Here is a 144,179-nt window from a genome sequence, read left to right on the forward strand (position 1 = left end):
AATTCATAAGATATGGGTAGTATAACTTATTTCATAAAATTTTGTAAGGATTAAATGCAAAGTAATTGCATACCACGCACGTAGCCTGTCCCTGGCAATAAACACTTAGTAAGCAGTCTATTCCCCATAGCTCCTAGGCTGAGGGGAGAGTGCCTGGAGGGTCTGCAATTTACAAGATATTTCTTTTCTTTTTTTTTTTTTAAAGAAGAAAGAAAACTACTAAGTTAGACTTTAACCAAAATTCATGGATTCCCAAGGAAAGGGTTTTCTCCCCACCTTCTTTGGTCACGTCCCAAAGGCTGCCTGCCCTCTGAGTATCCACTGTGATGGTGTTAGCAGGGACAGGCTCTGTTTCTCGCTTTGACTATTGGCCTTGTCCTAAGTAGGCTGTTTCTTTGCAAACACATCTTCTGATTGCTTTACACCCATGTGTTCTGCCTGCTGTTCTCATTTCCCCAACTCCTGAGCTGATGATGTTAGTATTCTTCAAATGGAGGGCACCCTGAGGATGGAAACCTGCAGGGCAGCAGAATGAATTTAATCCCATTGTTAGTTTCTGTTGTGAACTGCTCAGCAAGCAAAGAGCAACTCCTTACAGGATGTGTTGCTCCTGAGAGTGAAGGGGTAATGAACTGTAAAACCAGATGGCTCCATCCCCTAAAGCCATTACAGGGTTAACTTCCCACAATCAAGGGAGCAGCAAGGGTGCCATCTCCTGCTGGTTATCTCCTCAAATTCCCAGGCTCACTAACTGCGTGTCTTAAAAGAACTCTCCTTTTCTTGGGAAAAATATTAAAATGTGTTGCAATGAACAAGAAAAGGAAAAAGTCTCAATTCCTTGTTGTAGAAAACTGATAGGTACTGTTTAATTTTCCCCCAACAATTCCAAAGTGTTGATACTTTAATCTGGGATGGATAGATGGAAGTTTTTGCTTGTGGCTTAAAAGAGATACAAATACAGGTGATGCTTCCAACAACGTGCTCTGTAAGAGACTTCGTGCCTCTTACACGACTTTTACTGTGACTTTTTTTTCCTCCATTTAACTATGATTTTTCTGTTTATAATTTGATTTAAAAAATTCACCTTCAGTGCAGGCACAAGTTAAAAAGGCTAATAGGAACTGCATATGCCCGTTAAGGGAAGGCTCTGAAAAAAAAAAATAAAGAAAGCTTTTACTACAAATAAAAAAAAATTGAAAATAATAACCCTGGTCCTTTCTGCTTGGTACATATCCTATTTTTAAGTAATTTTTAGGGACAATGAATGGGCCATTTTTATCAGTCAATGTGATTGACTGATAAATATTATATTATTATCAGTCAATGTGATTCTAAAGACATCTTTTTTCTCAGAACTTGGTGAAAGTGTCTTCTTCCAGTAAACACAAGAGGAAAAGAAAAGAGAAAGCTAGGTTTGTTCATTTGGTCCATATTATAATTTTTGTTTTCCTTTGGCTTTTTAAAATTGTGATTCTGTGCTAAATCAAACACAATACGAATCTTGCAATACCATTTCCATTAGAGATTGTTAGATTGTTCTCAAAGATAATGATTTCACTTATGACATGAAATTTCAAAATACGTCTTCAGAAATTTAATTGGAGGAGCAAATGCTATCACTTTGAAGAAGGGTGTGCCTATGTCTCATCTGTAAATTTCTACTTCCAGCTCTGAGTTTCATCGCTAGTTTCTACAAGTCTCAGCAATATCTTCCTGGTAATCCCCAAACAAATCACAGGTTCCCACTGAAGGACCCAACCTGGGGGTTCGTTTTCCTAAGTAGAATAGTTCAGAATATTTATTAATCTTTGAAGAGAAAGCTTATTGCTAATACTAGTTTGGCTTTCAATCTGCTTTTGTCTGTTTCTTATTTATCTCTACCTTCATTACTGACATGGCATTTTTGAGGTATAAAATTTTGTGCTATTCTAGTCACTAAATCAAAGCATATAGTATATATCCTACAGCTAATCCTGAGTATTCAGGGGCGGAAAAGGTCTGTACACAAAAATCCATTTAGCTGTTTTGATGGAATTAACTTGTCCCCCCAAATCCATAAACCAGTAATCAGTCAGCATTTTATGAAAGAATGTGCTGTTCATTTAAACTAGTAACCTAGACTGAACACGCATAGGCGGTCTCCATAATCTTAGTCACAGTACCAGAAAAAGCCAAAATCTTATATGACTAAAGAGTTAAATAGGAACTATTCACATTTAATCATTGGTATGATTACCTAATAACTATGTATATTAAGATGATTAATACCTCTAGTGATCATCCGTCACTACAAAAGTTACTCAGGAATGAATAAGGGATAGTTATTTGATTCAAGCCAGTTAATTTAGAATATCATTTGCTAAACTTGGCCAGTGGGGAGGGGTAAGGGTGCAGGAATTAAAAGGAAAAGGAAACTAACATTTGTTTTATGACTCAACAAATATTTTACATATTAATGCCTTTAACCTTCTCAACCTCCTATTGAAGGTATTACCTTCATTTTGGGAAAAGGAAACTGAAGGTAAGAGAGGTTGAGCAATTTGCCTAAGGTCATAGTGCTAGGAAATGGTAGATTTTGGATTTCAAATTAAGGCTGACTTAAAAAGTTCACATCTTTCCCAAGACCTGCTGCCCAGGCAGGAAACAGTTTCACATCCTTAGCTAACTCATGGAGTTGCAACCAGGGTACGCTGAAGTGATGCCCTGATGAGTCATCTCGCCCGGCGTGGTTCCAGCCCAGCCGATGTGCAGACTGGTCAACGGGGCCTACTGACCTGCAGGGAAATGATGAAAATGTGCTTCTAGTGAAAACACAGTATTTTAAAATATTGATCTAGAAAATAAGTTCAAAATACTGTATTTTTTTTTTTATTTCACTGGCTTTTCTTTTTGAATTGGAAGTAAACTCACTTGGTAAATAAATAAGAGGTATCCAGCTTAAAAGTCTGCCTCCACCTTGATTTCATGGGTTCCCATTCTCCTGTATGTAAGCAGAGTGAGCAGTATCTTCGTGGCCGGCAAGGATGGTTTCACACTGATCTTGTTATCTTTCTTATGCAGACACACGGTTCTGCACTAAGCTTTTTTTCCTCACTTGACAAAATATCTTGGAGCTCCCTTGGTGTTACGTTAGTACACAGAGAGGCATCTCATTTTTATTTGCAGTGTCCCATGGTACAGACAGGCAGTCATTTGTTTAATCAGTCTCCTACTGATGGACCTATCTTTCAAACTTCTTGCCGTTTCAATTTTCATTCCTTTGCTCTGCTTTCATTTTGTTTGCCAACTCTCTTTAGATTATAACAGTGCTTCAGTGAATAAACTTGTACCTTTGTCATATCAAACATGTAGAGGCATATCGGCAAGTTAACTATAAAAGTGGGATTTCTAGAGGAAAGAGTAAATGAATTTGCAGTTTTCTTACGAAGTAAGTAAATTGCTTTCCAGAGGGATTGTAGCAGTTTGATGCCCATCTGTGATATATGAGGATGCCTACTTTCTCATGGATTTTAAAAAAGAAGATTTTTTAAATATCAAATATGGGGATTTTTGTTACTCTGATAGACAAATAATGCCATTTTAGTGTACTTCTTCTACTATATGTTGCACTTGATTATTTTTTATGTGTGTGAAAACTACTGATAATATATACCAACTGTGTACCTCATTGCTTTATTGAAGTCTCTAATTGCCTCTGGTGGTTTTCCAGTTGATTCATCTGGGTTTTTCCAAGTATATGATGCCCTTGCACACAGTGATTACTTTACCTTCTTTATAAACTCAACCTTTCTTTTTTCTTTTTCTTTTTCTAATTGTGTTGGCAGAACAGTATTACTAATAGTGGTGAGAGTGAATCTTCTTGGCTTTTTCTGACTTCAGTGGGAAGGTAACTCATAGTTCTTTATTAAACATAAAGCTGACTTTTATACTAAAAAACATATTTTCTTCTTTTTCTGTAGTGTTTTTATCATGAACTATTGTTGGAATTTCTCATGTGTCTTTTCATGTCATGAAATACATGTTTTTCTTTTTAAGTATGTAATTAAGAGAACTACCATATTAATAACTTACAGATATTAAATCTTGCCTGAATAACCCCGCTGGCTGTGATAGAGTATTTTTTAGTGTGGTCTGGGTTTCCACTGCTGATATTTACTTCAGGTTTTTGCATCAAAAATAATAAGTGAGATCAGTCTGCTGGTGTATTATTTTCTTTTCATGTAAGCGTTGCCATGGTTTGGTATCAATTTGCACAGGCAGTGCTCACTTTGCACTATAGTGTGAAACTGAAAATGATCGTGCATACGTTTGTTTGGGTTATCTGGGTTGTGACTGGGCCATCTAGCATCCACTTTCCTGTGACAATATTTGCTGCTCTTTTCCCCAGGAAGTTTGGAGAGCTTTTACCTGATCAAGGCAGATCCTACTCTTTTGTTGGAGTCTGTGAATTATCTGTCTTCTAGTATCATTGAAAATGAAGATTTTGTCAGTGTTCATCTTGTAACTTTTGCACAATATCCAGAAGAGAACAGGCAGAGAAATTGCTGCCTTGCATTTCATGTTTAAACTAGAAATGATCATTGGCTTTTCAACACAAAGCTAGACAATTTTATTACTTAATATATACATCTAACTCAATAATGTTGAGTTTTTATTTTTTTATTTTTTAATATATTTTTATTGAAGTATCGTCAGTTTACAATGTTGTGTTGATCTCTGTACAGCATAATGCTTCTTTTTCACGATAAGTTACTACAAGATATTGAATAGAGTTCCCGCTGCTATACAGTATAAACTTGTTGTTTATCTATTTTTTTATATATTAGTATCTGCAAATCTCGAATTCCCAACTTATTCCTTCCCACCCCCTTCCTCCCTGGTAACCATGGGTTTGTTTTCTATGTCTGTGAGTCTGTTTCTGTTTTATAAATAAATTTGTTTGTCTTTTTTCTTTTTTTTAAGATTCCACATATGAGTGATATCATATGGTATTTTTCTTTCTCTTTCTGGCTTACTTCACTTAGAATGACATTCTCCAGGTCTATCCATGTTGCTGCAAATGGCATTATTTTATTATTTTTTATGGCTGGGTAGTATTCCACTATGTAAATATACCACAGCTTCTTTATCCATTCATCGCTTGATGGACATTTAGACTATTTCCATGTCTTGGCTATTGTAAATAGTGCTGCTATGAACATTGGGGTACATGTGTCTTTTTGAGATAAGGCTCCATTAGTTTTTAAATCAAAATTGTTTGTGAATTCTTTTGTCACTGTAGCGACTAGAGGCTTGGTTTATGGGAAAAGTGGCTATAAAAGGAGAGTGGGAGACAGTCTCTTGGGGATGATGGAACAGTTCTGTATAGTGATTGGAGTGATTCATATACAGATATATGAATCTGTATGTGATCACATTTCGTAGAACTATAGAAAATGAAGAAAGTACACAAAAACCCTGTGAACTACAAATAAGCTCTGTAGCTTTCAACAATTGTTTCAATATCAATTTCCTGGTTTTAGTACATGTACTATGGTTATGTAATATGTTATCATTGGGAGAATTCAGGTAAAGAATACACAAAAACTCTGAAACGTTTTTGCAAGTAAAATAAAGAGTTTGCTTGCCATTGAACAAATTCTTGCTCTAATTCTTAGACTGATTTTTTCATACAGAAACAAACCTTTTAGATATTTAGATATGCTTACAGTCAGGAACTCAATGATATGGTTTAGTCTATGCACATTCAAGGTTCATAATGTGTTTCATATGTGTTATGGTTGTATTTTCACATAGCATGGTTATCTCTCTTCACTTGAAAAACTGGATAAAAAACTTGCTTACAACTGGGTTATACACTGCTGTGTGCTATACTGATCTCTGACAGGAGAACAGAAGCGTCTCTGTTCATAGCATGACAGATTGAAGGAGGAAATATGATCCACTGTCCTTTGAAATAATCCAAGTTCACTGTAGATTCCCCTTGTGGGGAAGGAAAAATGTCAGAATAATCGATGTGAAAAGTGGAACCTAAAACTCTTAGAGGTTGGGGTTGGGGTGGGAAATCATGCAGCTTGGCTTACGAAGATCTGTCATGTGACTGCAGCTAAGTTTTCTGAATCATTCTGTTAAAGAAGGAACTAGATGACCCAAAGCAGTGCTTCACAAGCGTGGCTGATTTTCAGAAAATACTGGGAAGCTGCTAAAGTGATTCTGACAGGGAGGGTATAGCTCAGCGGTACAGCACGTGCTTAGCATGCATGAGGTCCTGGGTTTAATCCCTAATACTTCTATTAAAATAAATAAATAAATAAACCTAATTAGCACCCCCTTCCCACCCCCCACCCCCCAAAAAAGAAAAAGATTACAGATTACAGTGATTCTGATGGCCAGCTGGCTTTGGAAATCATTGATCCAAGATAAATTTTACATGAAAAAAAATGACTGTTTTAAGCAGGACTATAACAACATTCATTGCAGAGATAAATGATGTTCCCAACTAAAAATCAGTTAATTGAAAAAAATGACAGTTTTCAAACCGATCCAGATATGCATTTTCAGATCTTTGAGGAATGGTTATTCTTATTTAAAAATTGCTCTTCAACCATTGGAAATTCTGGATCACCTTCAACTCTTCACTCTTAAGCGTTCCCTGAAGAGTGTATTTGACTGAAATATATCCTGAATAACAGCCTTAGTGCAATGAAGTCAAAATTCTCCTTGATATATTATGAAGTCCTGTGAGTAATCCATTACTCAAGATTTAAATAAGGTCACTCCAAAAAAAAGGAGGAAATACTTTGAATAAACTTCTATATGACTTTATAAGTGATTACACATTTCTTGCTTAATAGAAGTTTCATTTTATAGTCTCGTCAGCTTTCCATTGCTTAATTTTCAAAATTAGCTGAGAAGTTTTTCTTTCCCTTAAATATATATTTAAAATTGTTTAGGTAGAAGAATCTACTTGCACGGGGGCTAACTGCTTTAAATAAATCTCCAGACTATTTTTTCTTTGGTACTAATTTTTACCCTTAAGCCATTGACATATTTTTAAAACAGAAGTCAAGAACTGTTTCTTCAAATATTCTTGAGAGGCACATTACAAGAGAGATAATGGGCAGGATAAGCAGGGGCGTTGCCCACACTTGCCCATCTTCTCCCATTAAGGTTCCAGGCTGTCACTCTTGGCTCAGGTCCCATCCTTGTACTCTCTTCACTGCCCTGTGGGAAGGGCTGGGACCTGCATTGGCAAAGAATGTTTTTTTTTTTTTTCTCCCAAGAAGTACCTGTAAGCTTGGACAGAGAAGACATCTGTATCATGCATAGTTAGGCTCCATGGGGAAAATATTTCAAAGCACACTGGCCACAGTCTGCATCCTTCATAGGAAATTATGAAGGGCCTCCATGCTATGTGGGAACTCATACCAAAGAACAGCTCATTAAGAGCAGCATCATGGGTAAGGGCTGTGTCATTAGGCAGTGGCATGAAGCTGATCTCTTGGTTGAATCCCAAACTGAGCTCTGCCTGAACTCAATCTATTCCTGTATCTTCTTCACAAATACCTTTATATAATTCTTCAAGGTCTACCAAACAGATGAGGCATAAACTGACAAAATGTCCACCCTGTTCTTGGTGTCATAAGTCTGCCTGATCTGTACCAGCAACAAGCGACAATCAGGGGTTGAGAACCCCCCAACATCTGCACCGTCAGCAGCACCTTGACCTCTCTGAATCCACAAAGCCCAGATCTTTCAGCTGTCTGTCCCTAATCCCTATCCTCTAGTCCTTTTGAACTTGAGTTTTCATGTTTTTGACATTGGCTTTCTTTCCATCTTTGATTTGAATCAGACATTCATCTGTCAACGTTCCTTGGCCTCTCTCAACTCATCCTCTGACCTTGCTGGTAGACACTTCTCCTTGGATCTCTCATATTTCTGCCTATCTTGTGACATCTTTTGTTATGGACTAGCTTTTCAAGGACATTTGTGTAGCAGTCTTGGAGCTAGAATATCTCCTTCCAGTGCAGAGGGCAGATTTCTTTGCTGTTCAAGATAATAAAGATGAAAGTTGGGCAACTTTGCTAGCAGCCCCTTTATAAGAACAAAGGTTTCCCAAGCTTGAAGTTCCCTAGCTGTGATGCACAACCACTGTCCATGAGCGTGCATTGGACAGGGAGAACCAATGCAAACATGAAGCTCAAGCTGCCTCCTGTGGTTTGAGTAATAAAAGGTCCTTTGTCTCTGATCCTCTAGAAGTCTTGTGTCTTCTGCTGGCATCTATGAGACTGTGGCAGGCTTGTGACTTGTGAGCTTGCAAGTGGAGTAAAATCTCAGAGCCTTTTTGTATACACCTCAGTTTACAAAAGCAGTATAGCTGGCATTTTCTAGTTGGGGTTTCCTAGCACCTTCCTAATAACATCATGATTCCTTCTTGAGAATTTTGTATTCCCTATTTGATACTATCTTCAGGAATGTAATTAGATGTCTGCCTTCTCTTTAAGAGATAGGGGCATGACCCAGGCTAACCTCACTGGAACCTAAACAGAGTAACAAAGACAATGAAAGCAACTGGCGTTCATTCATCCCAGCAGTGGCTCCCTAAACAAGTATTTCCTGCTATTTCTGAACATCCTCTTTCTAGAATCTATAGATAACTTGAACTCTGTCTATGTCCAGGCCAGGTTCTTCACATTTCTTATGAATTTTGGGAGCTTCAGATAGTCTCCAAGTACATTTCCTTTGACTTGAGTTGATTTCTGGTTCCTTCAACCAAAGGATTTGAACATAATCAGCCAGCATCCTGGGAAGACTAGTTCTAGCACAGAAGTTGTGTTTATGTGTGTTGTGGGCGGCCTTTTCATATAGCGTGGTCATCCTTCCCCACAGTTTGGGAATTAGAAACAAACCACCGCTAGATGCATAAAGGAAAAACATAAAACACCTTAAATTCCTAGGTTTTGCAGATTTCCTTTCTGGTTACAAATCTGTTTCAGAGCATTCATTCATTCATTTAGTTAGTATTAACTGAGCATCTCCCTTATGCCAAGTGCTGCTGGGAATATGGCAGTGAATGAAAGAGAAAATGTCTCTTCTCCCATAGAGTTCACACTCTTATTCTATTCTATATCATATTTCTACTTTTTCTTTAAAAAGAGACTTAAAATATAAATCCTTTGTGGGAAGAAGACTTGATTTTCTTGTTTACCACTTCCTATTATGGTGACCGTTAGATATTAAGTATCCAAGAAATATTTATTGACTAAATGAATGACTCACACGTCTGATGAGAAGTTGCTGGCCCTGTACTATTGGTCACACCATTGTCCAAGACAGAAATGAAAAGCATTAGATCCAAAGGGAATGAGGAGATAAGTAAAGTTCTCTTTCTATTTAAGTGAGGTGCAATCTATTAGTTTTCACTTAGTATCAATATGACAAATAAATTCTCAATGTTCAATGGACACTAAAAATCATTATTTATTAAATGAGAATTTAACTAGAAAGTAAATATGATTACAATTTTTAAAATACTTGAAAAATACAAATAAAAATAAATGTGTGAACAGAATTTAATTCACTTTAATGAAAGAGTATTTTTTGCACAAATCAAATGAAATATAATCCTGAACTTCAAAATAAGGCAAAAATCATAGTCTTCATTGAATGTTGTTAGTTACCTCATTTTGCTTTCTGTTTTAGAACCTCTATTTTTGTTTTAAGACCACATTTTCTTTTACTTTCCATCCTGATATGCATCTTCTTCTTTTATTTCACCAATTTTATTTTATTTTTAATGGGCTATATTCCCCACTGCTCTATTTTCATTTCAGCTTCTGTTAAAATTTCCATCAAATGAGTTATTACCAGGTGCCAGATAAAATGCCTATTATTATGGCACCAACAGAACTCACCAGTGGATTCTCAGAGAAAGGAGTGGTCAGTCAGGGAAGTGATGTGTCGGTGATGTGGAGTGGGGCTGACAACCCAAATTTATTCTGCTGAATCCCTGAAAACTGCTGGTTTTCCATGATTACTAAATAATTAAAGGCCAAATGGATGTTTTCTTGACTTTAGTGACAGCTATTAAATTCTTCCAAAAGAATCAACTGAATTCAACTTAATTATCTCCAATACAAAGAGGTCAGGTCAGGTTATCAGCTAAAATCAATTGAGCAGTGAAACAGATATGTTCAAACTAATAAGCAATGAATAATTGGCTTGTTTTTCTTTTATATTCAATACAAACTGAGTGAGTACAATACAAACAGATGGGAAAGCAGGAATAAGAAAATACATACTATTTTGTACTGAGTTCACTCCTTCTTTGAGCTTGGTTAGCCAAGAGTGTGTTTTAACAAGTGGCTTAAAATAGCAGAATTAAAGTGTTTCTCACTATCATGCAGCTGTTTCTGAATAAAAAGAAAGTACAATTAAAAGGATAGTAATTGAACACTTACTATGTACAAGACAATCCAAAAGATACAAAGATGAGTAAGACTCAACTCCTGTCTAAAGGAACATTACAGTGGGAGAAAAGAAGACATATTTAGCATAATGAAGAAAAAGGACCATAAAAGGCACAAAATAAAACACGACAATAATAAAAATGAAGTGCTTCCTTGCTGGGAGATGGGGATAAAGATCAACATAAGCAAAGAAATTTATAGCTGTGAAGGAACATGGTTCTAGAAATAGCAAGTATTTCTGTGGAGCTGGGGACCAAAAGGTTTGGTGCACGTCCATTAAGGGTGGAGTGATAGAGAAAATGGAAGAAGCAGCAATGGAAAAATATGTGAAAGAGTTCTTTTCTTTTGGTGGGAGGACGTAATTAGGTTTACTTATTTGTTTATTTTTAGAGGAGATACTGGGGGTTGAACCCAGGAACCTCCTGCATGCTAAGCATGCACCCTACCACTTGAGCTATGCCCTCCCACCTTGTGAGAGGTAGTCTGTGAGGGACTTTTTGTACTGTGTATTCACTGTGCCATTCTGAGTAATGAGAGCTCTTGAAGGTTTAGAGGCAGGAGCATACCATGATCAGAGTGATGTTCTGAAAAGATGATTGGTGGTTACATGAAGGACAGACTGCAGAGGAGACAGACTGCAGGCTGGCTGAGGAGTCTGTGAGGTGCTCAGCCACCCTTTAAGAGAATGTATGGGCCATCAGTGTGCAGGGTTGGAGGAGGCACAGCACAGAGGAGAGGAGCACTGGTTCCAAGGGGTTATAGGAGACCAGATGAGGCCCAAACAAAGATGGTGGAAATAGGAGGGAAGAGAATAACAATGTCAGACATGAGGTGGAGTCAAACATGAGACCCATAGGTAACAACTGCCTGGGTGTGAGCGGTGAGGAGAAGCAAGGTGACTCTGGGATGTATTTCCTAACCCATGTTTTAACAGGCACTTTTTTTTTTTAAGTGCAGAGTTGGGCACTCTTATCACCAAATTTTATTTTTCAATTTTTTTTCAAAAACACTAGTTTATACAAAGTTATTTTATTTTTTCTTAAAGGACCTTTCAGAGACTTTAATATGATAATGTGCCTTATGATTGTCCAACAGAAAAGACTGACATACAGCAATTTCTAAGCCTAGTATAACGTAAAAGTCAATCTTAGACATATTAATACAATTTAGAAACAAAATGCAATAACCTTACTTTGGGGTTTTAAACCTATGTACTTGGGAGAGTAAATTATCAAGTAGAAGCTCTCTTATTGATTCAACCAGGATGGATATCTGTTTTTTTAATAAAAATATTTGGGTTAATTATTTAAAAATTTTAGTCACAAAACATTTTATTATAACTCAAAGTATGTAACAGTACATCCCTTGGCTAATTTCTTGAGGAAGGATGAAAGCCTTTCCTATACTGAGGACTCCCTGAGAGGACTCCACTCTCTCCTGAGTAAGCCACTCCCATACAGCATCATCTACAATGTCAAATTTCAGTTTCTTTAAGGTAGAATGGAAAACTCTACTTATTCACAGAGGAGTTACGAAGAGGACTGGTGGTTGGGTGGGGAGATTGATGTCTTTAGATTTGTATATACTGAATTTGCAGTGTTTTTAGAATATGTATACAGAGTTTTTGCAGGTATTTGGAAATGCATAAATTGCCTGTCCCTGTGAGAATTAATTATAGTTAAAAAATTTTTTGCATGTATACATGAGTGTTTGTTGTTTCTTTATCTACCTAGTAAAATATGCTAATGAAGTTATTAAATTGTCACCAAATCTCCTAATATCACATGGTTCATTAACTTCTACCTTCACAATAAACGTTTTTTCAGACACAAGAGGTTTATAGTTAGATATAAAAACCACACATAGATACATTGGTTCTTGTCTCCACTAAGAATCACAAAGAAGCACAAACAGGTGCTACATTAGTGACAACACACATTTATTGTTGGAAACCAATCTACCTCACAATTACAAGATTCTGAAAAAAATTTAACAGAAGAGCCTTGGAACTCTATAGAAAAATATCTTGAAAATGATAATTTCTTCGGTAATGATAGCATACCGTTCTACTATACATCCCTTAAAAGTTTGACACCATTGCTAAGTAGTAGTATTATATTAGAAGTTTTCCCTAAAGGAAATTGAATTTTCCATTTCATTGGGACAAACCAGCTAGTTTTTCAAAATGATTTGTATCTCCTCTAATGCTGATGATTTGTGTGAGTGGGTGTACGAGTTTGACTTCTTATTCTGATTGATAAAATGATGATGATACCAATGCTCACCTTTATTGTGAAACTTAAATGGGTAGAAAATATAAAACATTCAAGCCAAGTTACAAGTTGAAATTGAGTTGAAATTTCATAATTTTAATATATAAAAATCCAAAAGATTCTTCTGTAATAAAACCATGAAAATTAGAAATAAAACCATGATAATTAGAAATAAAAAATTCTTTCAGCAGGATTATCAGCAGGCTGTACAGAGCATAAGAAAGAGTTAATGAACTTGAAGATGGTTCAATAGAAATTACCAAAACTATAAACAAATGGGAAAAAATTAGTGAAAAATCTCCACAGAATAGAGGATCCAACTCTGAGATGATATTAAATAGTCAAATATATATACATTTGAAGACTCTAAAGGAGACGAGAGCAAGAGGGCAGAACAAATATTTGAAGATAGGACAGCCAAGAATTTTCCAAAAGTAATGAAGAAAAACAAACCATACATGTAAAAAGCTCAGAAAGTTCCAAGCAGAGAAACAAGAAGGGAAAACACATTTGGAGACATTCTGGTTAAACCACTAAAAATAATACATAAAAAGAAAATCTTGAAAGCAGCCAGAGGTCGCCAAGGGGATTAGTAGGTGAGGTCAGAGGAGGAATTAAATACAAACAAAGAATGACAGTGTTGGTCTCACTAGAAACTTTCGAAGTCAGAGGACAATGGAGCAACATCTTTAAAGCCCTGAAAGAAAAATACCCACAGATTTATATACTCAGAAAAATAATCTTCAAAAATTAAATAAAAGTAAAATAATAACTTCTCAAACTAGCAAAAGGTGAAAGAAATCATTGCCAGAAGACACGGGCTCTAAGAATTTTTAAAGGACTTCTTGATCAGAAGAGAGACGATAGTAGATGGGAAACTGGATCTGAAAACAGAGAAATGAAGAGGGCTAGAAATGGTAAAGAATAGTTAAATATAAAGGTTTGTTTTCTTATTTTTAAATCTTTAAAAGTAGTTGAGAGTCTAGAGCAAAAATATTAATAATACATTCTGGGGTTTATGTCATGTGAAGATATAAAATATATGATAACATTAACACAAAATGTGGGAAAAAGAAAATGGAAATATATTATTATAATGTTGTTAAGCTATATGTAAAGTGTAATCTTATCTGAATGAATACAGTGATAAATTAGTGATGTATACAGTAGACCCTAGAGCAATCATTAAAAAATAAAATTTAGAGCTATAAACAATAGCCAATAGTTGGAATAGCATGGAATTATAAAGTATTACTCCAAAATAAAAGAGGAAAAGAGAGAATAAAGGAACAAAGAACAAATGAGACAAACAAAAACAAACAGCAAGATGGTAGGCAAACTCAGTGACATCAACTATATTAAATGAAATGGTCAAATATTCTAATTGGAAGACAGGTTTTTTAATTGGATAAAAAGTAGGAAGGACCAACTACATTCCATGTATAAGAAACTCACTTCAAATATGAAGAAATAAACAGGTTGAAAGGAAAAGGATGGAAAAGGATATACAGGAAAAAAGACTCATAAGAAAGTTTTAGTGGCTGCATTAGTATCAGACAAAAGAGACTTCAGGCTAAGGAATTGTGTCAAGGATAAAGGGGTACACTGAGTAATGATGAAGAGGTCAATTCATCAAGGGGGCACAATGATTGTAAATTCATAAACAAAATCTGAAAGATCTGAAAGGAGAAAGGTAAATCTACAGTTACAATGAAAGATTTTTACTACTTCTCTTTACTCATTGATAGAACAAAGTAAATAAGAAAATGTAAGAGTGTGGAACAATACTTAGCCAACGTGGCACAATTGGCATATATATAATACTTCACCCAACAACAGTATAATTTTTTTCAATTGTACATGGAATATTACTAAGATTGATATATTCTGATCCATGAAACAAACCTCAACAAATTAAAAAAGATTGAAATCATACAAAGTATGTTCTCTAATGCCAATGGAATAACCAAGAATCAATAATCAAAACATATCTTTCCAGAAAAAAACCTGAAAGTATACCCAAATATTTAGAAAACAAACAATGCATATCTTAATACACTTGGGTCAAAAAGAGAAACCACAGAATAATTAGAAGACATTTTTAACTGAATGCAAATGAAAACCAATATGCTATTTGTAGAATGTGGTTAAAGCCATGCTTAGAGGAAACTTCACAGCATTAAATTATTATATTAGGAAAGAAGAAAGATCTCAAATAATCTAATTCAAATTTTTCCCATAATAACTAATTTTGACTTAATGGGCCACTACCCAACTGTATTTTTCTAGTGTGGAAACGGCCATAAATTATGTAAAATATAGGTGTTGGCTATGTTCCTCCCTGCTGGAAGTAAAAGTTCTTTGTCAGCCTTTTTTAGTTTTAGCCATTCTCATGGATATATAGTTAAATCTCACAGTGACCACAAATTGTTTTCTCTTACCAACTAATGTTGAGCCTCTTTTCACAGGTTATATGCCATCTGTATATCCTCTTTAATGAAGTATTAAAGTATTATTTTGCCCATTTTTCAGTTAGGATGAATTAGGTTTTCTTTGCTATTGTGTAGTACAAGTTCTTTCTTTATTTTAGACACAAATGCCCATTTGACAAAAATACTGTTCTTTCACTGTTGAATTACTTTGGCATTTTGTTGAAAGTCAGTGGAAAGAATATGTGTAGATCTGTTCATGGACTCTTTTCTGTTCCATTGATGTACATTTTTATCTTTATGTCAATACCATACTATCTTAATTACTTTTGTAGTAAATCCAATTTTTTTCTTTTTCAAAGCTGTTTTGAATACCTTAAGTTCTTTGTATTTCCGTGTAAATTTTCAAATCACTTTGTTAATACCCACAAAAATAGTCTGCTGGACTCCTGATTGGTATTTCATAGACGATCTATAGGTAATTTGGAGAGAATTGACTTAAGACTATTGAGTCCTCTGATTCATGAAGACAATATATCACTTTTTCTCTCAGCAATGTTTTGAAGTTTTTAGTGTACATAAATGTAAAATGTAAAAAAACTATATGAGCATTTAGAAAAAAGAGCAAAAATCTTCACAGTCTAGGGCTAAAATAGTTCTCAGATTTGACAGAAAAAGCACAATCCTTTATAAAAATTTGATAAACTGGACTGTATTAAAATTTAAAACGTTTGCTTTGCAAAAGATTACATGACGAAAATTAAGACAAGCTACAACCTGTCAGAAAATATTTGTAAACCATGTATCTGGCAAAGGACTAGTATCTAGACTATATAAAAAACTTTCAAAACTCTACATTAAAAAACAAAAAAATCCAATTGGAAAACAGGCAAACAATACAAACCTTTGACTGAAGAGGATATATAGATGGCACGTGGACACGTGAAGAGGTGTTCGGCAGCATCAGTCATTAGGGAACTTCAAATTCAAACTACTACACATTTATTACAATTTATCAGAATAGCTGAAATTAAAAGTGACAGCATCAAATGCTCATAAGGATGTGACGATATTGAAGCACTCATACGTAACTGATGAAAATGTAAAATGATATGGTCAGTCTGGAGAAGTTTGGGTGTTTCTTATAAACTTAAATATGCAATTACCATGTGACCCAACAATTGCTGTTCTGGCATTTATCCTAGAGAAATGACACCTTACGTTCACACACAAACCTGTATACAGATATTGACAGCAGCTTAATTCATAACAGCTCAAAACTGGAAAGAGTCCACAGGTCCATCAATGAATGGGGGAACAGTTAAACTGTGGTACGAACATACCATGGAAAATTATTTAGTAATACAAAGAAGAACAACTACCAATACACACAACTTGGATGAATCTCAAGGGAATTCTGTTGAGTGAAAACAGTCAATCCAAAAAGATTACATACTCTATGATTTTATTTATATAACAATTTTGAAATAGCAAAATTATGAAAATGGAGACTAGATTAGCGATTGCCAGGAGTTAGGAATAGAGGGGCTGGATAGGAAGCAGGTGAGTGTAGTTATAAGAGACCCTTGTAGTCATGGACCTGTTCTGTAATTTGACTGCTGTGTTGGATACAGGAAACTATGTGTGTGATAAAATTGAACAGAACTAAATGTGTGTGCACGCGCACACACACATACACACAAATGAATACAAGAAAAATTGGGGAAATCTAACAAGTACAAGTGAAAGTAGGTAAACTGGAGTAAGGTGGTGGATTGTACCAGTGATAATATACTGCCTGTGATATTGCTCTATAGTTTTGCAAGATGCTGCCATAGGAGGAAATTAGAAAAAGTGTTCATAGGATATTTGTTATTTCTTACAGCTGCATATAAACCTACAATTATTGAAACAACTTTCAATTAAAAAGGCTGACAATATCAAGTGTGGGTGAAAATGTGGAGAACCTAGAAATCTAATTAGTTGTTGGTGAGAATACAAAATGGCACAGCCACCTTTTAAAGTGTTTCATTGGATTCTTATACATGTAAAGGTACACTTATATTGGCAACCCAGCAATCCCACTCCTAGGCATTTACTCAAGACAAATGAAGTCATATGGTGACACAAATGTCTAAACGCAAATGCTCATAAAAGCATTATTCACAATAGCCAACAACTGGAAACAACTCAAATGTCTACCAACTTGTGAAAGGATAAACAAATTGTGGTGTAGCCCTACCGTGGAATAGCGACTACAACTCAGCAATAAAACCTGTGCTGCTCATACGTGCTGCAGTGTGGATGAGTCTCAAAACCATTAGGCTAAGTGAAATAAGCCAGGCACAATCGCACCTACGTGACTAATATTATATTTTCAAAGGCACTTTTTGAGGTGATGGAAATATTCTATACCTCAAGTATGGTGATGTTTATATTGTATACACTTGTCAAAACTGTTCAGATCATCCTTTAAAAGGATGAATTTTATTGTATGTAAGTTATACTTCACTTGAAAAAATTAGCAAGACTTTTGAATACATGATCAATATACTGAAATAAACTATTTCTACATACACCAACAAATAGGAAATAAAAGAAAAATACCATTTACAACAGCATCAATAAACAACAAATTACCTAGGGATATATCTGATAAATGCACATACCTCTGTACAGTAAACTAAGAAACATTACTGAAAGTAAAGCTATAAACCAATGACAAATATAACAGCTACATTGATTGGTAGACTAAATGCAGAAACAAATCAATTCACCCAACGCCAAATTGATCTGCAAATTCAATACAATCTCAACCAAAATGTCAGCAAGTTTATTCTTTTTAATGAAAATTGAGAAGCTGATTTTAAAAGTTCTATGGAAATGCAGAATGTTTAGAAGAGCCAAGGCAGTCTTGAAGAAAAATGTGAGTCACACACTACTAGATATTAAAACTTATTATAAAGCCACAGTAATTAAGTGAGTCTGATATTGGCTCAAGAATGGATGAAAAGATCCACCCATATAAGAATACCTGACTTACGACAAAGTGATAGTAAATTACACTGAGAAATAGATAATGCTAGATTAATTTGATAACTAATCAAGGTAATACAATAAACCTATTCTAAGGAAACATAGGAGACTATCGTCATGACCTGGGACAGGCAAATATACAACAGGACACAAAAAAGCAGAAGTACTAAAAATAATAGATTAACTAAGAATCTCTACCAAAAAATGCCATTATGGGAGTGAAAAGCAAAGCACAGAATCAGAGAAGATATTTACATTGTATATATTATAAAAAGAATTTATATCCAAAATATAAAAGAATTTCTATGAACCAGGAAACCCAAGGGGTAAAAAGGGCAAATTTCTTCACATGATAGCTTATACAAATAGATGAAAATTACATGAAAAAGTATAATTCCTTTAGTCATGTGGGAAATGTAAATTCAAATCTCAATGCAAGACTATTATACAATTAAACAAAATAACCAAAAAGAAAAAAGAAGAAAATTAAATAATACCAAGTGCTGACAAAGATGTAGGGAAACAAGACTTCTGTATATGGCTGGGGTGAGTAGAAATGGACACAGTCACCTGGGAAAACTGTTTGACATTATCTATGAAAGCTAATCATACACATATCCTAAGACCCAGTAATTTCACTCAAATCATTACAAAGAAATACATACATATGGACACCAAAAATATGCACAAAATGTTACTCCTTGTAGAATTTTTAATAAAAACAATCCAAATACCCATTAGTAGTCAAATGGATTTTTTAAAGTATGCTAGATTTACACAATGGAGTATTATACAATTTAAAAACTAAACAATACAATATAGCAATGAAAAGGGACAAACCACTGTTATACACACAGTGTGGATGAATTTCACAAACATGTTAAGGGAAAAAAACTAGCAGAAAAAGAACACAGTCATTCCATTTATATGAAGTTTAAGAAAATAGTTGATATAATTTATGGTGATTACAGTCAGAATAGTGGTTTTCTTTGTTGTGGGTAATGTCTGGGAAGTGACAATGGAGGTTTCTGAGAGTAAGATTAAGGCCTGCATCTTGATGAGGGTGATGGTTAAACAGGTATGTTCATTTATTAAAAAATGTATAGGACAGGAACTTAGGATTTGTGTATTTTCCTGTATGTGTAATTCAACATAAGTTTACAAATAGAATGGGAGTTAACAGACCCATTAAAAATGTAGCGTCAGTTCTTGGGGGACATACCTTTCTATCAATTTCCACACATGTAGACCAAGAATAAGTAAAAGCTAGAAGTACACAGGGGGCTTTTTCTAAACTTTAAAAATATGTTTCTTTTAAGGATATGGTTCTTAGAATTTAGCTAAATTTTGCCAGTGTGGTAATGACAGTTTGTATTTAAGAGCATTAATCTAAATATGTAGTAAATTTCAAATGACTCCATTTTAATATTGGGTAACTGTACTTTTACTGTAATAGCAAGGCAGGCAAGCAGAGATTGCATCTTAAAGATAAGATTAGTGCATATACTGCATTATAAAACTTTCCTAGAAATTCAGGAATCTAAGTCTTTGGTGTCTATTCCACTATTATTGTTTGGAATCCTTCCAACTGCTAGGGCAAAGGAGTGAAAACAGTAGTTGCTGCCAGTTCTCCAGCATATTTCCTTGGACCACCAACTAGAAAATTTCATGTAAGTTTATTTAGTCAATCAGTCTGTTTAAAAATTCTTCTATGTACATCACTCATTTGTGTTTAAACCTTGTTATTAAAACTTTAGAGTAAAAAAATTTTTTAATGCAACAAATTTATAAAGAATGCAAGTAGGTAATTACTACAGAATCCCGGGATTATCATAAAATCATCCAACAGAACTTGCCTTGCTGGCCTTTTTAGAAACCTCTTTGGAGCACACACACACACACACACACAAATGATACTGTGTTCTGGTAGGGGAAACAGAAAGACATGAAGAAGTGACTTGTTTACTGAGTGAAGAATACATAGAAATTTATTTAGAACATGAATGCCCTGTTTGCAATAAAATCCCAAAATATCAAATGCGCCATAGTATTCTGATGCTCAAGGAGCACACATGCACACAATTTACTGGGTTACTGCAATTTCAGAAGACATGAAACTTCACATGTTATGTTATTGGTGGTGGTGGGGAGAATATTATGTCTTTACAGAAGCTTTAGGACGATACAAAGGGTAGATTTTTTTTGTTGTTTTTCTACCTTCCTTTGAAACTTTATATCTCATTTTTTTTTCTGTGTAACATATTTTCAAAATCATTTGCTCAATATTTACTTAAGTTAATAACTTAAAACAACTAACAGTTGTTTTTAGTGTAAGCATGTCATGCATGTTCTATTCGCTCAAAGATGAAATTAAAACAAGATATCCTCTGTAAAGCAAATATATTTATTATGCACTTTCATATACATAGGGATTTTTGCTTAATATAATACAAGGAATAAAATAAAACTTTTACAATGTGAAATTCAATGTACATTTTAGGCTATTTACATACCTCAAACCAAGGGAAAATTTTTAAAAAAAGCATTTGTAACTACATTTGCAGAGAAGTGTAAATGGAGGACACTAAGCAAAACAAACATTTGCATAGCCAAACAATATTGAGAAAAATATTTACTCCTGTTTTTTAAGCAGTGAACTACTTTTGGTGAGGATTCCGGTCAGCATGGGGGTGAGGGTGAGGGACATAACTGGCTGTACTTTGCAGTACACACTGCGTCCTGGTCAGTCTTCCTTCCAAAACCTCTCCTACAAACATAGACATTTTTATCTTTCATTACTGTATTTTTTATCACTTCCCTTATTATCAACTCATGACTTTTAGGGAATGAGCGCAGATGGAATGGTATAAAAACGTTATAAGCAGATGGCATCACAGTCGTGTAGTGGCATCAGGTGATTTACAAAATTTAAACATTTTTATTTTAAAAATAGCTATTGAGGAGCTTTATAGTTGCGGGACTATTTTTACTCTTCTTAATGGGGCAGAAGCCATTTTCAGTCATGGTATTAAATAAATCCCCACCGAAACCAGTAAGAAAAGCAGGGCATCTTCAGCTCCCCCTTATCATCCTTACCCGAACTGAAAGCCACTGCTATTCTACTCCGAAGCTTAATTAATATAAAAACATCCAAAGGAATACTTACTTTTGAAAGTCATATTTTCCCAACAGTTTCTCTTCCTACAGCTGTTTCAAGTGTATATAGAATGGTTATGAAAACATTTAGCTCTTCAAAAAACATAAATCCCTCATGTAATGAGTCATATCTTTGCCCTTTGGCCACAAGGTGCACTTTTGTAAAAACAATAAAATTAAATAAATACAATTCCAATAATTCAAAGTTTAATAGAAAAACCGGCACTTACAGGATTCTCTTTCTAAAGAAAAATACACCTACTAAGAAATTAGAGCTTCATCTTCTAGAATTATGTAAATGCACTGTGTTTGAGATATGACCAAAGTTGGTTCTAATAATAGTATGCGTTCATATTTATTAACAGAATCATTAACACTTTTAAGGCTACTTTGCAAGAGTCCTATTAAGTGTATTTAATAAATGTCCCATGGGGACAAAAGTTCAATACTTGAAACATTCACATTCGAGTTATAAATATTGCCATGTCACCTTAATATTGATTGAACTTACCAACTTATCTCCTATTCCTGATTATAACTTACTGATGACATAAACACATGTGCTTTGCTGACTTAAAAAAACAGAAGCAAAATAAAAGCCTTACACAAAGATCAAGTGAAACATTTATCACAATCAATTACACATTTCTATTTCCGTGAACAATGCAACACATGTGTCCTTCATACATGAAGATGACATTACTGACCTCTGTTACTAAGACATCTTCTAAAGATTTTTTCCAGTAGTAGCAATGGTTTTGTGCTGAATCTCCAAATTCTCTTTCCTTATTCCTCCTTATCAACAGCACATGGAAAGAATAAAATGTGGGTTTTGTAAGATCCCAGGCTTTTTCATAGATCAAACCTACAAACCTTGGTTTCTGAACAATACATTCTAACCTTTCCAGACACGCACATAACCCATCTAAGCTAGCTCAACTGGTTTAGAATCCATCCTGGAGGCTAAGGCTGTGGTCACATGCTCATTTGAGCAATCAAGTTTGTTTTTCTTGGTTACATCCATTATTCTGGAAGCAACTGTCCAAAGAGGAAAACAGGAAAGAGTATGTGGACAGAAAAGTGCAAATCTATTACTAATATTTATCAAATAGCAATAAAAAAATACACCTGTGCTCTGACTGAAAGGTTAGTGCTGTCATCTGTGAAGAGAACACATATTCACCAAGAATATTCATCCAACGAATCACTAAAATTAATCCAACTGATTTTGGGTGGGGGCTATTTTGGTCATGCAGTGATTTACAAAACACAGAGAAGCCAGCATTAAAATTTAGAGTGACAAATTATATTTTATTTAACTGAATGGAAGAGGTAAGAGTAGTCAATGAATTGTTCAGGGATCAGAAATCTACCCTCAGATCGACAGGTGCATCTCCCGCTACACACATGTGCCACTGAGGCCTGGCTTTGTCCCTGAGAATTTTCATGCCTCAGGAATGATCATCTGTCTTCTTGGAGGTGGAATGACAAGTGAGTGGAAGGTGAAATTGCATCCTAGCGAATGAAACAGAACTTTGTTCTGCCTACAGTCTGTTTGTGTGAATTTTTTTTCTTTTCTTTCTTTCTTTTGAAACTTTAGCTGAAGATTAGGAGGATGCTACTGGGAAATCCAAATTTAAACTACTTAGAGCAGCTCCCTAAAATACTACACTTTAAAAAAGTCTTTCACAAAACCATTTTTTTTTCATCTCAGTGTGGCATTAAATAGAAACACAGTTTGTAACCAATGCTGAAGATGTAGTGAACATAAAATAGTTGTATGATTTATTTTATTGAATGACATTTTTAAGGATACAGGAAACAAGCCATACACTACAACAAGGCAAATGTGACTGAAACACTATGCTTAAGTTTCGTTTGCCACAGAAAGAAAAAAATAAATACAAGGAACACTGCCTTTTCATATATATTTGATCATGGCACATGCACATTTATCAAATCTTAACTTAAAATGCTTTACTCAAAATTTTTCAGCTTTTAGAGGAACTGCAGTATATATCTGCATTGAAAAAAAAGTGCTTATTCTTGGGTAGTGAATATAAAGCACACAAAATGAAATTTGTTAAGCACAGAGGGTTACATTGAGAAGGCAGCCTTACTATTTAGGCACATTACAGTAATTAAGGTAACTGTACTGCAGATATCACATTCTTCATTTTTTTTTCCAGCAAATCAACAGGCATTTGATGTTTTCATCCAGTAGCTGAAGAATCACTCCAATCACAATGTCTTCTGTTTCACAGAACAGGAAACTAATGCAAAAGTTAAAAAAAAAATTAATTTCTACACTACACTTATTATATAACTACACATACTTTTAAAACCCTACATAATATATATATTTACTATGTAAAGCACAAAAGAATACCCATTAGCGATTCATTATTTAATGTATAAATCACTTTTAAAGATTCCACAAAGTGTTTACCCTTATTCATCTGTGTTAATTATTAATATTGATCTACACTTAACCTTCATGAAAGCTTTCACGAGAGTTGGAGAGTTGAACGATGAGTTGGAGAGTTGAGAGATGAACTAAATATTTTTAAAATAAACGATATTGGAGAATGAATTAACTTTTATACAAATTAATTTTGAATGATAGTTGACCAGTCCATAAATTCACATGGAAGGGTGTTTATTATTAGAAAGTATAGGAAGTTTACTTATAATAATGTTTTACTTAAATAAAACATCCTTAAAATAAAACTCCAAAAATGAAAAAAAAAAAAAGCACAAGAAAGAGATTTCAGTTTGCTCAAGGAAAGAACACAATTTTGTTAGAGGATGAAAAATGATTGAGCAAAGTGGGATAAATACACCTGGAGTAGAAGCCAGCACAAATTCCTAATGAAGTCTTTGAAATTTGTCTCTAATATGAGATGTGTACTTTTGAAAAAGTATCCATAACATAAAATTATGTGTCTATTTTCCCATTAACTTCCTCTTTATTATAATTAGTGATGCGTCCATTGTGGTGGAAAGGAGAAAAAATGTTTTTTATTTAATAAATGTAACTTTATTTTGAGGTTTAAACATTTAATTCTTATGTCTAAATACACTGGGCTCTAAATACCCTCTTTCCAAGATATCCATTTATCATCTTTCTACACCTATTCTTGGTATGTGTAAATTTTACCCAGAAGATTCTTAAGACATCTTTCACAATAAAAATTACATTTTGCTGATTAATTTTTTTATTTCTCCCAGGGTGAATAAAGGAAGGACATGAACCTTCATTACCCACCTACCTAGGCACTACATACACAATTTTATTCAAACCCAAAAGGGAGTATTACAGACATGGCCCCCGCTTGTTACCATCAAAGAACCTTTAAGAGGCGAAATGACTGTATAGGAAGGAATTCTTAATCTGAGACCCACAAATAGTATATTCATTCACTCACTCATTCGTTCACTTACTCAACACATTTTTACTGAGAAACTACTGTCAGTCCCAGGACATGGAATTCAAAAGAGAAAAATCCCGACCCTCACAAAGACTACATTTTAGTTGGGAGGAGACAAATAATGAACATAGTAATAAATAAAACGTATAAAGTGTGTGAAATAGTAAGTACTGCGCCGATGTCAGCAGGAAAGGGGGAAAGCGAGTGCCGGAGGCGGGAGAATTCAAACTGGAAAGAGTGAGGAGGGAGGCTCTTGCTGAGAAGACGACACAAATAGTGACGAGGTGAGGGAACTGGCCCTGGGAATTAGGGAAGGGAGTATTCTAAGGAGAGGGAACTGTGCTTTTGATATTTATCCTTTATGTTGATGAAACCTTACCTCTTATAATGGTGTTTCCTTCTTATAGTTGAAGCTAGGGTCAGAACCCTCAATCTGAAGCTTCAGGGCTTGTTTAAGGCTTAACTCCGTCTCCGAGGAAGGATATCCTTCTAACACTTCCTGATGCCCTCTGTCTTGTATTGTTCGTGGGACTGAGACCCTACCAAGAAAAACCTGGTTGCTCTGAAGATGGTAATTTGGATTTGTCATTATTCCATTTCTCTTCTTCTGTTCCCCACTTTGTTGGTGAATAAGAAACTGCTGTTGCGATCGACCAATTTCCTGCTGAGCTGAAGGTATCATGATTTTGCACTGCGATTCTGTGGGCATTTGTTTAGATGGTGCACTGGTCCCAGATTTGGCTGTAGGTCCTCTCTTATCAAACTGAGTCATTTCATATTCCAAAACCTTTGGCTGTGAAGAATTATTTTGTTTCGCTTTTTTCCCAGCTGACCCAGATTTGCCGGAATTTTCTGATTTCCCCCCTTTATTTGTTTTAGTTGACTTCAAACTGGGCTTTACTTGGCTCCACTCAAACTCGCTACTGGGTGAGTTGTGGCTCTGCCCCAAGGACTGCGTTGTGGAAGACGGGGAAACGATCGACTGCCGACTTCTACTGCGCGGCAGTGAGTGCTGCTGAATTTGCTCTGTAAATGACAAGCTGTGAAAGCTGTCAATTGGCACTGTTTGAGCCGTTGCTGTAGACGAAGTGGTTCTCAAAGACGAATTTTTTGAGCTTTTCAAGGAATTATTTGACAATGATGACTTCTGCCGATCAACTGTTGAATCAGGCGATTCTGAAGGAGAACTGAAGGCGTGAGCTGGCCCGTTCGGTAACCCGCGTAGCGAAGGCTGCACGTCCCCTCCACCAGTGCTGCCAGAGCTATTCGACTTAATTGTTAGTGATTGCATTTTTGAAGTCACCGATTGTAGAGGTTTCTGCTCCATGGTGTGTACAGGAGATGGAGAACAGCCATTCAAACTGGATGCACCATATTTTTCTAATAATTTAATTATTTGAGAATGTCCGTTTTTGGCTGCAACACGCATAGCAGTGCGTCCAAACTGGTCAGCGTGGTTTGGGTCAGCACCATGCTCCAACAGAACCTGCACAACATCGATGTGCCCTTCCTGGGCCGCAATACAGAGCGCAGTGGCACCCTGATTGCACGTGTGGTCGACCGCCGCACTGTGCGCGATCAGAAGCTGCACCACTTTCACGTGGCCCTGCCAGGCTGCAGACTGCAGAGCAGAGCGCTTTTCATTGTCTGCAGCGTTGACGTCAGCGTGGTAGGTGATCAGAAGCTGCACCATTTCCAAGTGGCCCTGCCAGCAGGAAACATGAAGTGCTGTCCTTCCTTCAGCATCACTTGCTTCTACATTTGCCCCATTTTCTAAAAAGTACTCAGCCATCGTAAGTTGGTTTTCTAAGGCCAAAATATAAAGTGTGGGCCTCCCATCGGCATCTTTGTAGTTAACATCGGCTCCATGGCTGAAAAGTAATTCAACAATGTCCCTGTGTCCTTCTAACGCAGCAACCCGCAGTGCATTTCTTCCATCGTAACCTCTTTGATCAATGTTCGATTTATTTTCCAGTAATATTTGAACACAATCATAATGACCCTCTTGTGAAGCTAGTATGAAAGGTATCCGCCCATCATTGTCAATCTCATTTGTTCTAGCACCTTGTTCAATAAGTGCCTCACATATTAACCTGTGACCTTCAAAAGCTGCCATGTGCAAAGGTGTCCATCCAGCATCGTCTCTGTGGTTTTCATCTAACCCTCTATCCAGGAGAGTACGTACTACTTCAACATTTCCTTGGGCTGAAGCTATGCTGAGGACTGTCCTCCCTTCACTGTCAATGCTGTCCACAGCTGCACCCCAGAACAAAAGTGTGTTTACAACCGAAGCATGACCCATAGAAGCTGCTGCTAAGAGGGGTGTACGACCATTGTTATCTGTGTGGTCTACATCTGCTCCCCCCTCTAGAAGCAAGTCAACCACATCGACATGTCCTTCATAGGCAGCTACCAGCAGCGGAGTCATGCCATCTTTATCACAATGATCTACTTCAGCACCTCGATCGATTAAGAGGCTAACAACTGATGCATGCCCTTTACTTGCGGGAACACAAAGCGCAGCTACAGAGAGTGCAGTCCTGCCATCCACATCCTCGTGATTCACTTCTGCTCCGTGGTCCAGCAGGTGTTCCACAATCTCTCTGTGTCCCATGTAGGCTGCTGCTATCAAAGCAGTTCTGCCTTCGTTATCAGCTTTGTTGACTTCAGCACCATGTTGGAGCAAATTCAGGACAATATCCTCATGTCCTCCCCAGGCTGCTGCTCTCAGAGCAGTTCTGCTATCAGCGTCTGCACAATCCACTTTTACACCAGCATAAAGTAGTGCAGAAACCACCTCAGTGTGACCACCCCAAGCAGCAGATCTTAATGCTGTCCAGCCATCTTGATCAGTATGATTAATATCTGCTCCACAGCCAATCAAGCAATTAACCACCTTGGTATGTCCCTGTCTGGCAGCTAGGGTAAGTGGTGTGTGTCCATGAGCATCTTCTATCTCTAAATCTGCTCCCCTGGATACAAGTAAATTCACTACATCAAGGTTGCCGCTGTAAGCAGCATTAGCCAATAATGTCCTCCCATTCGAATCACATTGATTCACAGAAGCTCCATTATCTAATAATGTCCGAATGGAATCCTCTCTTTCTAAGGCCTGTCGGACTATGCATGATGTGCGATCATCTTCGCTGTTGACATGAGCACCAGCTTTAACCAACAGCTGTAGCACTTCTTGTTCCTTGGGTATTAAAGTAGACAGGGAGTCTCTGACAGGTGTACCATTCCATATCATCCACAGAGCTAATTCAGCTGTCTCTAACTGTAAGTTTGAATTAATTAAGTGCAATGCAAATTCTTGTGCTTCCAATGGTGTTAAATTCTTGGCTTGACAGGTATAACTCATAGCCAACATTCGGTGTCCTTCTGCTGCATTACATAAATACTTCTGAGTGCAGTGTTTCACATCCAGAAGCCACTCTGCAAAACTATAGTGAAACAGTATTTTAGTATTTCCTAGTCCATCAACAAGAAGTTTGGAGAGGACATCTAACTTGCGTTGAAAGTCTTCCAAGGTTAATGACATATTTTTGGTCCATACCGCGTGGTATAATTCCGTTATGGTCAAAGGTCGGCAGGCTGCAAGAATCACATTCAAAATAGGCTGAACCTTTGCAAACTGTTTTCTTACAAAAAGTCTTTGACACAGCCAGAGATACAGACCATTTAGAGTTCCTGGGATGTCACGAATCTCTCTTAACATAATAAAATTTTCCACAACTCCATCGAGAACTCTTTCTAGATAAAGAAAGCACCCACTACTTTTAATGTGCAGCTGGTTTAACATCTCTGCAGTCTCTTTTGTGAGGTGCTGTCGCAAAGCTTCTTCTTGATCTAAACGATGAAGAATGTACTGTTGAACATCTTTAACGATATATGCCTTCCGAAGGTCATCTAAACTTATTTTTCGAAAACCTAGAGAAAAGACAAAAAAAGTGGACGTCATCAATTCAAAATGATTATCAAAGAATGTCTTCAATGTGTGATAAATAAGCAAATAAATCAATAATAAATCAATTAATACTAATAAACAAATTAATCAATACCTAGAGGTATATAAATCAGTTTTGTTTTCCTGCTGGAAAAACATATGGATGGCAGATGAACTATTTCATTTTCCTGTCTACAAATGGAAGTATTTCTTATTCGTTTAGTGGCTCAGTGCTCCTCTCAGCTTCAATGATGAGATACTAAACTGAGCATTAGACATCTCATATACATATCCAAGCACCTTGTCAAGATTTTCTGATCCCCCAAATGACTAAGAAAAAAAAGCTGCAGAAGACATAAATGAAGTTCATTTGTTTTTATACGCTGATCTTTTTCATGTGAAAAATTTACATATTTCTATCCACAAAACTGAATGTACATGTCTTAATTATGGGATTGAATATTTGCATCCAATTTGAATATCACATGTCACTGCCTTTAAATTACATTATTTTATATGCTATCAAATTAAAATGATTAAATTTCAGATTGTCAATAAATAGTTGGAATCTGAAGATGCAACTTAGTTAAATTATGTTAATAAAACTTCAGCATTGTGAAAATAAAGCAACTTACTAAAATTCAAACCAACCTGAAGATTACTAGTTACAGCTATTCAAAACTCACTTTGAGTTCTTTAAAGGGAACTATAATTTCATTTTCTGAAGGAAGATGATATCCTGTTTTATAGACATGGGTTTATTAGATGATTGTGTAATTCATCTTACAGAAGAAAAAATTGAATGAATGCTGAGTGAATGAACTCTCTTAAAAGGTATACATGTAGAAATTCAGTAAAGATTAGTTAAGGTCAATTAATACTGAGTAAAATACTCTTTTTACTTGATGGAATAAAACAAATATATATATCATCTACTATATGCCAGGTACTATATGAGGAGATGAGACACATTTGGTAATGAAAAGTCAGTGAGGAATTTTGACCACTAGAGGCAAAACATTTTACAGAGGCTCTGATGAAGTCTAGGTAAGAATCACTAAAAGCCTGAACAACCAAAGCAGCAGCAGCAGCAGATAAAAATAAAAGCTGATTTGGAAATTATTAATAAGGGCTAGACTGCATAGAGCTCAGTGAGTGTGGAGAACGAAAAAGAGGAGGAGTCAAAGTTGACATTCATTTCTGACATGGCCAGCCAGATGGAAACAGACCACTGAAGACAAATATCAGGTCTGGAGAGAGAGCTGATAAATTTTGTGATACTAATCTTGAATTATTTAGGTGAACTGGATAAATCTAGTGAAAAACACAACCTACGAAGAATGACACATGAAGAAATAACAAATCTGCAAACCTCTAAATCTATGTAAAAAATGGAATCTATAATTATATATAGATGTATATACATAAAATGGAATCTGTAATTACATACATATGTCCATACATACAACTGTTGATTATAATTAAACATATAACTGATTATTCTCAGCAGAATTCATTTCAAAAGATAAATTTTAATTATGAAAAAGACACACCTTATTTAAGGAGAGTTTACTTTTTTAACATTTTTTATTGATTTATAATCATTTTACAATGTTGTGTCAAATTCCAATGTTCAGCACAATTTTTCAGTCATACATGGACATATACACACTCACTGTCACATTTTTTTCTCTGTGAGCTACCATAACGTTTTGTGTAATTTCAGGAGAGTTTAAAACATGCCTAGAAATTTATAACAATCTACACTTACTAGTGATATGAGATTAACTTGCCCTTTTGTGTGTTCATTTGCTTTTGGCTTTCTAAATTCATTATAACAATTTAGGCTGGAAAACACCTGGCATGTTGCTAATAAAAAGGATTTAAGAAATAATATCTTACGGTGTTTTAAAGTTTCCAAAGTGATCTTGTAGATACTGATTTACATAAAAGATTATAATGCTTATTATGAATAAATATCTACAATTTAAACCTATTTAACTAAGATACCATGGTTGAAACTTGAGTTAATTAAGACAGAATCTAGGCTAAAGCTCTAATGTAACAGGTTTGGTTCTTAAGAAAGAAATACAGGAGAACAGCACTTATTAAGAGTCAGTTATTTTCAAAGCAGCACTTCAGTGCTGATCATGTACACGTCTTTTTATGTCAAGCCTGTGAGATAAGTTGCACCCGCCAGTTCTAATTTGGAATGCATACCTCTCAGTGCAAAATCCATACATTTCAACTTAAAGCATCAGTAAAAAGCAGAAAGAAATGTGTAGGATATATATAAGGAACACTGAAAAAAAGGTTTTTAAAAAGTTGAGTAAGTGAAAAAATATGCCAGGTTTGTGGATGGAAAGAAAGCATATTTTAAATATCAAAAATTTCCTAAATTTTAACCCTATTTAATAATTTTTTGTATCATTGGTAGTTAGAATTTTAAAAAGCTACTAAAGTCAATCTGGAGGAATAAAGGTAAAATATACCTTTTAAAATAATAACATTGATGGCAAGGAGGACTGGGAAGTAATTGTACAAAAAAATTTTAAATATTAAACCAATGTGACAGTTGCCTAAAAATGCTGACAGATAGTTTAGAAGAACAGACAGATGGCTTAGAAATATATCAGTAACACAAAGTGATATATATACACGCACTTAAACTGAAACTTAACATATGATAAAAGAAGCATGTATAACTAATGGGAGCCCATAAGTAGTGCTGAGAAAATCTGTGGTTTGATAAAGTATCCAAGTTAGAGTCTTATTTCACACCATTCAGTAGAATATATACTATATGGATAAAAATCACTAAATATAAAAATAAGAATATTAGATATTAAAGGACAATACATTACATTACATATAATAGACTTCAAAAGAATTATGATAATTTTAAAAAGCTGAAGAAAATAGTTGCAAAGATTAATAAAATATGAAATAAAAGCTCTCTTAATAATCAATTAGAATATCATTAACTTCCTGAAGGAGACACAGTAAAGGTGAGAAAATAAGAATTCACAGGGAAAAAAGACAAACTGATAAAATAAGCATAAAGAGGAAAGAAATCAATAGTAAATAAGAAGTGCAAATAAAACTAAATTTCACACACTAAATTTGTAAATATGAAAATAAGTAATTCACTACTGGTAGAATTTCTGAGAAACGAACACTCTCAGGTAGATATATAATATGATGTATACCTTCTGGAAAGCAACTTGACAATATGTATTCATAACTTCAGTAATATTCTTCAGTGTTGACCCCCAAATTCCAAATCTATCATCAATAGAGATATAGTCCAACGCTCATTACAGCCCTGCACTTTTAATAATTAACAGCATTTTAGAAGGAGTATGGAAAGAGAACAGGGCCATATTCAGTTCCTCCTTATTCCTTCCTGGGTCACTGCTTTTTCCACCAAGACATGGTTCAAAGAGACACAAACTCATTTATTTGCCTGTTCCCAGCTGTGTTCTAGCTGCTGCGGAGACACAGTAGCAGACAAGACAAGCAAATGTCCTGTTCTTACGGAGACTATATCCTAGTGGAGGAGACACACAAGTAAGAAAACAAATATAAAATACAAACAATTTTAAACAGTAATGAGACATATGAAGAAAATGAAACAAGACATAACGAGTGTGTGGCTAAGCAGCTGAGGAGGCAAAAACAGAAATAGAATAGAAAAATACAGAGAAGTCTGCCTAAGTGACATTTGAGCAGAGGCTGAAATGTTAAAGACAGTAAGAAGTTCAGGAGAAGATCACTCCAGTCAGAGGGAACATAAGCCCAAGACCCTAATGCAGAAAAAGCAGATCTGAAAATAACAAGTGTCAACTGATGAGAATATAGAGAAAAGGGAAATCTCATGTGCTGCTGGTAGGAGCGTAAGTTATTTCCAGCACATCAGACAGCAGTCTGGCAAAATTAAGTAAAGCTCAAAATGTACACACTCTATAGTTTAGTAATTATGTGTCCAGGTTTATCATGTAAACCTTTAGCACAGGTGCACAAGAAGATGTGTTCAAGCATGTTCATGAAGCATTTTTGTTATAGTGAAAAATTGAAATAATCTAAGTGTCCATGAATAGGATAATGGGAAAACTGGAGATTTATTCATGGGAAGGAATAGTATACAGCAATTAAAACCACAGAACTGGGTTAATAAGTAGCAAAAGGAATAAGGCTCAAAAAATAATGTTTGCACAAAAAGAGGAGATGATGATAATGATAATGACAGCAGCAGTACACCTAATGAAGCACTTATTATGTACCAGGAATGGTTTTAAGTGCTTCCCGTCATGTAATTTGTCATTTAACCTCATAAAAACCCTGTGGGGAAGTAGCAGGGAAGTATAATCCTCACTTTCTAGATGAGGAAACTGAGGCACAGGATGTACTAGTAAGCTGCATAAGGTCACGCGGCCAGTGATTAGGAAGAGCTAAGCTGGTATATGCAGTGTTTCTTTCCTACAAACTATAAAAACGTACAGAACTTAATATGAGTTGAAAGGATATAAGATAAACTAATAACACTGATCGTTTCTAATCAAGAAGGGAAAGAAAGGGGCTTCAACTTTATCTGTACCTGACATACTAACAGCTACATAACATTAGCTGTTACCCTGTTAACCCTCCAACTTCTAGTGACTAGATCTTTGTCAGTAACAACAAAAAAGAATAGTATAAAGGAAGCCAAACCCTAAGTGCTGTCATTAGTAGCTAGGGAATCTGAAACAGAGGGAATATAAATCTGGTTAAAGGAAACTGTTTTCACAAATTAATAAGGTTTCACCCTTCCAAAAAAGGAAGTTTAAAAGTGGCATGGCTAATTAACCAATAACTTGATTATTATCTTTCCAATCACACTATAAATCCTGTGAGTGTTCCTGCTGTATGCTCCTGTTATTTCCCATAGCACAAAGAAAAGTGTTTTACATAATCTAACAGGAGTAACCACAACCTTATCGTGGTAGTAGAAAAGTAAAGTCAGGAAACAAGGGAGAATTTAAGAAGAAAAAACAACTGATCATGAATTTCTATACATTATATAAATCGCTTTCTCACACATCAGCAAAGGGTTAAGAAAAGGATCTATTTCATCAGTTATCCTAAAAGACTGTCAACTGTCTCTCCTCTTAAACCCGTCTTAGAGAAACTGCCATTGATTTTTAAATAGGCATATTCACTACTCTCAAGATGTCCAGTCTAGTTAGAAGAAATAGCATAAGCTGTCATCAGGACACATCAGCATAAAAAATGCAGCCCTACAGATACAGAAGAGCTAACACGACAGGAAATACTCCTAACCTTTACTAAGGAATCGACATAAAGAATCTGGGGGGAAAAGGTACTGTTAAATGATCTTACAATATTCTATGGCTTGTTTTTAACACAACTTGAACAAGGTACAGTTGAAAACAGCTGATGGAACAGACAGAACAGCTGACAAAACAGCAGAAGCAACAACCAGATTTTTCAACTAAGCACTCTCCTCTCAGAAAGAAACACGTGTATTAGCTCATCAATGAAAAACATTTGAGAGTGGCAGTAATTGCACTTACCGGTAAACATTTTAGTAACAGCTTTGCTCTGTTTTCGGGCAGAACAGAGAAGCAATAACCATGGTGGGAAGAACTCGTGGTGAGCAGCTAAAAGCTCTGCAACAGTCCCAGATAAACTGGCAGATGTGTGCTCTCCTTCGGTCACACTGCACCCTTCGTCAACAGAATCCACGAGCAGGTACAGGCTCTGCTGCGGAGGCTTCATCCCCAACAGAGGGAGCAGAACACACCTGTAAAACAGCCATGTGAGCGCTCGGAATGTTATTGGCCACAATATTAAGATTTCTTATTCAAACACTAGAATTACAGGTTATAAATATTGTTTTAAAAAATAAATCAAGGTTTTAGAATAAAAATATTGCACAAGTTTCAATTTCTGGCTTAATGAAAATACTGGTCCTAAATAGTTCACATTCCAATAACAAGATTTTCCACAATAAAGTGGGTGAGTGTATGTGTATTTGTGATTCAGCATATTAAGAAGAGCAGTAGGAACTTGAGGAAACAAGATTTCAATATTCCCTTCCTGATTTTTCGAATTAAGAATACAAGCTTGAGCTGTTTATAATAAAACTAAAATGTGTTGCAAAGGAAAAGAAAACCTTGGGGACCACCCCAATAACAGGAAAAATATCAAAGAGTTCTACAGAATTTACAAGTATTTTATCATCATGGCTCACAAAGTGAGTGCGTTTTATCTAGTTTGTCACACACAAATTTTATTTTAAAAAACTTTTCAAAGATTAACTACAGTCTAGGTCCCATTTGATATATGTTCAAAATTCAATATATTGAAGAATATATTAGGTTTAATTCCACTAAAGAACACATTTCCTATGCAGATAATTTATACTGAAGTTGAACGCAACTTTTTCCTAACTAAAACAATACTCATTCATTTTCAACAAATACTTACTTGAGCATTCCATGAACTGAATGAGATACTGAAAGATACAATGGTGACAGGACAGAATCCATCTAATTATGAATACCAGAAATTTACAGATATTCCTGTCTACAGCTCTCTTCTCAGTCTTTCAATCCCAATAGCAACAAGACCCAATTTATCAATAAGTTCTATCAGTATGAGGATTTGGTAATATTCTTTTCTCCAAAACCTACTCTGTCTGATATTAATGTTAAAAATAATTCCTCATGGTTTCTGCAAATGCTTTGCACATTTTATTTTTTATTCAAATTAATTCTGACAGGTGTGACCTAGGGTTCCAATTTTTTTTCCCTCATGGCTCCACAGTTATCCCCAAACCATTTATTAAATTATCTCTCTCCTAGTGATTTGATTTGAAATTCCTCTTTTTTTCCCCCACAGAACAAATCCCCATACATATTCTGAGTCTGATTTATCTTATTCTGTTGTCTCCCAATCTCTTCTCCAAGCACTTATATCTCTGCTTCGTGAAACTGTTTAAGTCAGGCAATTGCTCATTAACTGTTTTCATTCAAGACAATATGTTTAGCTAAAGATTTCTTTTTGTTTCATGGCAGCATTTTTCTGGTGGGTGTTTCTGGTACTGTTTTTCAGTCTCCTTCCCCCTTCTGTTTCTGCGATATATATTTTACATATCTTGTAACAGCTCTTCTTCAATAGATAACTTCTTTCTGGACCAGCAATTGCAGGTTTGTGTATCCAGTGTCCAGCCTTCTCCATATGACTCAGAGTTATGGGTGTGCTTCTACGTCTCTGCAGCCAATTAAGATCAGAAACTGAGGGGATGTACATAAGGCGGAGTATCTCACCACAACCCCCTCCCCACCAGCCCCCAATGTCTGTCTCTTGCATACAGCTCTTCTGTGTGACTCATTCTCCCTGACTTCTCTGTTCTTCTTTTTGCTTAACTGGGCCCAGGGAAACTTCCAGCATAAGTTTATAACCTGTCTCCATGGTTCCCGACAAGAGCCTTTATGCTCTCGATGACCTTCAGGGTGTGCACTTATTTTAAAGCATAAATGTCCTGTCAGTTTTGGTCTGCATTCAATTTTATGTTAACTTCTACATTATCTACCTTCAGGTTGGGTTTATAGGTCTCTCATAGTTTCACTTTCTTGTTATCAGACTTTCCCCAGGCATTACTCAGTTATGTTAAAACCAGCAGCCAATCTATGGCTTTAAAAACGTTGAGCAACTTTTTCTAGCCTTGATCTCACCCCTGAACTCAAAACTGACACTTCCCCAAACTGTCTATCTGCCATCTCCATGTGGGGGTGCTACAGGTATCTCAAATTTAACGTTTAAAGAAGCATTCTCTTTCCATTTTACCTTCAAAATAAGTTCCTCCCCACCTGCCTTCCCCATCATTTAGTGGACCCCGTCCTCCCCGAGGGCCTGAAGTCAAAATCCCAGGCTTCATTCCGAGTCCTTCCTTTTGTTCCAGCACACTGTCCCCCTTTCACTTCTAACACCCAGCATGTCTCCAGTCAGGGCCTGTGGACTTGCTGCTTCCTCTGCATAGAAAGCTCCCCCAGGCAGAATCTCTTATTCTTCACATTTCAACACAAAATTTACTCCTGAAGAGGCCTGCCCTGATCACCATGCCTGAAACAGCCTTCATCATCATGTACTGCTGTTACTTTAACACCTCATCCTGTTTTCTTTGTAGTATTTAACATATTCTCAAAAAATCTTATTGAATTATTTGTGTACTATTTGCACCATAAGGCTGGGGGGAAGCTCCCCCACCTCCATCCCGCCTCCCGCATGACAGTGCCTGTCTTGTGCACTGCTAGTTTCCCAGCACTCAGAGCCATTATCAGCGCATCACAAACACTCTATAAAATGTGTTTCATGAATGGATAGTAATTAATGGGAAAACTGCTACTTTAAAACACTAGGATAAAAAATTTACTAGACTCCCATATTCCAGTGCCCTTTCAATTATTCCAACAAAAGCACCACACAGGGATACGTACACCACCGAGTGACACATAGATCCACATTTTCTATTAGGTTACATTATTTTATAAAATGAAAATCCCATCAACGTATGCACACCCTAAGTAAGAGTACTTTAGATAGTCTACAACAGGTTTTCCTGTTTGTGACTATATATATATTATCATTCACATGAGATAATGTAATAGTGTTAGGTTATCACATTCATATAAAGATAATCACCATCTTCAAAAGCAGCGGTATGCTGCAGGGTTTTACCTCTGTGTGTGTACGCTATTAAATGTCTCACATTTCTTTGTTACATTATTAAAATTCAGGCAAAAATATATTACATTCTTAATATTTTTATGAATTCAATTAAAAGTCCTTGAACTAGCTTTTCTCTATTTTCAACTCCATCTTGAATGTAAGTATGGGCAGCAGCACCCTTCTGTCGCTGGCCTTCTGATTTCCTGGCAGAACGGCAGCTGATGGACCATTAGGGCAGTTCTGAAATGAAAGACATCTATTCTTTTTTTGGGTTTTTTACTGCCTTTTCTCAGGAGGCTAATTAACTTTTAAAAGCTGCCACAAGTATTACAAGGAATATACTATTAGATGGACAGCTCCTACATGTACAATAGTTCCCTTGAAGTTTTCACTGTTGAACATCGGGGTTCAGCTCACTCTCTGGCTCACTCCCTCGGGTGCAGAGAACTGCTTGAGAGCCTCCCTCTCAGCCTTACAACAAAATAAGCCAGATGAGCTGCAAGTTCAACACTTTTCTTGAACCCATGAGAAAGCTTAGGTCACAGGGTGGTCACCTAGCCCCAAATCTAAGGTGGCACAGACACCTGCAGGTAGACTCAGAAGTAGGTAGACAAGCACTTGCTTACCTGGGGCAGTGCACCTGGGCACTGGAAAACAACCCGAAGGAAAAACAGGCAAAAGACCTGAACAGACACCTCACCAAAGAAGCTGTACAGATGGCAAGCAAGCATATGAGAAGATATTCAACATCATATGTCGTTAGGGAATTGCAAATTAAAACAAGAAGCTGCTACATACATGTTACAATGGCCAAAATCCAAACACTGACAAACTGAATACTGGCAAGGATGTGGAGCAACAGGGACTCTCATTCATTGCTGGTGGGAATGCAAAACGCTACAACCAATTTGGAAGACAGTTTGACAATTTTCTTACAAAACTAAACATGCTCTTATGATCCAGCAGTCGTGCCCCCCTGATATTTACCCAAATGAACTGAAAACTTACGTCCATGCAAACATCTGCACACAGACGTACACAACAGCTTTATTCATAATTGCCAAAATGTGGAAGCAACCAAGATGTCCTTCAGTCAGTGAATCTTAATAAAAACTGTGGTACACCCAGACAATGGAATATCATTCAGCACGAAAAGAAAATGAGCTATCAGGCCATGAAAACATATGGAGGAACCTTAAATGTATATTACCAAGTAAAAGAAGCCAACATGAAAAGGCAATATACTGTATGATTCCAAGTGTCAAACATTCTGGAAAAGGAAAAACTATGGAAACAGTACAAGGATCAGTAGTAGCCAGAGGTTGGGGAAGGAGGAATGTATAGGCAGAGCACAGAGGCTTTTTAGGGCAGTCAAAGTACTGTGTATGGTACAAAGATGGTGGTTACATGTCATCACCCATTTGTTAAAATCCACAGGACGTAAACACCAAGAGTGAGCCCCAGTGTCAACTCTAAACTTTGGAGGATAGCGATGTGTCAAAGCAGGTTCATCAGTCATTAACAAATGCAGCACTGTGACGCGGGGTATTGATGGTGGAAGAGGCTGTGTGTGTAGGGATGGAGGTATCTGGAAACTCTCTGCACTTTACCCTTAAGAGCAGCAAGCCTAAAGTGCTCTAAAAATAAAATCTGTAAATTAACAAAAAATAGTATGGTATTTGCAAAAGACAGACACTTCAAAAGCCTAGTAACAGATCAGCATGAATATAGGAAGCTGATTTTTCAGAAAGTTGCAAAGGTAATTTAACTGAGAAAGGAAAGTTTTTTCAACAAATGATGCTTTAAAATGATAGCAATTGGATTTCAATGTAAAAAAGGTTAATCTCACCACACAGTTTTCATATTTTACATAAAAATTGAGTCAAAATGGATTATAAACTTAGATGTAAAACATTTCCAGGTGAAAATCTCTCTGATCTTGAGTTAGGTAAAGAGTTTTGAGATATTATGCAAAAAGCAGGATCCTTAAAAAAAATTAATAAATTTGACTTTCTCAAAATTAACTTTCATAATGCCTACAAAAGCACTGTTAAGAGAATGTAAAAACAAACTGCAGAGGCCAAAAACATTTGCAAAGTAAATTTCTTACTAAGGACTTGTGTCCAGAAAATATTTTTTTAAAACTCTCAAAACTCAACAATAAGAAAACAAATGAGAAAAATTAAGAAAAAAATGGAGAAAGCCAAAACAGACACTTAAGAAAAGCAGATATAAGGGAGTCAAAAAAGCATATGAAAATGTACTCAAAATCATTAGTCATCAGGGAAATGTAAATTAAAACCACAGTAAAATACCACTAGACACCTGTCAGAATTGCTGAAATAAATGAAAACCCTGAAAACACCAATGCTGGCACTGATGCAGAGCAATGCCACAGCCACTTCCAAATGGTGCAGCCACTCTGGAAAAGTTTGACAGCTTCTTAAAAAGTTAAACATACACCTAATATATGACCCAGCAATCTGGCTTCCAGGTATTTGCCTAAGTCAACTGAAAACTAATGGCCAAACAAAAATCTGTACATGAACATTCGTAACAGTTTTATTCATAAACCTTTAATGCAACAGCAATCAAAATCACTGATTCCCATCTACTTGAAAGCAGTATATCAATTCATGCTGCTCTTGATGGTAACAAACCAAATTCTCAAATACCACGCTCAAAAATCCTACATAGTCACTGAAATACGGGTCTGGAAAGCGAACTGGTAGAAAGCAGGTTTGGCTTTCTGATGACAGAGAATTAGTTTGCAAGATGTAATACATTTGTCTTCTAAATCACACATATGTATAATGTACAGTGTGTGTTAATTTATTTTCTCTTTGGCAAAACAAAGAGAATGGGAAATATTACTGAGCGCTTACTATGTATGAAGCACTATGGCCAGTTATCGCTATCAATTTATTTATCCCTCACAGTAATCCTGAAAAAGGAAATACTATTACCATTTCCATTTCACAGATGAAGAAACAAAGGTATAGAGGTAAGGAGGCTGCAAAGAGAAGCAAGCAGTAAGTGGCACAGTAGGAATGAGTTTGATTTGTTTCAGAGTTGCTCTTCTCTATTATTATGCTGAACTCCTGAAAATATCAAAAAGCTATGTAAGATAAGAGCTTGAGGTCCAATTTAAACAAGAACACTCTTAGAACAACCTGACTAAACCTGGCAACTTAAGCTAATTTTTCAGCAATTAAATTATCTGGAAACATTTTTATGGAAGAAAAAAATTTATATATCTTAAGGTCTTCTAAATGAATATGCAACTTTTAAAATTTTTCTTTCCTGAGAGAATTAAACATTTTTGTGTTTGTTTGCTGCTAAAAGTCACTTGTCTCAATACTAAAATTCCAGAAAATTAGTAGATGGCAGGTGTTCCTAATAATTTTGCTGAAATTATTACATGATTAATGTCAACAGTTTATTTATGGCTCCTGAGTTCCCTAACTTGGGGTATGTCATTGATTTTCTGTGACTTATCAGTAAACTCAATATATGAAGACTGTTCTCACATGTTTCATTTTATTCAGTTACCCCATTATCCCATGCTAGACACAGCAATTATGAATGAAGGCTAAACAAAAAATACCCTCAGATTTAATGCTGTTCAATTATAAATATCTGTATTTTTTCTAAATTCATTATCACCTACTTTGATGCAAAAAAGGGAATTTTTACAATTAAATCATACATAATAATATCAAATTACCCATTTTGAATTCTGGAGCCTAAAATCTCACTACTATCTGGTGAAATTTAGCATCAAAATATTATACATTTGAAGTTACCTAGCAGGTTAATCCTAAATACCTAGCACTTTCCAAAATCACCTGGGAGTTTAATGCTGACATACCTGCCTGTCATTTTATTAATGAAATGATTAAGTTTCTTCAAAAGGCTAGGCTTTAAAATAAAGGTTATTTAAAAAGATGAAAAGAAATTAGAAAAACTAAAGCAATAATAATTCTTACTTAATACATCTTATCTTAGGAAAGCAAGCCCAGGTTCTATTTTCTTTTTTCTCCAGTTTTACTGATATATAATTGACATATCACATGTATAAGCTTAAGGTATATAACACATATGTATACACTGCAAAATGGTACCACAATAAGAGTAGTTACTACCATCGTCTCACGTAGTTATAATTTTTTTCTTGTGATGAGAACTTTTAAGACCTACTCTCTTAGCACCTTTCAAATATGCGATACAGTGTTAACTGTAGTCCCCACACTGCACATTACATCCCCAGAACTTACTGATCTTACAACTCTAAATTTGTACCTTTTGACCACCTTTAAACTAACGCCCCTTCTTCTCTCCCTTGCCTCTGGCAACCACAAATCTGATCTGTTTCTGTGAGTCTGGTGTTTTTAGATTCCACATGAAGTAAAATCATACAGTATTTGCCTTTCTCTGTCTGACTTACTTCACTTAGCATAATGTCCTCTAGACCCTTTCATATTGTCACAAATGGCAGGATTTCCTTATTTTTCTACGGCTGAGGGGTGTGTGTGTGTGTGTGTGTGTGTGTGTGTATCACAATTTCTTTATCCATTTATCTAGGTTAATAGACACAGGTTGTTCTCCTATGTTCTTTTCATACAAACCAAACTATCCTCCAATAAATTAAAGCATGTGAAAATGTGGAACAGGTCTAACTGATACCTCAAACCAGTCAGGGATCAAATACTATTTTTTCTTTTAAAAAATCTAGTAAGTATAATTGATAATTAAAATCAGGTCAGGAGTTTGGCCAAAATGTAGGATACAATTTCTCTCTAAACTTTTGACCGAGATAGTGTAGTAACTTCATGCTTTTATGAACTGTTCCCCTTTGCTAAAATATATTATGGGATATAAAAACCAAAAAGGAATTACAGAATATAAAAACAAAAAGAAAAGAGAAAAATATTGCCAGAATCAAAAATAAAATAAACATTTTAAAGTAAGAGAAACAGAAAAGCACAATGCTGGGAGTGGGCCTAAAATGTTAACTTGCCAAGCCAGTCTGCAGTGGCAGCTTGGGGACCAGAGGGTGAAAGTAAAAGTGGGGACAGATTCTCCTGCCTCTACTAAGAGGACTCAGACTCACAGTTTGAAACTAGGGGCTGGAGCAGGGGCTCTCCCTATTAATAATGAAAGAAGGAAACAAAAAGCACAGACTACCGCCTAGGGCTATGGCTTTTAGGAAGCAGCAGGGAGGGCAAAAAACTAGCCTCAATGGAGACAGGAACTGAACCTAAAAAGACCATGGGTCAGTGACTAAGTCTGCAAAATCCCAAGTATCAGCTTGGAATCGGAGCTTCATATCTCAATTACTGGCCCTCATTCTAGACTGTACTGAGGGTGGGGAGTGGTGCACTCAGCAATTAGAACCAGGAAAGCAGAGGTAGAAATGGTGATGGAGGGGGATCCAAAAAGGAGAGGGAAAAAATTACAAAAATCACAGTGCTCAGAAAGAAAGCAGAAAACTCAATGATCAGAATACATGTTCATAAGCAAATGAAAGTAACTTATAAAACTACCGAAGAATCTAAAGAAAATCTATTTGTTATGTTCACATAAATAAAAGAGGAGATAAAATCCATTTAAAAAAAGAAATTATTTAACAAGCAAAGGTGCAAATCAAATAAACGGGAATGAACCAGAGCAATCTTCCTTACAAGGACTTCCACTGCCAGATAAAATGCAGTAAGTGGCAGCAGCCCAAAACTTCCACTGCAACAGCCAGGGAAAAAGTGGATAAATTACAAATTTTATATTTTTAAAGACATGAGAAAGCTGCTGAAGCAAGAGAACAAAATGAAGTAGAACTCCAGAGGATGGAAATTCATCCAAAATGAGCAAAACATGGCGTTATATTATGTTGTCGGTTTTTAAGGCTGAATAGTATTCCACACCATTTGCAGCAACATGGATGCTCCTGAAGAATGTCATTCTAAGTGAAGTAAGCCAGAAAGAGAAAGAAAAATATCATATGAGATCGCTCATATGTGGAATCTAAAACTAAACAAAACATAAATACAAAACAGAAACAGACTCATAGACATAGAATACAAACTTGTGGTTGCAAAGGGGGTGGGGGGTGGGAAGGGACAGACTGGGATTTCAAAATGTAGAATAGATAAACAGGATTATACTGTATGGCACAGGGAAATACACACAAGATCTTGTGGTAGCTCACAGAGAAAAAAATGTGACAGTGAATATATGTATATTCATGTATAACTGAAAAATTGTGCTCTACACTGGAATTTGACACAACATTGTAAAATAACTATAACTCAATTTAAAAATGTTTAAAAAAAAACGAGGGGAAAGGAAAAAAGCTCCCCAAAACGCCTGCTGATTTCTTCTCAGGGCCATTTGCTGTTTGGAGGCATACAGTAATTTTAGGTTCGGACTAAGAATCCGGCTTGGGCCACTCTAAGAGACTCTACCAGAGGAATAAAACCAACACAGCTTTTAGAGGTTAGTCATGTCTCTTTCAGCGAGCAGAGTGCAAATCTGAAACAAAGAAGCTAATTTTTCTTCAAGGTACATTTGCTAAATTCTGGGCTGTACTTAAAAAGTTGGGGAACTAGGAAGAATGTGTCTAAAAGCCAGCATGAAATCCCCTATAGTCCGTATGTTGGAGACAAAATTCTGCTAAAGAAGGTATTTGGTTTAAATACAAAACCCATCTTCTTCAAGACATTTATTAGAATTTGAAGGTATAAATATAAAGGGCAGGAAGTTAAAGGACTAATTATTTCTTGGGGAAGAAGTGAATTATCAACAGTCTTTATGGAGCTCTCAATCAAAAGCTTAGAAGGTCCACACCAAAATAACTGAAATAAAGTAGCAGTCTTACTAAGATGACAAAGAAGCCCCAGTTTGGCTGGATTCCTGGATACATTAGCCCCTCACCGTATCTGCCCAATGGTGAAAAAGGGAAACCTGCCCTGATGAAAGATAGTGCCTGGAACTCTACTGTCATTTAACACACTATCTGACATAACAATCAAAAATTATCAGACAGGAAAAGGGCAGAAATATGTGATCAATAATCTACAGGAAAGAGAGACAATAAATACAGACTCAAATAATCCAGATATTATTGTTAGCATAGGCTAAAATAACTATGATTAAAATGTTGAAGAAAACAGAGTAGACTGGAAAAAATGGGTAATACATATACACCTATATATAAGTGGATAAAAGATGAATTTCAACAAAAAATCCAGAATCTATAAAAACTAAGAATTAAAATTCCATTCTAGAACTAAAAAAAAAAAGTGTGTATCTGATGTTAGGAACTCTTTGGATATATTTAACACCATCCTGATTACAGCAGAAGATAGAATTAGCAAATTAAAAATAACAGACCACTAGAAAATATGAAGCATGAATAACTGAAGCATGTGAAAAGAAGGCTAGAACAAACAGAATTGCGTGGAAAATACACATGGGACACATTTAAAAGGTACAACATACATGCAATTGTGGTCCCCATGAAAAAGAATCAGCTTGAAGCAATAGCCAAAGAGATAATGGATAAGGCCTTTCCCAAAACTTATGAAAAACATCAATCCACAGATTTAAGAAACTCAATAAATCCCAAACAGAAAAACTACCAAGAAACCACACTTAAGCACAACAAAGTCAAACTGGGGGAAAAAAAGAGAGAGAGAGAGAAAAAAAAAAAAAAAAGAAAGAAATCTTAAAAAGAAGCAAAGAAAAAAGGCATTATCATCAAAGAACCAACAAGACTTCAGGAAATTTTTCAAAAGATGTCAAGATATATAAGACACATTAAAGATATCTTTAAAATGCTGAAGGAAACATACACACATTCACACAATCCTCTAAACCTCTAACCCGATACCAAGTGGAAATATCCTTTGAAAGTGAAAGTGATTAGAGAATAACAATTAATGAGTGAACTGAGGAAGGCTGCTTTGTGACAAGGTCAATAGACAAAAATCATTTGAATCCCTACACACCAACATTAAGAGATACATAAAATAGTATTTACAAACTATTATTTATAATAGCACCAAAAAGTCAAACACTTGAAAATAAATCTAATCAAAGATGTACTGGACCTGTGCACTGGAAACTATAAAGCATTTCTGAGGAAAATTGAAAAAAAAAAAAAACCCTAAATAAACAGAAGGATATACCATATTAATGGATTAGGGGATTTAATACTGCAAAGAGGTCAACTCCCACAAATTAATCTAAAGGATTAATGCAATCCTAATCAAAATCTCAGCCAGAGTATTTGTGCACTCAGTCTCTTATATGGCCTCTACCATACCCTCAGAAGAGAATGAGAATGAAAAAACAAATACTGTGTATTATTTTGAAAATAATTTTGACCACACTTGGAGAAATACTAAATCATCCATGCCCCACATGCCTAGATGTCCACTGTGTATTTCTTTCTTCTCAAACCTCCAATATTTCCTTTTCCCCCACCCTCACACCCAATGATTGACCTTGCTTCCTAGACAATAAAAAAGTATTTAAATAAATAAGTATAAATAACATTCAATAGATAAATGTTTGCATGCCCTCACATGCCCGCGCACACATACACACCTGTAAGCATATACAATTAGAAGAAAACTTCCACACACTCACTGGAACACTCCACCAACTCACCTGCATTTATATCTACATACTCTGCCTTCCCTCCTCTAACTATGGATAAACCATCTGTGCTCCTATCCCATCCATTCAAATAACAGATCCTATCCTGTCTTACCGTCTCAGTGACATAATTTCCAGCAGTTTACCCATTCTCCTTTCAATCACCAATCTCATCTCTTCTTTATCACCCTCAGATCCATATCCTTCTCTAGCTGTTATCCAACTTTGCTACTCCCCTTCTTCACAACAAAATGCCTCAAAAATTCTGCCCATATTTACTGCTATCTACTCCTCCCATTCACTCATGATCCTATTATAATCAAGCTTTATTTTCCACTCCACCTATACCCCAAGACCTCCATGTTACTAAAATCCAGTGCTCAATCCTCAACTCAGCAAATACCTGACATAGTTTATCACTTCCTCCTCTAGTGACGCTGTCTTTACTTTGTCATTTGGCTCCCTCCTCCTTTCACACTAGCTACTTTTTCTTCATATCTTCCCAACTTTTGAATTTTTAAGTACATTAAGGTTCAGATCTGGGATCTTCTCTCTTCTCTATTTACATTCATTCCTTACATAAGCTTATTAATGCTCAAATGCCATCTACATTCCATTGAAACCAAATTTATACACACAGACAGCACCTCATCTTTGAATCTAGCCGTAAATCTAACTGCTTACCTAACTTCAGATATCTCACATTGAGCATATTCAGAACTAAACTTCTGACCTCTAACCTCCATCTTTCTCCTCCGTTAGTCTTCTCCGTTTCACTAAAGGACAAATCCATTCTTATAATTTCTGAGACCAGGTATCTTGGAATCATCCATACTCTTCTAGTTTTCTCATACTCCACTGTCCAATGTGCTATCAGGTCAATCTTAAAAATAATCAGAATACAACCTCCACCACTTCACCTGAGTCCAAGCACACTGTCTCTCACACCTCCATTGCCGCACTGGTCTCTTACTGTTTCCTGGCTTCCACCTTTACCACCCCAGTTCTCAACACAGTAGGCTAGTATGATCCTTTAAAATATGAAGTCATATGACGTTACAACTTTGTTTAAAAGACTTAATGGCTTCCAATCTTCTCAAAGTAAAAATGAATGTCCTTACAACAGCCTCCAAGTCCATACATCATACGACAGCTAAGTATGCAACCTGGAATCACCCTTTACTACTTACTCCTAATAACATCCCACCAGGATACCCAAGAATGTTCTAAACAGCACTGTCTTATAAAGTGAAAAAATGGAGTACATCTTAAATGAGTATCCACACAACAATAAATGAATTGTAGTATAAAGAATGAAATTTTATACTGTGTAGATCCAATATGTAACAACATGGATAAACATTAAAAAAAAAGTTGCACAGAAAATGTTGCTGAATAGCGGGAGCAACACAATACCATTTACACTGAACAACAGTTTTCAAAATGTGGTCTGGGGATCCCTAGGAGTCTCCTATTCAGGGTCGTAATAAAACTAAGATGTTATTTGCCTTTTTCATTCTTGTTCTCTCTCAAGGATAAAGTGGAGTTTTCCAGAGGCCGCATGCAGAAAGAGATCAATGATAATCCAACTGTCTTTTATTAAGCCTAATATTAAAAAGATTTGCAAAACAATGTAAAACAATGCCACTCTTGAAGTGGTTCTTTTCTTTTTTGGTCTTGAACAATATATTCTTTAAGTAAAATGTTATTTATGCTAATATGTAATAGCCTTACTATTATTAAATATATTATATATTTAAACATTAGTTTAAATTTCAGATAAGCAAATACTGATAGATATAATTCACATAAACAAAAATTTTGGGGGGTTTTCAATAATTTTTAGGCGTATAAGAGGGACCTAGAATTAAAAAGTTTGAGAATTGCTGAAATGGAATAAAAAATGTACAAAACTAGAGCATGTAACAAGTATGTGTGCATACATAAACATCCCCCTGTAGTCAACTGCAGAGAAACTAGTCAAACTACAGAGACATAAAAAGTAACTCCCAGGAGGGAGTCAACTATGCCGTGTGAGTAGATAAGAATTAGAAAGAGATACTTGGGGGGCTTCAAATGTTGATTATTTTTTTCTTTAAAACAAAAACAGGAAACACGGATTTAGAACAAATATGGCAAAATGGGTAAGTTTGTGCATGTTTGTTAACTTTCCTGTATAACTGAAACACTTTGGGGCTAGGAGCAATCTATCATTTCCTTCACAAATTTATTTTCTACAATTTCTTCCCCTTTAGTGCCATTTTTTTTCCCTTTCAATTCCCGTGAAGTCCACAGTTTGCAAGCAGCATCTTGTTAAAGTAGCAATTTAACAAACATATTAACTGAGATTTAAGCTACAAAAGTTTCTTTCTCCTTTCTAAGCGAATATGAATTTTAAATGCCAATCTCTGAAAGACTGATAGGAATTCTACAGATGAAACTACGGTTTTATAGAAGAAAGGCAAAAGATGACCTCATATGACTCACATCACATCCCATAAATCTGACGCTATTAAAAAGATTTTCCACTTGATAAAAATTAATTTCAACATGAATATGATACTGATAAACTAATCAAAAATACTGGTTTAAAATGGATCCTTTTCATGTATAACTGTATCATCTGTATGTATAAATTACTCCACAGAAAAATATAGACTATTCAAAACAATATGGTTAGAGCAACACATTATCAATATGACAAAATTATAAATGTTTTAAATTAAAATATAGTTATACATTAATTCAGGAAATACTTACTGAGTCTCTACTACATTCTAAGCCTCAGAGATACAAAGGCACAAGACAGACAAGTACTCTGCTCACTCCAGAAACAAATGCACAAAATAATTCCCAATCACGACAGGCATGGAAAATTAAGAAATAAAGAAAACAAAGTGGGATGATGTGATTTAAGAAAAATGACTGGATGTGGAGACTTCTAAAGACTCAGTGGACAAGGGACGCTCTCTGCAGAGGTAACATTAAAGCTGGTACACCTAAGTGATACCAGAGCAAGCAGCCAAACAATAATCTGTTGGCCGCAATATGACTTATTTCAGAAAAAGCGTAAGGACCACATGAGCAATGAACAAGGGTGAAAATGGTACAAGCTGAAGTCAAAGGGTAGGCAAGGGCTAGACCAGGTAAAGCATAGATTTTACTCTGAAGGTAGTGAGAAACTATCTGCAGGTTTTAAGCAGAGAAGTAATAGGATCTGACACTCTTTACTGCTTTGTGAAGACAAGACAGACAATGATAGCAACCAGACCAGTTAGGACATCACTGCGGAAGTCCAGGCAAGGGATGATGGGAGTAGCAGCAACAGAGACGAAGAGTGGAGGTATTTTCTTTACCTTGGAGACAGAACAAAAGTAGCTGATGGACTGAGTGCAGAGGATGAGTGACACTGAGGAATCAATGAAGACTCCCAGATTTTTGATGAAAATTAATGATTTTCTAGTTGGAATATTATTTTGTTAGTTTTTGTATTGTTAGCTATTTCCTCAACAGTGGCATACCACAACCCACCCCACAGCCCAGTGGCTTAAAATAGCAATCATTTACATTTTCTCCTATGTCTGTGTGTTTGTTGTACTCTAGGCCTGTTGTCCAGCTTCGGGTTGAGTCTGGTTTACTCCATATCTCCCTCATCTTTTTTAGACCACCAGGCTAGCCAGAATATGTCCTTCTCATGGTGATGAGGCACAAGAGGACAAGCCCCATCACGCATGCACTTATTAAGCCTCTATTTGGGTCCTTTCTGCTAACAGCCATCCCACTGGCCAAAGCAGATCACATGGCTGAGCCAAAATCCAAGGGCAAAGATGCAGACTTCTCCCCTAGTAGAAGGACCCGCAATACCATATCCCAAAGACCAACCATGGAGAAAAGGAGAACAAAAGCAAGTAATTCAATCCACGTTACTTTCTATGTATTCAAATCATGAGTCATAATTGTAAAAGGTCACCAGCTTTAGGGAAGTTCCAAATCGTTTTTCCAAGATAACCACAAATAAGATATAATTGGTTCTCTTAATTAAGACTTATTTTTATTAAGTAATTATATGAAAATTTTCAAATTCTGTTTTATTGCCAAAGACTATATTTAGCTATTTCATGTGTATTGGAGTGAAAAATGACATTAAGAATATTTATGAGATTAAGATAACATGAAAGAGAAAAGTTAGTTTGAAATTTAAGATAATTATATATAGTATGGTCAAAGACTTCAGAAAAACAACTAGAGGGTAAAGATGGGCAGCCAAATGGAATATGCTTCCAAGATTTTTTAAGGGGATAAAAATAAGTATTTACTTATTTTACTTAATCAAATCAAATCATTTCACTGTATATAAACTTTTATTTCTGAAATTTCTAAAAGCAAAATTGCTGAAAACAAAGTGAAGAACTAAAAAAACAAACTTTAAAAAGTCAGCAATGTATACGGTCAATAGCCTTACTGTGTATATGAAGTTCTTATGAAACACTAAGAAAAATAAGAATATTCTTACTTATTCACCTCTCTTATCAACTTTAACACTGTCTCATAGGCTTAAAAATATTTCTTGAAACAATAAATGAGCTTAATGCATTCTGATGAAGTCTGGGAAAATGATACATGCTTTAGATGGAAGAAAACCAAATTATGAAAAGCTTTTTCAGTCAAGCAGAGAAATTTAAATTTGTTGTATAGATTATCACAGGATCAGAGAATGCTAAAGAAAGCACTGTTTTCCTATGGTTAATTGGCCAACTGTAAGCAAAATGAGTTACAATACAGAGAGGCTAGGATTAAGTAGAGTACCTAGGAGGTGATGCACAAAAATTCTAGATTAGGGTAAAAGAATTCAAGAAATATTCCAAGAAAATTATAAAATATCATAGGATAGAGAAGTATAATAGAAAATAGTAAAGAAAACTCCAGAATCTAGCCTGGGCAGTGCTGCTTAAACTTCAGTGTGCACAGAATTCACTTAGGGATCTTATTAAAAGACAGATTCAGTTCAGTAGATTTGAGATTCTACATTTCAAATAACCTCCCAGATGATGTCAATATTGTTGATCTTAAAATCATACTTTTAAGTAGAAAGGGTTTAGGAAATAAGAGTAATTATGGAACAACTTAGATAAAGAGAGTCAAGTTTTCCCAGAACCCCAGATAACAATCAAGCCTCATATTATATGCTTTCTTATCATCCTGTGTCCCTCCTTCTTACCACTTACCCAAGCTGCATTTTTACACTAATTTTTGTGATTATTTGTTCAATGTATTTCCCCCCACTTAACTCAATGTCCTGTTTGGCTCACCACTTTAGTCCTAATATCTGGACATCAGCACACATCCGGCACAAAGCAGGAGCTGAATATTTAAGAAATGAGTAAGTCAATGAATAGAAATGCTAATTTCTGTATGCTGGACTGAACAGAGGAAGGTAAGTGAGGGACATGCCGGTGAAAAGATATATGTTGATCACAGTGAAGAGAAAGGCTACTGATGCAGCTTTTATTGCTATCATATTAGACATGAGCATTGGTAGTCATGTAAGTAAATAAAATCACTGAAGGAGTACATACAGAGGGAGAAGATCTAAGAAAGCTTTGTTGGACAAACACCCAGAAAGAACCGAGAGGAGTGGCGACCAAAGAATACAGTCAGACAGGGGCTTCTGAAAGGACAAGTACACATAATGAAAAAAGTTCTAAAATCCATCACCTAAGGCTAAAGATAGACTGAGCAATGGATTCAGAAGCTATTATGCATAAACAGCTTTCTGTGACTACACAGACGCAGAAGTCAGACTTCAGGAAGTGAAGAGGAAGATGGAGTGACAGGGAAGAAGTGGCAGCACCTGTGTATACAAATTCAAGGTAATATGACAGTAATTTGGGGGGCACATACAATTATAGTGTTTCTTAACTCAGAGAGATAGAAAACATGTTCAAGTTTGAAAATGCCCACAGGAGCCAGGCTGGCATATGTCAACAGATAAAGTGGTCCTGGTATAGAATGACAGAGACCAGAGGAAACTGAGTCAAATTAGACTAAGAAGGCCCCATATAAAGACAGCAGCTGACTCGGCACCACCAGATTACTGCTTCAAAGGAATGAGAACGTAGTATCATCAAATTTTTCCATTTTTTCCAAGAAAACCCCCAAATATGGATAGGTGTGTGAAATTTCCTGTACTGGATAAAAAATATATTCAACCTGTAGAGTACCCAAAAAAAAAACTGAGTTATCAAGAAGTAAATAAAAGAATGGCCAAGCAGAATTAAGAATGTGGCTGATCTTAAACAGTGTGAATACAGAACAAAATGTTATGCCACTAGAGTAGAAGTGATTAAATGCTGAGGACTGGCTCGGCAAATGATAAAAGTACCAGGAACCAAAGGAAGCAACACTTAGACATGAAGTACGAAAGAGAGAGAGCCTATCTAGGGTAGAAAGGAAAGATTTTAGGAAGGGAAAGTGGGATGGTTTGAATGAATGGAAGTTCATATCAAAGTCAAAATAACATAGTTAAGAGTTGGAAAACAGACAATTCAGTGAAAAGTGACACTCTTACACTAAAAGAAATGTATAATTTTGACTATAAAAATTACACTGATTCATTTATTTTATTCAAAATGTGAACAGTAAAGACATGTTTGCAAGACCTTTTAATCTGACAATATTTAAGAATAGATAATGACAATTATCTTAAATAGTTTTAATGATACAAGACAAATAATGGGAATATTTTGCCTTGAAAATACTCCACAACTGAGGGTAAGTAGGAGGCACAAGTTTCAGTCCCATTCTGTTCTTTGCCCTTTTGTTGAGTCTGCCAAAAATACTTGGAGCCAGCTGAGACAGAAGTAGACATCTGGCCACTTAAAACTATCTGGACCAATGCCATATTTATGCATGCTAAAGAGCAGACAACAGGCGAATAAATTAATAATCACTATACAAGTCTGGCCTGCGTTTAAAACTGACCTAAACAATATAACATTTCAATTTCCTTTCTTACGCAAGAATTTCAGCTGTTCTTCTGTCGGATTCAAAGATATCCTAGATAGGTAAGTAGCACTATTCACTCATTCAAATGATAATCATTTTGCACTTACTATATGCAAAGTGCTGTTCAAAGCACTATAGTAAACATAAAGTATTAATCAGTCATAAATAATGTCATGAAGAAGAATATGCCTAATAGAGGAAACAACAGAACGTGTCTGCATAAATAATTACAAAAGAAGTTAAAAATCTAAAGAGCTACAAATAAAAAACTATGAAATGTTCAAGGAGGAGGAGCTAAAAAGATTAGAAAGAAAATTCCACCATTTAAGGATCCCTGTTCGACATTAGAAAAAAAGTCAGAATTCAGTCTTCCAGCTCCCAATACTTTTCTAAAAAGCCATTGTTCCCTCTCACCACTAACACAACTTTTCTGTTACATTCTCAAAGTTTAGAGTCATTCATACTTAATTCATCACAATTTTACTCCATTTACACTTAATTTGTGGTACCCCTGAAGATGTTCAATTAAGTCCTGTCAACATACACAAAACAAAATCTTTTTACTCTACCTGAAAAAACTGATATCACACATAGAAAACTCACATCTGGCCTTGCAGACTGTCAACCAGAAACAAAAGAGAATGATGTCCATCAGGAACATAGATTTGTATTCCCACTCCACATCCACCTAAATCTCCAAAAAGACCCTTGGGGGTTCAAGGACCATGACAGTCCAGTTCAGAAATAAGCTGCTGGTTGAATAAAACAACCATCTTCAGCTGTGCTTCTAAACCAGTCACAGGATCTAAAACCACTAGCCCCTCCCTCATTCCCTAACATAGATGCCTTGATCCTTCTGTCAAAAATAACTGGAATTTGTTTTACAATTATAAGGCTATTAGCAAACTCTAACTCTAGAAAAGACAATTCAACACAAAACACAAAATTTTGCAATAAAAGCCTGAAGCGGGAGGCAGAAAGAAAAAAATCAGCCTTTGGTTCTCAAAATAAGTAAAAATATAATTGTCATCAACTTATTTCCACCAACAGAAATGGAAAAAATATATATTCATATACATATATGTGTGTATATATACATTTATATATGTAATATACATTTTTATATATTATATGTAATATATATTTTTATATATATAGAATATATGTATATATTCTAAACGTAGTAACAATAGCTTTGCACTTTAACCAGTTAAGAAAGAAAAAGGGAAAAGAACAAAAATTAGAAATTAATGTGACTTCATTCATAATTCCCTATAGCAGGTGATATAATTAATTGCATTAGCAGTAAAATGTTCATATGTTGCTTGAACACTATAACAAGTATTCACCCGAAGTGTTACTTCTCTTTACAGAAATGAGATAAATATTAGTGTGATAACTTAAAGCTCCATGAAGACAGGGTATTTTGTCTGTTCTAGTCACTGATTTATCTACAGCTGAATTCTAACCTAACACACAGTCAGTTCTCAATAAATATCTCCAGCTGAACTATGCTTAAACACAAAAGGCTCTCAATAAACATTTGCTGTAGGAATGAATGAATGAATGAACATCAAAACATTTCTTGACAACTAAATCTCAGAATCAACAGAGTATACTCTACCACATCAGAAGGGAGAGAAAGTACAATATTTAACTAGATTAACATGAAGTTCCTTTCAGTCTTTTTTAATTACCATGAAGAAAATATGATTTCAAAAAACTGGTAATTAAGTTACCACTTAGCTATATGACTTCATGTAAGAAGTTAGCTTGTGGTACTACATATTGTATATAGTATCATTAAGGGTAAAAAAAATAAGGATAAAAATTCGGAAGTATAACTGAAAAAATTAGATAAAAAGCATTAACTACTGAATCACTCTGAAATTTCTCCAACTTTGTAGATCTTTGAAGAACTAAGATTTTTCTTTATCAATTTTCTATTTCTGTCCAATTGTTTCACACATGAATATATGAAGCCATCAATATTATCAAGTGTTAGATGTTAAGAAAGTAAAGATAGACAAACTGGTTTGGGAGGATTTTTTTGGCCAAAAATGAAAAAAAAAAAAAACTTCTCTTTGTTTATATTTCATCTCCCATCATGTTATAATTAACTACTTTCATTTCTGTCTCCCTCAAAATGTTGTTAACGCCTTGAAAATAATTTTTTTGCTCCATTGTCTACTTGTTCAATTACACCCATCCCAACCTAAATAAAATATAATCCTATAAAAATTCTCTAAAGTCCTTCTCTAACAAGTCAACCAATCACTAACAGAACCTTCAATAAAATCCTATTTGTTCAAAAGCAGGGGCCTTGATCATCTAATGCCATAGACTATGTAAAAATATTTCTTTTTAACTTTCATGTTCTCATGTCTGCATTTGACAGTCTTAAAGGAAATGTATCTCTGTGAAGTATCAGAAACAGTTGTTCCAGTACCAAAGTTACCTAATTTACTTAATGATTCATTCTCCAGGAAAAAAGGAAGTGACCTAGGTTTTTGAAAGATCCAGTAGAAGATTAAGTTAAGGGCACCAAAATGGTCAACTAGAAAGACTAGGTTTTCCCTACCCAAGTACAGACTGGGAATACAAAATGATTAGCTCCTTCTGTCAATCAGAAAATCAGTACTGGTGTGATTTTACACACAGCTCTATTTGCTTCTTATTTCCCTTCAATTAGTAACTAAAATTCACACAGGAAAAAGAAACATGTAAAAACCATCTGAGTAGAAGGATCTTTTTCAAGAAAATCTCTGATACTATAGAGTAAGATTTGCTCAAAATCAGAATATATCAAAAATAAGGTTAGCAGACTTGATTGTAAATATTGAAAGGTATTAGAAATTTACACACTAATTCCAATCAAATTAATTGCATAATTACATAATTTAGTTAGACTAAGTTCAACTTAGACTAAACTCTCTGAAACATTTTCTAAGGTGTCAATAAATTCATAGTTTATGAAACTACTTATAAGAAATGAAAATTCAACTCTCCACCTAGTGATAGTATCCCCAGAAAAAGTAGTAAGTCAAGAGGAAAAGAGTTATATACAGAGACCTAAGTCTCTTAAAAGGAAAGTTTCCTATTAAAGACTACATTATTGATTTCATATACAGTGATTCCATATTGAACACTGTCCATCAAACCTGGCATCTCATATTTGTGACAGAGGCATCACCTAACAGATTTCCTCATTAATTTAAGAGTGATATAACAGTTTTAACTCTAATTTTGATGGCTAACATCAGAAGATAACAGATTTGCCCTGATTTTTATTGGACGGCACTTACACATTAAAAAGTCTGCAAGAAATATAACACCTCTCAAATTAAGTTTCTTCAGTGCTTCACATTCTGTTATTAAACAAGTAAAAGACATATTTTCAATCCATATCCCTGTAATACAAGGCTTAAATTTTATTTCCTTCAACATTCAAAGTAAACAGGTGTATTCACAACCACAGATTTTACCCAAATATACAGCAGTACTAAAAAAAAAAAAAAAAAAAAAACCTTTAATTTTTGCATAGAAACTGAAACACTGACATTCTTACTGTTACCTTTTAAATGCTTCAGCTGGGTTTCTCTCACATTCCCCGGGCTGTAGGAGGCTTTGAACTGCTGGATCCCTTAGCTTGTCCTCATATCCTTGGAGTAGTCCACTGCGGCAAATCTGGGCAACCAGACCTCTAACAAACCCTCCGACACACAAAGTATCAGAGTCCTGGGCCTTGCAGAAATGAAAGGCCAAAGCCTGGCGATGCAGACCTCTCTGCAAGCTTGTAGGTGAACTTGGCCACAAGAGCTCAGTGCATAGGGCTGTCTTGCCACTGCCAGGCCCTCCTACCAATAACACACCCCAGGCAGCTCCTTTTCCAGAGACAACACTAGCATTATTCCCAGAATTCATGACAAGGGGTGGTGTGTTGACAGCACTGTTGCAGCAGTTAGTTTTCTCCTGGAGGCAATGCTGAAGCTTGTGGAAAACCCACTCCCTACAGTAAAACTGCTTCCCCTGCAGTAAACTCGTTTGAGCCATTTTGCAGACTTTCTCTTCCCAAGGATTAGTCATAATAGGTTTCTTATCTTCAACATGTGCTAGAATCTGGATACGTCAACACAGGTGTTTACATCCATTAGGACATAACTTGCATATTAAGTTTACTTTGAATGACAGAATAACCAGTTACAGTAAAATTCAACCACAGAGTCCATCTGCCAACAGAATATGCACGACTTTATTTGGCTCTTTATTCTTGATAATCAGCACAGAATATATTAGTTATATTAGCTGTTGAACTGGTGGAAAACTGCCTGGTTCCGAACCTTGGCAACACTTTTCCTATATCTTGATGGGTCGCATAACTCCATGGTTACATCTGGAGTTTATGTGACTGTGGATGTTTCAAGTATGCAGATGAGACAATACATCTGGAAAACTAGAGAGAAAGCCCAATCTTTCAACTCGTACAAAATGCTTCTCCAGATTCCATGTGTTAACTCTGTATCTGAAAATTAGATGCAGAAAACGTGTCCATTATAGTAAATGCTATCAAAGAGATGACATTTATACAGTAGATTGTTAGTGCTGTACTTCCTGTTGAAGGATAGTCACTCAGAGCAGTAGACCCACCAGCTTTAGGCATATGGGCAACTGGCAAGGAGGGAACTATTTCAGATTATGGTCTCTTATGTGGCAAAAATGGCCAACCACTGTTAAAACCTTCTTATTTCAAAGCATTCATAAAATGCATTTTTCAAAATAGATTCTTAATGAATCTGTTCACAGGTTTCTCTAAGATGTCCAGGTAATCAACTATTTCCCCAAGCAACTAAAATAAACAAAAATAGCTTAGTGCAAAATATCACGTTAAAAGCCTTCTTATCAAAGAATACAATTTACCAGTTAAAGCTATCTCAAAAATCCATATATTTCATCTCTGGCACTTTCAAAAAGTTGGACAACTACCCGAAAATCTTAGTTACATTTTCCTTCCTGTATTTCTCTTCCTCTGTAGTTAGGCATCCCAAACAGCTACATTTTAATCAAGTTACCCAAGGTTTTTGAAACCTCACTGTAGAAACGAGAAAAAAAGACTTTATGCACACGCAGCAACATCCTTAACCCTAGCCAAAAAGGTCTTTCCGACTAGCTTGGTGGAAGAGCACCAGTTAGGGAGGCTCTATTAATCTGCACAGACCAGCCAGGACTGTTTACTCAACTGGCCACGCTTCTTTGTTGATAGTTTGCAAAATCTAGGGGGTGATAATCAGGGTTGTGGCTGCATGGGAATGGGTTAAAAAGAAAAAAAGGGGACGAGGGGGATGAGCTTACATGAATGATACATTCAAACACAAGTACAACGTGAATCTTTCCTTCCTCTGCGCCAAAGATGAAGGTTTCGGATGGGGGTGAGGAATGAAATCTACTACTATGGCCAGAGAAAAGGCTGCCGGGGAGAATTCCTTCCAGGCAGGAAAGGGATGAGGAGCAGAGGGCTGCAGGGCTGGTGGGTGTTTGCCTACAGTTCCGGCCTCCAGTTTCAGCTGATAGACAAAAGGAACTCCGGGATTCCCAGCGACGGGAACCACCTTCGGTTTCAGCAGCCCCAAGGAGCCACAGGGGGGCCACCTCGGAGAGGCCACGGACCGAGGTGCAGCCTCCACACTGAGATCTTCCCTTCCAGAAGGCTGGGAACGCCTCGACAGCCCGCCCCGCCCGAGGCTGGGGTGTGTCTTTTGAAGGGGGAGGGGGTGCCCGACGTCCTTGCCAATCCTTGATGAGGGGTCGACTCGGGTGGGTGTCCAGCTCCGCGCCCCCACCCCGAGCGCCGCTCCCGCCCCCACCTGGACCACGGCGGAACGACCGGAGAAGTCGGGTCTGGGGCCCGAGGCTGGAAGGGTGGGTGGGTCAGGTCGGAGCCCCAGACACAGCCCCCGAGATTCCGACCTGAGGGTGGGGCCTCGCTTCCACCGCCGCCGCCCCTCGGTTACCTCGGCCCCGGCCGCCGCCGCCGCCGCTGCGGGCTCTCAGTCTCAGACACTTGCTTCGCTGAGAAGCCGCCGCCGCCGCCGCCGCCAGCGCTCCCGAACTCCAACTGCAGCCGCCTCCTCCGCCCGGCCCAGAGCACGCTCCCAGTTCCAGATCCTCCTCTTGGCCCCCGGCAACTGCCAGGTCCAGCTGCCCCAGCAGCCTCGGCAGTGCTCCTCCCAACCCCCACTGGCCAACCGCCGCCGCCGCCGCCGCCGTCAGGGCAGTGACTGTCTCAGGCAGCCCTGGACACGGCCGGCTCCGCCCCGCCCCGCGGCCCCGCCCTCCCGGTCCAAGCCCCGCCCCCGCCCGGCTGCTCGGCCTTTCTTCGGCCGCCGGCTCCGCCCCTCCTCCCCTCCCCCACCGCGCCGTCCCGTCGCCGCCCGTGCCTGGGCGTGTGCGGCCGCCTGGGACCCGCTGCTTGCGCTGCGGGGAGACCTTTCTAGGGGCGGAGAAGGGGGCGGGGGCTGCGTTCTCACGTCCCCGAGCTCACGCGAGTCGCTGCCCCCACCCACCCCGTCACCACTCGGCCCCGAGCCTTTCTTTGTCTTCCAGGCCGGAGGGACTCGCTGGCTTTTGGGGCGTTATCCGCTGCTAGGAGGGACAGTTGAGCTGGGAGAGTTGCCCCTTGCCACTCCCTTAACCCTCTTGCTCCAGAAGGCCACTCCTCAGTCATCCGGGTCCCCTTTCAGTCTGTGAAATTCCGGTGATGCTTTTACTTTCTCAGCCTGGGACTAAGAAGCAAGTAAGGACCGGGAAGAATGTTGTAAAACTAAAAATAGTAGGGGTCTGGGGTGATATTCCCACCTGCCTCATGAAAAGGATTTGGCTTCCGCCAGATAGAGGTTGAAAGCAATTAAGCTTGGATCTCAGACCCCTGCCCTTTTGGACCGTTTGATGACCCGCAGAGGTCACTATTGGGGTGGAGGTCAGGATGCAGAATGAGATGAACTGCCCTAGAGGGCCTGACGGCGGGGCAGTTTCTTTTGAACTAGACGAGCGAGTTGTTTGCATTCACGTGGACTTGGGTTATTTAGATTCCAAAACGCTGCTGGGAAAGTACTGTCAACTGTTGGAGTAGAAATGTGTCTTTATTATTTTATTATTTATGCTAAGACCACGAGCTCCTCTCCATTCTCTGTTAATTTAAATGTGTTTATTTCTTAAATGTTAAGCCAGTGTCCTGTTTTTAGGGATTTCGAAGTGTAGGTATCACCCTTAACTAGAAAAATGTATTGTGCTTGTGCTTACTCTTCCGTTCTGTTTGCTCCAAGCCTATCCGTGGCATTTGAGGTTTGTTGATCTTAATATTTAACTTTAATGCGTTTGCTGAGAGTTCTGAGGTTCTTTTCCAAAACACAAGCAAAACAGGAAAAGTATAAATTCCCCAGAAATGGAGTGATGAAAATTGATTTTTAAAAAGCTACACTTTTGATACACGTTGGCTTAAGCAATTTTCATTACCACTTAGCTTGTTTGCCATACATTATAGTCGTTGGAAAAGTTGACTCCTTCGGTATCATGGTTGTAAAATTACATGTCTAGAGAAAATTTTAAGTAAGAAATAGGTACATCGTGTTATCATTTCCATTAAACTATTTGCTAATACAATAATTTAAGTAATTTCTGCCCAATAGGGAGAGGAGCTACAGAAACTTTTGGTTTATTGAGCCTATTTTTTTTATGACTAACCACCATGGAATGCTGTTTTAAATAACTTCAGGAATAAGTAACCTGTAATTAATGTTCAGAAATTTAGACTTTCTTTTTTACTTTAAAGTTTATTTCACATTTCATTTTTATGGCTTTCAGCTTTCCCTAAAAGAAAAACTGTTGAAAAGCAGGGACTGTGCCCTACACACCCTCGTAGGTATGTAGTAAGATTCCCTGCCTGTGAAACATGTCTGTTCTTTCATGTCACAATCACTTACTTAGAAACTTCCTATACATATGGTATTATGTTGAGCATAGTGGCAGGTTATAAAGACGAATGGGCACAATTTCTTCAAATTGGAGAGGCTGTTGCAGGGCAAGGGAAACCTGGGACTGCTCTAGCCATTCTTTCAAGTATCCATTTATCTCACCAATTTTTTATATGAAGCAATGGTGGTTTTTAAGCTCTTTCCAGCTCTTCTTGACTGAATTGCTGTGTCTCTCACCAAAAAGTCTGAAATCTCCACTGTTAAAAAATATATATTACATATGGCTTAGTGGGCTTATTTTTTTTACCAAACCAGGACATATTTGAGAACTGAGACAATAAAAACAATTAAATTTGTATAATTCTTAGATGTGCTTATTTATTGACTGAAAACTTGGTTCGATTATATTTGGTAGAGATATTAAATAGTTCTATTTAAACATTATTTTTAAAAAATAACAATAACACATATATTAAAACATAAATATATCTTTATTTACTGAATTTTGCAAAACATCTTTTTATCAATTAACTGAATGTTAAAAATGGCATAAGCAGAGTACTTACTCTTGGTACATTTTCACGTACTTTAATCAATTTCTTAGCATATTTTCTCCACCAACAATACTGATATTTTTCTAAAGAATGCATGTGCTTAAATATGATTTTCCTTATTTTTAATTCGTTCATAAAATTGCCTGAAATCTTCATCATGGTTGCATAAACTTGAAAAGATTGGCACCTTCAACTATGCTTATCTATAGACCATAATATTTTTAATTGAAAATTTTTTTCTGTAAGTCCTATGGAACCTAGTAAATTCAAAGCAAACTCTAATAAAGAATATAATAAATATATTTTTCTAAAATATATTCTAATTTCTTTATATTGAAATGTACAAAATTTTCAGCTCAAATCTTTTTACAGGTGTATCCTTTAAAACTCAGAGTAACATCTTTCAACAAACATTTTTACAAGACAAGGCTCCTCATATAAATTTCTTTTATGTTGATGGTTTCAATTAAATTTAGTGCTGCAAAATTATAGGTCTTCTGATTTTTTAATCTATTTGAAAACAAAATATAATTTTATCCAATTAAAAGCAACAGCTCCATCAAAAGATTCTCCCCACAAATTGAGATATTCCAAAGCCAAATTATAAATTTGAAAACTGGATCTTTTATAATATGTGTGCTCTCATCATGTAACACATTTAGTTCCTTCTTTGATTGGTAGAGATGAATTTCAGTATCTTCCTATTTGCAACCTTTGTTTTCAGTAATTACAATACTTTAAAAAGCTGCAGAAGATGAATACTATGATTTTAGAGTTTCAGTGATTTTAAATAAAATGTTCTGAAAATTTAGAGGCTTCATTTTAATTATCTAGATTAACTAATGTAGGTCACTCAGGTTTATTTACAAAGTGATTTTTTTAATTGAAATAGAGTTGATTTATAATATTATATTAGTTCTAGGTATACAGAATTCACTATTTTTATAGATTATATTTCCTTTAAAGTTATTATAGAACAATGGCTATATTTCCCTGTGCTGTACAATACATCCTTGTGACTTATCTATTTTATACATAGTAGTTTGTAACAAAGTAATTCTTTAAGTAGTTATCACTGGAAGTTTTTCAGATTATGTCACAAAATTAAAGAACTCTGTTTATTATACAAAAGCATTCAGCCTATTTGATATATGCTCTGTTAACAGGGTGACTCAGCCTCTGTTTCACATATTTCAGATAGACCTTACATTTAATTTTCAGCATTTACCACTGATTCTCTGAAGTGGCAGCCTGGTGAGTTCACGCATGTCAAAGGCAGCAGCAGCAGTCCAGGGCGCAACCTGACTGGTACACCAAGTACCTGGAAGGATCAGCAAGCTTGAAGTTCCACTGTCTACTACCAAGACCGGGAGTTGGCTATATCTAGCCTCTCATAGCAAGCTGAGTTTTGTTTTCTTAGCTACTGTCCTGCACTCTATCCTTGAAAGGGAGGGGTTAGTTAGTTTGCATCCGGAAAGAGTCCAGAAAAGAGTTAATGCTGGCCATCTTTCAGATTTCCCCACAAATTTAAAGAACTCTGTTCATTACTAATGCATTTCACACACTTTGAAACATGACCATGGCAGAAGCTGGAAATAAATATGAAGGTCTACCAAACCCGTTCCAGATTATTTGAATACTACTATTAATAACAGAGCTTTGTTTAACAAACATGCACAAGTCATGTTAGTTGCATTCGCTGGGCTTGATGTGGTCATCAACTGTAGAAAGTCTTTGATTGACATGGGAAGCATCATGATAGGAACATCCAGCTGTGGCTGCCCTCTTAAAAGACCCTTTTTAAAAGAATGCTTATGTAAGCCTTACATTTTAAAAGTACTGTGGCCAGCTGTGTTTGTTCCTGTTCTTGAAGACAAGCCCTAAAAATAGGTTTTGCTTATAAAATGTGTAAGGTATAGGCCTTTCCTTCAAAAAATTAAACAAACTCCAAAATAAGATTTATTTTGCAGAATTCCCAGCCAAGGGGAATACAGACTCACTAGCTGTGGTTATTGAGTAGCTGGTTATAATGCCCCACCTTATTCTACAGGCTCTTAGAGCCAAAAGTCTCAAAATTACATCGACAGTACACATGATAGTATGAATCTGAAATTCATATCCTTGTCTGCCTCTCAAATACAGCAAGGAATTTAAAGAAGCCAAGTGGGAGTCTCTGAAATATGTCCCTCCAATGGATTCTCATAATTGCATTTTCCTATCTTTTCTTCTGTAAGCCCATGCCCAGCCACAGTGTCATCATTATCCTTTTATTGAATCTCTCATCCTGATAAAGGTCATTAATGAAATATTCTCTGAACCTCATTTTAACTATCTGAGAACAGTTGAAGCTGAATTAGCAATGTTACATTTCTGACTCTTATGTTATATGGTCATATGTAAAAATAGCAATAATTACATATAATTATAGTGATTTGAAACTAATGCTAAACATCATTTATCAAAGCAGACTTTCCCAGCTGTATTATGTCCACTATGCATTCTTTGACCAGATTTCTTAATCAGTCTGTTGATTTGCAGCACATAGTTATTAACTTGATAGATTCCCAGGTAAGTGAGTATTTTATTTATTGTCTTCAGTGTCTCTGCTCTTCTGGAATCTTACCTTATTTTTTCTTTTACCTTATTTTTTCTGTTACCTGCTAGGTCATCCTTCCTTGGTATTAGCACCCTCTGGGAGGTAGGTTGTATTCATTTGGTAGATAAATATTATATACTAGAAAGCATAAAAATAAACTGAACGAAGTGTCTTTGGGAGTAACTCATCTTAGAAGACCTTTTCCTAAGGTCACAGAGGCTCCTGGGACTCCCACGCTTCCCAGCCCACACGTGTGACCAGGGAACTCGCTCACGTTGCTCTGTGGGGGCGGTGAAGGCAGAGACAATCATGCCACATAGCAGCACCGAGAGACCTATGGCAGGGCATTTAGCTTCTCAGAAAGCTTGTTTTGTTTTTTCTCCATCAGGCTAGATGTCAAGTGACCTTCCTGAGGAAATTGATATTTTCCTTACTCCTCAGTTTTATCTAGGTTCTTATCAGCACTCTTCAGTTAGCCTAAAATGTGATCCTTCCTTTAGATCATTCTTTATATTTCTATTTAATTTTGATTAAGCCCCCCTCTGTTAAAAATTCTTCTGACAGGAAAATGTAAAATCCCAAGTCTGGAAGTGAGTTGGTTGAGGTGCCCCATATGCAAAGGCTTCTAACTATGGAACATGGTGAGCACCTGATCAGAGATCATTGCTGTGCTAGAAATGTCCTGAAAATACCATCCAAAATTATTTTCTGAAAGGTACCCACACTCCTGAAAAAGGAAGCAAGGTTTTTGTGCCTTTCTTCCAACTATTATTGCTACCTGTCCAAGCTAGGTGGGACAGAGATGCCCCCAAGGAACCCTACCTACTGAAGTTTACACCCTTAAGCAGTTGCCTCACACCATTCCTGGCCTGGGCTTCACATTAACCAGTGGTTCTTGCATCAATCAATGGAACGTGGCAGAAGTGATGTTATAGTCACTCCACGGCTAGATTTGAAGAGGACTAGCGGCTTCTCTCAAGCCTGGGAACGCTCATCTTTGGGAATCACTCCTAAAGAAGTCTGGCTACCCTGCTGAAGGAGACCACGTGGAGAGGCCTTGAGGTCATATGGAGATGCAGAGGTGCAGAGAGGCCCAGCCAGCCCAGCATCCTAGTTGGGCCCCCTGATGATTCCAGCCCCAGCCACCATTCACTGCAAGCTCATGAAGAACCCCAGGTGAGCTCAGTGGAAGAACTGTCCAGCTGAGCCCAGTCAAACCACAGAACCGTAAGAGATGTCAAAATGATTACTATTTTAAGCCTCTAAGTTATCGAGTTATTGTTATATAGTAATAACTAAAACACTACCTAATGGAAATAAGAAATCTCATAATGTTCTGCAAGTGTTACATGTAATTCCTCTGTCCCTCTCCTCATCTAGTCTCTCAGACAATGGAAACAGTTCTGAAGAACTGAAATATTATTTATCCCATCCTAGTTTTCTCTGGGACGTACACTGTCCATTTGAGAAACAATTAGAGAAGTGAGACAGAAGGTAAGTGAACTTTTTAAAATCATATAGACTGAAGGAGAATTTATATTAATTTCCAAGTGTCTTTTCTCTCCACTGCATATTTCTTATCATATTAGAAACCTTTAATCAACAGGAACATCTCTGATTCTAGCCTGTCAGACAGCTATATGATACTTCCCCACATAAAAAACATCTGGTCCTAGCATACTGCCTTATAACAAATGAGAATCAGAAGCTGCCTTCTCAATTTACCAACATTGTCTTGTATGTAACTAGGATGGTGTGTCAGGGGTAAGCTAAATCAGAAGCACATTATCTCCGTAATGTTGATTTTAATTTCTGAATTTCTGGAGTTTGACTACTTCAAAATTTCAAAAGAATAGAACATTTTTGTTTAGCATTAATCTTAAATAATAAAAGCTTTTGTTTCATGATGATTTCTTTTTGTATAGAGGGTTCTATATTTGCAAAGAACACATTATACAGAAACTTATTCAGATAAAAGATAGATCTAAATGTTGAATGATTCAGGTGAATAAGCTCATTAATAATTCATTCAAAATTTTATTTTTAATACTAGACTATATTATAAAGAGGCAAACTAGTTTATCCAAGGAGCATACCTTTATGTGAGAAACCCATCAAATTTAATGTTATAATAAAAAAAGGATAATAAAACTAAATATTTTTTACGCAAATCAGGTAGACTAAGAGCCCAGAGGAGGTGGGAAGAGAAGTGATCAACTTTATACTGGGAAAGGTACACTTTGAAAAGGAGAAGTAATCCTTTTTTTTAAGAGTTCACATGGAAGAAAGAAAGGGAGTATGGTTTGGAGACATTTTGAGAGGGAGGGTATCTGAGAAACAGCGTAGTCTATGAAGTAAAATCATGGTTGGAACATTAGGAGGTTCAAGGCTTTAGGGAAGCAGAGTTTTGGTCCGACCACTACATATAGCTGCATAGGCTGTTCACTGCACAACTGCAGGTGACACTGTTCAAGTGGACTGTGACACACTCAACACGGATCAGACTGTATCAAGGGAGTGAGTGCAGTTAGAGATTGTGTATAAGCACACGTAACAGAATCCACATCCAACGGTTTGATACTTAAGGGCTTATTTCCCTTGTGTAATAAGAAGCTAATGGCGTGGCTTATCTAGATGTCAACAGTACTCAGGAATCCCCCTTCTAGTTTTTCTCTGTCTTCCTAAGTATGTATTTTTTATTTTCATTGTCACCTAATGGTAGGATGACCTTGTCCTTGTTTTAAAACTGAAAGTCACACATCTGAGAAACCTCCTAAGTTCCTGGTAAACCAAGTCAGTTGGTCACCCTAGTGACCTCAAGATGACATTCCTTCTCCAGATTCTCATATCCATTGGGGACAAGAAAAAGATAAGAATGAAGTAGACAATAAAAGAATGGGTGGCACCTATATCAGGAAGGTATAACCTACCCAGTAATTCTCATTACACATTTACACATCTAATTTACCAGAACCACAGAAGGTAGGCTGAACACGTTGCTGCTCTGAAAAAAAAAGAAAAAGCAGCATGCTGTTGGTAAGAAGTAAAGGAAGTTCATTCGGAAGACAATTAGCAGTATCTGCATAATTTTGTGACCTCTAGGAATGTTCAGCATCTCTGAAGCAGGAATGAAAAAAGCAGACAAGGAGGGCAAACCAGGGCTGGGAATTACCAAAGAAAAATATCAAAAGGTTAAGGAAACACATTATTTTGGCATATGCATGTCATTATTGAAATGGCTCATTCCATAGTGCATACTGGGGAAGAAGTTCAATAAAGCTAGGAAGGACAGTCACCTACTAAGAAAAATGATAGAAGACTAGAAATTTAGACTACTATATCAAGATTCTTTTTAAATCCTAAGAAAAAAAAATAATATGAGAAAGTCAAAATAACTTCTTTCATTTTCTTGGTATCAGATTATTTCCCCTCAGATGAATATTTACCAAGTAGTTCTGTTTTACTTTAACATTCTGAACTTTAAGAAGGAACTTTTACTTAAATCTGTCTAAAATTGTAATATTTCTGTTACACTGATAATCAGTAAAGGCATTAACAATGAAAATATAATATAAAAACAGGTGGTGAGTGGATAACTGAAATTTTTTTAAATTTTATTTTAATGCAGATGCACATGAAAAGTTAAGCTAAGCATGTTAGTGTCACATGACAATGGAATAAATCATGGCTTAAAAAGCAACACCATCTATCTGTAAATTATCAGTGACTACAGAATTGAGATCACCTCTAAGTTAGACAACATTTAATTTCATATTATATTTATTTATTCAGACCAGGGCAAAGAAGATACAGAATAGATAATCTATATATATATAATTATTTCTGAGTCAAGACACAGTAAACATAAAATGATCAATTTCTCAGATGGAGAATTCACCCCCCCACCCCTCCAACAAGAGAGCTTTTAAAAGTTCACATTGGAGATTCTACATGTTTGCGTAAAGAAGGTCAAGAAATTCACTGACAATGTCACAAGAATTTGGGATGAAGACAATCGTAAGGTAACCTTACTAGGCACCTAAGAAAGCAATTACCAGTCCATGTGCCGTCGGTATATCCTGGTTTGCAGTCTGCTAAGGTGGGTAACTCTTGCTTCTTGACCGAGGAAACAAGATTTCCCAGATTTGGGCTCCATCTCCTGCACTGAAGTAGATCAACTTTACCCCTAAAAGATTTTTTACTTCCCTGTGCCGAGGAGGAAAAACCACAAAAAAGGAGAAATCAAGCAGTAACAGGGTAAAGCAAATATTACCTGCAGAAGTGGCTGCTTAACCGTGAGAAACTGATTGTGGATTGAAGCCTGTGCGCTCTTGAATGGACACAATAATCCTGGAAACTTTAACTTCTTCAAAGGAAACCAAATCTATATATAATTTTTATTGAATTAAAATTAATTTTAAAATATTTTATTTCTCTGAAACATTTTGTTCTTTTGATTTAGAGAGTAAAAAACAAATATCAAATGTTGACAAAAAGTCTCCTTTTTTAGGACATTTGTCAAAAAAGGCTCTGTAGTAAAGGGAAAAGCATTTGAAGGTGAACTTGCTTTTTGCCTCTATACCAGTTTCTTTTGGAGTATTAGATTCTGAGTGTGTCAGTTATCTGTTGCTACATCACACACCATAATGTAACTGGTGACTTAAACAGATTTATTATTTCTCACAATTCTCTGGATGGACTGGGTGGGTCCTCTGCTATTCTCCACTGGGCTCCCTCATTTAGTTGTATTCAGCTGGCTTCACTCCCATGTTTAGGTTACCAGCTAGATGGGTTTGGCTGCAAAGAATGAGATGGCCTTCTCCGCATGCTTCTTAACAGCAGGATGGCCTTGGAGTTCTGTGAGAGAGAAGGCAGAATCTGGAAAACCTCTTGAGGCCTTGCTCTTGGACTCACCCAGTGTCACTTCTGCTACATTTTATAGGTCAAAGAAATTCACAAGGACAGATTCAGGCAGAGGGGAAAGACTCTACCTTCAGATGAAGTGAGGTGCAAAATATTATGGTCATGTTTTTTAAGTACTGCAAATGGAAATGTTTGAGAATTTGGCAAGTGATGTAAATTCTCCACCAGAAGAAAGAAAAATGCACACATACACAAAGGCTGTTAATTCTAAAGGAATAATGCCCTTCTCTGTCACAGGACTCCAGATTAAGAAACTAAGAAACTCTGATTTAAACAGCTTCCCCTAAATTCAGTGGGCCATTTAACATGAAAACACAGGAGTACAGTCAAAAGATAAAAAAAAAGTCCATCTGCACTGATATTTTTCTCAGTTTGGGGTTTTGTATTTATAAAAAATTACATTTTCACTCAAAATAACAGGACTTTGAGGCATTAAGGACTCAGAAAATGTGAATATCATACTTGAACAGAAACTGATAATGTTTGACTTTAAATGGAATATTACTTATATAAATTACTACATAACAAAAGACAGTATTCTGTTTTCCAGTTCTATACGTCTAGTTCAATGTTCTGATTTTAATCAACTTGTAATTCTATCGCTAATTAAATTTTTTCAATCTAAGGAAGTTAAAAACAACTTATTTTTATCTTCTTTAGTTGTTGGTTGTTGAACCCTAAAATAGCAAAGTGAAGTAGAATTTTTGCCTAGTATTAGTTTTTGCTTAGTTTTAGTTAATTATTAAAAAATTAACTAGTGTGTGTTGAAAGGTTCATCAACATGAACATTTTTCAACAATAATTTCACACTTACTATCATCAGCAATAGCTGATTTCTTATTTAACATATATTTCTTATTTAATATAACCTTTGTAATGTTAACAAGTATTATAATCCTTGGTAGTTTGATTTGGCTAATTTCCAATTAAAATGAATAAAGAATATATACTTTTTCTACTTGTATTTGTTTATATATAGTCATTATTTGCTTCCAGAATAATTTAGAAATGTTACATAAGTAAGTACCTGGCATTTCAGTCTATAATCTGTAATTGATAAGATAAAAACAAGACTTTCGGATAGGTACACAGGTTACATAAAGGAAATGCTCACACAGTTCCTGAAATTCAGGAGGAACAAGGTGCTGTTATTCGATAACAAGAGCTGGAGGTTGGGGAGAGGAAAATATTTTAATCAAGGTATGCTCTCAGACCGAGGCAGAAATGATTACTGAAAAATTCACGTGGGGAGGTTACATCAGAACCAAAGTCCACAAATTACACACTAAATAAAAATGAGAAATCACAGTTGAAGCCTCACAACAGAACTACACTCAAGTGACAGTTTTTAGGTAGAATTTTTTTTAATACTAAGAGATTGAAGTAGAGAAGGTTTCAATGCACTATTGTTGCTTTTGGAGATGGACAGGACCATGAGCAAGGATTGTAGAAGGGCTGCAAGGAGCTGACAGTGACTCCTGGCCAACTACCAACAAAGAAATAGTGATCTTAGTGCAAGGAAATCAGTTCTGCCAACAACAAGCGTGAGCCTGGAAAAGGACCATAAGTTCCAGATGAAAACACAGCCAGCTGACATCTTGATTTTAACCTGAATACTTGGAAGCCCCTTGAGCCTGCCTGGACGTCTGATGTACAGAATCTGTGAGATCATAAGTGGACACTGTTTTAAGCGCCTAAGTTTATGGTCGTTCCGCTTTGCAGCAATAGAAAACTAATATAGATTTTGATACCAAGAATGCTACTGTAACAAATACCCAAAAATGTGGAAGGGATTTTGAAATCAGGCAATGAGCTGAGGCTGTTAGAACTGTGAGGAACATGATAGCAAAAGCCTAGATTGCTTTGAAAAGACTCTTAGTAGAAATATGAAAACGAAAAACGCTACTGGTGAGAGCTCAGAAGGAAGTGCGGAAGGTGATACTGGGAACTGGAGGAAGAGAGATGCTTGTGATGTAGTAGCGCGAAGTTTAGGAAAATTGTTCCCTGCCATTATTTAGAAAGCAGAACTTGTAAATAATAAATTTGGATACTGAATTGAGATTGTCAAATAAAAAGGAACCAGGACATGCTGATTTAGGAAATCCTCAGCCTATAGAGATGGCAAAAGATGCTAACATTAAGAGGTTACTCTTGAAAGGGTGGCACAGAGTAAAACCTGTGGGTGTGGCCATACAATCTTTTTCTGCAACCCTGCAAAGATCAAAAAGTCAGGGTGTTCAATCACCAGAGATGAAAGATGTGTTTCATAATCTCCATCAAACCAGAAAACCTCTAAGAAGCTTACTGGCAGTGTTCTTTAGCCATCTTAGCTGAAGCCAAAAATAGAAAAGGAATTACCTCAGAAAAAAATCTGTGTGGGAGCCTTTTGTCTGATGGAGTGAACCCCCAGAAATCTACATAAAGCCACGAGGTACTTGGGACTATTTGATCAGCAGGAGAACTGCCAGCTGAGACTGAAAGGGACAGAAAGAATATGGAATAAAAGGAGACTCTCAGCACCCCCATGTTCTCCCGGCAGGAAGCAGGGGCTGGTAAGACGACTCAGTTACAAATAGGATCTATCTGTCGTGGAAAAGAAGGCCGGCTCAGAACTGAGATCCCCGAAGGCAGACAGGAAAGCCACAGAGGGTATTCCCAGGTCTTGAAGCCTAGTGCAGCCGTCCGAGCAAGATTTTAAACTGACTCCGTTTTCCCCATTTTGGGGCCAGAGTGTTTATAACTGTGTTAGTTTCTGAGCCATGTAACAAATTACCACGAATGTAGTAACTTAAAACAACACAAACTTGTCGTCTCCCAGTTCTCTGGGTCAGGAGTTGGGTACGGTATGCTCATCTGGTTTTGCTTCTGAAAGTCTCACAAAGACAAAATTAAGATGTAAGCCAGACTGGACTCTTATGTTGAGGCTCTGAGGAAGAATCTGCTTTTGAGCTCCTTTAGGTTGTTGGCTGAATTCAGTCCCTCGCAGGTCCTCATTTCCTTGCTCGCTGTTCACCGGGGCCCAGTCTTATCTCCTAAAGACCGGCCACATTCCTTTGTATACGACCCCCTCCTTCTTCAGAGCCAGCAAAGACACATCAAATCCTCATTGTGCTTTAAATCTCTCTGATTTCGTCTCTTTGATTTCAAATTTTGTCCTGGTGTTTGAGTGTATGAGCCCATTTTAATTGTAAGCAATCAAAAGCATTCAGTACCTCAACGATACACATGAAATATGCCCCTTTAGTTGCAATCAGGAGCACAGGCCAACATCTCTGCTGGAAACACCCTTTGAGTTATGGGTTCCCACAGACACACTGTTTACATTTATTGAATGTTATCTGAAGAGTATTGATGAAATAAAATGCCATATATTAAGTTGGATTCTATTTTATTGGCCATTTGGGTTAAACTGTTGGATTCTCTGAGCATGAAGGCTTATCAGAAGAGTAAACTAGAAACCCAGATAGCAGGTTTCTAATTCTAATCTTGGGCAAATCAAGTAAGTTATTGGATTCATTTTTCATCATAGGATTTTTTTCATAATAAAAGCCTCAGAAAAAATATGAGTAAATAAAGGCAAAGCACTGTATTATTAGTAGTTATTCTTTCCCTAACACTGCTGCTGCCGTAGCCGTCTCTGAGTTAACAGCAGTTTCCACATTTTTTAGAGATGTCTTTTGTGATTTCCCCACTTGTGTTCCCTGTCCCTCCTGTTACGTACTGAACATACACCACCTGCAGTTCCCTGGATTTTTTCCTCTGCCCTAACCTGCAATTTCATCATTTTTTCACCCTTTAGATACCAGATCACTAAACCTCTGACACTCACTTAATATTAGGTACTCGTCTCTGTACTTTTTATAGACTAATTTTGTCTCCTCCCTCTCCCTAATTTCATATGTTGAAGTTTTCATCCCCATGTGACCTTACTTAAAAATAGGGCCTTTTGGGAAGCAATTAAGGTTCAGTGGGGTTGTAAGGTGAGGCCTTAATCCAATAGGACTGGTGTCCACATAAGAAGAGGAAGAGACACCAGGGGTGTCTATGAACAGAAGAAAGGCCATGCGAGGACGCAGTGAGAAGGCAGCTGTGTCCACAAGGCAAGGAGAGAGATCTCACTGGGAACCAACCTTGTCGGCACCCTGATCCTGGACTTCCAGCCTCCACAACCACGAGAATGTACTTTTCTGTTGTTGAAGCCCTATTCTGTGGAGTTCTGTTGTAGCAGCCCAGCAGTCTGACACAGCCCGCGGAGCTTCCTGTGCATAGCTCATCAGTTTTTGGTTTTTTTTTTCAATAGTAAATCCAAAACTAAACAACAGCAACAATATCCACTCATTAGCACACCTAGCAATGTGAAGGTGCGATTACTGGCTTGTGTCCTTAACTCCAAATTTCTGGAAATATTAGGGCAGGTTCAGTGTTTCTTAACTCCAATTTCTTACCTCCCATTTTCTCTGAAACATCTAGTCATCCAGCCTCTACCTTCACAACCCTTCCAAAACCATTTCTGGTTATGTCGTTAATGACCTGCTAATGAGCCACTCCTCACTCCTCATTTAATCAGTCTTACCATGTCAGAAAGACATGGTTGAACAGCCCCTTATTTCCAACTTGGTTTATCTCACAAACCTTTGACTATCTCTTCTAGTCTTCTTTTGCTGGTTCATTTTCATCCATGTTTCCCTTAAAGGTGGACATACCCCAGGGTTCCAGCCATTGTCCTCGTCTCTCTTCACATGTTCTCATTCGCACCTTCAACTTCTGCTACTGTCTATATGTGAAGGACCCCCCAGGTGGGTATGCCCGGTCCTGCCTATCTTCTCTGCACCATGCTCTCCACTTGGATTTCACACAGGATTTCGAATTCAATATGTTCCAAATAGAATGCCAATAACAATGTTAAAATAGAGGAAATTACACACTGAGAAAATCGAAGGGAGATAATGTAGACCTTAGAGTAAATATTTTTCCAGTGCAACTTTGCTAAAGATAAGGAAAGCTAAACAAAAGGCAGCAAAGCCCTCCAGCCTGCAGTTCTGAGGAAGAGGCGGGTGGATTGGATGATTTTAAGTGTAAGTGATCTCTAGATTTTATATTCTTTTTATCAGGGGCAGAACTAAAATTATGAAACCCTATATTACGGAGACAGGTTAGAGAGACACCCTTAGGTGTTTTCAAGTAAACAGTAAGGTAACTTGTTACTATCAGTCACTTACATATGCTTTTTTCCTCCAGATCATTTCCGTCTGGTCTTAAGTTTTTTTGTCTCAGAATACCTTCACACTTTTAAAAATTCCTAAAGCAGCTAAAGAACTGTGTTTATATAGATTATATCTGCAGATATTTACTATATTGGAAATTAAAACAGGATATGTAAATACATTATGTTTAAATAACAACCATAAACCCATTACATTTAAATATAAATGACATAATTTTATAAAAAATAAGTATATTTTCCAAAAAAAATCGTGATAGAGGTCAATGTTTTGTATTTTGCAAATGTCTTTAATGTTTGGTTTTATAAAAGCAGCTGGATTCTCCTATGTGCCTATGCATGTACTCTTATGATATGCTGTGTTGGTTGAAGTATGTAAAAATAATCTAGCCTCCCACAAATATGTAATGGGAAAAGAGAAAGTATTTTAAGAGCTTTTTCGGATGTTTAATATTCTCTTTTATACTATACCAAAACTCGGCAAATGGTAACAACTTAAAGCTTTAGTTTGAGTATGGAGTCTGAATCCTCATCAATGAACTTTTCGTTCTCTGTTATAATAAAGTTAATTGGTGTCTTAGTCTGTATGGGATGCTATAAGCATAGCATAGAACACCATGGACTGAGGGGCTTAGAAACAACAGAAATTTACTTGTCGTAGTTCTGGAGTCTGGGGTGGGGGCAGGATCAAAGCGCTTGCAGATCTGGTGTTTGGTGAGAGTCTACTTACTGATTCGTGGGCAGCAATCTTGCTCTGGGCCCTTGTATGTCATAAGGGGCAAGGGTGCTCTCTGGGTCTCTTTTATAAGAGCACAAATCCACAGAGATGCCCTAATCATCTCCGAAAGTCTCCACGTCCAAATACGAGCATATTGGGGATTAGGTTTCAACATACAGATTTTGGGGGACACAAACATTCAGTCTATAGCACTTGATTGATCTTGAACTTCGAATTGATCTTTTATTCGTGCATGATTTTATAACATCATGCATTGATCATTTGGAAAAATATGAACTCACTGAGTTATCCAAACACATTTCATTGTACAACATCCAAAAGAAATCTCATTTGTTAACATCAACACAATTCACATCAGAAACATTGGTCAAGTTCACAGAGGTGGAATTTAGTATTCCAAAATTCTGTTTTTAGTTTGAAGGCTTATTTTTTTTTAATTTTTTAAAATCTATTTATTTATTTATTTATTTATTTATTTTTAAAAATTAAAAAAAAAATTTAGGGGTAGGTAATTAGGTTTACTTGGTAATTTTTTAGAGGAGATACTGGGTATTGAACCCAGGACCTTGTATATGCTAAGCATGAGCTATACCCTCCCTGCTGAAAGCTTAAATGTTGTCATTGGCAATAAATACTATCTCCTAGTTTCCTTAAAGCAATAGGCTGACCTTATTCATTTCTGAAAAAAATATCTCCCAGGTATCCAAGTTTGAATAATCCTTGTTTGTCTATGCGTTGTTCTTTCAATTGAAAATGGTGTTCCAGGAAAAAGAGTGGCCAGTTCAACTTGCAACTCACATCACACATGAGACGGATATTTTTACTTGCTGAACTTCAAATATAGGTTTTATAACACTTTATTATTTTACAAGTCTGTCTTCCCCGCCTATAATATAAACATTTGAAAGGCAGGAAATCAGTTTTATTGATTTATTATCAGTGCCTGCACAGTACTTGCCCACAATGGTTCTTAAATGTGCGTGGAATTAATATAAGATTTTTTGATTCTTTCATGAATAAAAGGAGCTATTTCAGAGTCGTCACTATAATGGTTTAAAAATATAATGTATATCTCCTTTATTCATTCATTTCTCTCTTCTTTTTTGATTGTACCACTAACATGAAGAAAATGAAAATGAAAGAATAGGATGAAAACAATTATGTTTTAATAATACAAAAATTGAATCCTAATCTTCAGTATCCATATGTACACATTGGAAATGGGCAGTGAATCTGGCTCTTTTTATGAGTGTGCTATTAGCCTTTGAGAGTTAATTAATAGAGACATAAATTAACTCCATATAAGTGAAAAAGAAAAAAAGATAATGACAAATACAGTTAGATCCCTGCATGCTAATGAGTGAGTTAGCAGAAAAGTATAAAAGATCTTGCTCTTGCTTTTATTATTTATATACTTCACATTTTTAATAAATATACAAAAAAGTCAAATGCTTAATAGGACAAGATAAGGATGAGTGATCACATGCATGCACTTGCTTATGAAATTTCCCTACAGTAATTTCTTTATCACTTACGTGGACTTGGGGGCAAGAGATCTCAATTGGTTATAATGTATAGGCATTTAATCATGTGTGTGTGTGTGAGAGTGTGTGTGTGTGTATGTGTATACTCAAGTGCATGCCTATATATATGTGCACATAAATATCAAATTTCTTAAACTTTAAATTAAGAAATATGAATTCATAAAACCTGAAATCAATCAGCCACCCAACAACATTCCTTTAATTGTCTACTCGCAATCCTGTTAGATTTTGTGGGAGAATAAAATGTTAATTTACAGCACCGTTTGACTTGAAGTAGTTTATCTGGTAATTGGAAAAAGAAAACACATGCTAATAAAATAACAAAAGACTATCTCTAGAATATAACATGAAATAAAGTCACCACCACATTTAAGACTATTATTTACAAGTTGAAATCAAACAAAATGCCTTACCACTAGTTGCATCCAATTTAACTTTATAAGTTCAACATGATCATAGCGGTTTATTAACAATAAACCACTGATTATATTAATTTTATAAATGTTTCAAGTGTATACAGTGAGGAATATTTTTACTTTAATAAATTCATTTTCCCCATAGTATTTAATATAGTTGTGTTCTATGTTTCTACATTGCTTTTATAGAAATAGCTATATAGTAAGTCGAGTCTTTTTGAATTAAATATATGTACTATTAACAATTGACATCTAGTGGGAAAAAATGTGTCTATACTAGACACCTCAGTAACACTGGTAATGAGAAGACAGCACGAGGTGGCCACATTTTCGATCATGAGACCATATGATTTTAGTTCACTGGATCAAGAATGAACAGCTTGCCCAAGTCAGGAAATTTATAGATTAGCCAGGAAGCTTTTAAGGTGAACAAGCCTGAAAAGCTCTGTGAAACCCAGCAAGATTGGGCCAATAACACTATATATTATGGAGCATTTTTTAAGATCTACTGAGAAAATCAGGTAGGTAACCGCGGGAGCTGGAAATGAATGGGTGCTGAGAGCCTGGAGATTCAAATAAGGACCGTGATGGGTCATGTTAAGATGTTTAAGAACCAGAAATTATCAGGTATAAACTATAAAGTAGAAAAAAATAGAACAATAAAATCAGTTTGTAGTAGAAATAAAAATGACTCAAAGAAGAAGAATGAGAAAGGAGGTAGCAGGCTCATATTCACTGCCTGTCTCAAAGGGGAAGAGCCATAAGTTCTTGCTTCTCAAGTCCCTACTGTTGCCTTGAATCTAGTTCCAGTCCCCTTATGTCCTGATTTCTGCTCTGGATCTTTCTCATGTATTTCAGTGTAAGCCTCATCTTTCTTACTGAGCCTTATATTAAACCTCCCTTACTGGAGCATGTTTAAATGACTTGTTTTTGGCAGCCAAAAGTCTGACCAAACATTCAACAATGCTTGAGATGCAAAGATATCTCTGCAGCTACAGAGTTCAGTCATCTGAAGTAGGACAAACATAAATGACTCAAAATGTTTCAGAAAGAAAGAATCATTATTTTTACAACAGAGATCATATGTTACTAATTTTCATCACCCTGCGAATCTATAAATCCAGACATAAACTTTCTTGACTTTAGTTTTTTGTTTGCAAAAGGCTGCTAGACAACATCATTTGAACGCCTCATAGCATTCTTCCTTGGCCTTTTACTATTTTCTACTAAAACAAGAATCTTTTTGTCTTCCTATTATTAGTTAATGTCTCTATGATGCAGCCAATGATGTTAGGTTGGTACCCTAGTGTCATCATTTATTTCAGTTTTGCCAACTCCAACAGGCAGACAGAGCCCATGGATTGGTCTTCCCCTTGCCTTCTTTTTTGGTAACAGCTGATCTTTTTCCTAAGTAAGCCCTGATAACCATTTAAATGGCCTCCCTGCTAAACCAGCTTCAAAATTAATCTCAGTAAGAACAGATCCTGTGGGTCATTCATTCCCTTTCTCAGATACCCTCAGTAGGTTCCCGTTATTTACTAAGTCAAGTCCCGATTCCCTGGCCTCTTTAAAAGTCAAATTGTAGTTTTCCAAAATTACTGCTTATCACTACTTTAAATACAATTTTCACATCAGTCAAACTGGGTAACCATGAGATGTTTCTACAAGGTTTGCCCTCCTGCCCATTCTCTTCTCTCTACTTAGAATGCTCTCCCCAAATTTTCTATCAAAATCCTTTCCCTTCTTTTGGTATAATTTAAATCCCACCTTTTATTTTCAATTATATTTACTGAAACTTGTCACTAAATATAATCTCTTTCTTACCTGAATTCTCCTAATCATTCTGAACATCTCTTAAGATACAAACTGATTATTTGTGTAGTATATTGCCACTCTCCTGCTCAATTGTAAGCTTCTGAAGGGTGGGGAGCATGCATATTCATTATTGCACTGTCCACCCCCACCCATTACTCTGCCTTGGCATTGTTATTCCTCTGCAAGAATGTTGAATAAATAAATGTACTATGACTAACACAGAGAGCCACTGAGCTGCTTTTATAAAAAGCAACCTCATTTAATATACCCACAACATGATATTTTCATTTTAATTCAAATGAACATATCTTCCTATCCCACACAAATCTGTTTCTCCTCCTGGATTCCCTCTTACTGTTTGGCTACATAATCCACTTGGTTGTCCAAGTCAAAAATGTAGGAATCACTTTACCCATCTTCCTTTACTTTACTCTTCATATTAAACTCCACCTCCCGACCCCCAACTTATCTTTTCTATCTGTTCTTACTTCTCCTCACTGTTACTAAATGGTTCAGCTTCTCTCTCTCTCTTCTGGTCTTCCTACTTTCAGTCTCAAACTTCTGCAATCCATCTTCTAAACTATTGAAAAAGTAATCTTTTGAATATAAAAAAAATCTGATCACTATATTCCTTTGTTAAAATGTTTTCTCCCCCATTGGCTGCCTTTAAACTATGTAAAACTGAGCTCTTCTGAATAATTCTTCATGATATGGCCCCTAACTAGCATTCCTAATTATCTCTTAGCTTTATCCCCTAATATACACTTTGTACATACTAAATTACTTGAGATTTGTATGCTTCCAGACCTTTGGAAGCATTTTATGTGGAATACTGCCTTCCTACATCTTCAGTTCACCATAAAAACTCCTACATAACCTTCAGCTTTAAGTTTCTTTGTGAAACCTTTGCTGAACTCCTTCAGCAGTCTTAGGTCTTCTTTCCTCTGTGTTTAGACTGGATGTCAGGCCTAGTGCATTAAAGCAGTCATGTTGCGTTTGTCTACGCTGCCATTAGACTCCTCGGGGACACAGATTGATTTTTTTTAAAGGCGTATACCTTTAGAATCTGGTGGAATACATTTCATGCAGATATTCGATAGGAACATTATAAGTTCTTGTGAAAGAATTGATGAACAAATTAATATAAATTATAAGAAAGAGAACCTCCATATTGCTTAAATTTTAATTTATATATTCCATTGTCAGTAATTGTCAAATCATCCTTTGGGATATAAGAGGAGCATTAAGCATTATCTGTGTTCTTTGCAAAGGAATTGCCGTGAATAAAAATCATAACATGAATCAACAATAATATAACCCGAATGTTTATTCCTTAAGTAATAAAAAGTAAAATGAGTAAACATCACTGAATATAAAATACTAGATTATGCTTAAATTTACATTGTCATGAAATAAAAAAAAACACATATAGAACATTTTGTACTTTCAAAATGTGACACCCTGAAATACTTATATGTCCCTTTTCAACGATGAGAAAATTGAGTTGGCTTTTTTCAATAATGATTGTCATCATTTTTGTCATGTCAATGCCCTTAAAATCTATGCAGGTTAGAGATAAAGGCCAAAATAATGTCTATCCCTTAGCAAAACTAAGCCATTAGTAAAAACTTTATTATAGTATTAAGAAGTATTATTCTTCAATAAAAAGTGAATGTATTGTATATCACAACAGTTGAATTGGCTCCCACTTTAGACCAGAAACACTCAAGTATTTTAGAGAATTAATAAGGTCCATAAATATTACTTTCATCAAGTTATAATCTCTATTTCTCCATTACAGCTAAATTTATATTCATTTCACATTCTACTTTGGAGACATAAGTCAGAATTTTAAACATAATTAATACAATTAACTTTTAAGGATATTTCAATGTATTAACTATCCAGAGTTAAGACAGGATCTTTGGCATCGAAGTATATATCCCAATATCAACAGTTTATGCCAAGGACACTAGAATAAAGAAAAATGAACAATAGGATTTTTTAATGAACGGAAGTACCTTGGTTTTAATGTCTGAAAAGAAAAGTTCCAATATAGTACACTGTAAAATATTCACTTTATCTTAAAATGATCATGAAAGACTATGATACCAAGATGATTCACATGTTTGTTTTATAGCTTTATAAATCAAACTTAATCATCTATTAATATAAAATTCTAATTCTTGAGCTTTTATTGCAAAGAACTGTGCTGCATCCTAAAAGCACATTATTTTAGTTAATTATCACAATTCTCTGAAGTAAGTCCTATTACCACTGTTACCAGTGAGGCATAGATGAAAAAAAACTTCCCATGGTCATGCAAAGTAATAGTGGGTTTGCAACGAAATAGTCTGAATCCAGTCTATATACTTTATTGCTCAGTTATATTAGCCTACGTATAATTTTATTTTAGATCAACATTGGAAGGTGTTCAAGAGAAGTACATAGCAACCTGGTAGTGATTTTACAGAAGAGATTAAACATTAGATGGAAGTGGATTAAGCAAAAATGTAAGTATGATTCCATCCTTGTAATTCTAGTAAAAATGCCTGCAATGAAAACCATTGATAATATAATGTCATACAGGGAGTTTAACTGATAAGGTTGCTTATATTGCTTTTAAAACATGTACAAATAAATTAGTTTTGAAAGAAATCATATTAAAGGATCTATTTTAAAGAATCTGTCTGTCTCCTGTTTATGGTAAAGAGAATTACATTCATTTATTTCATAAGGACATGGCTTATCGAATTTGGTCCCTCATTTCTCTTAATTAATATTATCTGGGGAATCATTTTGACATGAACAACCAGGCAATGTCTTTTGTTGCCTTTGGTGATACTTACTATTGGATCTATGATGACTTGTTTGTAATTTTCACTGCATAAACTGTCCACCCTGCTCGACTGTCCCCTGCAGGAGATGGTGGCAAACTATGGATCAGGACCAGTCTGTTAAAACAGAGACCTCTTGGGCACATTGCTATGCTAATTTATATTAGTAAAAAAAAGAAATCTTAAAGGACTATCAATCTTTTAAAAAAAATCCCATTTAGCTAATAAGAGATACTAGGGTCAGTGAACTGTGTAGGCTCAGGAAAATGACAGTCTAGTCATTGTAATGGACTGAAGATGACAAGCACAGATTGTAAGAACTGTTCCAGTGACCTGTATCATACGATGCTCAGCTTTGTTATGACAGTTTTGCACAGAGTACCTGCCAAAAGAATATACTATTACATATTTTCTTAAGAAATGTGTGTTTATATTGCATTAAAAGAAGAAAGGATGTCTCAATAAGACATTAGAAGATGAATCCCCCGCATTAGTTTTTTCATAAGCCCCCAATGTGGGGGAAATGGTAAAATATGCTTGCTGAGTAACTGGAGTTTTCAGCATTACCTGTATTTGTAATTTTTAAGTTCTCTCTAGTTTGGCAGATGCATTTAATTAAATCAGAGGATTAGAAAATGAAACAATGAAAGCTACTCTGCAGGAAAGGCTCTGGATAAAGAAATGTATGCAAGGTCCTGTTTGCTTTCGGTTACAGCCATGTTCTAAAAACACTGTGGCTAAATCCATGTTACCCTTTCTTGACTCCTTTGGACGTTTTCTGACTTTTGTTTTCTTAATAGGAAAATAAAAATTGAATATTTTTTTATTGTTCATTTGAATTCTCTTTTCTATGTAGTCAATAAGCATTCTTCTGTTTCCTAAAAAAAAAAAGTGTAATATAGTCCACACACTATAAGCATAGCTAACATTCAAAAACACATTTAAAGTGACGTCCTTCATGAACACTGAGCACAGGCACTGAGAGACAAAGACATGACGTGGCTCCATTTGGACTCTCCTTCCTCTTGGCCCAAGCCACTTCCCAGGGTGCTCTGATGTCCACAATCTTATCTTCCTATTCTAGGCCAGACAGATGTATTTATCAGCTAGTGCTGTAAACTATTTGCTTTATAATTAATATCTTTAAGGTCTGGATGTTGACAGTAAGAATAACATTTAAACTGCTAAACATGTCGCTGTCAATATACTAAAAACTGAAGGCCATACAATGTGTCCAGGGTCACCATACTATATCTCTCATTTTCCCAGTAAAATGTGTCCATTTGGATAGTGGTGTTTTTGGAAACAAAAGGGGAAATTAAATAAACTCTGTTTTGCGGTTCTGTGCCAACCTCTGTTCAAATGTATTGATTTTGACAACCCAGTACAAGAACTTTCCAGTCATCTAGCTTGTTTAGGGGAACCAGAAAGACTACAGGAGACTACCATGACGTAGGTGGGAACTACCAACGACTGCAATGTGAATTACCAGCTACTTCTCCAAGAGAATGATTTGTTTAGTGTATTTTAAAAAATTAGTAGTAACTGTTCTAAATGCAAATGCAAAATCAATGATTCTTTGTTGCAAGTTGTATACTGAATATTCAGTATAGTTTGGCATTTTATTTTGAAGGTCTGTGTTATAAAACATCAGCTCACATCTTAAGCTTATCAATGCTCAGTTCCTGGTTCCCAACAGCCTACTTTCCTTGTTTATGAAAGACATGCCATTGAGACCTCTTTTAACTCCCTGCTTTAGTTGACTTGAACGCAGAGTGGAGAAAAAGCCAGAGAGGCTAACACAGTGGTTTGTGTTCTCTTATTTTTCTCCAGCTCCTGCTTCACTACGGGCAATTTCCCTGTCATCAGAGAAGTGTCTTAATATACGATGATCTTGTTGTGTAAAATGTGCTTATATTTATCTGACCATATTAAGAACTTCATTGAAAATATTTCAGAGGTCGTTGTTGAAGACCTTTTCATTCTCTAGATTAGAGCAGAGAAACCCAAAGTCCTTTGTGCAGCACATCAAGAAAAAACTTTAAATCGGATTAGTAATGGGGTTAAATGAATGATGCAATGTGTTTGGAAAAGGAAAAAAAAAACAAAACCACAAACCAGTTCTCATTGATTTCTCGCTTTAATTCCGAGGCTACGACACTGCCGACGTGATTGAGCAAACTTTTCCTTTCTCCCTCCTTTAACTCCATTTTTGCTTGCAAATAAAATTCAACTTTAAAACCATTATTTGAAATCATTCTAATTGTACAACAAATGGGGCCAGAGACACATTTTAAGTAAAACCTGAACTTGGTGTCTTCCATTAGATATCACAGAATATGACTTAATGGAATTTTAATTTCAAGTCACAGGAAACGTAAACACCAGGGGGATTTAAGATGAAGCTGATGAATCTTGAGTTTCAGCACTCCTCACTCACACGGTTCTGTTCTAAGGCCCAGTCCTTATTTATTTTTGAGTAACATTGTCTATTTCCACGAGGAAGCTATAATATTGAAAACACGGTTGCTTCCAGGATAAAATGTCCTGCTTTCTCACCAGTTCCTATACTTTCAAATTTTCTGTCTATTTTACAGCATTCATTCTAAGAGAAACTACCTTTTATATCTCATAGAGGTTATTCATTTTTTTCTTGAACTGGCAATTACATTTTTATTTTTAAAATATCAACGTGAATGAAGCATAATTTGCATAATATAAAATGCCCAAATATTAATGGTACCACATTGACAAATGTATGTATATCCATGTAATCACCATCACAATGAAAATATAGACCATTTCCATCACTTGGAAAGTTCTGTCGAGCCCATGCCCCTCTCCATGCAAATACCCCTGCCTCAGGCAAACAATCTGATTTATTATTTTATTATTTTAATTTATTTTTAAAAGACTTTTTGCCAATGCAATTTTATATTTATTGAAATATATATACACATGTATTTATATTAAATGAGAAAATTCAGGCTTTGGGATACTATATAGAAGACATCATTTAAAACACACATAGCAGTGGGGATATTTACACCTCTGCTTTGTAATTTTTGGAAATAACGTTATTTTAATAAGCATACTATCTTGTGATTGTATGAACACACAATACATCTCCACATTTTGAAAAAGAACTATACCCTAGAAATTTTTAGAATAACAAAAGAAATAAGTAAAGGATTATTGAGTGCTGTAGTGATTAGCAAAAGTTTCTTCAAAGAGGAGAGATGGGCACAGGAAGATAAAGCAAGGAGAATACTCTCTTCAAAAGTACTACATTTTCCCATGACTCATTTATCTCTCAAGTAATATAGTTGCAAACCCTTGATCTTGAAATGTAGGAGAAAAAACCCACATCAAAATAAGATGGGTTCCTATTTGGCAAATTGAAAGATTACAGCCTTCACTTGGAAGTGCATTCAGGTTTACCTGCAGGGAGGAAGTGTTGAACTGGGAAATAAACAATAGCAGAGCAATGCCATCAGCTCAAAGAAAGGTCAACTGAGGATGCGTCACACACAGGGCCAAATCCTGGCAGGGCCGTTTGATGAGGAGAAACAGAATACAAGGTTATCTCTTGGTTCTCTGAGAAAGGCCCAGTCTTACTACACCTTCCTCTGCAGTGGGCACTAGGCCCCACCTACTGTCTTCTTTCCCCTCACTTCCAGGAGCCAAGGTCAAGTCCACATGATCCGTCCTCACCTGGGCTACCCTGATAGCCTCACACCAGCTCTCAAGACTCTCCCTCTCAGTCCCAACTAAATGCTGTCCTTCCGAGACTCCCAACTGTCAAGTGCTCCCCACAACTTTCTAAACAGCCTGAAGGCTACAAATGTGCTGCTGGCAGATTACATCCTTAAATGTTTGTGGTTTTGTCTTTGCTCTTATTTTGCTTCCCATAGTGGTTAAAAAAAGTTTACTTGGGCCAGCCTTAAGATGTAGACTATTTCACACAAAATCCTAGCTCTTCCACTGGTCCTGAAAAGTTATATGATGAGCAACACTGAGCTCCCATTCATGGGACACAAAATGTCCTGGAGCTGAAAGCCAGCTGCCCCATATCAGTCCTGGCAGTGTCTTTGGTGACTTGCCTTCTTTCTCGCCTGCTCCCTCTTGCTCTCTCCCCTTCTCCCTCTCTCTCTCCCTCCCTCTGCTCTGTCTCTCTCAGTTTGCTTCACTTTTAAATTTTTATTCTTTTGAACCATTTTTTAATTGAAGTATAGTTAATTTACAATGTTGTGTTAATTTCAGGTGTACAGCAAGTGATTCAGTTACATATATATATTCTTTTTCAGATTTCTTCCCATTATAGGCTATTACAAGATACTGAATATAGTTCCCTATGCTTTACAGTAGGTCCTTGTGGTTAATCTACTTTATATATATTAGTATGTGTCTGTTAATCCCAAACTCCTAATTTTTCCCTCCCCACCTTTACCCTTTGGTAACCATAGTTTGTTTCCTGTGTCTGAGTCCATTTCTATTTTGTAAATAAGTTCATTTGTATCATTTTCTTAGATTCCACATATAAGTGATATCATTTGGTGATATCAAATGGTGAAAGGTTTTTCTAGAGCAGTTTTAGGTTCACAGCAAATCTGAGAAGAAGGTGGAGAGATTTCACACATACCCCCTTTCCCTAACCATGCAGATCCTCCTCCAGTGTCAACATCTCCTACTAGAGTGCCAGTGAGTCCATCTGGTTCAGGAATTTTCATTATAGGACAATTCTTAATTAAAAATTCATTAAAAAAATTGGATATAGAACTATGCAGATTTTCTCTTTTTCTTGATTCAACTGTGGTGGAAACATTAGGAAATACAAGAACCCCAGGTCGGTGAGCAGGGCAAAAGCAGATGACTTCCCCCATTGATCTGGGAAACGTCCCGATAGGCTTACATTCCTATCACCTGCTGTTCTCTCTGTGGGAGGGAGCACTCCACTCTCTCCTCTTTGGACTTTTCCCTTTAGGCTAAAATCTGCCAGTGAAACTGATTTCTATCTTTCCTTCCTGGAACTTGGTTTCACTCCCATCAAAATACTGCCTTTTTAGCTCCCCTGCACTGCTGGAGGAGATCATGTAGGATGACCCAGCTCTTTAGGAAAACATTTTGGCGTGAAGGGTCACAATGTTTAAAAATATCCATAGCTTTTTATCTTTTAATCTTACTTCCAGGAATCTATCTTAAGGAGTAATTCTAAATGTCATTAAAGAGTCAGTCATATGTTCATCAGTAAGTTGTGTAATTTATAGTTGCCAAAAATTGAAAGAAAACTAAATGTCCAGAGTAGGGGAATGGTGAGGTCACAGTATATTGAGGTAATAAAATATTGTGTTATCAAATGGTATTAAAGAGTTTGAAATAAAAGCTTGGAGACTTTATTTGCAAAACGGTTAAGTGGAGAAAGTAAGATACAAAATTGATTGTATGATATGATTTTTTTCTCTGTGAACAAAAAATAAATAGAAAAATATTTGGAAAAAAGCATACTGAAATGTTAACAGTGGTATTTCTGGATGCTGGATTTCTTTCTTGTTCATATTCATTTATTATTTTTTTAATCAGTCAGATTTTATTATTATCAGAATAAAAATAGGATGAAATAAAAAAAAATGTTTAAAATTCAAGAGCTTACTCATCTCAGTATTCATGATGGTGTTCCTGAGGAAGTTGTTTATGACCATGGTTTGTTGAGCTGAGCTAATATGCTTCTCAAGTTTCCTGCCAAAGGTTTCTTAAGATTCATCAGCTTCCTTCTCCTCATGACAATGGAGCTAACTAGAGTGTTCCCTGTAGTAACTGAAAACAGCCATCAGCTCTTGAAATTTTAATGAATTTTAACACTTTGCAGCTATTGCATGCAGCTCTTTCAAGCATCAAAGTATCCAATAAATCCAGAATAAACTTTAGAAAAAAATTGTGATGTGGGTGGTTTGTCTTCTTCAACACCTTACCTCTTTCTCAAGACCCTCATCCTATTTTCACTGGCAACTTCTTTCTCAGTTTATTCTTCTTCCTGTTTACCTACTATTGGCTTCTTTCTGGACTCCACTGGAAGCTGCCCTTCTCCAAAAATAATCCTTTTATTTTAGCTCTTCTACCCAGTCATTTCCCCAGTTCATTTTCCACTAAAAAATGATTTATCTTTTTCAAATCTTCAGTGCATTAATTTTTGCTAAATTAGAATAAAAAATACATATATACATATACGTCTAATGAATAAGGTGCTACCTCCTCCACCCAGATAACGTACATATTTACTAAGGTGCTTGCAATGTAGTAGAAAAAGCAATGGACTTGTAAATTAGTATTTACTTCGTATAGTTCTTAGATGAAATAATACATATTAAGCCACTACATACATTTTTCTATTTATAAGAATTCTCTTTCTAAAAAATAATATTCAGAAAAATCCTCATTAAACATCTTATCTTATTACTCTTCAAAATTTTTCATTTTGCTGCTGTGGTCTATAGCAAGGGTCAGTGAACGCTTTCTGTGACGAGCCAGGCAGCTAATACGTTAGGTTTTGCAGCCTATATGATCTTTGTTGCAACTACTCACTCTGCTCACACAGTCTGGAAGCTGTCATGGGCAATACTTAACTGAATGAGCGTAGCTGTTTTCCAGTGAGACCTCACTTACAAAAGTAGGAGGCAGGTCAGATTCGGTCTACCAGCAAAAGTTTATCATCCCTAGTTTATAAGATAAAGACTATTCCATATAAAATGCTATTAGTGGCCCTTCCAAATTGGCTGTAGTCTGCTTCTTCCTGGATATCTTATTAATTCATTTCTCTTTTTGTTCAAGCTGTTCTTTAATTTTTATAAAATATCCTCAGCCTTTTCTCTGTCTGTTCTTTCCGTAAACCAGCTCTCAACTACTTAAGCTCTAGACAAGATATCACTTTCTCCATGACCCTCTCTACTCTCTTTTGTTTCTACAACTTTTTTGTGCCTAAACTGCAATACATTTTTTTGCAACTCTATTCTTTTATATTTCTCCTAGTTTTATTGAGCTATAATTGGCAAATAAAACTGTATATGGTTAAAATGTACGAGATGATTTGATATACCTATCTATTGTGAAATGATTACCAAAATAAGGTTAATTAACACATCCATCACCTTACCTAGTTACCGTGTGTGTGTGTGTGTGTGTGTGTGTGTGTGTGTGTGTGGTGAGAAAGCTGAAGATTTACTCTCTTAGCAAATTTCAAGTACACGGTACAGTATTATTAGCTATAGTCACTGTGCTGTACATTAGAGCCCCAGAAGTTACTCACCTTATAGTTTGTATCCTTTGGCCAGCATCTCCTCAATTCCTCCACTCTGAAGCCCTGGTGACCATCTTTTACTCTTTGTTTCTATGTGTTTGATAATTTTCTTAAATTCCACATATAAGTGAGATCATAGTGTTTGTCTTTCTCTGAATTATTTACTTAGCAAGATGTTTTCCAGGTTCATCCATGTGTCTCAAATGGCAGGATTTTCTTCTTTTTTTAAGGCTGAATAATATTCCATTGTATATATATACCACATTTTCCTTATCCATTCATCTGTCAGCAGATACTTGAGTTGTTTCTATACTTTGGCTATTATGAATAATGCTACAGCAAACATAGGAGTGCAGATACCTCTTAGAGACAGTGATTTGGTTTCCTTTGGATATATACCCAAGAGTGAAATTGATGGATCATATGGCAGTTCTATTTTTAATTTCTTGAGGAACCTCTGTACCATTTTCTATAGTAACTGGACCAATTTACAATCCCACCAACAGTGTACAGGGGCTCCCTTTTTCCACATACTCACCACTTGTTATCATTTGTCTTTTTGAGCATAGCTATCCTAACAGGTATAAGGTGAGGTCTCACTGTGGCTTTGCTCTGCATTTGCCTCATGAGTAGTGGTGTTAAAGTTGTGTGCCCAACCTCCCTCTGCCCCTCAGTCATGCGGATCACCTCAGCATTCTGGATGGAGCAGGAAAGAAGTGGTCCTCTTTGTCAGCATCCTACACACTGGGGAAGCCAGATGCTCACACACTCTCACTCTCCCCTGCAGGAGAAATGGAGAGCCAGGGGGTCTTTCTTGGCACTGAGTTGTGTCTCCTTGAGGAGGAGGATGGGGTAAATTGACACTCTTCCTCCTCCCTCTTTAATGGATCCAACCTCAGATTTTTTTTTTTTCTCCCTCTAATGATATGCTAGAACTTCTTAGCTGGACTTCTGGACTCCTAAGAGGTATTCTCATCCATGGATAATTGTCAAAATTGGTGTTCTTCGTGGGGAAGAGAATAGAAAATAGGAATTCCATTGTCTTCCTGATGTAACTCCACAATTCTTGATTATTTAGGGATAGATGAGCTAGATTTCATGTTGCAGAGTCAAAAGAATAGATGTTGCATCATCAAAAAATCTCAAACTCTCAGGAATCAGTAAAAAATTTTTTAAAAGCCTCTATTATTTTTAATTATAATGAGCAAAATATGCCATGTTGTAGTTAATATAAAGCGTGAAAGCCAGTCTCTCTTGCCCATTAGATATATAACTCAATAATTAAAAGTTTGATTCAATAAAAAACATCTAGTACCTTACATTCAGTAAAATATAGAATAATTACAAAAAGAAAGTATGAGTGAGCAACTTCAATTAGAATACAACAAAAGCATTGCATGATTTATTTTTTCTTGAAAAAGATAAATAATCAATTTATTTCATCTGTAATTTTGTCCAGTTTTGTAAACAGTCTAAAAAGGTGAAAAAATCATAAATTCTTCTTCATAGGATGACTTTAAGAAGGTAATTCTGATTGGCTTCTCAAAAAACTTGGGCACAAGAAATTCCTGTGTCCTAATTCACCTGCTGTGGAAAGAACAAACTCTTCCCTTCACACTCTTGGCATGTTAGATAACATCGCTAACATACCTTTTGGCAAACTACCTGATGAAAATAACATTGATGAGTGACTTGACTTTTATACGTGTGAATCAGAGCTGGAAGAAGTTGAGGGTAACCATTGCCAACATAATTAAATGATTTTGTAAATTCTGATCGTAACATCAAACAATACTACAGTGCTAGGCACTCTTCTAAATACTTAACATTTATTAACTCATTTGATCTTCAAATAACCCCATTTGCCAGTTGAGGGAACAGGCACAGAAAGTTCAAATTAGTAGCCCAAGAACACGCGAGTTGCAAAAGGCAACGACAAGACCGAAACAGAGACAGCCTGGCCCCAGGATCTGGGCCGTCAACCACTGTGCTTTGTTTTTCAAGAAGGGTTACCATCAGGAAGGTGACACGTGGGGCTGGGCTGGGCTTGCTTGCTTACGCTGTCTCTATATGGGAGGTGCATCTGATTAAATATGTTGAGCCATTTCTACACTTGCTGAAATCTTCTCTTTCTGCCCCTATACCCCACTGACAAGTTAATTGAAATTTGTCTCTCTATGATAGTAATTCATAGTTTTTAGTAGTTCTGCCTTTTTTTCCATGGACTATGGAAACTTCCAATTCAGTGGAAGTTCTAGTTCTTTTGGCATTTAAAACTTTTGCACAGAGCTTGGAATTTAAGAGGTGTTCAATAGAATGCTTGTTGCATAGATGAATCAATGATAAAATGCCATGAATAATATTAAGATGTTTGAGAGGACCCAAGAACTGGAATCAAACTTCCCTGCTCAAGTTCTGAAGTAATGACAGAAAGACAAAACAGGCAGCATTCGGAAGGGAAAATTTCAACTCTGATATTTCAAGCTGATGTTGGAAAATATAGTTTATGTCTGTTAACAGATGCAAGATTAAAGAGCACTTAATTTTTTATATTTACTACTTATTGCTGTGTAAAAATGATCTCCAGACTTAGCAGCTAGAACAATAGTAAATGTTTATTCTGTCACATTTTCTACAGATGCGGAATTCAGCCAGCATGTTTCTGGCTCAGGGTCTCCTATGAAGTTGCAGTCAAGATGTTGGTTTAGGTCACAGTTGAAAGCTTACTTGGGGTTAGAGGATCTTATTCCAAGAGAGCTCAAGCATATTGCTGACAAATTGGTGCTGGATGTTGGCAGCAGGCCTCAGTTTCTCCGAATTATTTAAATGTTTTCATGACATTGGCAGCCGGCTTCCCCTAAAGGGGGTAACCCAAGACAGAGCAAGAGAGAAGACGCAATTTCTTTTATGGCTTAGCAGTCACACCTTGTCATTTCTGCATTATCTTATTAGTTTCATAAGTCAGCTGGTTTCAGTGTGGGAGGGGACTACCCAGTGGCAAGAATACGAGAAGGCTCGGGTCATTGGGTGGCCTTATTGGGTGCTGGCTACCACGCCTCCTGTCACTAGCAGCCTTGAACTGGGAGGAGGCTCCCTCCATCATCTGTGGAGCTCACCTCTGGGAGAACACAGCAGAGGAAACACAGCTCCTAGTTTCTACAGAGCTCACCACAGAGAGAGAGAAAGGAGGCGCTGACCTGTGAGTCCCCGGCAAGTGTCTACCACGATGTTTCGCTACTTCATAACTTGTTTACTTGTTCGATGGCTTCCTCCCCAACTCAATGATAAGCTGTCAGGGTCAGGAACCTGTTTGCCTTGGGCACCACTGAACGTCCAGCACTCAGCATAGCACCTGGTACAACACACTCTGGTTAAACCTTGAAAGAAAAAAGCAATGTGGTTATGATCTGCGTCTTCACACAGAAATTTCTGAAATTCATCTGTTGATGGAAAGGATTCTTTTCAGTAGCTTCAAGACATATTCTCTGTATATCTCTATGCAAACATGAATCTTCCCCATTTAAAACTTTTAAAACAATAGAGTGCAAAATAATGTCAATTGATAACTCATAGAAGTACTTTTGGGGGATTATTTTATAATATTATCCTTATTAATGGCCAACTTAAATCTTTTTTCATGTGGGAGATGTTCTGAGGTACACACAAAGAAACAGTAGCTGATTAAATTTATCCTTGCTCAAAGGACAAAAACTCATGTTTTAAAAATCTCAAAATGATTCTCATGAAGTGGAACATGGAAAATTAACCACACTGATTAAGTTAATATCTCAAGAAAAATGAACCCTTTAATTTTCTTGGACTGTTTAGCATCAGAACAAAGAAATATCTTAAGCAGCATCTTAAGAGAGAGATTTCTGGCATTGGTTATACACCGTACTGGTTTAACAAAACACTGTAGTGGCCATTTCTCTCCATTCTATTCTAAAATTTCAATCTAATTGATTTTGAAATTCTGTAGTCAACTCTTATTGAGTTCCACCAATAAAGTCAAGGTTACTTTTCTCAAATTTATCCTAGACAGCCTGCATCACCTATGCCGAGGGGAATATGTGTGTCAGATTCTGAGACATCCAGACATAATGGTGGAAGTACTGAGCTTAACAGACATGAATTTCATCCTCAGTATTACCACATCTTATAAACTAAATTTGTTACTTCAATTTTACTCTTCCTATTGAACTAAAATATGAGGACAATAGTCTATTGTTAGAATTAAATAAGGAAGTCAGTATAAAGAAATTTTTAACTGCAAAGAACTTTACAAAGTTGGGCAGTGATTGTGGTCATCTTTACCAAAACTCTATGAATTATGACACTAGCTTAAAGGATTTATGCTCATAAATTTGTATGAGGTGTTAGTGGTGGAATTATTATTTCCCACTTTTAAGGCTTTCTTCCATTATGACACTCCTGGCCTCTTGCCACTGTCTTGTTCTCTTTGCTCTAGGTGAATTGGGATCACTAATCAGATTGTTGAGTTTGGAGAAAGACACATGGCCCAAGTTTCTTGGTACTACACTGAGTGCTGGACATTCAGTGGTGCCCAAGGCAAATGCATCTCTGGTCCTTAGAGCTTATAATTGAGTTGGGGGGAGGCAAAGCCATTAAATAAGTAAGAAAGTTACTAAGTAGTGAAACATTGTAGTAGATACTTGCTTTGGACTAAATTATGCCCCCTACCCCAATACTTACATTGAAGCCCTAACCCCCATGACTATACTGGAGATAGGGCTTTTGAGGAGGTGACCAAGGTTAAATGAGGTCATAAGGGTGGAGCCCTGATCTGATGGAAGTGGTGCCCTTCTAAGAAGAGAAAGAGACATGGGACATCTCTTCTCTGTCATACATGGGAGGACACCGTGAGAAAGCCATCTGTGAGCCAGGAATGGAGTTCTCACCAGAACTAGATCATACCAGCACTCTGAGTTCAGACTTTCAGGCTCCAAGACTGAGAAAACACATTTCTGTTGTTGAAGCTTCTAGGCTGTGGCGTTTTGTTATGGCAGCCTGAGCTAACTGAGACAGTACTCTACAAGGAAAGCGTAGATTTATCTGAAAGATCATAAGGGGCCTGCTTTAGATTGGGAGATTGGGGAAAGCCTTTTCAAAGGGATGGTAAGGCTGGACTTGGAGAATGAGTAATGAGCAGCTGTGGGCATTGCAGGCCGAGGTCACAAGGTTAATAAAGATCTTCCCCCATTTGGATGGCCTCTGTACCTGTGAATGTATGTTTCAGCAGAATAACATGTTTGTTATCTCTGTTTGGAAAGCTTTTCTAGTTCTTACCATGACATCACCGCATGATTTGTTTCAGAGATGCTGTTACACTGAAGAATAATATGGGAGTTCAAATAGGCCCCAAATCAAAGCATAAACCTATCAGAAATATCCAGAAAATGCATTGTTTCCAACAAGGTTTCTAGGCTTCAAAGTGGATGATGTCCCATAAAATTTTCATCTGAGTTAATTGTCCAAATGTGTTAACTTGGTCTGTGAAGTAGTTTTCCAAAATGACTTTAATCTGACCTTGGAAACCAGTCTACATCTACAAGTCCTTTCATTTTCATTTATGTGAGACCTAAAAGAAAGTCTTAATGTGTAAGCATCTTTAATTCAAATAAGTTCTTATGGTTATTTTACTGCTTAAAAAGTAAATTAAGCACTGCATCTGATGCTTTCAATACAGGAAACTCTTAACAACAGAAAACCTTGGTCTACCTTGTTTGTTGCAACTACAGCAGATTTTGATTTTTCTGTTTTCTGCATATGTATTTTCTGATGCTAGGTATTGCCTTATTTATGTGAGCATTTCCAAGCTCTAGGCTGGTTATAAGTGCATGCTGAGAGTTTCATGAAGTTTTATTGGCATGTCCTTTTTAACTTAAAAAGTGTAAATGATATGCAATTGTCTTTTAAAGTAAAACATAACATATTGATGGTAGAAAGGTGAATTTTAGGTTTCTATATCAAGTAATTGAATGATAAGCTTTGGTACCATTGTTGATAAATATGGGTCAATTTTCCTTTTGATGAAATTTAAAGATATGCTTTTAATTTATGATATGATATCTTGTTGTTATGTTGTGATACTTTTGGTTCAAAGAGACTGGGTGACAAGAAAACAGGCAGGGAAATGAGAAGTAAGGCGGTTGGTCCCATTTGTCCTGCAGCACAACAATCCACGGAGCGCTTCTGGGGGATGGTTGGAATAAAGCTTCCTAATTAGGAAAGTGAAGAAAGCCACAGCCTGTGATCTGGATTTTATGAAATAGTATCTCTCTTATCGTTCACAGAATAAGCTTTTCCGGTTACATACACAATAATTATAGTCCTGTGTGATTTGCCTGAAAACTATTAAGATCATGTTGTGTTTTGGGACCTTTCATTAGAAACGTTTCGGGATCATTGACTGTGTAGCTAGACTGCCAACGTTAGAATCCTGGCTTTGGTGCTGACAAGCTTTGTGGACTTGAACAAGTTACTTACCCTCTCTGGACCTCATTTCTTCACTTGTAAAGTGGAGATAATACTACTGCCTGCTTAATAGTGTTCACTGAAGATCCGAGGCTTTATTTATGTAAAGTACTCAGAACAGTAGCCCACATGTTGTTAGTGCTCCGAAAGATGTTTGTTCAATACATAATAATGGACATTCATATTAAAATACAAATGTGTTACTATAAATTACAGGCAAAGGATTGAAAATCTTTATTAAGTGCTCCTAATCATTGAGTGGAGTTCATGGGAGAATAGTTCAAATCCAAAGCTTCTGATTTTTAAGTCTGTCTGCCATATGTGTCCCTGGTTTCTTTCTAATTAAGCTTCATAGATTTAGAAATTCTCTGCTACAGAGGGCTGGAATATAAGAAAAGTTAAATATAGCTCTATAAAGGATAAAATCAAACATCTTTAAGGAAAGCTGACCTGTATGTGTAACATAAGGGCAACCCCCAAGGATGTGACCGGCTGCCTCGCTGTGAGCCATTGTGATCCACGTAGAAATGCATGTGATCCTCTTCTCCGAGAAGGAACAAAAAGCTGCAGTGGAAACAAAAAGTCCGGTTCATAGCATAAGGACATAAAATTAGCCATGTCATTGAAATAAAGTGAACAACTCCTTGCCACTTAAAATTCCTTTAGGAATGAACAAGATGTAAATCAGTGACAAATAGATGAAATTATTTATTACAAACTACTTCAAAGAATACTTTTTGAATATGTGAATTAAGGAAGACTTTGAAAAGGTCAGAACAAAGCAGACAAAGACTTCCTCGGGCAGCCCAGACAGACGTGCGTTAGAGGGCTGCACTGACGTCCGGCCCCTGCGCCCAGACACCCGGAGAACCAGAGCAGGCGTCTGGCACCTGCTGAGCCAGACGGAGCACCGAGGCTGAAACCCCCTGCTGGGAGGCGTGGCTGCCTGAGGAAAGGACAGGTTCCTAGCTGCTCCCCTTGACCTCTGTCGCCGGTTTATGATATTATGAAAAGGATAACTCTATATTTCAGGGAGTTATTAGAATTCGTGAGATACCTAAAGGAACTTAAGGCGTTGAATATTACTATCACTGAAAATATGAAATGTGTAAGAAATGTATAATGATTCTATACACGAGTTGTGAATAGGTTGCCTTCTGACGTGTGGAAATGAACGTGTATTGACATTGGGTCACATCTCTGTCATCCGAGCCAATTCCTAGTTTCCTGCATTGGGGTAATAATTGACTTTGTTTCATTCTTAGCTGTTTTTTCTTAAAATCTTTGTCCTTCAAAATGTTTTTGGGTCTTTGGGTTTTAACGGCCACTAATTTTATAGGTTAGTACAGACTAGCGGACAAAAAAAGAGAGACAATTCAGTCTAAGTGGTGAGGAGCTGTGTCAGCAAAGGTTTCTCATATGTTACTTGACTGGGCCCATTAGAAAGCTGGGTAATGCCCAGTGCTGGCAGAAAGGTGTGGGTATGGAAACCCTCAGCCGTTCTGGCCAACAGCCTGGCACTATTTGGAAATATTAAGCATAAACACAGCTCATAACTCAGGAGTTCTTCTTCAGGGTCCATGTACCAAAGAAGTTCTTACATGTTCATAATGGGGCATTGTCATCGCAACATTCATGCATGTGTGAGGTGCCTGTGTGTGAGTATTCCTGTGGGTGTGAGTGTATGCAAGTGTGTATATGTGAGAATGAGTGTGAATGAGAGAGAGTGTGTGTGTGTGTGTGCATGCACATGTGATGAAAGATTCATCCAGGCAACCCAAATGACCAACATTGGGAGAGTGGACACATCATGGAATATATACAACAATCAGATACAAGGATTACTCAGAGTAAGAGCAATGTAGTTAGATCTTAAATACAAAGTATTTAGTGAAAAGTAAGAAACAAAGAGAACTTTATTTTTTTTTCAAAGAGAACTTTAAAACAGCACATTTACATACATTTGAAAATGCATGTGTTCAAGCTATAGAGTTTGGAAACATATACAGATAAACTCATTCTCATTAAACAATGAATAATTGCAGTGTTGCATGTGGCAGAGGGAGGGACAGGAGTGGATGAGCAGCTAAAAAGTAATAAATAAATTCCTACAACAAGAGGGCACCTTTGGACCCATGATGATAATGAGGCACGAAATGAGCACATGCACAGGCTAGAATCTGTAAATACATAAAATGACTGACGAGGGATTCCCAGAGGAATTGAGGTTTAAGATGGGTTTTGTGCGTGTGAGCAGCAGTTGACCAGGCAAAGTGGTGGAGAGGGAAAACTTACTAGAAAGAAGAGGACTCTAGCCTGTTCTGAGCAGTAGAAGCTGGAAATCAATGGTTTGAAGTCAAAAGTGCTTACCTTCCACAGGGGGTTGTAGGTCAGTCTGTGCAGGACAAGGGCGCAGACGTCACAGTGAATCTGTGAGATGAAAAAACTGAGAGGCAGGCAGGGTCTGCCCGATGCTGGACCTCGCCATCCGCGTCTCCATGTCTGCATGGGACTCTGAAGGTGATGGGGAGGATGTTCAACTAGACAGTGATATGATTCTTCTTTTTGTATTTTAAACCATTCTCTCTCTCATTTGGGGGACTCTCTCTCTCTAAAGCCAATTGAAGTCTCATTTCATCCACAAAGTTTTCTTAGTCCAATTCCTAGACAAATTGTATACAATCTCTTCTTGGGTACTTCTGCAGCATTTAGTACTTTCTTATGCACTTAGCTTATTCTTTCTTACAATTATGTGTCTTTTCCTTAATTTTCCTTTTGATGCCTAGTAAAGTAGGGGGCACATCTATAGATGGCAGAAAATGCCAAATCACCCAGTGTTAGTACAGGTCAAAAGAAGAAGGCAAGTACAGTGAGCATTAGAGGGGCAGAGAGTAAAACTGAAGGAAAATTTTATTTTCAAGGAGTGATTTTTGATCTCAAAGAGAAATTTCCAATCTTTGGAGAGTTATCTTAATCCTTGTGAGTGGTGCAGTCTCCATCCCTTGCATTTTCGTTTTCTCTTAATAGATGCGATAATCTGGACGGGAAAACGGAGCAACTGCTGAACTGGATAATAACACGACCTTCAAAAATGGAGAAGGCACATTTCAGACGTGCACTGAATCCTTCAGCCATTTGAAATGAAGGTTAATCCTTTGATTAATGATAATAGAAATTTGATGAGATAAATGTAATACGGGAAAAGTTTCATTGTTTCCTTGAATTCAAGTGTTTAGGTTACGTATTATGAAAATTTCTGAATCCCTACTTTGAACATTGCTGCTCAAGTAGCTTACAAATAAAATGAATGTTTGGTAAATCAATTTCTTAGTTAAATCTTTCCTTGCCAGCTCAACCACAGAATTTAGAAACAAATGTAAATTTCATGCCAAAATTTTCCAACAGATTTTGTTAGTGCGGTAATAATTCCCAAATAATTTGGCAACGGGCCCATGAAAATGTTTATTAGTTATCTGCCCATGTCCCAGAGTTCCACCACCTCTTCCTGCCCCACCTCTTTCTCCTCTAAACCTCCTATCAGCTCGGAATTCTCATGGGTTTTCAGTGGCTTTCTATCGAAAATGTTTATAAAAACTTTTGTGTCATTACAGTGATGTAAGCATTTTCAAAAATCCGTGTTTGGTCATATGTTCCTAGCAGTGATAGGCTTCTGTACAAGTCTTTGGAGGAGTCTAGTCCCATTTTACTAGACTCCATTTGCCAGTACAAAGGCAACCGTTGCCAGATTTAGTTCCAACAAAGTGGAGGGCTGCCCAAGCGTTTGCTTCATTTGGAATATTCTTGCAGTCAAATATTTACACGGAACCCCCAAATCCTCTGGCTTAAATCGTTTATATTATTTCCAACCCACTGTCTATTTACAAAACCATTTAGTTTGGATGGTGGTATAGACCAGGTCTAGTTTCTGAGGGGAAACAGTGAGCACCATTATTGGTCCCTGTTAAAACAAGATTAGCCAGCACATTGGGAGTTGTACAAACAGAAGAACACTTACCCATTCTAAAGTGTGCTTGTTTCTTCACAAATTTATCTTTGAAATACACTGAAATGCACTGTTTTTTGGGAATTAGATCTTGGAATGTTATTCTGAAAGTTTCCTGAAGTAGTGACTGATAAAGGCTACTCGGAACTGTGTAGAGTAATCTTAAAAGAAAGGCAAAAATTAGCTGTTTGGGAGCCTATGACAGAAATGTTAAAATATTTGAAAACTTGGATGAATGTAGAGAATCATATTTTAATTAAGAATCTATTCCTTTAAATGTAATTATTTCACTGATCCTGCCAAACCGCTCTTCAGATGCACTCTGTAAACAAGGATTTATTATGTGGTAGAAAGAACAATGTGTTTTATATAACCTTTTATTTCATGTCCTGGGTTAATATGATAGACAAGTTCTAACTATGTTATGTGCCAACTAAGAGTATAATTTCATTGATGAACTGCAAGAGTTGTTTAGGCTAATGCGCTGATTTAGGTAGCACTGCTGCATGAGAGATTTACAAGCTAAGGGAAGTTCTACGCTGAGGACAGAAGATCATGTCTAACTGCATTAAAGATACTCAATTACACACATTTTAAAACTGCAGTGAGCATGCCAATATATATCTACAAGCATTAAATTATATCCTGCCCATATACTGTTCATTCTGGTGCTATTTCCATTACACTGCCAACGAGCTTTGCTAAACAAGTAGCTGAATGATTGCTGCTCAGTCAGAACAAAGTGTCACTAAGAGATACTGTGTCTCTGACGGAGAGCCATTTGTCTGCACAAGGGAGATAGCAACCTTGGCTTTATGATTTTTCTTTAAAATGCTAATCAAATATGTTAATAGACAAAATAAATTTGCAAATTAATATTTTTAAATTGTGTATTTAGATGTTTAAACTAAACTCCCTTTCTCTTTATCTTGAAGAATTTTCTGAGTGCAATCATTTGGTCGTTCTTGATCTAGTCTCTTTCAGTACTACCAGAGTATTTTGCATTTGTTTCCACTTCCGTGTATTATCATCTTATAATTTTCTTAAATATATCTGCTCCCAGGTTAGATAGTTGAACTTCCTATTGCAGGAAATGGTAAATGCAACTTCTTATTTTCAGTTTAGTCTGGGATCTGGTGCATTGCAGAAATCTGAGATATGTTTCATAACTGTTGAATACAAATCACCTTGCAAAGCACAGCTCCTTCCTGCTCAAACATGCATATGGTGAGAAAAAAAACCCCATTAACTGCTTCACCGATTTAAATTTGATACTCTCTCATCCATTAATTTGTGTCAATGAAAGTAAAATAAAGTAAAGGAAATACTGATACTAGTTGGAGCTGCTTTTTTTGAACTCTCCGATAAATTAAACTGTGAAAGTTTAGACAGTGCAAGTCCTTGAAGCAATAGTTTTGCAAAGTCATTAAGTATTAGACCCAGGAAACTACATTTCTGCACAACAGTAAACTTGCTTCACTGATATGCTTAAGACGGCACATAAATATTATTCTTGGTCCCTTTGATAGCAGTGGAGCGCACAGTCCATGCCTTGCTGGCCTTTAAGCATTTTAACAGATATTTCCATGGATAAGTTTGCTTTTTTCTTTTTCTGCTTTATAAAACTTGGCACTTTTTAAAAATAAGAGTTTCCTCTTATTTTTTTGCCTTCCTTGTGATTTTTTTTTTAAACTCAGAAATTCGGGTTTTCACAAGTTCCCCTAGATGATTCTTCTTTTAATCAAGCTGAATAAACCCTGGACTAATTAACTCAAAACTCTCTCTCTTGTGTTTTAAATATGACTCCTTAATAGGTAACTGGCATCTATTATGGGGACAAAAGAGTGGAGGAGGAAGACAGAAAGAGACTGAGAATATCTCAAGCACAAACACAGTTGGTGACCTGCGACCTGTCACTTGGTTATAACCTTCCCGGAGGAGATGTAACACAAATGAGAAGCCTTGAAATGGTGCATATGCTCTGCCTCCTCAGTTCCACTCCTAAGAATTTATCTAAATCACTCACCATAAAATTATGCAAATATTCATAATTGAATATTTAATTGATGATATGAATACATCTTTCAGGATGTACAGGGGAGTCAGTTTTTTAAATAACAGTGAAACTTTGGAAACAATGTGAATACCCAAGCATTTGATTAAAGGAAATATGTTACAACAGTGCATTTCTCTTTTTTGATCCTGGAATAGGTTATGTCTTTACCCTCTTAGCATTGAGCTCTTCTTAGTCCTCTGTATACTTAATAGTCCTTTGTTTATATTTGTTTTTCTCCTTATATTGTAAATCCCATAGTGATGGAAACTGGGTTATTATATCTGCAATACTTAGAATAGGGTTTGGAACATAAGCAACTCTTAAAAAAAATGTGTTACATGATAAAGAGGAGCTACGCTGCTGGAAAATATTTATTATCTTGGAAAGTTGATGATATTTTCAACTGCTGAAAAACAATTATAATTTACATTATGTTCTTGCCTTAGGAAAATGGATTTCTGCATTAAAAACTTGGACATTTAAATACTAGAAAGAGAGTGTTACATTGTAGAGTTGTGTTTATTGGTAAATTTTGTGAAGTCAGGTATTTAAAGAAAAAGAAGAAGATCGGGCTGGGTCTGTGTGCGTGAATTCCCTGCACACGCTGGGCTTGTGTGTGTACTTTCACAGTTATCTGCAAACATGCTCTTTAGAAAAATTAAGACTTGATGGATAATTTGACTATATTGTTTGAGTAATAACATTAATGATCCCTCTAGAAATTACTGTCACCATTGCATTATAGAAATTACTGTCACCACTGCATTACCTTACCAGCTGCTCTGATGGTAAACATGGTTAATGGGATACACAGAACCAGTTCTCCAACTTTTTCTTATATGAAAAACAATAAACAATTTTATCCCAGGTACTATTAAATTACTTCCTGTGTGTGTGTGTGTGTGTGTGTGTGTGTGTGTGTGTGTCCGTGTGTCCTTTCTGAGCCTTTTTACTAAGTATGATTATCTTAATAACATTGGAAAGTCATCTTTCACCTGCTACTCATCTGTTAAAAGAGAAAACAAGTGGGACTATATCAAACTACAAAGTTTCTGCATAGCCAAGGAAACCATCCACAAAATGAAAAGACAAACTACCGAAAGGGAGAATATATTGGCAAATCATATATCTGATCAGGGGTTAAAATCCAATATATATAAAGAGCTCATACAACTCAGTAACTAAAAATAAACAATCCAATTAACAAATGGGTAGAGGACCTGAATAGACAGTTTTCCCAAGAAAACACACAGATGGCCAACAGGTACATGGAAAGATGCTCAATATCACTAATAATCAGGAAAATGCAAATCAGAACCCCACTGAGATATCATCTCACACCTGTTGGAATGGCTATTGTCAAAGAGATGAGATAACAAAAGCTGGTGAGGATGTGGAGAAAGGGGAACCCTTGTGCACTGTTAATGAGGATGTAAATTGGTGCAGCCACTAGGAAAGCAGTGTGGAGGTTGATGAAAAATGTAAAAATAGAACTACCATACGATCCATCAGTTCCATACGAAGAATTTTGCTAGTTATCCGAAGAAAGGAGAAACACTAACTTAAAAAGATACATGCACCCCCATGTTTATTGCAGAATTATTTATAATAGTCAAGATATGGGACAACCTAAACTGTCCATAAAAAAGAATGAAATCTTGCCATTTGCATGGACCTTGAAGGCATTATGCTAAGTTAAATAAGTCAAACAGTGAAAGAGAAATACTATATGAAGTCAGTTATAAGGGGAGTTTGAAAATACACAGGCTCACAGATGCAGAGAACAGACTGGTAGTTGCCAGAGGTGGTGGTGGTGGGGTGGTGGGCAAAATGGGTGGAGTCATAAAACAGACTCTTTCAGTTGTAAAGTAAATAAGTAATGGGGATGTAGTGTACAGCAAGGCAACTACAGTTAGTAATACTGTGCTGCATATTTGAAAGTTGCTAAGAGGATAGATCTTAGAAGCTCTCATCTCAAGAAAAAAAATTCTATAGCTACGTATGATGATGGGTGTTAATAGATTTATTGCGGTGGTCATTTTGCATCATATGCAAACATCAAATCATTATGTTGTATACCTGAAATTAATATTATGTTCTATTTCAATTATGCTTTAATTTAAAAGGGTACAAAATTCTGGCCACCCTCTTTCGCTCCCTCCCCTTCGGAAATGGCCAGCACTCGTCTATGGAGTGTGTACCTACTTTTACTTTAACCTGAGCACCCAACTCCCACACCTCTTTCCTTGCCTTTCTCTTGCCTTACACTCTATGCAGTATGTATCTCTCTAAGTAAATCTATCTTTACTAAAAAGGAAAAAGGTTCAAAATTCTAAATAAGCAGTCTTAATAATAAGCACAAATATATGTAGGTCCCTTCACATATATGAATCAAAGGGCATATGACAGTTATAGTATTTATAAGACATTAACATATATAAAACTCTCATAAATATACTAAACCACTTATATACCTGAAAAACTGGAGTCTCTTAGTCTTTTAAAATATCTACTAGGAGCTCACCTATACTTCTTTGCACTAAAACATTCGTTGCTATGTGATTTTTGAAATTAAAAATGTTGTGAGTAATGTGCTTGTGAATCCTTGCCAGAAATGACCATGCCATGAAATGGGGAGTGAAGCCTTTAGATTCATAAAAACTGCAGTGCAGTCCTAACTCTGCCTCAGATCAGCTGTGTGAGCTGGGAAGTCACTGAAGCTCTCCAGGCCATTTTCCTGTAAGGGGTCAGAGTGATAAATCCTAAGACTTCTTTCAACTCCATCCTTCTTCAGAGTTACTTGGTTCTGATAGATAACAAAAGTTGGGAGTAGTTAAAGGATAAGGAAATGTATTTCAGTCACTCTATTCTTTTCCATTTTCCTCTGACATCATGCCTTGCTCAGCCAGTCATAATAATAATGATGAGAATGATAATGATAATAGCAGTTATCAAAGGATGCTCCATTTGTGCCAAGTTCTAAGCCCTATGCTCACATCAACTCATTTTGTTGACGTCTGGTTCCAGAGCCCATGCTCTTAACCACTCACCGGGGGCTGGTGGGGCAGTGACCTCCGCAGCCGGAAGAGCCTCTGCCTCCACACCTGTCCCTGATTTCAGTCAGGGCTCCCTAGGTCTGCCCACTGTGACATGGCCATGTGTGGGCAAAGAGGGGGTGGTAAGGGGTCAAAAAGGTTGAGAAGAGTGTCTTAGAGACAGTGTCTGCTTCCATGACTGTGGACCCTGTTGCTCTTGGGTGGTGGGCTGGCCTCAGCATAACTGTATAATAGTCCTCCATCCGCCTTGGCAAAGACATGAATGGGAACAGATTTAAATATTTACAATCTTCCTCTGGCCTGCTTTCTTAATACTGATGCTTTCGAAACTCTGGGACATTGACTAGCCAATGGAAGTCAATTAAGTGGTTTGTAGTCAGCTTTCAAAAATAAAACAGTCAGATTATAAACAACAAACTTCTTCTGTATAGCACAGGGAACTATATTCAATATCTTGTAATAACCTATAATGAAAAAGAATATGAAAATGAATATATGTATGTATATGTATGACTGAGACATTATGCTGTACACCAGAAATGGACACAACATTGCAAACTGACTATACTTCAAAAAAAAAAATTTAAAAAACAGACCATATATCTAATAAGAGGCTGGAAAAAAATAAAATAGAATCAAACATTCCAGAATTCATTATAAATAGTAAAGATAAATACTGTTTTTTGAAGTGCTTGTTTCATGGGAATGCGTGTTCATGTGTTCGTGCCTAAGTTTGCTTACTTTTTCATAATTTAAAAGGTGTTTCTCATTGTGAGTAATATTCAGAAAAGTTTGGAAGCTCTATTATAAAACTGGAAAGAGGAAGAGGGTGGTGAAGATCAAGTGTACTATGTTTGTTTTACAAGGTGATAAGTAATGTTCTATTTACACAACATAAGTGTTTAAAAGCGAACCAATTATGCCTTCTCCACCTACATTTAAATTCTTCCTCAAATGAAGTCATTTAAATGATCTTGGTCAAGAAGAAACAAAACATTATTATTCTCCAACCAATTGGATTTGTAGGAAAATGTAAAAATATAATTCTCTTTCTAATCAGTTTTCTTTGAAAAGAGAATCTTTATTGTTTGAATATTTTTCTCTTTTGAGTTTTGCCAAGGTTTTTCCTGTCATTACCCGCCCAAGTTTAATAGCCTATAGCACAACTTCCCCCAACGTCACTAATCCTGTACAACAGAAATTTTACCAATTATTTATTTTAAAGCAAGAAAAGAAAACACATGGAAATTGCATGAGTGTTCGAGTCCAGGATGATTTGTTTCTGAATAAGTCTATTCAACTTACTAGATGGGTTATAGATGCAATTTTCTCAAGCTTCCCAAGCCAATTACCTCATTCATGAAAGCGGGTTAATAACAATCATTGTCCCACACCCCCCTTTATCACTCAAGCCCCTGCCTTAAGCATCTCTCTCCTGACCTAGACTTTTGAAGGCATCCTTACTTCCACCCTTGCCCCCTTGCAGTCTGGCTGCAATCAGGGGACAGAGTGATCTTTTAAAAACAGTAATCAGATCACTCTAGTTTCCTGTCCAAAACTTTCCAAAGGATACATTCATGTGTGATTTAGTTTTGGTTGTGTCTGCCACCATCTCCTAACTGTCTCAATCTACTAACTCTCTACAAACTCATTCTACTCTAATAAATTCTATCCTTCTTCGTGTTCTGTAAACACTTAGAACTCATTCTTACGTTAGGGCACTTACTCTTGGCTTGACCTGCACCATTTTTTTCCAGATGTTCGTATAGCTCATGCCTTCACATCATTTCTGCATCTGGTAGAATGCCATATCCTTAAAACGCACCACCTCTGCCTTCACCCTTCATTACATTGCCTGCTTTAATTTCTTCCTAGCACTTATCACTCACATGACATTATGTCCCTAGAATTTGACTTCCATGAGGGCAGGGACTTTGTCTTGTTTCCTGCTGAGTGCACAGCCCCCAAATCGTGCCTGGTGCTTAACTGTAGGTTAACTAGTTGTGCTTAACTAGTTGTTGAATAAATAATGAAATATTTTTAAGTTCTTGCAAGGCTGATATGTGGGTTAAATAAAATAACTGATAAGAAGTGTCTGTGATCATGCTTGGCACAAAATTAACATTTAATGTATGTCAGCTAATTTTATTGTCAAAGCTAAATTTTATTTTCCCATGCAGTGGGTAGTTACTATCAGGATAAAATAAAAAAAGGACACTTATTTTTCTGGAGCTGGATGCTGTGATGATTAACTTTTTTGTAGCAACTTGTCTGGAAAATTGGTCAAACATGATTCTGGATGTTTTCATGAGGGTGATTTTGGGTGAGATTTACGTTTACACCGATAGACTTTCAGTAAAGCAGACTGCCATCTGTAATGTGGGTGGCCCTCATTTAATGGGTTTGAAGACCTGAAACAAAAACCTAACGTCCTAATGAGAGGGAATTCTCCAGCTGACTGCCCTTGGGCTTCCTCTGCAGCACCGGCTCTTCCTGGTTCTGCAGCAGAACACCTTTGGGCTTGAACTGCAACTCTTCGCCGAGTCTCCGGGCTGCTGACCTAACCCATCGTACTTTGCGTTCACCAAGGCTCCACAATCACATCTGCCAATTTTTTAAAAATAAATCTCTTTCTATATGTATACACACATCCTATTGTCTCTGTTCTCTGGAGAACCCTGGCTAACACAGATGCTTTCAGCTGCGAGTACGATGTACCATCTGGTCTCTACCATGCCAGCTATCACCCGAGACTAAAACGTTAGGGTTTTTTTTTCCTCATACTGCAACACGTTTGCTTAGCAGCTCAAGGAGGACGGCCCCTGAGTAGCCTCTCTACTGGCCTCGGTCTTCTCTTCTTAGTCACAGTCCAGCAACTTCGCTTCCAAACAACTGGGTCCTCACACAGCCGCGTCAAGGGCAGGAAGCAGCAGTGGCTGCTTCTCACATCTCTGTCTCTTTCATCAAGGAGGGCAATCTTTTACAGATGCCTCCCAAATTTCTTCCCTTCATGTCTTAGCAACTGGAGTTTATTCACTCTCCCATGCCTTCCCTACCAGAGAAGCTGGGAAAATGCTACGCTAGCAAGAAAGAATGGCAGGAGGAGAGCTCTTGTTAAGCAACTGCAGCCGTGGCTGTGTGTCAGAAGAAACTACACCACAATGTAATGGAAGAAGTGGAGGATTCTAAATGAGTCAGACTGGGTGTATACGTTTATTATTACTACAGAACAAATGACCACAAGTTTGGTGGCTTAAACAACATACGCTTATCTCACAGTTTCTATGGGTCAGAAGTGTGAGCACAGCTTAGTCAGTTCCCCTATTTAGGGTTTCCTGAGGCTGAAATCAAGGCAGGCACCAGGGGGCAGGATTGTCCTCAGCCCGGGGTCTTCTTCCAAACTCGGAATTTGGGCAGAATTCTGATCCTTGTGGTTGTAAGACTGAAATTCCCCATCACACAAACTCTCTCCGGACATGGCATCTGCTTCTTTAAGACTTAAGAAGGGAGCAGCTGTGCACCTTTTTCGTGTCTCTTACTTCTAGACCCTCTTTAGAAGTGTCTCCCTCGTTATTAACTTGAAGTCAACGAATGGACTTGGGATCCTAGCTCTAGCTGCCCAGGCCCTTCACCTTTGACATGTAATCATAGCAATGATTTCTCAACATCTTTGCCACATTCTGTTGATTAAAAGCCAGTTGTAGTTCCCTCTCATACTCAGGACGAAACTGTACAAGGGGTGGGTCAATGATGATCATCTCAAAATTCTTGTTGCACCTGGCTTCGCACTTCAATTCCATTACTTTTGTCTCTGTAACCTTTACTTAGTTTACTTCTCTGAGGTTTTCAAACAGGCTTACCTTGTGCTTTAATCTATTTTGATCCTTAGGGGCTTTCCAAGATCACCACATTAACATAAACTCTGGTGTGACTGAAAGGGGCTTGTTATAAATAACAAAGACATCCATTTCACCTTTATGCTCTGAAACTATTTCAGAAACTGGAAATAGAACTAAATACTACAGCAAAAGATGCTCCCATGCCTCTTATATAGAATATTAAAAGGGTTTTAGCAGCTATATGCCAGGAATAGTGGAATAAGACCAAATATGTATTTTTGATTATAACTCAAACATCATAAATGCCTAGCTCCGCAGTTGGTAGGTAGAATGCAATTTTACTATCCTGTTTAATCACCTACGAAGTTGTTTAAGTAAGGTGAACTCAGTAAAATGCTTCGTACAGAATCTGGTCCGTAGAAACAATACAATAAACGTTAATTTCCTTTCCCTTTCATCTTTACATGATGCTGTTTTAGAAGAAATACTGCTTTTTTTTAATGACGTGAACATCATAAAAAAAGATTTATAGTATACTTCCGAGCCAGTTATTTTGTGTTACGAGTTTTTATAATCTTAATTGTGTTATAAAGGAAAAATGGAAGCACTAATCTGCTTGATCTTCTATTTAATTTGAAAAGATTTTTTTACAATAAAATTTATTTAAAAAAACTAGAAAACTGTCTGAATTTTTGTAAAATGTCATTCATTCTATATGATTATATTTCTGAATGTTTTCAATGCCTAAAGATAATTTGATAAACAATTTGGAAAAAATATTATCGTAAATTTAAACTATAACAAATCTTTAGTTAAGTTTAAAATATCACTTATTTTGCAAAAAAAAAATGAAAAATTGAAGCAGCTTAGAGTAAAAATAAATAGTAAAAACATTATTTAAAAAATTTAAAAACAAAATTAGAGATCATTTACTTAGAGAAATATACATAAATGCCCAGAAATTTGTTACTGGAAGAGAATACAAAATTTAGCCCTGTATTTCTTAAAGTAAAAATAAATACATAAATAGATAGATAAATAAATAAATAAATAAAGGAGCACTGAGTCATATTATTAATAATACTCTCATATTAAAAAATACATATTCATCTTTGAACTCTTTTAAGACAGGGAACCAATTATTTTTCCATGTTAGTATCACTTTGGCCTGGCCTAGTGCCTTGAATCTTAGGCCTTAAATACATGTTTGTTGAAATGAACTGAACTGTCACCAAAGCTATCCTTTACGTGATACTTAAGAGAGAAAGATCCTGCATGGCTGCTGACATACAGGACACCAATAAACATGATAGGTAAATGTTTCAATGTCAGTTTGAGAAGATGCAGAAATGTTCTTCATATAGTAGTTTCTCATGTCTAGTATATGTAGAATTTAATCTTGATAAAGCCATTTCTTTAAGGAGCTAAGCATGGTCTTAGAAACTCTTTCTCAAATATAGTATTGCAGCTGAATGTTTACTATTAGGATTGGCTAAGGCATTGAAGATTTAAATGTTTTAGATCTGGTCCCTGCATTCCAGGAATTCATAAGGCAGCTAACTTGGGATTGGCTTCTCTGACAAGCTCTGAAATGTTAACATTCTGGGGAAGTTTGACTAAAGATAAGGGTATACAGTGTGTATCTGCTATTTTGTTATCCAAGCCTAAGGTATATTTCACCCAGACTCAAAGGGCTGTCCAAATTCTGTATGGAGGTCTATGCCTGTGAGTCCAAAACTGTCCACAGAGAGATGAAACTGCTTGAATTCTTGATTTTGATCCCAAGATCTGTTCCATACAGAACAAAAGAGAAAAGTTGGCCTAGAAATTTAAAAGTAGGTGTTGTCAATTGGCCATTTCAATCATTGGAATCCTCAGTGTGGCCCCCAAAGTAATTTTCTTTGAAATAATATCACATAGTAATGATCTTACTCAAATAAGTTAGTAGGAGCACATATGTCCACATTTGACTTGAATTACTGGGTTGAGAATTAACATTTATACTTGAAATTTGGAGAATATGGAGCCAAAGTCAACAATTTTTGTTGCTGTCCCTTTTGACAGCAAATAGTCAACAGATTTGACTGCTTCTGAAGGACTACTGGCTTATAACAGTGAAATATGTCAATGGCACTGAAAAAAGAAGTAGGCATGTGTGGTAGACAGATCCTCAAGGGCTCCCTAAGATTCCCAGCTCATGGTGTTTACACACCTTCTCCTAGTTATTCAGTTAAATGCTAAGAATATTGATTTTATAATATTGATTTTATTATAGGACGATTATCCATATGGGCCTAATTAAATCATACAAGATCTTTAAAATAGAGAGTTTTCTTTAGATAGTTGGTCATATTAGGAAGAGCCTGAACCATATTTTAGCTGGCCTGGAAGAAAACAAACATCTACACTGTGATGGGCTATGGCAGCCACTGTGGCAAGAAACTGCAGGAGATATCTAGGGAAGAGAGTGAACGTGGTCAACAGCTAAAAGGAAAATAGGGACCTCAGTCCTACAACCACAAGGAAATGAATTCTGCCCACTGAGCTTGGAGGAGGACCCACACTTCAGACAAGAACCATAGCCCCAACCAACACCTTGATTTCAGTCTGATGAGATTCTGGGCAGAGAATTCATTCATGGTGTACAGGACTCTGACCTACAGAAACTATGAGATAACAAATTTGTGCTTTTTTATGCTGGTAAGTTTGTGGTCATTTGTTATACAGCATACATTTTAATGTAAAATAATGCTACATGCATTTAATTAATTTAACATAGAGCCAAATTACTGGATACATTAAGAGAAGAGATAACAAGATTCAGCTGTTCCACATCTTTTAGAATTTGTGCCTAAAATATACAAAGATAATTTCTTCCAGTTTCAGCTCTACTTGTAATAATTTAATTCCATATGAAAAAATGCACAGAGAAAGAAAATGCACACATAGAACATTCTTAGGGTCCACCAGGTAGTGCCATCAAGTTGTTGTGTGAGGTGTTTGAAAGAAAGTAATTGTGAATCATACTGGAAATTGAAAAAAAGAAAGAAAACTGGTTTGTGGTCATGTCAAGGAGGACCAACAAAAGGATCTGTACATCACTCAGTGGTAATGTAAGCCACTGAACATTTTTGAGTAGCTGGGAGGTCAGTTAGAGTTGTGCATCAAGAAGATAACAGGGTGCGGCATAGATTGGGAGTGGTCCATGAGCCTACATGAAGACAGTAGAATAGGTATGTGATTTTGTCATCTTACATTATAGTGTTTAAGCCTGAATGTGATTATGATGATTGTAGTGCTATTAATAAATATATGTAAGTCACCAAGTAACAAGTTTTAGGGTAAAGATGATACATTTAATCTGGATAAATCAAATTTGAAATGCTGGGAAATCATCCAAATGATGGAATGGGAAAACAGAGGGACATTGACAAAAATTCCAAAGGGAGATTGTTGCCACAGAAATAGATTTGAAGTTATCAGGATATAAGTTTATGGCAGATGTCCCCTTCAAGGGAAAGGAGATAAATATTGGAGACAAAAACACATGAGCGAGAAAATGGTACATTCAGAAGACAGGAAGCTAAGAGAAGAAATTTAAAAGGCTATAACTTTTACAAGACAATGTGAGAACAGATATCATGGTTTGAAGGACAAGATATTTTTTAAAGAAAATAATGGTAAATTAGTCCAGCTATTCCAGGGGGACAGCCTGAAGAGTAATGATAAAAGATCTTTGAATTTGGTAACTGAAATGTGGATAGGGAGCTTCAAAACAATTTCAATAAAATAATGAGAGAAGCAAAATTTACATTAGAAGGCATTTACTGAATGTAAACTTTTCTTCAATGTGAAGTTTAAGAAAGAGATATGACAAGATAAGAGGGGGGTTCATTTACTCACTCATACATTTTTCTTGCTAATAAATCCTAAGAATAGTGCTGAGCATAAGTCTCAGATAAGAATAAAACTAATTTACATATATCTAATGATTAATTGATGATATAATGATATTTCTGGTAGGCTTCTTGTCAGATTGCAATTCAGTGCATCCTCTTCAATGTTATACATACATAGAAACACACAGATACATACACATGTATACCATATTATACATACATAATATATATGTCTACATGTGATACTCAACCTGGTAAACCAATTTAATAATTTGATTTTTAAAAAATTCAATCAAATTATCTAATAACATTTTTATATTCAAAATGCTTTGCAAATATCAATTCATTAATCTTTGTCATAATTTCTTGAAAAAATGATAATTTATTATTATTAATAATCATGTTTTCAGTATGAAAAATAGACCTAAGCTCAGGCCAATTTCTTGAATTTTTATGAAAGTAGTGAATGAATATATTTTTTAAACCTCAAGCACATTTCTATCGAAATAGTTAAAATCGTACATATTTTGTATTTAATCAAGTTGAGGTTATGGCCAGCATAGATTACACTGCAAAAGCACTTAAATTATTAACAATAATCAGGGTAAACTCATAATGGTCTACGAGACAGATGCTTACATTCAAGTTCTCTTTAATATATTCACATAAATCAAATAAATTTCCATTTCCCCTAACAGAATGAGAAGCTTTATCTGATGCTGTGTTTGAAGAAAGACTATTTATAGTGTCAGTGAGTGAAGACTGCACTCATTGAGGGATATCTATAGAGGAGAAACAGGAAGCATCCTTCTGCTAAATATAGCACAAAAACTGTATTCAGGAGACAATTTTTAGGTTCATAATGTAGTGCATGAAAAAGAATGGCTGAAAGCTTGAGAATCTGAAGAAAAAATAGGGTTTTGTTTGTGATGGTTAATTCAAGGCTAAAATAGGAATTTTTACATTTAAACCTTAGTGAGTTAAAATTTGTCTATAATCAGAAAACCTTACAACTCATTGCTGTTCTGAATAAACTCCTCTGAGGGAGATTTCCCTTTGCTAGCAATCCAGGGCAGAATTTTGCATTCAACCACAGAACTCACCCGCGCCCTCGTCTCAGTCGTTGTCATCCCCAGGCATAACTGGGCAACAAGTGAAGTTCTGTACCATATGCAGCGAGGCAGGGTCTCAGACTCCCATGGGCGTGGCATCATTAGTTTCGTCTCAGGTTGCTTGATGCTTTCTAACAGGTACTTAGGCTACTAGCGATACTCCACCTTCCTCTCCTCTCACAGAAAGTGTCTAGGTCCCTATGGTTCAAACCTCAAAGGTCAGAGATCTACCCTAACCCTCTCATTTTGTGTTTGTGAATACTGAGGCAGGGGTAGGTTTAGTAATGTACCCAACTTAGCCCATCTAATTGGGCTAGAACCTAGGTCTTTTTGACTCCTAAGAATGTGCTAATTCCACTGCAACACCATAGACATTCTCATTCTTGATGGAGAGTCAAATGGTGTAATGTGATGGTAAAGCCCACCCCCTCCCCGGTCAAGACCATCAGGAGTACACCGGTAGTCAAGGAGGTGTCTGCAGCAAAAGAGAAAGTATACCATGGAGACTGTGGGATGCCAAGTTAAGAGGCAGAAGAGGGGATTATTAATACAGGATTTGAGGTTATGCTGCTGATTCTAAAGAGGGTTAAAGGAAGCTGAGTTCATTCTGTATTGGGTGCTGTCTGCAAGTGGGGACATCTTGGTAACTTTTAACTAGAAGAAAGGGGGACCGAAGTGGGGTTAGAGTTGTCTTTGGTAAAGAGGCAGTAGTTACTCATGTGAGTAAAAAGGAAAGGTATGTTTACTTAGTCTTGTGGCTGCAGGGTCCTTGTCTCTATCTTACTTCAGACATGGTCCCCGAGTGGCAGGATCCCTGTCTTGTTCCATCCCAGTCATAGCCTGCCTCATTTGGTCATCATTTATGTTGTTCATCTCTGGTGATCATATTTATGTTCATTAGGGAACATCAGAGCTTAGCTGTCAGCTGCCAGAGCCATTTTTCATTTTCTCAGTCATGTATAGGACAGACTAGGTTGATCCCAAAAGCACGTGTGAATAAATTGATGAAGTTATAAAAAGGAACACTCTAGTTCAATACAAGACACAACTTGGCACCTAAGAATAAAATAAATTGTCTCCCAAACTGTGTATTTTCCACTACTGGAATTATCTGCAAGTCAAGATCCTTTGGTAAGAGGATGAGATCCTTGGTAAGAGGATTGGAATAAATGTCTCCAGATCTGAGTTTATGCTTTTAGGTCCAATCCACAAAGTTGCCATAATCATAAAGATCTGGGGCTCAGCTGGAAGAGACAGTCATGGCTGGAAGAATTTTTTACCAGACATTAGCTTTCATTTCATGCTTCCCAGGTAAAATATTTTGCCTTCATAAGGACTTGTGCTATACCTCAGATACTGGCTTTAAATCATGTATGATTTTATCCCCTTCTATCTTAGACTCATATTTCATAAAAAGTAGATCTTTCTATAAGCAACACATCTACTAAAATGGGAAGAACACACAGAATGTTATCAGAGTTCCTGCTACTAGGGTGAAATGTACATTCATAAAAAATTAACTTTCTTGAACATTTTTAACTCCATTCTCAACATATATGATTAAGGTAGTTTCTCACTTTCTCCCATCTCTACCTGTTAAATTACTATTTGTCCATCAAGCTCCATCTTACGAATTCAAAGGTAACCCCTGAATGCAGCCTTCTCTGATTCTACCCTCTAGATTGTGGTGTCAAGTCTAAAATTAAAGCCTAGTATTATGTGCTGCCTTAACATCTGGGGAAACTGAGAGGGCCTCAAATAGCCTAACTGCAAGTCCCACTCCCCACCTTGCTCCCACAGAGGCGGTCCCCTCACCAAACCCCACTCCTTGTCAGGGGCACCAGGCACAGTTCCCGCTTATCCCTGGGTAGCTGGTTTCGGTTCCCTGAGAACTCATGAAATTATTCAGACAAGCCAATAATATCCTCGCACGGGAACCATGGGGCATCTCACCCTACTGATACCATGGAGCCTGCCTCCCACAGCCCGTGGATGTTACTGCGTGCCTGAGTGCCACTCCCATGTGGCCCTGTGTGCTGTGTGGGCTCCACCTTTCACGGTTGTGTGTGTGTGTGTGTGTGTGTGTGTGTGACTAAGAAACTGCTGTTCATCTCCTGTGTCTAGTGTTAGGTGTTGTGTGTTTGGCCACCTCCATGACCCTAGGGCAGGAATCGCCCCTCACCAACAGGGCGAAGAGGAGGCAATTAACTACTTAGACTCCTCTACTTTTCCCTAAAGCAAGAATGAATACTTTTCTATTCTTTCTCTTCAACATTTTGTGTGCCCCAGTACCACGTATTTATCAAAGTGTGGTTTAAATTGTGATCACAAGCTTACAATGGTGACTCCTTACTGCAAAGTGGACAGAGATTTGAGTCTTACTCACCTTTGAAAATCCTTTAGGGCCTACCGTGGCATCTCAGGTATTAATGATTTTAGTTCACATTCCATTTGCACTTTTTTTGCCTCCTTTCTAATTTTAGATCAATTCGTGTCTAGAATTTGATCACAAGAGACGCTTTTTTCCTTCGTATAATTGAAACAGTTTACACTGTAAAAAAGGAGAAGCACATTAAAAAGAACTCTTTTACTGGCTCGGCCCCGGGGCTGGCAGTACAGCTGTGATGCAGAGCCACCTCAGCAGGTTTCATTAGCTCTGTGTCCAGCTGGAGACGGATGCTAAGCTGGTTGATCACGCCACCGCCAGCCCTACTGGGGGGGAGAGGGGGGTAGCGTTTCTTATTAATACTTCTTTATTTTGATTCTACTGGCTGATAAAGCCAAGACTATAATGCCACATCATTGTTAGAAATGGAGCTGATTTTATAAGTTCAAGCCATCGCCCCAAATTGTGTTTTTGCTGTTAGTTTTTGCTTTAGTGGTAAAAAGTAATTTAGTTAGGCACACAGCTAGGAGATCAGGCTCTTAAGCAGAGAAATAATTGGAGGAAACTCAAGCTCTCTGGAGATCATGATGGCTTTCATAAGGCAAGGAAATAGTAATAACTAGTGTAATAATCTAGAAGTGAAGGAATTCAGCCTTGTGGTGAGATGAGATTGAAAAATAAAGTTGTTTCTCAAGTGTCTAGCCAATCCTGCCTTAGAATTTCCCAGCAGGCTTCCAGTTCTTTCTGATTTTCCTCCCTTTCTGATAGTCATGTGTTTCCTCACCACACCTGTTGAGTTTAAAAATTGTAATGGGGCTACATGGGGTTCTCTAAATATTTCATGTGTATATGCTTTGCTGCTTCTGTAATCCTGGAAAACTGAGAACATAAATAATATTTCTTTTCCATCCTTATAATATCTGGAATGATGTAAGTAGGGACTTCATAAATTCTTACTGGATTTGGAAGGTAAAATGGATTTTGGAGGAGTTCCAACAATGCATTTGAGAATAAAAGAGGAATATCTATATATCCACATTTAGATATACAAACAAGTACATATTTTATGTGTGTACATTTATATCATACACATATTTATATATGTAATATATATTATATATTCTATTATATATATTTATGTATAGTCTTTATATATTTATATTCTGTATATTTAAATATATACATTCTCCCTATACATTTTCTATATATACAAGAAATGCTTCTTACATGTTCTGTCAGTTGGTCTTCACAATTATCCTGTGACACACTTGTGTCTGTTTTATTGCAGAGGAAACAGGCTAAAAGAATTTGACTACTCTATTCTATGTGGTGAAATCTGCAGTGAACCCAAACCAGGCTGCCTCCATGACGTTCTTATCAGGAGACTAACAATGGATTGAACTGTCTCCATATTATGAAACTATTACTAGGCTAAGTCAGTATTGTCTCTTTTCCCCGAATATATGATAATGATTTTTATGCTGATAATTTAATTAGGTAATAATTTTTGTTAATTTTTACTAAAATGATAAAAAGTTAGATGTGAAAAATTCATACACAACTGATTTTTATAGTTTAACCTTATAAAAATTTTATAATCACAGACATATACCAGTTATACAGCCAGACCATGAAAGACTTAAGGTCCTAGAGATTAAAAATTCTACAAAATAGAATCACATAGAAGTCAAAATCTTTTTAGTTGCTTGAAGTTCTGCAGTTTTCTGTACAGTTATTTTTTGAAGGCTCACATTTGCTATGTGAGAATAGAAGGGAGAAATACATATATTTATGTAAATATATATTCTATCTATCTATGTATCTATGTATCTATCTATGTAACTATCTATCTATCTATGGCTCACATTTGCTATGTCCAATATGAGATTCAGAGCTTGACACTCCAGAAACATGTTGAACTGAATTAAACTTGAACTAAAATTGAATTAAAAATGAAGTCTGATCAATAATAGATAATGATAGTATATTACCCTATTTCACAAAGTATTATCTATCCATGGTTTTCATATTCCAGATTATAAGCATACATTTTCCAAGTATCAACTTACATTCACTAGTGGTAAACTAGAAGATTTTTAGGGGGCTTTATTTGAAAAAGATATATTGAACCATTTAATAGTCCTCAATTTTTGGCTATTATTGATTTCTGAAATGTTGGAAAATTAAAATTTTGATTAAATGTTATACCAGGGGATGGATAAATATATACATATAAATAGTGCATTAGTTTGCTATTATAAAATAAGAGCTGGCATGTCAGACTGTTTTGAAATCTGAGTCATTTGATTTAACATTTACAGATTTAGGAGGCTGGATGACAGCTATGTAAATATAAATCATTATTATAATTGCTATTTTCAGGTTTTAGTTGAACTTGCAAGAAAAAAAAAATCTTGTCTCTCTTGCTTTGCTCTGTAATCTTAAGTATTCTTTAGTTCCAAAACAGAGAAGACAGTCAAAAAAAAAAAAAAAAAAAAAAAAGGCAACTGGCATCAGCGAGAAGAGAAAACCCTTCTGTGCATTCCAGTTTCTCTTACTTCTTCTGCCAACAGAGCCGTGTGTTCGTGGTACTCAAATTGAATACAGGTGTGTGTCTATCCACACGCTTAAAACCATATAACAAATGGAGAAAATGGAGCAAAACAACAAACTACTCAGAGTCTTTGGGAAAGAAAAATGCCCAGCAACAAAGCTTGTTTCGCTTTCCTTGTATGTACATCCAGCCAGACCTCTCCATGTGTGCAATTAAGTCACAAAATCCTCATTTGAAGATTGAGGCCTCTTGCAACGAGAGCCAAGAGATCTCAAACCCCTGATGGACATTCTATTCAATGGCCTCTTTTAAATGCATACCATTTTTATTTTTAAATTTTCTTGATGTTGTTATTATCCACAGAGACCAGGCCTATTTCATCACTATTTTGCTAACTCAAATAGTCTACTGAGCACTACAGTAAGCCAGTTTCACTAAAGTGTAAATACTTCATATTCTATATGACATAGGATCTATTGGTATGCTTATACTCTGTACTTGAGGGACTTCAGAACGTTCCCCTTCGGGGGAAAGACGAATGATGCTGTGACGGTTTAGTGCTCCTAAAAAGCACTTGCACATAAAGAAGCCAAAAGAACTCATTGTGTCTTTTTTCTTTTTCCGAGCTCGCCAGCTTTGCTAGTAATTGCACCATTCATCTACCTCTTTGAGCACACAGAGCATTGTTAATTTCTTATTCTGTTTTCCATATGACCCTGTCACTTTGGTGCCCTGTGAAGGATGTGTCAGATGTTTTGAGTGGGAAGTTTTGATCAATTAGAATGAATTATTGGCACTTAACTTTCTCTGTGTTATTAGCTTAATCTGACTTCCATTGTATTTCTCAGTTGTATGTTAAGACTCTGTTTATTTACATTTATTTTCCTTTAAGGTGCTCTTGGTGTCTTGTTGCAATTAATGGACAATAGGTTTTGAGTATATCTGCAACTAGTTCTTCAGTGAACTAAATATTGCAGATACAGCGTTAAAGAGATAAGGGGAATTAAAGCAATAATAAAGGAGGTTATGATTTTCTTTAATAGGTAAATATTGTAAAAATGAATGACGCATCTGTGTAACTGGTGAATCATACCCTCTAAAAGGCTATTGGGAATGATACAGAGAGTTAATTTCTGAGGTGTTTGTACATGTTCTCTGATAAAGTCATAAACGGCTCATGCTAGCTGAATATGCACCTTTTTCTCACAGAGCCATAACCACATGCAAAACCTTACTGCAATGATGCATTCTTCACTTTTTCATTTTACTGTTCATTTTGAAGATAACTTAACATGAATCCCATTCAAATGATGTATAAATTGAATCTGCTTTTTAAAATGCACCTTTATTCTTGCTGACACTTAGGAGGATCTCTCACCATCAGTATTTTAGTATCAGCACAACAGGCTATTTATTAATTTGTCATTCCCAGGTTCAGTTCAACAATTGGTTTTGGAGTCTCTGTCATCATATTGTATTTTATGTCAACTGTACATTTATTTATTGCAACTTAGAAGATGTTGGAATATATCTGTTTTATAATCATTGATATTAGGAGAAAGAAGATAAATTCAACATTAGTCCAGTAGACCAGTGATTTGGATCTGGAGCTAATGAGTCCCAGTTATTAGTGAATTCCAATTTTGAGTAAAGAGTTTGAAAATTTGGTTCATAATCTTATGCCCTTATTTAGGGTATAAATAAGTGAGTGATTTGCCCTGAAACTGAATTCCCTTAAGGATGATGCTGTATCAATAAAGCCAGTCCAGTGTGGACTGAAATAGTTGATGGACATCAGTAAGTACCAGTTTTAAAGATACCATATTTTAGCTCATTTTTTACAAAAGGAATGAAACTAAAGCAAAGCCTAAAACAAAGCTATGCATTATAATATAACTATGGAAAAGTATTTGTCAGGTAAAAAATTCTCTTGTCTGGAAAGTATGTTCTGATTGGCCCATTTCTGTAAAGCATGGGCATTAAATTCTGTTTGCATTGGGAATACGAGGGAAGGCTCACCTGCTGTGGCCAAAACAGAACTATCTTTGCTCTTGGTCTTAATCTCTTTGGATAGTGTCTCATTATCCTATAGTCGGGGCAAGTTTTGCTCACTCAGATCAAAGGTCTAAATATGAATATTAAGTCTCAGAGCAGAGGAAGTCAGATATCCTCGCCTTTATCTTCATGTCTTGACTGTCAAAAAACCCCAGGTTTGCTTCCTACCAGCAGCAGTGAGTTTTGTAGTTGAAGAGGAAAGAAAGAAGAATGGGAGGGAGAAAAGTGTGAGATGATGACAGGAGATGGAGAAATATTTAGTAAGGGAACAGATATTTTAGTATTGTGAACGCAGAAACGTTCTCTGATTCATTCTTTGTATGTTTATTTTCTGTTTTAGTCATGTTTTGTTGACAGTAATTAAATTCACCATCATATATTTCTCAATTTTTAGGCTCAGTTTTGTTGTAGGTATAACCATTTTACATATCCGCTTATTTTATTGTTAAACTATATCCTTTAAGCAATTTTTTAGGTGGAGATTTTATAGTATTTGCCTGAAAATCTCTTTCCTCATATTCTTAAAGGATAGTTTAACTGTTTGTATAACTCTAGGTTAATAGTTTTTCCCCTCTCTGTACTTTGATGATTTTAGCCCAATGTCTTATGAAACCTATTGTTACTGATAAGAATTTGTCAAGCAAGGACTACTTTTTATTATGTTGCCTTATTTTAATTCTTTAAAATTTTCTGCCACTTTTTAAATGTTTCTTCTGTCATTTCTATTATCTTCATCTTGAACTTAGAATTATGTTGGAGGTTCTTTATCCTACCTTTTTTCTGTTTCTTAACACATTGTAGTTTTTTTTTTCTCTCTGGCAAAATTCTAGAGTAGTATGCTCTAATTCATTGATTTTTAATATCAATATGTGATGGAAATAATCTAAGGTAACCCTGATGGCTCATGCTGTATAGTCCACTTCCCTTAAACTGTGGACTGAATCTATGACTAGCTCTTACCCAGCTGAATATGGCAAAAGTGAGGGGGCATCACTCCTTTGATGAGGTTATATTATATAAACTCTGTCTTAGCAGATTAGAGTGCAAGGCTCTCCTGGTGGCCTCGAAGAAGAGGACTGCCATGCTACTGAGTGCCTATGGAGAGAACCACATGGTTAGGAACTATGGGCAACCTCTGGGATTTGAGGGCCTCAGACGTACAACTGCAAGAACATTCTGCCAGCAAGCATGTGAGCTTAGAAGACAACCCCCCAAATCCAGAGAGGACTTAGCCCAGCCAATACCTTGTTAGCTGTCTTACGAGTTCTGAGCAGAAGACTTAGCTAGGTCCTACCCAGACTCCTGACCCACGGAAACAGCGAGATAATAATTGTGTGCCATTTTCAGTGGCTAGATTTATGATAATTGGTTACACAGCAAAAGAAAATTAATACAAAGTAATGTTTCCTACCTAATGTTTATAATTTTAAGTATGATCTTTTACTTCAATGAATATATTTTTTTCTTTGCCTAGATTTCTAATTTACTGTTTTAATATAATATCCACCTCTTTTTAAAAATTTCCACTTGGTTTTGTTTCTATGTTAGTGTTCATTTTTAAAATGATGTTGTTTCACTTGCCTCAGTCTAACAATATAGACTTTTTAAATAGTTGTCAAAGACCAAGTCTTAGCGTGGCAGCACGGGAACTTCTGCCCTGGGTGATTTTGGAACTCTCACAGATTTGGTTACCAAGTCAGCAGGCGGCTTGGCTCCTTCACTGGCAGAAGGGCTCTGTTTTTGATCTCCCAGCTTTCTAGACATTGTACTTGTTCTAAGCAACAGCCTGACAGCCCAGCAGCAATTGTTAAGAATCTTTTCATAAGAGGGGACTTGTATCTGATCTCTAGCTCCAGGCAGTGAGCGTGTTTTCAGTCCCTGCATCTGGGTCGCCTCTTCAGTCCACTTAACCTAAGGCTACCCGATATCTGATGCTTCTTCCTTACTTCCCTGACCCTGCACAACACTCCAGCCTTGTTTATTACTTGACACTTCCATTCCTCTTCCTAATTACAAAGATACTTATCTTGTTTTGATCATGATTTTTTAAGTCTTTTTCTTTTAAAATGATTCATTTAGCATTGTGAGACACTTGGTGTGCACTTTGGGAAGGAGGTGAAAGGGGCATTTTTTTCAGCTATTGCACGTCAGTGTATACTTTTAAGTGAGCTGGAAATTTATTTCTTTAAAACTATCTTCTTTTTTCCTCCTTTTTAAAATTTAAAGCACATCCTGTGCATCTGTTTCTATTTATACTTCCGATGACTTAGGCTAAGGCTCCATTCATTCTTTTAATTATACAAGCTTGTGTTATTAAAGATAGTATACAATTTGAAATGGCAAAAACTGAGATAATGCACAAGACAAGATTTAATAACCTCAAATTTGTGCCATGTGGCTTTTATTAATGCATACTATAATAATTAGGATTTGACCAAAAGCAGGAAAAAAATCTCTTAATGACTCCAGGTCACCTCCTCACTTACTCTAAAGCTAGACAGAGGTAAGGGATTGTTTAGGGTCACCCTTGTTCTAGTTTGCTACCCCTTTTGGGAAATTTTGAGCTTTGAAAGCCATCTTCTATTTAATAAACTACCAAAATTATATAGCAAAAGTCAAGCACAAAATTAATTAAAATATAGGTTTCCTAACTTGTCTTTCTACCTTCAGCTATTCCTGGATGATCAGAGCAATTATTTTATGTAAGGCTTCCTCTGGTTATGACAGTGAGGGCAAAAAGTTCATTTAACTAGAAGGCCTCTGAATTTTTATAATTCTTAGCTTTTCAAATTTCTCTGTTAGTTTTGGAGAAGAGGCATGCAGTGCACTCCCCATGTTCCCCTGGCATCTCTTCACAAGATGTTAAGTGCACTGATGGCTTTGTTGCCTGTATCCAAAGAAGCCAGATAAAACTGAGAATGGTGGGAGCTGTACAAAAAGATGGGTTAGAGAAATGAATGCCAACCAGCTCTTATCTCTTCCATTCTTTCTAGTAGTGAGCAGATTACTATTTACCAATTCACTGATTCTAAAGCAATTCTTTTTTTTTTTTCCCTCCATGCTTCTGATATCAGGATATCTTATATCAGTGGCATCTTACAATTACTATTGACCAGAAATGGATAAATTCCTAGAAATATACAACCTACCAAGACTGATTCATGAAGACATAGAAAATCTGAACAAACAAGTGGTAAGTAAGGAGATTGCATCAGTAATCAGAATTCGCCCAGCGAAGAAAAGCCAGGGCTAGAGGCTTTCCCTGGTGAGTTCCACCAAACATTTAAAGACAAATTAATACCAACCCTTCTCAAACTCTTCCAGGAAACTGAAGAGGAGGAAACACTCCCAAAATCATTTTATAAGGCCATCATTATCCTGATCCTGAAATCAGATAAGGACACTACAAGAAGGAAAACCATAGGCCAACATCCCAGATGAATACAGATATCAAAATTCCCAACAAAATGTTAGTAACCTGAATTGACAGAACATTGAAAGGATCACACATCACAATCAAGTGAGATTTATCCCTGGGATGCAAGTTTGGTTCAACCTATGCAAATCAACAAATGTGATATATACCACATTAATAGAATAAAAGATAAAAACCATATGATGCAGAAAAACAGATGCAGGAAAAGCGCCTGACAAAATACAACTATTTTATGACAAAAACTCTCAACAAACTGGGTATAAAAGAAAAATATCTCAATATAGTAAAAGCTGTATGTGACAAACCCACAGCTACCATCATACTCAGAAGTGAAAAATTAGACTTTTCCTAAGAGTTAAGGGACTAGACAAGGGTGTCCACTCTCACTACCCCCATTCAGTGTCGTTCTGGAAGTCCCAGCCAGCGCAATTACTAGGCAAGAAAAAGAAAGAAAAACATTCAAATCAGAAAGGAAGATGTAAAATTGTCTTTTTTGTAGATGATATAATCTTATACATAGAAAATTCTAAAAACTTCACTGAAGAACTGTTGGAACTAATGAATAAATTGAGTAAAGTTGCAGGATGCAAAATCAACAAGCAGAAACCAGTTGTGTTTCTATGCACTAACAATGAGCTATCTGAAAAAGAAAGAAAACAATTCCATTCAATATCATAAAAACAGTAAAATACATAGAAATTCAACCAAAGATTTATGCATAGGAAGCTATAAGATTTTGATGAAAGAACTCAAAGAAGACACAAATAAATGGAAAAATATTCTACGTTCATGGATCAGAAGGATTGATATTGTTAAAATGTCCATACTATACAAAGTCATCTATAGATTCAACGCAATGCCTATCAAAATTCCCAGTCATTTTTCACAGAAACAGAAAAAAAAAAAATCCCAAAATTTGTATGGGACCACAAAAGACCCTAAATAGCCAAAGCAATCCCGAGAAAGAAGAACAAAGCTGGAAGCATCACACTTCCTGATTTCAAACTGTATTACACTTAGCATAATGCCCTCAGGTTTCATCTGTGTTGTCACAAATGGCAGGATCTCCTTCTCTCTCACTGCTGAATAATATTCCATTGTATATGTATATATCACATGTGTATCACTTGTATGTGGAATCTAAGAAAGCTGAACTCATACAGAGCGGAATGATGGTTGCCAGGGGCTTTGGGGTGGGAGAAATGGGGAGACGATGGTCAAAGGTACAAACTTCCAGTTATAAGATGAATAAGTTCTAGAAATCGAATGTACAGCATAGCAATTATTATTGACAATACTGTTTATACACACACACACACACACACACACACACACACACACAAGTAATTATGTGAGGTGATGGAGGTATTAAGTAAAGCTACTGTGGTTTTAAACTTTACAATAGATAAGTGTATTTGTAGAAATCAACACATTGTATATCCTAAACTTACACAATGTCATATGTCATTTGTATCTCAGTATGGCTGGAAAAAACTATTAAGCAAGAGGTAGTTTGGCTGCACTTGGCATTGATTACATACATATAAATGTCTGCTAGTTGCTTTTTCCACAGTCTTACACTTTGATTAGTCACCTTTTCCTTCAGGTAGGGAAAAAAAAGTTTCCAAATCCCATTCCACACACTAGATCAGAGCTGCAAAAGTCTTCCTTTCCTTCCAGATGAAAGGTCATACACTGTTACAGTGCCCACATTATTAACTTCGTTTCATGCTGTTGCAACTTTTCTGTTGTCACCTGGTTGCTTGTGGCTTTTGAGATTATTTCCTTCTCTCCATGTATGAAAGGTAAAGTTCTCTCTGCTGTTTCTTACACAAAAGCACTACTGAAACAAGGCTTATATACATAAAAGAAGTTTTAATGAAATTTTTGAGGTAAAGGAAATCAATTAAAATAGAAAATAACATATTACAGATTCTTTAAATGTATTTTTTTTCTTTAGAATTTATCTTGGACTCAGACCCCAGTTATGTTGCTGGGATTTTTTGTCTTATCTTCTAGGCCAGGGCATTGCTCCTTTTTCTAGGTAGCAGCAGACAACTTCAAACTTTCTATTATTATTAGTCACCTAAATAGCACCTATATGGCTGTATCAAATGGTCCTTGTCTTTCTTAACTTATAAGCAAGACCAAGATTTTGCCTCTTAAGAAAATTACCTCTTTCGGAGATAAATTTTTGCTGCTCTTTTTAGAAAGCACATACAGCTGTGATGAGTCTTGTTAATACTAAGTAGTTTCTCTTTGCCTGTTATTTTCATATTTGCAACTGCCTCTAGGACTTCACCCCTTTGAAGCCCTATAGTTATCCTAAATTGACAATGTTAAAGACTGAAATTCAAGATGTTAAAAACAACTCATTGTAAAGACCTTTAAAACCTTTTCCTCCCTTTTTGTCTCATATTTCAGTGATCAGCACCCACCTAGTTGTTCAGATTTATAATCTGGGCATCATCTCGCATTCTTCCCTCTCAGTCAGTCCTGAAATTCAATAATTGTATTTTGTCTTTTCCACTTGGTAGAAATTTCTGGAATCTGAGAAAGTTTTCCCACCTCCCCTGTCTTAGTGTAGGTTAGTATCAACTATACATGGCAACTCCATGTCTCCATTTCTCTCCAGTTGAGGGTAGTAGGCACAAGCTAGGGTTGCCTCATGGTTTCCACCACTTGGTGTTCACACCTTGCTTAGTTCCCTCCCTTTGAGTTTGGTAGGATCTGTGACTTGTTTCACAAAATATGGGGAATAATATGAATAACAAGAATATGGAAAATGTGGTGGGACGTCACTACTGTGATGATGTTCCATTAGGCAAGAATGTCTTTCAGACTCACAACTCACTCTCTCTCTTCATTACTGGCTTTGAAGAAGCAAGCTGCCATGTATCCTACAGCCACATGGAAATGGATTCTGCCAACAACTTTGGAAAGCTTGGGAAAGGATCTTTCCCCAACCAAGCCTCTCATGAAAACCCAGTCTTGGGAGATATCCTGGTTGAAGCCTTGTGAGACCCTAAGCAGGGGCACATCTAAGCCATATCTGTATTTCTGAGCCACAGAACTGTGAGATAATAATGTGCCTTGTTTAAAACTGCTAAGTTTGTAAAAATTTGTTATATAGCAATAGAGAGCTAATACATATTTCTTACATAAAATATGAGATCAGGTTACTCCTAAGCAGAAAAAAATCTATTAATGACTTATCATTTCCCTCAAGACTAAGCCAAAACTCTTAACAAGACCCTTCACTCCTGGACCCTGACGCAGATTTCTATGAATGCTGAGTGTCGGCTAGCTTTTCATGTGGGGTGTCCTCCTTCTCGTCTCTGGATCTCTGCACATATTCCTCTTAATACTTAGACTCTTCTCCTCTGGCTGCTTCTCTTTCCCTAACACACTCCCTTCTTTTATTAACTAATTCCTCCTCTTCAATTCTGGTTTAGATTTGACTATTTCTGGAAGCTTCCTCTGACCCAAGAAGTTGGGGGCACCGTCTCCCTGTTTTTACTATTATCATGCCTTCCATACATCATTGTAATTGCTGGTTTGATCGTCTATTCTTCTCACTAGAGTCAATGAACCATGACAGAAAAGATCATATCTGTCTAGATCATACATAGCCATATCTTCTGCATCTGGCCCAGAGTTAGGGCTCGCTAGTTATCTGTTTCACGAATGAATGAATGACTTACTACAAAATAGAGACTAAAGTGGACAAATATCACATGTAGACCCAAAAATTAGAACCACAGGCCACTGTCCTAAGGGAGGGTCACAAAGGCTTCTATTTATGCAGTCCTAATGTAGCACCTAAGGCTCAGGCCAGTTTCCCATCCTCCTGTCTTTCCCTGCAGCCTCAGCTACCTCTTGTCCTTCCCTCTAAAGCTCCTAACATCCACTCTGATCTTTAGTGTTCTCCCCACAAAGAAAGTTTCCACTTCACTCCCAAATGAATGTCCATTCATCTTTTTCTTTAAAAAAGGCAATTATCAATAGTAATAAAACCTGGGAAGTTATAAAGCTTAAATCGTCAGTTTACATAATTTGTACAGTTATAATCCACCATCAAAATTTACTAATTCCTTTTTGAAATAATAACTAGAAATTCGAGAAGTTTCCCTTTTAGTCTTCTCTGGACTTCTAACTTTTGGGTCTATTCTAGAGAAAAGACTCAATGAAATATCCATCCTATTTGCTGACCTCAAAGATGAAGTTATACTGATTTTTTTCCCCTTGTCTTTACAATAAGAAATCAAGATAGATCAATAAGTGACTTTTTAATCTTAATCCAATAATTTGGATCTCTGAAGGTCTTTGTTTTATCAGGACCGCTACTTACCCAGAACAATCCTTTTGAATAGTTTGTCTTGACCATTTCCTGGAATTACTGCAAAAATTTATTGGAAATGGCCTATCTGATCAGAATGTACTTAGAATTCTTTGAATAAGCTTTGAATTCTTTAGTTATATTTCAATGATATTGTAATGATGAAATTATATTAAAGAATACAGACATTAACTAGCATGATTAGGGACAGATAGAAATACTAAGTCAAGCTAATAATTTTCCCCTCAGTGGTTAGAAATTAAAGGGCTATTAAATTAATTAAGTGATTAATTCATATTAGAAGACATACTCTTCTAGAAAATATAAAGGGGAAAATCACATTCTTTGTTATTTGAGCTGAATGAACTATTCTCCACTGGCAACTAACTGTGGTGGTTACAATCAGTCAGGGCTGGGAAGGACATGTTAAACCAGAAATAAATAAAAACCTCATTACACATAATTCCCTTCCCTACATGCTATCTTTGTAAGATTTGAAAAAAGATTATCTTAATCTTCTAAAATGTCACGAGTTTTCAGACTCCAAAATAAAAATTACATATCTTGTTTTGATGGCTGTCATTATTTACTGATGACATCTTTGAATATTATTTTTCTTTTTGACACTTAAAAACATGATAGTCTAGCCAGTAAGATATTGTGTTTTCTTCTTTCCTGCTTCAGTAGTTAAATATAGAGATGTATATCTTACCTTGCCTTTAATATGAAGGGTCTTCTGTGCCATGATTTATATATATAAATATAAATATGCCTTGACCAGACTATGAGAATTATATTTTTAAATAAAAAAGGGTTAAGTGTGAGAACCTCTAATTTTCTGCTTTGAAAATAAATCATGTGAGTCAGGCTCCTTAAATCACATGCTAAATTTAATATATCATGTCTTAGTAATGGATATTAAATAGCTTATTGACTTATTCTCCACATTACCATTTTTTCCTCAGAAGATTCAAATACCCATATCATGTCTTAGTAATGGATATTAAATAGCTTATTGACTTATTCTCCACATTACCATTTTTTCCTCAGAAAATTCAAATACCCTCAGTTGAGATTTGCAGGAAATATGCTTAGTATTGATTGTTACTATTATAATCTGCATGTATGTTCATTACCTAGCATCAAAGAAAACAAAAACCCTACTAGCGTGAAATTCATTTTTTAAATTGTTGTGATTTATTTTTAAAGCAAAATTTCAAATAATGTTTTATTTTTATATATTCATTGAGCACATATTTTATACCAGACATGCTGCTACATATTGCAGATCCCAAGTTGTATCAGGCACAATTCAAGCATTGATGGAATTTATAATCTAGAGAAGTAGTAAAATGACTCTGAGGAAAGGTGGTTTCTACCTCTTGAGTAGTTTAAACTATGTGTACAGAAGAGAAGGAATGCATCTCACTGTGACAATTCAGAAGGTGCACCTGGATCAATGATAATCTGAACTTTCATGGCACCTTAAGAGAAGGGGTGGGACTTCAGTGGTAACTCTGGGAGTACAGTGACAATTCTAGGCAAAGAGAAAGGCTAAGACTAAGACATAGAGGTGGAAAATGCTATGGAATGGTGGGATTTCATTAACTAGCTGACACACAAGTTCTCTGCTCTGCAGCAGCATTTAAATGAATAATTTAAATATAATGGACAAAGACTTATCCCAATGCAAAAACAGAAAAGCCCATGTTGATGGCCTGATGGCCCGTACTTCCTGAGGGTTATTCAAAAGAAAGCCATGCTTTCTACAAGGTAAAAAAAATCCTTATTTTTGTTTAAAATGTATACTTAGGCACAATTATAGAAATAGCAATAAAAATGCAATAATCTATAGACTGATTGGGCATTTAGAAGTGAATAATTTGGAACCCAAAACTCAATTCTGAATTCACATCCCAAATCTTTGACAGAATCAGACTAACACCAAGGTCTAATACCCCCAGCTTGGTTGTTGTAGGCAAACCAAAATGTTCGCCAACTGGACAGCTGTTTTGAAATCTGTTACTCTGGAGATCCCAAGGGGCTTTCTGACCCCTAATGTTGCTGAGTTAAAATGAATACCCTAACTGATATCTGTGCTGCTGAGTCCCTTGTAAAGCAGAGTAATAAATATCAGGATGAGACAGGAAGTTAGCAAAGATCATTGGCTATACTTACAGGACTGGAAAATATCCAGTTATCAAGCAGAAGGATGGCACTGTAACCGACACCATTTCCTTCTTCCTTCTTCCACATTGCAGCTTCCTTGCTGTCTCACAGGAAAAGAACAATATTAGAACATCATGTAAACTGCCTTGTTAAAACTAAAGGGATATGCAAATGCAGAATGAGCCATTGAATGTTAATGTTCGTGGTTTGTGTGTTTTAAAACCATTTGATGTAGAACAGCCATTTTATAGTAAATTCTGTATAATCAGGAAGTATTCATAATAATATAAAGTTCCTATTTGGTTTATATTAAGTTATGAAGATGGATGTAGTATTTGTGCGTACATACCTACCCAAACTGAGATTTTTAAATTTTAGAAAAAATAATTTGTTTAAAATTCCATTTTTAATTAGTATTTTACATCTACTATGCTTTTTTAGCAAAGTCTACTGCAGATTATTGTATGCTACATAGTATTAATTTGTCATGCTCTAGTTGTCATGCTCTACGTAGTATTAATTTGTCAAAAATGAGGCTTACATTTCTCTAAGCAGTAATTTTACAACCTATACCTGACAGTGTCTTCTACTTTTTCCCATCCTAATTTTTCTAGGAAATACTTGGCTTTAGGATTCATGTGTTTTTCAGATAAGGAAATAAACAACTCAATCTGGCATGACAAAAAATTAATAAACTACTTTCAAATCATCTAGTGAATAACTCCCTTCAACTTAGTGGAAATTAAATTAATTGACTTCAGGTCCATGAGTCCATGTTTATATTTAAACCTAATTAGGATCAGTAATATTTTACAGTGATCTAGGAATATGCATATTTGCCAAATGGCACATTCATCCTCAACAAGCTCTTTTCATGTGAAAGCAATAAGATTCAGAAAGTGTTCAATCTAATTAGGAAATAGAATCTTCTGGAAACATTACAATATAATGTATGTTATGATCCATAATTTTGCCTGAGATTTTTTTATTGTAAAGATTCAGATTTCAACTTACATTAAGTAAATAGATTAAAGTCTACCTTTACTGCCATCTCCCTTTTAGTAAATGCAACTAATACAAAATTAGTTGCTATCTTTTCCCCTTTGCTCATTGTTACTATTTGGAGAAGATAGTATTTATGAGATTATATTGACTGAGAATCTGCAGTTCTTAGAATATCCACTATGGTAAACTGATAAATTTAGTAGACATAATTTTAGTTATGAAATATCAACTTATATGTTATTAGCTAACATTGTAATGTCCCCTGGGACAAGATTCAAAGCTTTTTTGTCTTTGTGACTCAAGCCCATGCTAAGCACAAGGCCTGCCACATGGTAGACACCTAATTTGAATATTCAAATTATTAGAGTCACACATGTTTAGCATATTTCATAATATTTCTGAGCCCATATAGGCCCAGGACAAAGCTGGCAATTGTCTTACTAATGTGATGTGTAATTATGGAGTCATTAGTAAGTAATTTAGCGAGAAACCTTTTTAGACACAAGTTCAAGTCTTGGTTTTACAAATAAGGTCCTTTAATGTTTTCTGCTTACTTAGGTCACTCAATTTCAAAGGCTCACTTTGAAATTTTAGATTTCCTTTATGTCTACTTCAAGAGAGCAGCTGAGAGATTCTCTAAAAATTGAGTTTTGTAAATTATTATACTGGATGAGAGCTCAATATTGGCAATAAAAATCTTTGATGAATTTTCAGTAGACTAATGTATATAATCATTCATTTCACAGTAACATAAATTAGAAAACATGTTCTCTGGAATTAATAATCTTTATTATAAACATGACATTTGCTTATAAAAAAACTTTAAATCTGCTGCAACACAAGCTTATTTTTCTGCTTTTAATTTATTTAAGATTTTAAAAATCTAATTTCATTAGATTATTTCATTTATTATTATAAATATGTTGTATTATGTTTCAAATAGCATATGATTATGATTAGTCATATTCAGTAGACAGAATTCACTTAGAATTGTTATTTTTTGGGAATGACTTACCAAGTCATTTCAAAGGATAATTTGCCTTCAAAAATATGAAAAAAAAGATAAAAGTTTATTTACAATTGTGTGATAGTTTAATATTCTTTCAGCTTAACGTTTTTACTCATCTCTCCCTATATCTTTGTGTCTGACTCAAACAAAACAAAACAGAGCAAATAAACAACAAAAAAGACTTTTTTGTGGAGTTAATGAGGAGAGGAAGGTATTTTTGTTTAAGAGTCATTAAGCTTAAGGCATCTTTGTCTTTTCAGTGAATTTCAATCATGTGTAGGTTGCTGGGGTGGGTGTTGTTGGAGACAGATGAACATGCCTCAGTTCCACCAAGTGCTCACACTACAGGAAGGATACGTACATACACATATCTGTGTTAATACAGGTAGACTGAAAGGGCTTGATGGAGCCATAAAAAATACTGTGAAAATGTGACAGAGAGAAATATGAAGCTATTTTAGGGAAACTAGAAAATACTTCTTGAGGGAGGTAGGATTTGAGTTATAATACTGTAAGGATAGTCAGATATGGAGTATGTTAAGCAGAAGGAAATTGAAAAAGAGTGAAAACTATGATTCAGATTGGGAAGAAACCCAAATGCATGTGTATTCTTTGCTGGGGACAAACAGCAATAAAAATATATATAAATCATTATTTTCTAAAATCTAGCTTCCTTGGTGCTGAAGCAGCATAATTTGTTATTTTCCTAATAAAAAGAATTTGCATGTGGTTGGGGAGGGTGAGAAGAGGGAGCTGAATACACTGTGCTTAAAACCCAATAATTTTCAGTAATTGCCACAATTTTCTCCCTGCTTAGTGAATGCCAACTGGAATCAGCATTACCTATGAAGCACAATGGTGGGGAATGCAGTGTGCCTTAGTCTAATTATAATGCTGTAAGCCTTTAGATAAAAAGTTTACTCAAGCAAGTATGGTTGGACTGTGTGCAGTCTATCAAGCAGAAAAGAGCATGGTTCTTAACAAGTTACACTGCAGGAATACTTTCCAAGACTAGAATGTTATTTGGTCACGATCATTTTCTATGTACTTCTCTTGCTTTCAGAACTCATGCTTCCCAATTTTTAAGCAATCGTATGAAAACTAAAATACTTATCAATTGTTTATTTCCTGAATTCCTATTATATCCAAGGTATCATACATTGCTCCTAACCTCAGTATTACAACTTCTTAAAAAACAAATAAATTGCACTCATTCAAGCTAGATATAGAAGCTATGATTGCTATTCAACTTTTCTTGGTCTTTAGCCTTTGCTAATTCATTGTATTCAATTGTTTCACCAACATCAGTAGCCTCAATCTCCGAGGGGAATAAAATATGCTTGTTCCACTTGAATAAATGTAAGAATAGTTATCAGCATTCAACCTATATTATTTATCTTCAATATTTAAAAAATGCTCTTGTTTAGTGTTTCATCGGATTATAAGTTATATACATACATATGTATTTATTTATAAATATATAATTTGTTTATGTACATATATGCATATACCTACATATATACAGACATTTCTGTGTTTATGTATATGTATAAATATGTGTGCACATATGTGCATATGTAGGTGTATGCATATAGATGAATCTATTTTAATATATTATATGCAATAAATACTTAATATTTTTGTAGAAAACTCAAAAAGTCTAGAAAAGTATGACAGATAGAATAGAAGCCATACATTGCCTAGCATGCTTGAGGTCCTGGGTTCAGTCCCTAGTACCTTCATTAAAAAAATAAATAAATAAATCTAATGATAAACAAAAAAGTCAGACATAACTCGACCATCCAAAGTTAACCAATCTAGACCCTACATTAACCGAAGTTATGCAATTGGAAATCTCAGTATTAGAAATGGTATTTGATAACACAAGGCCAAATGTGTTAAATCAGCTTCTTCTTTATGTTTAAAATAATTTAAAAAGCAAATTTGGGCTAATTTAGACCAATATGGACTAATATTGTGTAGAATTTTCTTCCTGATAGAAAATTTGACCAGTGTCCTATAGTGCAATGATCAAAATTGTTTTAAGCAAAGCATGGACCATCTAATATTCACACACATAATGACACTTTTCTCCAAGCTGTATGTAATTTGTTGTAATGACGTCTATCTAATGGAAAATATTTCTGACTGAAATGCATTGGCTTTCAACTTTTGCATTACAGCAGACTGTTCTTGTGTGTTTGTCTCTTCTGTGACGGGTGTCACAAATAATGTTATTAATAGAAATTAAAATACTGACAGATACTATTCAAAAACAACTTAAAGCTTTCCCACAAAATAATGTCACTCTGACTTTCTTGAGAGTGAAAGGACTAGCAACAGAAACAGACAGAACATAGTGCCACCCGCAGCTTGTCCTATTTATGCTACAGCTGTTAATGTATCAGTCGTATTGACAGTTGCTTACCGTGTGATAACTAATTATTATATGGCCAAAGTATTTTGGGTGTTTTATTAAAAGCTTGGAATGCTCACTGGATTGCATTTTCTCATTGTGAATATATGTGTGTCATATATATTGCAGTAGGAAAAAAAAAATGGGATTCACTACTCACAAGTGCTTTTCAAAAAGATTGAATCTTAGAAGGAATCAATACAGCAAACACAAGAGTTTAGTTTCACAGTGATCACCACCCCTTTCTAAATTCAGGTCAAGCTATATTAAGCTGTGTTGTAACCCAAACGTGGAATGGTCCTGTGTAGGAAATAGCAGGATGATGCTTCTTAATGTATCTTTTTAAAAGCAGAAATATTATTTGTTGGTCGTTTGCACTTGAGTCTCATTTTCCATTAGATGGCACAAAAATAACAAGTTTACCCTTCATTCGGATGCAAGGACATAGAAGGTTTCTCATGCCTCCTGGGATTAAATTCCCTAAAGCAAATATGATTTCATGAATTTAATCTCTATGTAAATCAAGCTGCGGCACATGGTTAAAGGTAGTCCTTTCCCCTCTGATAAGAGAGGACAAACGGTGGCCAACTGTGTGTCAGTCTTCTCACTACATTCATTACTTAGTCATCTTTTGAGTGCCCGTTGAACTTACTGTCCCTTACTAAATTTACTGATTTGCTGGCCAGTGTGATAATCTCCTTTTCTCACCCTGGGTGTTGCACCTTATTCTATATTCAAGATTGTATAACATAAAATTTGAAATTGATTTCCTTGCTGAAAATTATTGAATATATCAATAGAGTTACATAGGTCTGTTCAGATTTTCAGTGGATTTTCTCAAAACAATGCCTGTGTGATTTTTTTTTTTTTTTTGCTCTCTAAAAAGCACAACTTGGAGAAATGTTTCATAAAAAGCAAACCAAGCTATATCCAAAAAAACTACAATTCCCCAAACCCTATGAATATAATAACTATTTTGTAAAGGCACAATCTGAGGAAGCGGAAAGGCTTTTCTTGAACGATTCCTATAGCAAATGAGAAATAAAACCTCTCTTTTTTGTGTATACACATGACCTTTTCCATCATACACACAGTATCCTGGCTAGCAATGTTTCTCTTATCCCCCCACTTAAAATATTAATTGTGAATACAGCATTTGGTTTTCCTAGAATTATCATTTACTTCAAACTCATTCTGAATTGATAGTAAGTTGAGGTCGGTTCAAGGAATATTTATTAAATGCCTTTATTTATGTACCAGATATTATTCAAGGCATGGGATATACACTAGAAAGAGAAAGTCTCTCCTATTACTATCTGAAAAGTTTTTAATTGAATGTTTTTAAAACTATCCCATTGAACATGTTACATATCAAGTTATAGAAATGTTTATGACTTATTTGCTATAATTTCATGACTTACGAGTAGTGTAGAAAGAGCTTTTAAAAATCAATAATTGGCTGGTTTTTAAAGTAGAAGTTTACTCAAACTTAGTAGAAATAAAACTGTCCTAAAGTTCAAATACCATTTGAAGCAATTTGGCAACATCTCGATACTCCCAAGCAAAGACTAAATATTTCTCCTTGACAGTTAAAGATTTTTAACTGGAATATCCAAGTTTAGAAAAAGAAATATTGCCAAATAGCACAGTTCTGAACACTGAGCAGATGCTCCATAAATACTTGCTGAAACTGACTGCAAATAATCCCTCTTACATTGACAAGGAGACGTTTCCCCAACGTGGTCCCAACGACTGTGTTTTACCTCCTCTATCGTCTGTTTTCACTTGGCTACAGCCATAGTTACCGCATAAGCATACACCAAAATTACGGGGTGTTCAGAGACTGAAGGGCCACTCAGATCGTCTACATCCCTCCAATTAGCACATAAATAATATATCCCCATTTGTTTCTAAGGTAAATATATGATTCATGAAATAAATTTCACATCATTAGATCAGTCCTTTTATAAAAGCAATTACATCTCATATGATTTAAAAAAATAGTTATCAATATAGTTAGTAAGTGAAGTGAATTTATTGTCCATATAGCTCAACTTTATTACTTTAGATACCTTATATTTAACAAAATTAGTATGACTTTTTTCATCAAATTCTTTCATCTAAATGACTTCTGGCTATTTCTTGTTTAAAAAAAATCCACTCATAAATGTGAATATTTAACACCATTGGAAAATTTCAAAAAATACTGTGAAGTAAATTCCAAATGAGAATTCTCAAAGTTATTCGCAAATGTCAATGTCATTGGAATATAGGTATCCCCTGCTTTTTGAAAGTTCACTTTACATCATTTTGTTTTCACAAAAGACCTGTATTAGTTAACTGTTTTGCTAACCAAAAGAAATTCAAAGAGGATTTTTGCTTTTTTGAAAAAAGGCGAAAAGTGGAAGGGCTCGGTGTTTGTTTTGCAGCGAGCCAGCATAGAGGGAGCGCACACCCCCAGCAGCGGTGAGGATGGCCCCGCCACGCTCCTTCTCCAGGAACCACACTCGGCATGTCAGCATCTTGCCGCCATACTTTGAACTGTGTCTGTGAGCATTTGTACTTTATCTTGATTTATTTCGTGCATCCTTTAGCAAGACGTGTCCTAAGGTAATGGCTCCTTTGCTCTATGTTATTTCGGCTTACTAAAGTTTTCATGGGAACACTCTACTTTCGAATAGCTGGGGAAACCTATATTTGATTAATGTCCTAATGTGATTTTTTAGGTAGATTGAACAGGTGTTTGTGTGTGTGTTGAGTTTTATTACCTGTTTATGGATAAATAAAAGTAGTTAAAGAAAACTAAACCTGTTGATTTCCAACTTGTTATTTGTGTGATAGGACACCAAAATAGTCTATTTTGAAAAGTAAACAATTTAAACAAGTTTTTCTCTATGGAAGAGAAGTATAGCTAATATTTATTGTGTGTCTGTTATGTCCATGATCCTAGTGTTCTGTTTGCTTTATGAGTGCCTTTTCTTTTATTTACAAAAGGTAATTTACTTCCATTTTACCACTGAGGTCTTAGATGGTTGTATGGGTTCTTGTAAGCTGTATGAGTAATTGGAGTCAAGACTGAAACTCAGGTCTTTTCGTCTCTAAGACTCTTGTTCTTTGAAGTAGCCCAAGAAACCCCTTGAAATGTGAATTTATGAATTGTTGACAAACTTATGCTTATTAATAGATCCTGGGGTCCAGGTGTATTAATTTTTTTAACATTGACCTAAAATTTAAGTTTTAAACAAACACTTTAATAATAAAATCTTACAGTTAAAACTTTAAATAGGTTTTAAAGTTTGTTATCTTAGATTTATAATGCAGAATATTCAGATTTTAATTTTATATAGTGATCACAAAAGTCTCATGATCTGATTATAACAAATTTTTTTGGAGAAGAGGACAGTAGTCAGGAAGTAAAGCAATAGTCAGGATAAGAAATGAAGAATCTTAGAATAACCTGGAAGCTATATGTGATGACAGTAGGTCAACATAGATGGATGAAATAGAGAAACAATTATGATTACATTTTGAAAATTTAACTAAAATCTTTCTTGTCCAAAGCCAGGTTTCTTGTTGGTCTGAACATGCAGGCATCTGCTAATTTGCCTATCTCTTGTGTTGAGTTTCCTTTCTAGCAAGATAATTTTAGGAGTGCTATAACACTGAAATCATTTTCACACACATACCATCAGGGAAATTCTCTGTATCAGCCTGTTTATAGCAAATGATATACCATATGTAAAAAAAACAAAATCTGCTTTGAAATATTCTGAGTGATTTAGCATTCACGTTGTAAAAGTTGATGATAGTCCATATATCACATAAATACAATTCAAATTTTTACTTCTGTCAGTCTTAAAAATGATTTCTTGTTAATGACTGGGATTATGTAATCCAAACCTAAAAAAAATTCGTATTCAAAGATCTATTTTATGTGTACATAAGTTGGACTAGCTTAGATGTTCAGCACAAAAATACATTGTGAAATTTGTAAAGTGTTTGCTAAAATTCATTATATATTTTCCAGTTCTAAGTTATGTTCTGGGTTCATGTTATTTTTCCATCAATTCTGAAAATGTTTTTCTTAAAGTCCATGCTATTTTCCTTATGAGAAATTATTTCCTACCTTTCTCCTTTTTTTGCTAGTGTCATTTTAAACCCTCCTATTTTCAGGAAATTCTGACCCAGGTTTTTTAATCCTTTTCTTTCTTTCTTTCTTTTTTTTTACCCTCTACTTTCTTTAGTTCTTTGCCTGGACTGTGCTACCAAATTGTTAGGAACTATTTTTAATCATACTGAATGAAGAAGTATAACTTTGAAATAACTTTGTCTAATCAGAATTGTTTCTTGAAGAAGGAACTTCAGGAATCAAGTGGGTTGTCGTAGAGCTTTTATATGTTACATTGTATTGTGTACTGTTAGCCCCTTCAGGACAAGGAAATTGTTCTGTACATAATGCATTTCTTGTGGTCAGAGTTCTGAAAAATGCTGTCTATCCAGGAAAGAGTCTTTTAACCCAGAAGAAGCTAAAAAAATTACACTGAAAACAAAGGCAGATAACTGTATGGAGAGAAAGAGAGTTAATCATTGAGAAGTAAATCATTCTCTAGAATTTTTTACTTAGATTATATGAAACTATATAGGATTTATAATTTTGGTCCTTCAGTACTCCAACTGAAAGCTATAAATGATATTGCAGAGTTGAGGAAGGGGGAGGTGGCACTAATTGAAGCAGATAAAATGACTCTACAGAGAAGACTATTTAAGTCTTTGTGTTTTTTCTACATATTTTCATGCAACTATAGAGTATTTTTCACAATATAATTATTTTTGTAATGACAGTGATGGCAGCTTTATAATGATTATATTATATAAATATATAATATATATTATCCCATATAATAAATTGAATATATTCAACTTCTTATAATAAGCTATAATGGAAAAGAATCTGAAATATATATATATATATATACACACATATATGTATAACTGAATTGTTTTGCTGTATACCTGAAACCAACATTGTAAATCAACTATACTTTAATAAAAAAATTTAAAAAATAATAAATTGTGATGAAAAATTTAACTACAATACTTTGTATATAATCTTAAAATTAATATTTTGAATGTTTATGAATTATCAACTGTAATTTTGAATTACTATAGATTACTGCTTTTGAACAGAGGAAAAACCAGAAATATAATTATTTTAAAGAAGATAGCATTTTCCAATAAATCATTAAAATCTATGGTGCTATAAGGCAAGGTAGAGTATTAGTTGCTGTAAAGAGATTCCAAAGAATAATGGATTAACAAAAAGTGGACATTTATTTCCTCTGATGTAACAGTTTGGCATCTCAGGCTTCTGGAGCAACTCTGCTCTACAAGGTCATTTCGGATCACAAGATTGTTCCATTGCATTGCTTCTGTCTACACCTAGGCCATGGCATCTCCATCCCCTCAGCAAGAAGAGGGGAACAAAAATGCACCTCCAACAGAAGTCAGTTCTTTTTAAGCAAACAATGTGAAGATTGTAGATATCACTTTCTTTCCCATTCCATTGTCAAGGACTTAGTCACATGGCCACACCTTCAAAAGAGACTTGAAAATATTTTGCCTGTGATTAGGTAATTACAGGGAATAGGGGGCAATAAACTTTGGGAAAAACTAGCAATCCGCTAAAAAGAATATTGGTCATTTTCCTTCTCTCTTTAGAAGCTGTTACTTCATGTTATAGTGTTAGAAGTTTGCGTAGAAAACTTGTAATTCATTTTAACATATTTTTCTCCCTGGATGCCATTTTTAATTAAAATATTTAGGAAATCTATTTGATATTCTTTGTTTCATATTGTGTACCATAAGTACAATGGGTAAGTAGGAAAGAAAATGGTCACCTGGGAGACTACAAGCCCTCCTTACATATGGAATCCAAAATAAGTTGTTTTATGTCAACTGGGCAGAAGAAAGCTTTTATAGAATAAATTTTCTAGAAACATTACAATTACTCCTTTAGCTCTAAGATAACCAAAGAAAATCACTGTTAAAGGTACATTTTATAATTCTGTATCCAATTTTAAAATAAAGGATAGGTTATAATAGGTTATAATTAACTTTTGTGACTATGTTTTACTCTCATTCATAGATGTTCCTAAGTCTGTCTTTAAAAGCTATCCATTACCATGCTTGTTTTTAGTATGAAAAGGAGTCATTTGGCAACATTTCAGACAAAAATGGAGGCTCTTAAATAATAAAATACATCATTATGCTTTCTATCTAAGTTAACTCAACTCTAATGGCAAAATACGGTGAAACTATAAAAAGATGAAATGACATATAGAAAAATAATAAGAAAGAAAATGTGGAAAATTAATAGTTCAACAGAAAATAGTCTAATTAGAAAAAAATCAGGGAAATGAGATCTTGTATCACTTAAGACTTAAGAATTAAGTACAACCCTAAAAATATATGTATGTATAATTCTGAAAATATCTAATAAGCGCAGTGAAAACTTAAAAGGATGTATTCTACATTCAGATAAACTTTTAACTTTGAAATTTAAGGATCATAATCTGCTATTACAGTCTACCAGGAGCTCATCATGAAAAATCTGATAAAACAGAGACATAGGGAGAAACTAATCTAGATAAGTCAAATTATTCTAGAAGTTAATATGCATATTTTTTATTCTCAACATTCTCAACATGTAAAGTGATTAAATAAGGTAAACAATTTGGACTTTTATTTAACACAGTAACAACTGTAATTACAGGATCTCTATTTACAAGTACACCTCAGAGATACTGTGGGTTCAGTTCCAGAATGCCGCAAAATAGTGAATATTACAATAAAGCAAGTACCTGAATTCTTTGGTTTCCCAGTGAATTTAAAGGTATGTTTTAAAAAAAGTTATGTTTACACTAGCTGCTGTCTACTAAGCATGCAATAATATTATGCCTAAGAAAACAATGAATAAACCTTACTTAAAAAGTACTTTATTGCTAAAAATTGCTGACCATCATCTGAATCTTCAATGAGTTTTAACCTTTTTGCAGTAGTAATATTGAAGATCGCTGATCACAGATCACCATAACAAATAATAGTGAAAAGCTTGAAGTAATGTGAGAATGACCAAAATGTGACATGAAACACAAAGTGAGCAAATGCTTCTGGAAAAACGGTGCCAATAGGCTTACTTGATGGCGGCCACATACTTTCAATCTGTGAAAAAATGCAATATCTGCGAAGTTCAATAAAGCACAATAAAAATGAGGCATGCCTTGCACAAGTCCTGAAGAATAATAGTACACGATAACAAGAGTTGGAATAAATATACTACAATGTTCAAGAAATAGAATAAGGTATAATAAGTAGTGGGAATTATCACAAAGAAAGGGACTAAACTTAGGTTTTAGACCCAAGAAGAAGGATCTTGATTTACAGGTATACCTCAGAGATACCTCATCTTATCAGGACGAATCCCCCTGAGGGTGCCTCCTTCATGCTTCCCATGGTGCCCGTCTCAGGAAACCTATCCCCCTGGTCAGGCCTTATTTAAGATACTAACTCTTCCCCTTTTTGTTCCTCTCCCTTCGACTGTTAACATGAGTAGTTTCCCTGTTTTCTTTTCCTTTTTTTTTTTTAACACGTTTCCTGAGCAGTAAACTACATATATTTCAGATGTACAATTTGATGAATTTGAATAGGTGTATGCACCCATGAAACCGCCACCACAAACAAGGTCACTAACATTTCATCACTCCCCAAGAGGTACAATTCCCTGTTGTCATGCAGCAGAGGGCTTCCACCAGATTTAAGCACCACTGTATCAAGGGCTTTCTCTGTCTTGTTCACCGACTATATCCTCAGCTCTCAGGACTCAACCTGTCACTGCTCAATAAGTATTGAATTAGTGATACAATCTTATCACTCATTTCCTCTCTTTTTTAATACCCAAACTGCTCAAATGTATGCCTATACCTTCTGATTCTATTTGTCCACAACCAATTCACTTCTGAAAACCAGTCTGATGTTCTTCCTCACCACTCAATGTGTTCTTGGCCGTCACCCAAATCCTCATGAGTAACAACGACCTTCTCAGTTCTCATTCTCCTCAAATCATCCTGCTACACTTGATATTAATTTTGAATTTTTTTCTAGGTTATTTTCTATCTCCATGCTTCAGCTGCCAATCCTTGTAGTTCAGTCTCTGATCTTTTGTTCTTCCCTGTATTACAAATAACTCAGAGTCTCCTTTACGTAGTCGTCTCTCAAATCTAACTTCCTTATTCTAGTACAAGTTAATGAAGCATCATGTATTTATATTTTTTCTACTTAAAATTCTCTCTACCTCTACATTGGAAATTCTTGCTTCTTCATTAAGATTTAGATCAAATAATGAAAACAACGGCTTCCTTATGAAGCCCTTGCTTCACCATGGGAAATCTTGGAGTTTTTAAGCAAAGGCTTGCATTATCACTTCCTCTGCTTCCATTTGATCCCCAAGCACTTCATTAGTCAAGTTTCCCTTTCTCTAGGGTGCACCTGCAAAAGTCTACAGCCTTTTCCTTATCTGCAAATTTATAACACTGTTGTCAGTAATGCTCTTTAGATATTTAATTACAAAAAACTTACATAGATTTTAGAGATATCTGTCCTGTTTTTCTTAGTGAATTTCCTTAAAGTTTATAATTCTTAAAATGGATAGCAAATTCATATTAGTTGATCAAGTGATATTTCTTGGATAAATTACTTAATGAATAAATGAGGAAAGGAACTCAAGTGTTGGCTTCAGCTGTTTCTTTTTCTTACAATATACTATAACCTTATGGATATGAATTACCTGCCTCGGAAATATGGCTGTTAAGCAGATCTGCCAACCTGGGTCTACACACACACTGTAGGCTCAACTTTGCCTTCCCCACATTTCCCTGGCTGTGAGCAAGGGAGAGGCAGAAGCATCTCAGTGACTCACCCCGCTCCCTGCATGTCCTCAGACAGCCCTAACAGTCAGGTTTAAAGCCTCCATTATTCCCACCTGACATGTCTTCATTTCTCTATCATAGTATGAGCTCTTGCTTATAATTTCCAAAGATGATGTAGGGCTAGAATATTTCCTAAAGCAGGAGCAGGAATTCAGTAGCACTCAGTATCCTGCATAAAAAGAAAGATTTCCCACTGTCCTTTATAGTATTAGTGCATTCATTCGGATTCTCAAAATTGTCATGATTGTCACAGCACACATCATCAGAGTAATTTAGGAATTATTGTCTATATTTCAGGAAGAATTGAGGAGGAGGCTTTGCAGAGAG

At 36.1% G+C, this 144,179-nt stretch overlaps 1 protein-coding gene and 2 long non-coding RNA genes across 4 annotated transcripts; 2 read left to right on the top strand and 1 right to left on the bottom strand.

Annotated features, from left to right (window-relative positions):
- Nucleotides 1-20,168: 20,168 nt before the first annotated feature.
- On the bottom strand, nucleotides 20,169-59,415 carry ANKRD50 (ankyrin repeat domain 50). 2 transcript variants are annotated; one of them, XM_032463057.1, is made up of 5 exons: nucleotides 59,145-59,415; nucleotides 56,711-57,658; nucleotides 34,314-34,543; nucleotides 25,174-28,724; nucleotides 20,169-23,636 (listed from the first exon to the last, which is right to left on the bottom strand). In XM_032463057.1, exons 2-4 carry the CDS (start codon nucleotides 57,220-57,222, stop codon nucleotides 25,177-25,179), a joined length of 4,290 nt encoding a protein of 1,429 aa, XP_032318948.1. In that variant the 5' UTR covers nucleotides 57,223-57,658; nucleotides 59,145-59,415; the 3' UTR covers nucleotides 20,169-23,636; nucleotides 25,174-25,176. The 2 variants fall into 2 exon arrangements, with proteins under 2 accessions (XP_032318948.1, XP_032318956.1); XM_032463065.1 differs by lacking the exon at nucleotides 56,711-57,658 and having other exon boundaries at nucleotides 59,145-59,414.
- A 314-nt stretch (nucleotides 59,416-59,729) lies between these two features.
- On the top strand, nucleotides 59,730-63,525 carry LOC116667189. Its single transcript, XR_004323993.1, has 3 exons — nucleotides 59,730-59,926; nucleotides 60,994-61,051; nucleotides 62,879-63,525. It is a non-coding gene; the product is annotated as an uncharacterized LOC116667189 (long non-coding RNA).
- Nucleotides 63,526-74,170: 10,645 nt separating this feature from the next.
- LOC116658281 lies at nucleotides 74,171-102,412 on the top strand. The gene is made up of 4 exons (XR_004313592.1): nucleotides 74,171-74,251; nucleotides 81,328-81,424; nucleotides 98,562-98,680; nucleotides 101,352-102,412. It is a non-coding gene; the product is annotated as an uncharacterized LOC116658281 (long non-coding RNA).
- The last annotated feature ends 41,767 nt before the right edge of the window (nucleotides 102,413-144,179 follow it).

This window comes from Camelus ferus, chromosome 2 (assembly GCF_009834535.1).
Source record: "Camelus ferus isolate YT-003-E chromosome 2, BCGSAC_Cfer_1.0, whole genome shotgun sequence".
In the NCBI taxonomy this organism is placed as follows: Eukaryota; Metazoa; Chordata; class Mammalia; order Artiodactyla; family Camelidae; genus Camelus; species Camelus ferus.

Coding starts and splice junctions, on each gene's coding strand:
- ANKRD50 (XM_032463057.1), bottom strand. CDS start 57,222: ATGACTAATCCTTGGGAAGAGAAAGTCTGCAAAATGGCTCAAACGAGT. Junction 34,544..56,710: donor CCAGCTGAAGCATTTAAAAG/GTAACAGTAAGA, acceptor GCTGTTTTACAG/GTGTGTTCTGCTCCCTCTGT. Junction 28,725..34,313: donor TGTTACTAAAATGTTTACCG/GTAAGTGCAATT, acceptor TCTTTTCTCTAG/GTTTTCGAAAAATAAGTTTA.